The sequence below is a fragment of the Vanacampus margaritifer genome, chromosome 19 (genome assembly GCF_051991255.1).
Source record: "Vanacampus margaritifer isolate UIUO_Vmar chromosome 19, RoL_Vmar_1.0, whole genome shotgun sequence".
NCBI lineage: Eukaryota > Metazoa > Chordata > Actinopteri > Syngnathiformes > Syngnathidae > Vanacampus > Vanacampus margaritifer.
In genome coordinates this window covers 2,151,179-2,295,357 of record NC_135450.1, presented here as the reverse complement: position 1 = coordinate 2,295,357, position 144,179 = coordinate 2,151,179, and the positions used below count along the sequence as shown (strand labels likewise).

The following is a 144,179-nucleotide window of genomic DNA, read 5'->3' as shown; positions in this document are numbered from 1 at the left end:
TTTAGAAATCGTTTCGCTACCATTCTTTTAATGCAACATGAACTGTCATGTGTGCATACGCCGAATCTGTGTAAATATTTACTGACTAGTTTTCTGCCAATCCGAGAGCTGCTGTCAATGCCAAAATTTCAGCTCTTTGTACTGACTGAGAGCCTAAAATTCTTTCTGCTTGGACTTCTTTAAAACCTGTTGCTGTGGGCTGGTTTGTAGGCCATCGTAGCCTTTGAAGCAACATCCATCTGTGAAAAGGATCAAGTCTGGGTTGTCAATAGGTGACTCATAGAGTTCAGTGCGGAGTGAGTTTTGCTCCGTAGTTCTTTGTATGCAACAATGCGGTTCTCCTTCGAGCAGACCTTCAGCCGTGTTTACTCCTTCATGAGTAAAGAGAATATGTGGTTGTGTTAAAATTGCTTCAATTTTTGTCTGTCTTCCTCCGGTCATGGTGAAAGCTTGACTTGTGACGTACTGGACTGTACTGTGTGATGTTCGCACAGTCAGCGGGTGATGGAGAACAATGTGAGATGTTTTCTGAATCACTCTCGCTAGAGCAGATGAGAAAGAAGCACAAATTGGGTGTCTTTGCTCGTATTTTTCCAATGGAGTTGATGCATACAGACAAACTTGTCGACTTCCTCCTTCCCCCTTCCGATAAAGGGCAGTAGAAACACTGCTGACCTTTTCAGACATGTCAAGATAGAACATGCAACATTAATCAGGAATCGCAGGAGCTGCAGCAGTGGAAAGATGCTTTTTCAAGGAGATGAAGGAAGTGTCTGCTTCCGTGGTCCAACAAAGAGTGTTAGAAGGGTTTCGCATACCCTGTTCATTGACCATCTGTCGGAGTGGGTCAGTGAGTTCAACAACGTTTGGAACATGATGTCTGGAGTAGTTGCAATGACCAAGAAAAGCCAGCATGGTTTTGACATTTGTTGGTTTTGGGTGATGGAGGATATTGTCTTTGTGAGAGGGAGACATTCCTGTTCCGTGGCGTGAAATCGGACGTCCTAGAAAGGAAACCTGTGATCGGGCAATCTGGAGTTTAGACTTGGAACCCTTCAGTCCAACAGAGGTCAAATAAGAAAGCAAAGACCTGGTGGCTTCAAGACAAGAAGTTTCAGATGGAGCTGCCAGCAAGAGGTCATCCACATACTGCACCAGGAGAACACCACGGGGCAGTTCAAGTGGAGACAGCAACTGTCGAAGACAGTCGTTGAAGAGTCCAGGTGAAAAGACAAAGCCTTGAGGCAGGTGATTGTAGGAGTAGCAAACACCATTCCAAGTGAAAGCAAAAAAATTCTTCATTGAAGGATGGAGTGGAATGAAAAAGAAAGCATTAGCCAGGTCAATGCAAGTGAAATGAGTGTGGGTTGATGTAATTTGGGACAATGCTGAGTGAGGGTTCGGGACAGACAAAGTAGGAGTTAAGACGGCCGCATTAATCGCTCGCAGGTCATGGACCATGCGAAACTTTCCAGTATCTTTCTTCTCAATGGGTAAAATAGGCGTGTTATAATCAGAGCCGGGAATTTCACACAACACTCCTGCCTTGATTAAAACGTCAATTGTTTCCGAAATGCCAATCATCCCAGCCTCTTTTACAGAGTATTGGGGAACATATATTTGTCCTGGTTTCATCTGAAACACAACAGGTGAGATGTTACAGAGACCAACGTCAGTGGGATCCATGGACCACAGCGATGTGGGAAAGAAATCAAGAAGGTAACCAGCAAAATCGCTGTCGGTTGTTTCACGTCCATGGTGCCTATCCAGAAGCTGGTGCTCCAAAACAAAAGTGGGTAAAAATGTGTTAGACTGAATCCAATAAGCATCAAGTGACGGGGAATAGAGCAATTGAGAGTGAAATGAATTTTGCCAATCAGTGGCTTGTGTGCATGCCAGGACAAACGGACCGAGATCCTTCGCTGTGTGCTGAGGCGAGACCATCAAGGAGACATGTGGGAGTTGTTCAGGAGTCAGGGACACCGAAAAAGCGACACCTGGTTTGCCTGCAAACAAATCACCCATGTTCAATTCCCATATGCTGTTTTCAATTTCCTGAAATGCCTCGCTATAGATCTCCTCCCCTGATCTGTCATAGTACAGAGTGCAATGCATACAATCAGTCACCATATCATAAGATCTGATGTTACGAACCCAAGGTGACCAGAGAGTCCAAAAGTGCTTAGCTTCGAGCCAACCACTGGAGTCAATATCCACTCTTGCCCAGTAGATGTCGGCAGTGGTGCATGTCACAGGGTGTTGTTCAACAAGCAGGAACTGGGAGGTGGCACTGGAGACAGAGGAGGCAGAGCAGCAGTAGGTGTTACCATCCGGGCTGCATTTGATGAGAGGGCATGTGGCGATGAGGAGATCTCTGCCCAAAAGATTGACTGGACAGTTAGGTGCAAACACAAAAGAATGCAAAAGGGGTCACTGGGGTTGTCAATTGCAGGGCAGTTTCTTCACCCAGACGCTTGAGGTCGCTGTCTGCAATCGCGGGCCCAATGGCCAGGCCGTCCACAATTGAAGCACATGTTACGGCCACCCAGGGGGCGCACCTTGACCCATGAATGAACCTGATTGATACATCATGCACTCGTAATCGACAGAGAAAGATGACATCACAGCAAGAGTGGCTTCTTCCTGCTGTTTCAGATTTTGTAACTGCAACATAGCAAGTTGTGTTTCTGTACTTTTGTGTACTCTTCTTCTTTAGCATGTCTGCTCAAATTATGTTTAAAATGTGACAACCACCGGTCAACCTCAGCATCGGGAAGATCCGGATTGGCCTCCATGGCCTGTGCCACAGATTTGGGAACGCCCTTCAAAATGGCTGCTCGGAACACTTGCGAATGCAAGGTGGAGGCCGTAGGGGCATGTCCTGTTTTCAGAGTGTAATCAGTGAGGGCCCGATCAACAAAAGCCGTGGCCTCCTCATCTGCTTTGGGAGCAAACACCAGATCTGAAATGACACACTCAGGGAGGGGAAACAAAGTGTCTAAGGCTATAGACAAGGTTAAATAATTTTCTCGCGTAGGAGCCTAATTATCAGAGAGAAAAAAAACAACAACTAAATTTGACATTAAAATATTCAACTATAAAAGCGGACATAATTGTGTAAGAAGAACACGGATATCACCTGCTGTTAACATTTGTCCTGTAACCGCTCTCTGCACTGCTTGAAGCTAATTGGCACCACCAAATTGCATAGGCGGAAGTTTCTGCATCAACACACTCACATCAGTGGGAGAAAAAGATTTGTAAAACATAGCAGAGTTTGGGTTTGACCAGTTTGACCAGTGGACGGGTCAACTTTAGCTAACATGGGTGCCAGCAAGATTTGGGAATGAGTCACAGGCCAATGAGGAGGAAAAGCTGGACCTTTGGAAGATTCTTCGGGGTCTTCAGGACCTCTGGTTCGGTCAAGAACGGAGTTAGGATGGGTACCTGAAAGATTCTGGACATCACACTTTAATTCTGCTACTTGATTCTGTAATTGAGCAATGTACAACCTGTCTTCCACTTCCTCATACGAAGGGCCTCTAGCTGCGTGTTCCCATCGCCATCATTCTTGCTCTCGCTTTCATTTCCACAACTTTCTTATCATTCTCTCTCACCTTTCTACCTTTTGGAGACAACCTGTTAGAATTTTTTTCCACTTCCAATTTTAGAGCCGCCGCTCTTTTACTACAAGCTTTTTTCCGTTTCTCTCATGAATGTCACCAAACACGCAGTTGAAGACATTGTAGGAAAGCATCCATTCTCGCAACACTTCCTCATCCACAGTCACATGCATTTCTCAGCAACACTTATTCAGAATGGTTTGGTAATGGTTTGGAGCTATCGCGAGATGCTGTGACCATCGCGAGACCTACAGCGAGACCGGGAAACCCTAACATGGCGGCGCCCTGCTGCTAAAATAGAACTAGCTCTATTATGCTAAACTAATCTGAATCTAACCATCATATATCTTGGCTTTTCTCTTCTCTCTTTCATCCGGCAGATTTGGAATACCACCCAGCATGGAGGACCTTGAACGCTTCATCGACGGATATTTTTACAGCTGCGCAATGGAGGATCCTTCTGTCGAGAAACCTTCGAATATTCTCAGGTATATCCGAGAATACCTCTGACAATCCAGAGGTTGAGATAAAAAAAATTATGACGACGTCGTTAAAAATTCCTCAGGAGATGGTAAATAACATCTCTTTTCACCGGGTACATCGGCTTGGAGCCCGTAGGGGCAACAAACACCGTCCTATTATCGGCAAGTTTGAGCATTTTAAACAGAAAGAATTTGTTATAAGTAAAGGACGGGAGCTTAAAGGGACCTCATTTGGAATGAATGACCAATTCCCGAGAGAGATTAATGAGCGGCGAAAGGTACTGTTTCCTATAATGAAACAAAATAGGCAGGAGGGCAAACGGACTACGATGGTCGTTGATAAGCTATACATCGATGGCCAACTATTCCGGAACCCCAACTCCACTCCCTGGCTGTTCTAATTGGCATTGGTGGAACTAAACTTTGTTTGATTATTAGATGTATACATATACTGTATATGTGGTTATAAAACCTAAAATATGAATACTCATTATGTTAAGGCTATATTAAAAATATAATATTAATACATAACTACATCTAAAGTATATTTAAACAATAAATCTCGCTTAGGTTACCAGTTACTGGTGTATTTTTATGTTTAAACCCCCGCTAACTTCCTTCACATTCACCTCCCTACCCGTTTTTACACTGTTATATTTACTTACACGTTACCTCATATTTTACACAAATTACATAAATCCCCTAACCACTTTGATTCTATCCTATAACATGCCAATATTGACAAATGGCCTATACAGATATATACACAGGACTGAGTCTATATTGTTTGTATGCATAAACCAGTTCTGGTTTCCTGGAATGTTTGTGGCGCTCGCTCACAGGCAAAAAGAATAAAAACTTTAGACCATCTCTTAAAATTAAAAGCAGATATTTGCCGCCTACAAGAAACCCACCTACAAAAATCTGAAGAAAAATTATTAATTGATAAGAATTTTAGCCAAGCGTACTCTGCCCCTTATAACAGTCGACAAAGAGGAGTCTGTATACCGATACATAAGAATTTACTTTTTACTCTAAATAATACAATAACAGACCCAGAGGGCCGATACGTTATTATTCAGGTGACTATATTTAATAAAATATATACATTTGGTAATTTACATGCCCCTAATAATGATGATCCGGCCTTTTTTCCATGAATTTTTCTCTCAGCTGTTTGATTTAGCAGCAAACTCTACTATTATTATTGGAGGAGACTTTAACACAGTCTTAAATCCATTAACCGTTCTAATAATACAACATGTAGGCGATTACAATCTACTAAAGTAATAGGGGAATATATGGATGATTTTGACCTCGTCAACAGCTGGAGACTTAAAAACCCAAATAAGAAGGAATTTACCTTCTTTTCCGCTGTGCACCAGTCTTTTTCAAGAATTTATTATTTTCTTACAAATAACTCTATTGCTGATAAAACTGTTACAAAAATACATCCTATAATTATTAGCGACCATGCGCCAGTCTCCCTTTCCCTACAAGTTGATTATACCTTTAAAAAAACACCGACATGGCGTTTTAACATTTCACTGCTAAACGACGCAGAGTTTGACAAAATTATAAGAAAAGAGTGGGCAGACTTTTTGGAAATAAATGAGTCTCCAGACCTATCGCCATCTCTTCTCTGGGAAGCTGGGAAAGCAGTAATTAGAGGTAAAATTATATCATATTCATCTTATAAAAAGAAACAGAATAAAAAATTAGAAAAAGACTTGGAAGATAAAATTAAACAACTGACGGATGAGTACGCAATAAACCCAAATAACCAAATATGGACTGACTTACAAAATACAAAAATACAGTTAGACGATATGCTAACTAAAAAGACAGAGTTTATAATACAACAATTGAGATACAACAACTTTGAATATAATAACAAATCAGGTAAATTTCTTGCAAACCAACTTTAACGCAATCGGGAAAAATCTCTTATAACGGCTATTAAAGGGACAACTGGTGGATGCACACAATCACCAGAAGAAATTAATCAAATTTTTTACAACTATCATCGTAACCTATACTCAGAAGCTAACAAGCCTAACCCTGAGCATATTGAGGCATTCCTCAGTATCTTAAATATACCTCAGTTAACTACTAAATATAAAGATATGTTAGATGCGCCACTTACTATAAATGAGTTGTACAGTGCTCTAGATCAGTGTTTTTCAACCACTGTGCCGCGGCACACTAGTGTTCCGTGAGATATAGTCAGGTGTGCCATGGGAAATTATCCAATTTCACTTAATTGGTCTAAAAACATTTTTTAGAAACAAATTAATTATTATCTGCCAATAACGTGTTGTTGTCGGCTGTGAGAGCAGTGTGGCGGAAGAGTGGCAGTAATCATAAATCTTCGCCTGTAGGTGGCAGCACGTCGCTAGTTGTTGATTGCCCTCTACTTTGAAACAAGGATTAGTGATGCATGGATGGCGGCAGGTGCCTAGCAAAACAAAACGGTGACAGTGATGCAAAAGTTTTTGAAAAGGAAAAATGCTAACTCCGAACCGGACCCTGGACAGAATTCGGACCCAGATGAAGGCCCTTGTATGAGTGGTGGTCAAAAGACAGCAAAGACGGCGAGCTCGACCAAGGCCTCTAGCGCGCGACAGTACAACGAAAGCTATCTTTCACTTGGATTTACCTTTACCGGGGATGAGACGAAACCGATACCGTTGTGCCTGGTGTGTGGTGAAAGGCTATCAAACAGTGCTATGGTGCCAAGTAAGCTTAAACGCCATCTCCAAACGAAACACCCTTCTCTCCAAAACAAGGATGTGGGCTATTTTGTTCGTCTGCGTGAACACATGGAGAAACAGACAACTTTTATGAGGAAAACCACAAAGGTAAACGAGAAAGCCCTGAAAGCTAGCTACCACGTCGCTGAACTGGTTGCTAAGTCAAAAAAATCCCACACTGTGGCAGAGACATTGATACTGCCAGCCTGCAAAGCTATTGTGAATGAGATGCTCGGACCTGAAGCGGCTAAGGAAATAGCCAAAGTTCCTCTCTCAGATAACACAATTTCCAGACGTATTGATGACATGTCTGCAGACATTGAAAGTGTGGTTTTGGAAAAGATCCGGATCAGTGAGAAATTTGCATTGCAACTGGATGAGTCTACTGATATTAGTGGACATGCTCAACTATTGGCCAATGTGCGTTTTGTGGATGGAGACGCGATCAGAGAAAACTTCCTTTTTTGCAAGGTATTGCCAGAAAAAACGTCAGGAGAGGAAATTTTTCGCGTCACATCAGAATACCTTGAAAAAGGAAGACTTAAGTGGGAAGACTGCACAAGTGTCTGCACTGATGGAGCTGTGGCCATGGTCGGGCGCATCAAAGGCTTTGTAAGCCGAGTGAAGCAGAGGAACCCAGATGTGATTGTTACGCACTGTTTTTTACACCGCGAGGCCCTCGTAGCCAAGACTTTACCAGCCGACCTAGTTCCTGTGTTGGATGATGCTGTGCGCATGGTGAACTTTGTTAAGTCACGACCTGTGAAAAGTCGCATATTTGCAGTTTTGTGTGAAGAAATGGGAGCGACGCATAAAGCGTTGCTGTTTCATACGGAGGTTCGATGGTTGTCGCGCGGCAAGGTGCTCGCCAGGGTGTACGAACTGCGAGAGGAACTTAAATTGTTTCTGACAAATGAGAAGTCCGATTACGCAAAGCTGCTTGCAAGTGATGAGTGGTGTGCAAAGCTGGCATACCTGGCAGATATTTTTCATCATCTGAATGATCTGAACACACGAATTCAAGGTCGAAATGAAAACTTCCTTACAAGTAAAGATAAAATAAATGGATTTCGTTCAAAGTTGCACCTCTGGCAACAATATGTGGAACGTGGCAACCTCGACATGTTCCCACTTACCAAGAAACTGCAAGATTTTAACACTGCTGCATCGTGTGAGATAATAGTTAAACATTTGAAAATGCTTGAGGAAAAGATAACATTTTATTTCTCTTCAACCTCAACTGAAAGCCTTGACTGGGTCAGGAACCCATACAGTTCAGTATCAGTTGGAAAGGACATGACTTTACAGGAGCATGAGCAACTAACTGAACTGAGACAAAATCGTGGTTTAAAGCTAAGCTTTGCTGATCTGCCTTTGGACAGTTTTTGGTTGGCTACTGCCAAGGAATACCCCATTCTGGCAAACAAAGCTATTTTGACATTGCTCCCATTTTCCACGACATATCTGTGCGAGGTGAGCTTTTCAAGTCTGACTGCCATGAAAACAAAGAACAGAGAGAGACTGAGAGCTGTTGAGGAAGAGCTTCGTGTGTGCCTCTCGTCGATTCCTGCCAGAATATCTTCTCTGTGTTCATCCAAACAGGCCCAGGTTTCACACTGAGTGAGTAAACATAAAAAAGATGACAAAACACTTTTTTCTTTTTGTTTATTTGATTCATATTGAGGTAACTTTGACAAGAATGGCTTTATATTGTTAATATAGGCAACAGAGTTTTAATTTTTAACATTGTCAGCTGGTGGTGTGCCTTGAGATTTTTTCGAAGAAAATAGTGTTCCTTGGCCCAAAAAAGGTTGAAAAACACTGCTCTAGATAGTGTGCTTAATGGCAAAGCACCCGGCCCGGATGGTTATCCGGCTATATTTTTTAAGCACTTCTGGTTAATGCTTGCTCCACTATTCTTAAGAGTAGTAACAGAAATCAAAAATAATGGTTACATACGCCCACACATGAATACAGCAGCAATTAAACTTTTATTAAAGCCAGAAAAAGACCCCATCCTTCCATCAAGTTACCGTCCGATTTCACTAATTAACACTGATATTAAAATTATCATTAAGGCTTTCACATCTAGACTAGAAACAGTAATCTCGACAATCATTCATAGCGACCAAACAGGCTTTATTAAAGATCGTCACTCTACTAATAATATTAGGAGGCTCTTTAACCTTATTAGCATGTCACAGCGGCATGATAAAAAGGCAGTTATTATATCATTGGATGCAGAAAAAGCTTTCGACAAAGTTAACTGGTCCTTCCTCTTTGCTGTTTTCAATAAATTCGGCTTTGGGAAATCATTTATCCACTGGGTGCCAGTATTATATGATTCTCCTAAAGCTACAGTTACTACTAATGGGATTATATCTCAGCGTTTTACTCTACAGAGAGACACAAGACAGGGATGCCCACTGTCCCCTTTATTATTTGCAATATTTATTGAGCCACTTGCATTAGCCATATGCCAGGAAAGAAGGATTCAAGGAACTCACTTTGGGGTAACAGAACATAAAATTAATCTATATGCCGATGACATTTTACTTTTTTAGAAAAGCCTGCTATTTCGTTAGGGGAAGTATTTAACTTAATAACTAAATTCTCACAGTTATCAGATTATTCTATTAACTGGACAAAATCAACACTTCTACCTATTACAGAAAATTCATGGAACCCTGCAAGCCAGGACCCACACTACTCATTACCTATAGGTAATTTAAAATACTTAGGCATAAAAATCTCACCTAAATTAACTGATTTAATTCATTTAAACTTTTCTCCACTTCTGGATAACATTTATAGTGACTTGGAGCATTGGAATAATCTTCCTATTTCTCTAATAGGACGAATAGCCACCATTAAAATGAAAGTCTTACCCAAAATAGACAATTTTTTCTCAATGATTCCATTTAAACCTACGGCTAACTCATTCCAGTTGTTGGACTCAGCCGTTAAAATTTTTTACTGGAATAAAAAAAAAAGCAAAGATTAGTCTAGCTACTCTTTAGAAAAGTAAATCCAAAGGTGGTCTAGAGGCACCAAACTTTATGTACTACTATATAGCTAACCAGCTACAATATATCATTCAATGGGCACAACCCAACATAGATACTAGCTGTTGTCTGGAACTAGAACAGAAGGATTGTAATAACCTCAGACTTCTAGATTTACTCTTTATTCCAACATCGATTAAGCGACATAATTGTTTTAAAAACCCAATGATTTCCGCCACCCTGACTGCCTGGTGGAAGGCACTAGAAATTTCAAAAGCCCAAGTGGAGCCCTGCCTATGGCATAACCCCGACTTTCAACTAAATAACCAATCGTTTTATTTAGGTGTGTGGGAGCAGAAAGGAATTACACATCTCCCCCATCTCTTCTCAGATAATATGTTTATATCATATACATCCTTGCTCCAAAAATGTAAAATAAAAATCAGAATTTTTTTACATTATCTACAAGTTAAAAATATGATAAAGAAACAAATTCCAACACTTCGGGGTACGCTCCAACCGCCTGTTTTAGCTAAAGATATTACAAAGCTTTCTCCGACAACAACAAAAAAACTTTCAAAAATATATAAGTTACTTTCTGTCATGTTTGGATCTGTTTTCCTTGTGTGTCTTCCTTGGTCTTGTTAAGTGTGATCCTGCCCTTCCTCGTGTGATCCAATCAGTGCCCTCAGCCACTTGTGTCTTGCCCCAGGTGTGTCTTGTTGTGTCGTTAGTGTCTGTGTGTTTAGTCTGCTGTCTCCCCTCTGTCTGGGTCGGTTCATTGTCTTTCCTCGTGTCATGCTGCCCGTTTTTGCCTTGTCTTTTCCCCATGTCATATGCTGCTCGTTTTTGCCTTGATGTTTCCCCCATGTTTTGGTTCATGTTTTGGTTTATCTTTTAATTTGGAAGATCGCCTTTTTTTAATGATGGCAAAATGAAGCCCCATAAAGCAGCCAAGCCCTGCAGGCAATACTTCACACTAGAGATGGGACAATGAAGCCTTGTGAAGCTTTTCAGGCTTTCGGCTGATTGATTTGGAAAAAGAGTCGAAGTTTCAAAGCCCCATAAGATAGATCGTACCAGTGACATCTGGTGGTCAGCTGGAGTCATAGCAGCTATAATCTTCAAAGTGATTCGCCAGATTGATTTATATTCCAACATAACACCAGTACATTCAGTCTTACATTTGTGTCTGTCTAATGATCATCAGGTACACATGGAAGTGTTGCAATATTTTGACACTGTACCAGTACTATGGTTCAATGTGATGTCCTGTTACTCATTCGATTTTTATAAACATGATTTGGATATGACACAAGTGCGCTGTGAAGCCAGATGATTCCACATCATTCTTTGGGAGATGTGACTGAGGGTCTTGGAGAAGCACTTATAGCAACTCGGTGGAAAATACTTGGGTCAAGCCTATATCTTCTACACACGATTTAAAAATAATGCATAATTGGAAACTTTAAATGCATCATTGTGGGAGTACTTTTGTTGGAAACATACCGAATAACTAACTTTTCCAAGTGAACATAAAGTGAAGTAAATATCTACATGAGGGAATTGTGCGCCTGACACCGCGCCAAAAGGTTTGAATCAGTTACGTAATTTCCGGTATCTCAGTAGCGCGCATAAAGCCGCATACGTCATCAGCACGTGATCGCGGAGGTTTCATCGGGGCTTTTGATACATTGTTTCGAGCAGTCTGTCTCACTCGGCTGACACATGCTCCGGAGTCTCAGTGTCAAACGTCCCATCTCTACTTCACACACACGTCGGGGCTTCAAGATGATTCATTTCCTCGACTACGCCATCATGTGGACAGAAAAATGTATAACATGCTTCGTGCATGTAATAAAATGGTGGGGTGTAAATCATGCTCTGAATACAAAAAAATATATATTTGAAGAGTGTTTTAACATGAATTGTTCTGTGTTACTTTGTCTATGTTTGTGCTTATGCAACAAGTGAAAATGTGAAATAAGGAGGTAAAATAAAGTGCTTATTCATTTTTATTTAAAAACAATATTTTTTCCAAAGTTTTTGGACTCAGGCGGTTTCTTTTTTTGCAGAGAATTTCACCTGCTTTTGAAAAAACTCTTTCACATGGTACTGATGAAGCAGGGGTGCATAGATATGAGATAGCAAGTTTGTATAAAATTGGAAGCGTATATTTTTGTGATTCCCAGTACTGAAGGGGACTTTCAACTCTGGGGATGTTTGGTGCTACAAGATACTTTTGCACCTCAACTGTTGCATTTGCCGTGACATTTGTGGTTCTTGCTTGATGAATTGAGGTATCAAAATGATGCCACAGTTTGCTTCCTAGAAAAGATAAACAGATATTAGTAATTATTATTAAATATTAGCACAATTAGGAAATATTAAATACCTCCAACAGACTGGGAAGGTTCTGATGATGATGATGATGATGATGATGATGATGACGGTGATGATGATGAAGTAGATGAGGACGCTGTGTGCCTCATAATAGCTGCGCATTCCATCGTGAGCCTTTTTTCTGCCTCTGCTGCTTTATTGGGACTAAAGAAGCCTAGTTTTTTAAATCTTGGGTCAAGCAGAGTAGCCAGAAACATAATGCTCATAGACTGGAGGTTGTTCAGCTTCTCTCTTAGTTGTCTTTGCAGAAACTCAACCATGGATGTGCTCTCTGGAGTCGAATCTCCTCTTCTTCCAGAGAGTGATGCAACATGGACAAGAGCGGAATTACCTTTGACCCGGAAACCTTCTTCTCCTCAGACAGCTCAATTGTAGCATAGTTAAATGGCTCTAACACTTTTAAACAGTCAGCAATAATTCTGTATTGTTCAGCAGACAAGGCTGTCAGATCAGTACGTAGACCAGCCAAAGCTGCTCCGACAGGCTCTCTCAAAGTGTACATACGCTGGAGCATGAGATAAGTGCTGTTCCACCTTGTATCAACCTCCTGAATAAGTTTAAGCACCGGGAAGCCCATTTGAACTTGCATCTGAGTTAGTCTCTCCTACAACAAAATCAAGTGTCAAATCAATATATAGAAACAAATAAAATGTTACATATGACAAGTAAGGAGCTTACCTTTGCTGTAGTGCTGCTCTTAAAATAACCAACTATCTTTTGATAGTTTGTCCGGATGTGGAATAATTCAGGACATTGGTCAAGAGCTTTTTCTTATCAAAAGATTTAGAGTATGTGCCACACAAATAGTGTGATGCATATGAAGCTCTCTGGCACAAGCTCCCATATTTGCTGCACCATTAGTCACTAGACATGTCACTTTTTCACTGATACCCCACTCAGACATTAGCGAAGTTTTCATAGAAGCCATGTTTGCTGCAGTGTGTGCCTCAGGGAAATGTTGCACCCCCAGTACAACTGATTGGAGAGACGTGGTTTCATCAATGAAATGACATGTCACAGCTAGATAGGCATCAGTATTGATGGAAGTCCACATATCTGATGTCAAACTACATGCAGATGCTTTTGCCACAATGGCTTTTGTTTTATCCTTGGTTTCCTTGTACCTTTTTTCCACCATGGCTTTCAAAGTCTAAAAAAAAGTATAATCATTATCGAAATTATCAAATTGAAAAGTATTGAAATGGTTAATCCGATAATATAGTGCTTCATGTTGTGACATACATACCTGCCGTGTAGGTACAACGTAGGAAGGAGCTAAAGCTTTCATAAGCTTTTTGAATCCACTGCCGTCCACCAAGGAAAACGGCTGGGAATCCTCAATTACCATATCGACCAACAGCTCAGCCAAGTCAACCTTCTCAGCTAAATTAAATTACATGTCAGAGTTATAAAACAAAACAAACAAAAAACATACAGTGTAGTGTGGGGCTATGAATATAAATGGCCTACCTGAGCCGGGTTCAACCTGGTTGGTCTCCTCGTTGCCATGCAAGACTCTAAAGTGCCTTAGCATAGTTGAGGTGTTATTATTATAACTAAGCACCTTGGAACACACCAGACACTTCACCTAAAAGTATTCAGAAAAGAAAAATGTGATTTTTATGTGTTGTAACATTTTATTTTATTTCATTATTGGAATCTGTTAAATAGTATTTACAGTGCATTACCTTCTAAGTGAGAGCTGCTCAAAGTGCTCCCAAACAGGGGAAAATCTCCTCTTTCTTGCTGGTTCCATCGCAAAAAAAGAAGCTCGTCAAATTGAATGCCAAAAAGTAGCGCAATCGGGGACCCGAAAACACAAAAAGTGAAGGGGGGAATCCATAGCGTTTCTTTGCCGCTTTTATTTCGAACTACACTCAAACCTAGCGAATCATTTCCTGAATCAGTCACGTGGCACATCCGCTTCGCGGGGCTTCAAACGTCACCACGTACGTCATCAACACGCGCATCGACTCGCCGTTCATGAACCGCTCATCTACATTAGTCGGCACACGCTTCAGGGATTCGACCCGAGAAGCACATCACTAATCACTAATAGAAATTAAATCCCTCTTTTTGATTGAACCTCTGCCTCCTCGCCCTGTCTTCCCGCATTTGGGTCCTCAAGCTCCCCCATCCTGACAGAATGAACCGACCAGAGAAGGACCCAGCAGGAGCGCTGAAAGCCACGTTGCGGAATCAGGAGGCACGCCTGTCACGCCATGAGGAGTTCCAGCACGCCATGGCCACCCAAATGGACCTACTATCGTCCTTGATTGAGGGAGTCGGGCGTCGTTTGGCTCCAGCTGGTGGCGCTCGGAGTCGCCAGCCCCAACTCCCCGAACCACGTCTGTCGCAGTTTCAAGTCCCCGAACCACGTCTGTCGCACCTTCAATTCCCCGAACCACGTCTGCCGCAGCTTCAAGTCCCCGAACCACGTCTGCCGCAGCTTCAAGTCCCCGAACCATGTCCGCCGCAGCTTCAAGTCCCCGAACCACGTCTGCCGCAGTTCCAAGTCCCCGAACCACGTCTGCCGCAGTTCCAAGTCCCCGAACCACGCCTGCCGCAGTTCCAAGTCCCCGAACCACGCCTGCCGCAGTTCCAAGTCCCCGAACCACGTCTGCCGCAGTTCCAAGTCCCCGAACCACGTCTGCCGCAGTTTCAAGTCCCCGAACCACGTCTGCCGCAGCCTCAAGTCCCCGAGCCACGTCTGCTGCCGCAGCCTCAGGTCCCCGAGCCACGTCTGCCGCCGCAGCCCCAGGTCCCCGAGCCACGTCTGCCGCCCCAGGTCCCCGAGCCACGTCTGCCGCCGCAGCCCCAGGTCCCGGGTCGGCTCCGCCGCAGCCCCAGGTTCCCGTGCCGGCTCCGCGGCATCCCCAGGCGCCCGTGCTTCGTCTGCCTCGGCAGCCCCAAGTCCCCGTGCCTCGTCTGCCTCGGCAGCCCCAAGTCCCCGTACCTCGTCTGCCTCGGCAGCCTCAAGTCCCCGTGCCTCGTCTGCCGCCTCCACGGCAGCCTCGAGTCCCCGTGCCAGGTCTGCCGCCTCCACGGCAGCCTCAAGTCCCCGTGCCAGGTCTTCCGCCTCCACGGCAGCCTCAAGTCCCCGTGCCAGGTCTGCCGCCTCCACGGCAGCCTCAAGTCCCCGTGCCAGGTCTTCCGCCTCCACGGCAACCTCAAGTCCCCGTGCCAGGTCTGCCGCCTCCACGGCAGCCTCAAGTCCCCAGGCATCCTCGCCGCTGCCGCTCTCGTGCAAAGTCTCTTCGCCTCTTCCATGGCGGCGTCAAGCCCATTAGGGTGGACAGGAGGTGTACGTCCCACTGCCGTTCTTTTCCAGTGTGACGTGCGGGGCGCCCTCCGGACCGGCGCCGCCGGGCTCCCCTCGTCTGGCGTCCGGGACGTCCCCCGGACTGGCCCTGATGGATGTGCCAGGTTCCCGCCTCCGTGCCCCCCTCCGCCCGCCCTGTTTTTGAACTTTGTTGTTATAGGGACGTCTGGGAGCCGTCCCTCAATGGAGGGGTTCTGTCATGTTTGGATCTGTTTTCCTTGTGTGTCTTCCTTGGTCTTGTTAAGTGTGATCCTGCCCTTCCTCGTGTGATCCAATCAGTGCCCTCAGCCACTTGTGTCTTGCCCCAGGTGTGTCTTGTTGTGTCGTTAGTGTCTGTGTGTTTAGTCTGCTGTTTCCCCTCTGTCTGGGTTGGTTCATTGTCTTTCCTCGTGTCATGCTGCCTGTTTTTGCCTTGTCTTTTCCCCATATCATGCTGCTCGTTTTTGCCTTGTTGTTTCCCCCATGTTTTGGTTCATGTTTTGGTTCTAGTTTTGGTTTATCTTTTAATTTGGAAGATTGCCTTTTGTTTGAATAGAAATTAAATCCCTCTTTTTGATTGAACCTCTGCCTCCTCGCCCTGTCTTCCCGCATTTGGGTCCTCAAGCTCCCCCATCCTGACACTTTCATATACTGATAAAATGTCTTTACCCATCTCGAAATGGGAGACAGACTTGTCTATAGCTCCGGAATCTGACTTTTGGATTCAAGTTTGTAAAAACGCATTTAAAATGACAAAACACACACATTTACAACTTATCCAATATAATGGGGTGGATGGGGGGCGTGGGGGGCAGCGGGGGCTGTGGAACGGTGGCGTTCCTGGCGGGCCTGCAGTGCCCCGTCCTGCTGCGTTGGGTTGGGGGCGCGGGCCGCGTTGGGGTAGAGGGCGCTCCTGCCCCTGGGTATGCTCTCCGGCCGTGGCCCATGCGGGGCCCGGGGATCGTCCTTTGGCGCTGCAGCGGCCTGGGGGGCCCTGAGGTGTTGCGCTTGCTCTGTCCTGGTGGGGGTCGACGGCTCCCCTCTCTGGTGGAGATTTTCATGCACACCAGATCCACCACACCAGCATCTATCGAAACTCAGACACAATCTTCCTCAGGTCATTGAATCGATGGAGGCTGGTGTCTGTGGTTCTCACTCTGCTTCGTCTGTCCTTCCTTTCTTTCCTCAGTCTCTCCTTTGGTCTCTTGAGGTCTCCCTGATTTGTTGAAATTTAGATGTCTCTGGGGTTGGTGAAGGACTCTGGTTGGTGGCCTGGTGGGTGGTGTCTGGTCGGTGCTGGATTTCACTTTCCTTTCTTTTCTTTGGTCCTTCCTCGGGTTTCCTGACGGCCTCTCGACTCTGGCTGGAAGTGTTCGGTTTAGGTGAACGGTATGGGATTATTTTTAATAGGTTTTAGGTGAACTAATGAATACACACACACTCGCACGCACGCACACATACACATAATCACCCACATACAAAATAATAATAATAATATATATATATATATATATATATATATATATATATATATATATATATATAAAAAAGGAGAGCAATGATGATGACATGTCAAATCGGTAAAATTACCGAATGAACAATACTGAGCTCAAAAAAAGAAAAAAAGAATGGTTTGGTATTTGCCGCAAATCGAACCATTCACTTTCCCTGTCAAACTCTCCCTTCATTTTATTTCATTTATTTATTTACTTCTTTCCTTATTTATTTATTATTATTATTTATTATTTTTATTTTAGTTACTTCATTAAGGTCTTTAGTGGTACCACAGTTTCACATAGGCCTTCTCTTTTTCCTTACTCAAAGACACTTGCTTATTTCCAAACAAAAGTGTCCGAGCCTTAATTTCTCAGAAGTGGTCGAACTATTCCTCTTAATTCAAAAGTACTTGACTAGGATCAAACAAAAGCACTCGAACCCTAATTTATCAAAACCACTCGAACTTATTATTCTCTTATTTCTCTTCACTCAGTTATTTCTTATGCGCTTATTTCTTCGTAACGTTACCCCATTAACAAGGACTTCAGTTTCTAAGATTCTAAAATAGAACAAAACAACCTCGTATTTTTAATGTCTTGGTAAAATCCAAAAACTAGGATTACTTGTTTTTAAAATTCCATAATGGAACGAACCAATCTTGTGTTTTAGATTTACTAATATCAATTCACTTAGATCTCTTATACAGTTTAGTCACAAATTAAATTACATGAAAACAGGTCTTGGAGTAGTCAACAGACTAGACAGAGGATAAATGTCCTCTTACCTTTAATTACTTTGGCGCCAGATATTCTGTCTGTTGACCAACACCTCAGCCCGAAATCACGTTGGGGGTCACCAATTGTTGGAAGGATAAGCTTTTTCCTCCGTGTGTTTGTTTTCTTTCGGGTAGTAAAAATGTTGGTTATCTGAATACAGGCTGGAGATTGATGAACAATTCCTTCAAAGCTTTTATTTCTACAGAATATCCCGGGCACAAGTTAGTTACAGACAATGGCTGTAGCATCTCACAAGTTACAGAGAATTTACAACATTCTTATACTATCTTGAAGGGCGGTACCACAAAGTTTCCAGTAAACAGTTCAACAAAGTAAACCGGATGTTCAATAACATTCAAGGACACTATTCAGACAGAACAATGCTCTTTTGAGGAATAGAGAAAGTTATGCAGTCATGACTACACCTGGCAGAGATAGCGATATCAATCAAGGCGAGGATATATCCGCAGAACAAAGCTCTACTGAGGAAATTAAAACAGTTATGACTAAATCTGAGCAGAAGACACACTTCAATTACTATTGCTGAGGCGTCGGGAAAAAGCAGAGGTGGGGGCGTCTGTATTTACATTAACGACAACTGGTGTCGGAATTACGCGGTGCGGCAGACCACCTGCACCCCCGACGTGGAGCTTCTCTGCTTGAGTCTGAAGCCGGGTTACCTGCCGAGGGAGTTTGGAAACATTTTCCTCTGCGCCGTGTAACTTCCGCCTAGCGGGAAACGCCAGCGCCGCCGCCTTCATCTCCGACTGCATTCAACAACAACTGCGACGGTGCCCGGATGCCCCGGTTTTCATCTTAGGAGACCTCAACCACTGCAAATTGGAGCTGTCTCTCCCGGGTTTTCATCAGTATGTAAAATGTGGAACATGGGGAGACAGAGTCCTGGACAAATGCTTTGGGAATGTGAAGAACACATATGTGAGTAGAGCCCCCCCCCCCCCCCTCTCCAACTCAGGCCACAACACAATTCACCTCATCCCAACCTACAAAACAGCTCTCAAACGCAGCAAACCACAGAGAAAGACTGCTAACCCTGGTCTCATGACAGCATTGAGACCCTTAAAGGATGTTTCTTATGCACGGAGTGGAATACCTTTCATGGGCTGGATGTGGATACTGCTGCTGTGACTGTAACTGACTATGTTCAACATCATACCAACAAAGGAAATAACTGTTTACCCCAACAACAAACGGTATATTACTAAAGAGGTTAAAGACTGTATTAACCGCAAAAAAAGGGCATTTAAGAACCAGGACAGAGCCCAGCTCAAACTGGTTCAAAAAGAACTCAAGCACATGCTTAAAAAAGCAAAAAGGAAGCACAAAGAGACTATAAAACAACACTTTGCTGCTAACAACTCCAAGAAAATGTGGGACACCATGAGGAGGATCACCAACTTGACTCCTGCTCAAAAAGGTCTCAGCACCCTAAATGACCTCCAGAAGGCAAGGGAGCTGAATGACTTTTATTTAAGATTCGAAACCCAGGACTTCTCCTCTGAATGTGGGGAGGTCCTGAGGTCCATTTCAGTGAATGAGCAGGACTCAAGGCTGGTGATTCATCCCCATGATGTCCAATCTGCTTTTAGGTCTGTCTGCACAAAAAAGGCCTCAGGACCGGATGGGATATCTGCCCTTCTGCTAAAATCCTGTGCAGAGGAGCTCACAGCGGCATGGCAGCCCATCTTCCAGAGATCTGTGGACTCACACTCCATTCCCAGTCTCTGGAAAAAATCAGTAATCACCCTGGTTCCTAAAAAACAATGTCCTGTGGTCAATAATGACTTCAGGCCTGTGGCTCTAACTTCCATTGTCATGAAGTGTTTCGAGAGGCTGATGGTGACTCTGCTCAGGGGGGTGGATGCACACTTAGACTCCCTTCAGTTTGCCTACAAGCAGGGTCGCGCCACTGACGATGCTATCAACAGCATAACACATCTGGTCAGCAAACACAATGCAGCCGCACCTGCTTTTGGGTAAACTGAAGGAGATGAATGTCAACCCGTACATCTCGAGGTGGTATCACTCCTTCCTGACACAGCGCACACAGCAAGTCAGGGTCAACAGCTCCCTCTCGGAACGCAGATTGATAAGCACAGGCGCCCCACAGGGCTGCGTCAGCTCCCGGTCCTCTTCACGTTGTACACAAATGATTGTTTGACATCACACCCAGAGAACTTTATCATTAAGTTCTCTGATGACACAGCTATCGTCAGCTTGCTGCAGGCTGGCGGTAGCCCACTGGACTATTTCTCAGAAATAGAGAAATTTGTCCAGTGGTGTGACCAGAATCATCATGTGCTCAATGTGGGGAAGACAGAGGAGGTGATATTTGATCCAAAAACTGAGTCATTTCTTTGATCGGGAAAAAAAATGTATATTTGTATCTGTTTATATTTTGCAGCAATTAGCATTAGAATATAGCTACGTTTCATCATTATTCACAAATCTGTTTAAAACAGTGGGGAAACTAGCTTTATGCAACATGGCCCTGGTTGATCTCTCATACTCTGCTGCCACCAGCTGGCCATTTTTTGTAATAGCTACCATTGCTCTAAGCGACCTTTTCAGGTCAGAGGCTGCATCACCTTCTGTATGCTCAAGCATTAAAAAAAAACACACAAAAAAAACACACAAAACGTAGAAATACGTTTTTTGAGACCATGACAATATTTAACATAGAACGTTTTTATACGTTTCTCTCAAATTAGTTAAAACGATTGACATCATTATTGGGGATGGGCGAGTACCGATACCAGGTATCGGTATCATCTGTGCCAATGCAGGCCATATTTTAAGGTGTTGGTACTCATGGAGGCTGTCTATACTAGTATCTGCCGGCCTCTCGTGGCCATTTTACAACCAGGTGCTAAAGGTATACATGTCTGACAGATGCGTATTAAGATGCAATTCTCTAATTATTATATGTTGTCTAATTCTCTAATTATTATACGTTGTCTAATTCTCTAATTATTATATGTTGTCAGCAAGCTTTCTGATGATACAAACCTTTTGAAAATATGATATACTACTGTAGATTGAAAAGTTATGAACATCTCTTACAGCTGTTTTTTTTTTTAACTTATTTTTTTCTGTGCATTGCCTGAGAGCCGTCTAACGGGTCAAACCCATTTTGAGGGTAGTTAGGCACTCATTAGGTAAATTAGAGCACTGTTATTTAGGATGAATTCTGATTCAGTTGTGCGAACAAAATGGGCAAGTACACACGTGTCATGAATCCGACTTGTGCACAGAGTATGAACATTCCTACAAATGTATCAGTAAATGAGGCCCAATGAGAGGAGTCGCTTCAATTGGCAGCGAAACAAGTCAGCTGTCTTCACGCCCACAATCATACAAATTATTATTATAATTTTTTAAAATGCACCAGATTACACCGTCTTTGGTCTTTATGATATGCAAAAATACTACAACTTTTTAGCCCACCCCTGCGCAGATTTATACTGCACCTCGTGTCACACTTGCACTGGGCACGAAAATAGAGCCCTAGAGCTCAACAATTTAATACTAAATAGTTCTCACACTTGCACTGGACATGAGAATAGAGTACTGTGTTTCTTGGATAGTTTGGGAATGCTTCTGGATCCCCTGTAAGAGCTGGCTGATGTGGCCGAAGAAATTAAAGCCTAGTTTTTTTTTTAAGTTAGGCTTAGTGTGTTACGTATGCCCTGTTTAAGCTGTTGCCCTTGTGACCTGACCCTGGATAAGAGGATGAATGGGTGAATGAATTGATGAATCCATTTTGTGATTGTGATGCATTTTGGAAGCAAATTATGTTTGTTTATCTATTAGGTGTTTTAAATCAACAGAATGAATTAGATGTACCAGTGCCAGAACCCATTATATTTTCTGAATTGTCAGGTATTCCCTTCGCCTGCATTATGCAAACATCTCCTCCAGCTGTTAGCACAGTGTAGTTTTATTAACAGCTGTTTAGACTGGCAAGTTTAAAAATCCTTTATTTTATTGTAAAAAAAAAAAACGATTTAACCATAACCTAATAAGAGATAAAACCATTCATTCATGGTGTGTGTGAGCCGTAAGCTGGGACAATGGTGACATCCCAGTGTAATGAAATAGTGCTCCCTTGTGATAGAAAGCAAGTATTACATTACCCTAAAATATTATGAAAGTTAATATTGATTGATTTTGTTCAGCCCCACATAAAATACACATTTGTACTTAAATTAAACAAACATAAAAAAAAAGTTTTAAATAAATAAATAACCCGTTGGGTAAATGTTGGATAAAAAAAAAAAAAAATATATATATATATATATATATATATATATATATATATATATATATATATATATATATATATATATATATATATATATAATTGTTTTCGTGATGATCAAATGTTAATGTGAAAATCTAAATTGCCCCCACCAAAAAAAACACTTTTGCGAGTATTTAATTTAGTCTAGAAATATCCATTGTTGATTTATCTTTATATATTAATCTCAATCGCTGATTCCTGCCCAAATTGTTTGTGCAAAATCAACCACAAGACCCTGCAACATGGAATGTAAGGACACAATCAAACAGAGAAACTCGCACAATTATTCAGAGAATTCAAACAATACCAATTAGCAAAATTAGGAGGACAGGAAGCGGAAAAATAAATTCTGAAGAATTAACAATTCTTTACTCTGGACATGATGACCAGCATATGTACGGAGTGGGGATAGTGCTAAACAAAGAAGCTAGTTTGGCACTGATTAGCTGGAATCCAGTAAATTAAAGAATCATAACAGATGAATTCTATGAAAAACTTCAGGAAACAGTGGACAGGATACCAAGACATAACCTATTACTTCTGCTTGGCGATATGAATGCGCAGATAAATCAGGAAAGAGAAGGCTTAAAACATACAGTTGGACCATTTGGATCCTCCAAAAGAAATAATAACAATGGTGAAAGACTCATTTTATTTTGGAGTGTAAACTCACTAGTTATTGGTAACACCTTTTTTAAGCATAAAAAAATACACAAGAAGACATGGAGATCGCCAGATGGAAATACATTCAATGAAATCGATTATATCTGCATCTCTAAGAGATGCCGTTCGTTGTTACAAGATGTTAGAACTTACAGGGAGAGCAGATGTTTTATCTGATCACTATATGGTGATTGCAAACCTAAACTGAGACTGAAAAAACAACCGTCAAAATTGTACTAGATTGAAAAGTTGAAAAAACAAGACGTCGTTGCAAATAAAAAGTGAAAGCAAATTTGAAGTACTTGGAGATAATAAAGCTATTGAAGAGAATTGGAGTTTGCTGAAACAGTGAAAGAATGTGCTGAAGAAACTATTGGTAGGAGAAGAGGACATTACAAAGAACGGTGGATATCTGAAGCAACTTGGAAACGGATAGATCAAAGGAAGATTGCGAAAATAAAAAGGGATAAAGCAATAAGTACAACCGAAAAAGAAGAAACAATTACAAATGACAAATTATTGAACAGGGAGGTAGAGAAAAGCTGCAAAAACGATAAACAAATGTGGTTTGAGGAAAAGGGCCATGAGGTTTCAAGGAACTATATGAAGACACTCAAGTGACTTTAGAAACAATAACGGATGCATACTGTATCGTCTAGGGATGAGCAAGAACCAATACCAAGTATCGTAAAGGTGCCGATACCAGGCTTATTTTAAGGTGTCGGTACTCATGACGGTGGCCGATACCAGTATCAGCTAAAAACTAGAGGAATTGAAAATTGCCATTTATTACATGCAATTTTATGGAAAAATACTATATTGCGATCTCTAGGTCTTTCTTTTAAATTATCTGTCTTTTTTGGGGGTGGGGGTTATGAACTAGTGGTATCGGTGACTAATCAAGACTTGAGTATCGGTCTGAAATTAAGTATCATCCCTAGTATTGTCTATTGAAAAATGTTGAAGATTAATGCGTTACTGAGGTAGATTTGAGTCAGACATTACCATAATTTAAGTGTCACTCTAAACATTGACTTCCTTTAAGATGTAACAACAGGATGCCGAAAAAAGCAAAGACAGAGGGAAATGCTCATGAATGTGTTGTGCTGGATTGAATGAGATGTGTGTGTGTCCAAACTTTTGGCCTGAACTGGATATACAGTACAGGCCAAAAGTTTGGATATACATCATTCAATGTGTTTGCTTTATTCTCATTACTATTTACATTGTAGATTCTCACTAAAGGCATCAAAACTAAAAATGAACACATATGGAGTTATGTACGTAACAACAAAAAAACACCACTACCACCACAGAGGGGCAGCTCTGCCTACGGACAATTAATCAAAAGCTATGATATTTCCCTCTATCAATTTTTTAGAACAAACTTGTGGCCTGTGCAGGATATATTGTGGACCCCAGGCTTGTTGACATAGCCATCCTTTTTGCCATGTCGCTACCCTGAGCATTTTGGTTTTGTCTTCTTCTTTTTCATTTTTTTTTTATTCACTTATTGTCTACCATAGCTCAGGCTCATGACGTAATTCTGAAGTGGCATGAAGTGCAAGGAAAACATATCCTATCACCCAGCCACAGTCATGTATTTTTCAAAAAATCTTCCATGTCGAGTACATCTACAAATGAGTTTAAGCAACTAAAACAATTGAGTGGAGTGTACTTTATAACTTAGTTTAGATTATTCTCGATTTAGTAAAGACTACTGAGAATAACTATTTTAATCTATTAAATAAATGACTGCATGTTAAATTTACTCTGTTCTGTCCATATAACATAGTTATCTTAAGTTCTACTAATTTATAGTATATTACTTTACTTGAAGTTTTATGCTTACTTGAAAACCAATCTGAATCGATAAAACCATACAAATGTGACTTCAGCTTGGTTAATAAATATCTATACAGGAATGAAAAGCAGGTTTCACTTTACTAACACAAGCTGAATTACAATTAAACTTAATAAATCAAGATAACACAATTGAAAGTACTACTACGGGCTAAAAAAAACAAATCTGTTCTGGGAAAAGTCAAAATTCTGAGGAAAAGAAGTCAGAATTTCTCTAATGCCTGACTTTTTTCTTTGTATTCTGAGACTCATGTCTGATTTCAGAATAAGAGGTGCCATACTGCAAAAAAGACTCACAAAAGAAAAACTGTTATACTGTATTATAAATACTGTATTATAATTTCAATAATTGCTTGTCTCTCTGAGAGCTGACCACCCCTCTTTCAAGGTTTTCACTGGAGGTCCAGATTCTACAATCTCTCTTCTCTGCAAATGTTAAAGTCTGGTCCATCTTTGAGGCGATGAAAGCTTGGCTGGGGGTTGTATTTTTTTTCTTAATTTCTTCAACCAGGAATTTTCTCTCAGCCTCCAAGTTCAGCCTCACTCTGCCCCTCAAGAACTGCTATAGCCGAGTATTCTGAGTCCGCCTAATTGTATACTGGTTTATAATAAAAGAAAGGAGCCAAAAATGAAAGTCAGCCACAGCATTCCCTTTTTTTAACTCAGTGAATCAGCAGAACACTTCCACCACTCCCCAAAATACAGAGCCCACTTTACGACACCTCTACTCACAGGCACATAATACAAAAAAGGTGATAGCCTAAATTAAACAAGTGAAAGTCTGTTACACTAAACAGTCCTATAAAACACAGAATGACAGAAAAACTCATCAGTGGGCGGGGAAGTAGGCCTAAGCTGTCCAATAATAGACAGACCTGACACAACAAGCCCAAGGTTGAGTCGCACACGGCATCTCTTTGTTCAGGACAATTCAAAATGCTGCTAGCTAGCGGCTGTTAACACCCATTGAGAAAAGGCCAATGTTTTCCTTGGCTTCTTTGCACAAGGAGCATTACCGCCGCCTACTGACCGGCGTGAATGAGTGTTTGCTACTTATTGTTGTAAGTGATCTTAACTTTAAATGAAGTAATCGTCACTCTTAAACACTAGTTACTTTGCATTTTTAAGCATGCAAGTTATTGTTACTTAATAAATAATAGTCATGAAGGCATATTTTTGATTTTCCTAGTATATATATATAAATATTGCTCTGTTATGGACATGAGGAAATCTGATATACAGTATGCTGCAACTACTTGTGTCACTTGTACAATCTTCTATGTTTGTTTTATTTTATTCTGTACAGATGAACTGTTTTTTGCTTTGTTTTTTTGTTTTTAAATCAGATGGGGAAAAAACAACCCCAAAAGATCCTTCCACACTCCCACTGCCAAGTTCCCATAGGATATGACAGGCTGTGGACCCATCAGTAATGCAAATGAGAAATTCCTTCATCTCTCATCATGCATGTGCATCAAAATCATTGTAACACACAGAGATCTGCATGTCTTTGTACTTGGCTGAGGGGCTAGGCTGCCTGAATAAATCATTCAGAGGGGGCATGCTATCAGACTCCTGTCAGACCGCTCAGCAGTCTCCTTTGGCTGAAGCCCCCTTTATGGTGAAGCGGCGTTCACCTCTCTGTCTGCAGTGTGTGTGTGGAGGGGAAGGATGCCACACATTATATCCCATTTGTCACAAGATGAGGTTGACAATTCTATTCAGCATTTACAAGTCTGGCCAAATATTGTGCTTTTTTCCCTGTCTATCTAATCTTCTTAAAATATAAAATGTAACATTTTAATAATTCTCGTGAGTTGTGTAAAGTAAAAAGCGAAAGTAGCTTGGAGACGCTGTCCAAGATGCATTGATCTGAGAATACTGACATCATCGGAAAAATAAATACAGATAAACAAAAGAACAATTATTTTTCATGTACAATTATCACCTTCAAAAAGGCATTTTACCACTTGCTGTCAACTGAAAATGACATCACATGTGTTGGGGGCTCCTGCAACAACCAATTGCAGCTCAAGGTAAGCCATAATTGGTTGTTACCTGACACCGCACTTCGCAAGGCAATCACCAATGACTACAAATTACAATTTGGAGGGAGGGAGCAGCCCGGTGAGCAGGAGCGGGAGCGGTTAGCAAGAGTGGCAAGCAATAACTAGCTGTAGCCGCTAACAAGACCGACTAGCGGGAGAAGCTAGCAAAAGTAAGCAAGAGCACATCAGAGGGAGACAAGTGGCAGGAGCCCGAATCACATGACTCAGTGACGACCACATGCAGGCCCCAGCTGTGGAAGGTAAGCGGCGGTTGACCCATTGGGTCCGACACTAACTGCCAGCACCACCAGAAGCTAACTACGTTTGTGCAGTTTTTCTCCTTTGGGTATTAGAATCAGGTAGCAGAAAGATGGCAGTGAAACAGGTCAGCCTCCTGTGAGACGCGGCACGACCTATGAAAAATAATTATTGATTACTTGACATATGATTATAGTAAAAATGTACGTTGATGTGATAGAGCATATTATTTTTGCATATTATTTAAATTAATAGTGTGTTTTTCAAATGAATTAATTATTGGTTCACCACCAGATGGCGCTAAATAATAAATAAATAATAATATAATATAAACTGTCTCTTTAAATAGTGCAAGCTCAAAATGGAGCAGTCATGTGATCATGCACTATCAAAATAAAATGCTCTCACATCACGTTTTTTTAATTGCCCCAACTGAAATCTTTTAGTATATGACATGTTTTACACATGTAACCTAAAGCACTTTAAGCTTCTACTTTGCTATCTTGCTTTTAAATACCAATTTTTTAAACCTTTTTAAAGATTTCATAAACTTGAATATATTTAGTATTTTAATTAATGCAACATGCATTTACATAAGCAATCAAATCTGTCTCATAGCAGATACATCAAGTCACGCCAATACCAATAGAAAACCATTTCAGGCAGCCAATATTTTTTCTGCAATGCCGTCATGTTTGGCTGCATTTGTGTGTGAGAGAGAAATGAGAAATGAGAGGTTACTCTCCAACAGGTGAACCAACAGCTGTTAGAAAATGAAAGTTGTTTGTTTACATTAAACCATCAGCCAAATGATAGCGACTGTGCTGAGGGAATACAACTCTGAACCTCCAGTATGACTAAGGCCCCGTCCACACGAAAGCCAGTTTCAATGTATCCTCACAAGTTCCTTACCATTTAGGCCGTTCGTCCACACGATGGTGCGGTTTTGCAGCTTGAAACCGATCACTTTTGAAACCGGGCTCCAGAGTGCAAAGATTTCAAAACGCGGCCCGTACATGTACGTCTTGACACCATATGCAGGATACTCCTTCAGTGATGACGTAATGGTCGCAGCTCGATGATGACGCATTGTCGCAGATTGATGACGTATGCGCCAATTCTCGCGTGACTGCGCGCGAACCGTCAGTCTGTCAACAACAATGGCAGATAGCCGTGTCGTAATAATTTTGCGCAGCCTCCTTAGCTTTCTTATGCTTTTCCACCAAAATATTCCATCCATCCATTCATCATCTACCGCTTATGCAGGGTATGGTCACGGGGGCAGCAGCTTTAGTAGGGAAGCCCAGACTTCCCTTTCCCCAGCCACTTCAACCAGCTCTTTAGACAGGATCTTAAGGCGTTCTCAGGCCAGCCGAGAGACATAGTCTCTCCAGCTTGTCCTGAGTCGTCTCCCGGGCCTCCCGCCGGTGGGACATGCCCGGAACACTCTCTAGTGAGGCATCCAGGAGGCATCCGAACCAGATGCCCGAGCCACCTTAACTGGTTCCTCTCAACGCTGAGGAGTAGCGGCTCGACACTGAGTCCCTCCCGGATGATTGAGCTTCTTACCTTATCTCTAAGAGAGAGCCCGGATACTCTGTGGCGAAAACTCATTTTGGCCGCTTGTATCAGGGATCTTGTTCTTTCGGTCACGACCCACAGCTCATGACCATAGGTGAGGGTAGGAACGTAGATCGACCGGTAAATCGAGAGCTTTGCCTTTCGGCTCAGCTCCTTCTCTACCACAACGGACCGATACAGAGTCCACATCATTGCAGACGCTGCACCGATCCGCTGTCGATCTCCCGCTCCAACCTACCCTCACTCGTGAACAAGACCCCAAGATACTTGAACTCCTCCACTTGGGGCAGGATCTAATCCCCGACCCGGAGAGGGCACCCCACCCTTTTCCGACTGAGGACCATTGTCTCGGATTTGGAGGTGCTGATTTTGATCCCAACCGCTTCACACTCGGCTGCGAACCGCTCCAGCAAGAGTTGGAGATCACAGCTTGAAGCAGCCAACACCACATCATCTTCAAAAAGCAGAGATGCAATGTTAAGGCCACCAAACCGGACCCTCTCAACTCCTCGACTGCACCTAGAAATTCTGTCCATAAAAGTTATGAAGGGAATCGGTTAAAAAGGGCAACCTTGGCGGAGTCCAACCCTCACTGGGAACGGATTTGACTTACTGCTGGCAATGCGGACCAAACTCTGACATCGGTTGTACAGGGACCGAACAGCCCGTATCAGGGGGCTCGGTACCCCGTACTCCCAAAGCACCCTCCACAGGACTCCCCGAGGGACACGGTCAAACGCCTTCTCCAAGTCCATAAAGCACATGTGGACTGGTTGGGCGAACTCCCATGCACCCTCGAAGATCCTGCCGAGGGTGTAGAGCTGGTCCACTGTTCCACACTACACTGCTCCTCCCGACAGACCCTCCTCTCCAGCACCCCTGAATAGACCTTACCAGGGAGGCTGAGGGGTGTGATCCCTCTATAGTTGGAACACAACCTCTGGTCCCCCTTCTTAAAAAGGTCTGATGGATCATCGAACTGCGGCCTAGGGTGCCCTGGTGCCAAGTGCACATATGGACACCTTTGTGTTTGAACATGGTGTTCGTTATGGGCAGTCCGTGGCGAGCACAGAAGTCCAAAGGCAGATTACAGCCTGAATTGGTCACCAATCAATCACAGGGCATAATTATGATGACGACTATGATGTTTATTTGTCTATTTTTATGTACAGACCTTTGTTTCAATTGCAGTTGTTGTTGTTGTTCTTTAAGCATTCTATAAATAAAGATGAGTAATAAATGATTTAGCTTATAAGATTCACAGTTTTAAATAACACATATCTAACACTGCTAAATATGATTATACTTTTTATTATGCCACTAAAAGAATGTTTCCCTTAGTGGCGATAACAGTGATAATCTGAATTTGGGGGGGGGGGGGTGAACTTATTTTACTGGTCTAACCATCTTTCACTAGAGGGCAGTCACGTGTTATTTCGTGAATTTCAAACTTCCACTATGAGTTAAAACAAAGCTGTGTTTCCATTCAAAATGGTCATGAAGGAAGGACCTGATCTAATTTTATGGCCTTGATAAATCTTAACAGAAACACTTGAATAATGTTTTTGCACCATTAAATAAATTATGTAATTTCCAATGCTAACTAAATCTGACACTGGTAAAGGTCAGAATTTCAATTCAGTTTTGTGTAGATATCTACAGTTGTGAGTCTTCCACTGGCCAGATGATGCCTCCATGCTATCAAGTTGCTCTTGTCCATCCAATTAATTCTTACCCACGACCAGTCTCATCTCTTCCGACATGGCAGGACAGGGCCAGCCGTGATGGATTTGACATTAACGGGAAATGAAACTGGGGAGATGCGACGCCCCAGTCCAATAGTGGCATTTGTCACTGGCTTGGTCATGCAGATTGGGCTAGCCTTGCTCAATGACTAAGATTAATGATGACGGTGGCTCCGTCTTTGTCTCCCTGTGTGGCTTCCCTGAGCACAGCCCAGTCTCCAATACGATCAGTCTCACATTAACTTCGCATCACAGACATAACATACAACTTGCTATCTAAATATGGCTTCTTCCTTGCATTTGCATTAATACTGGGGTGACAGCTAAATGCAGGATTATGTTAATTAATCCTGAACATGGCTTCAAGTGAACCATAGCTTTAATATAGTGTACATGTTCTGTAGGGGATGTTTTGTCTATTTGATTGGTTGTACAGTATTCTGGTGGGCCAGGTTTGTAATAAAGAAATTGAATAACCTTAAGCATCATGCACCAGTGCACAGAAAATGGCTTTTCCCTGACAGATGAGGTAGCCGGGGCAGGCTCAGATGGATGGTGGATTGGGCCGCTTGTATAAGACTTCAGGGATGCAGCACATTCTCCAGGTCATCCATCATTGGGTGACACATCCACTTACATCTGCACCACACATACATACAGATGTAATCCTCTGATTGATCAGCAATCTACTGATTCGAAAACAGTGCACGATCAGGCCTGCAGTCTCTGCCTTGTCCTTCTGTTCTGTATGCTGTGCATGGATGCAAGTGTGATTTAATAGGTATTTAGGTGAAAGCTAATAGTTAAAGTTCACCTGAGTAATATTTCAAGAATAAGTTGTTGTTTTTCCTCAAATGTTCAATTACAGAACTAAAAAGCAAGTATTATCTCAACTCAATACTTAGTGCATTACTTTCTTTTCAGATAACCTGAAAAATCGCATTAATATGAACACAAAAATATTACCTTTACAAAATAACATTGCTACATTTTGGCACGGATGTGCCGAGGGGGTGGGCATGTATCCCCATTGCTCCCACCCCTGTCGACAAAAATTTTTAAATGGCGCTGACAGCTTTGTCTCAAAAATCTCCTGTTCGCAAACATGAACTTTGTCAATCCAAACTAGAAATTATTGCTGCTTTAAGAGCACCATTTATTTTTCTTCTTTATCCTTTACTGGATCTTATCTGATTGTGTTGCATCTCATGTGATGATGTGAAATGTGAGGGTGGAAATCTGAAAACATGTTTTAGAAATGAATTTCATGTCTGAGAGGCTATAGCCTATATGTATGTGTAGCTATTTTACAGTCTCACAAACATACTTAAATGTTTCTACAGCGGTAGCAGCTCTGACCTCTCAGGGTAAGGCATTCCAGAACACTGGAGCCCGAATCGAAAACACTCTTGAACCCGCGGACTTCTTTTTGGCTCTTGGGATCACCAAAAGACCAGCGTGTTGGTTTCGTGTCGGAACGTACGGTACTATTAAACCTTGAAATCGCATTTTTAGTGGACCGGAAGCCAATGCAAGTTGGCTAGTATCGGGACAATTTGATCGAACTTTGTCGACCACGTCAAAAGTCTAGCTGCAGCATTATGTACTAACTGCAGACTTTTAAGACTGGTCATGGGAAGACCAGAGAGTAATACGTTACAGTAGGTCGAGGCGAGATATAACAAACGCATGAATTATAATCTCTGCATCACCATCAGACAAAATAGGACGAATTTTAGCAATATTGCAAAGGTGAAAAAAGCAGTTCTAGTAATATTTTTATGTGCATTTGACTGAGTCATTTTGGCTAATAGATAAGACATTTATCGAGGTTTGGAGAGGTGTTCGTAAACAGATGCCGATGACGAGCGGGACAGACAATAAACATCTCAGTTTTATCTGGTTTAAGGAACAAAAAATTAAATGACATCCATTGTTTAATGTCGGCGAGGCACGCCTCCAGATTACGACAGTTGTGCGGATTTGTTATAGTCATACTCATGTAGGCCTGTACTGTAGTCGGTCATAGAATTTGAGATCGAAGGCGGTTCACAAGCCCTCACAACCCTTAAGACATTTCTTTTTAGCAGAACCTACCCCTCTTAGATCTTTTTTTATAACTAAAAAATGTACACCGCTTTCGTCTCTACTTTGTAGCCCTTTGATATCTTGCGATGTAAAGGGCATTATAAATAAAATGCATTATTATTATTGTTAATAATAATAATAATAATAATAAGGCATCAGATTTATATAGCACTTCTCTAGACATTTTAGATATTTAGATACTCTAGACACAGACACTTTACAATGGAATGAATACATTATTCAGGCACTCAAACATTCACACTGTGGTGGCGGTAAGCTACTTAAGTAGCCACAGCTGCCCTGGGACAGGCTCACGGAAGTGTGGTTGCCAATGTGCGCCTATGGCCCCTCCGACCACCACCAAACATTTGCAACTTCCATACACCAGTTTGAGTAGCATTATTATAATTATTACTTGTATATGTTCCGCTGTTGAAACTTTCATTCTGTATGCGCACCTTAGCACTCCTTATGTTGTGCACCCCTGGTGTAAAAGTAAAATTTACAGTATAAGAACATTATAGAAGCAATATAACAAAAACAAGAAAACACCCTACACTGAGCAAAGCTTTAGCCGACAACTATAATGTTGTTGTAATCATGCTTATGCATGTAATTTTGACAAATGATTAGCAGGAAAAATAAATATTTGGTTGGATTACACACAATATATAAATAATTAACTTTGCATTGGTGATGCATGGACTGATTACATTTCTGACCGCTAGTGTCACTGGCATTATTTATCTGTTATGATTTGTGTATAACATGCTTAGGTTTGTTGTTTTGGCTTTGTGTCCTGTCTTGCTTGTTTTGGTTTTGTTTGTACCTGTACTGGTCATCCTGTTCCCTTATGTCATCCAATCATCTCCCCCAACCACTTGTGTCTTGTCCAGGTATCTCTTGTTGTCTCGTCAGTTGGCTTGTATTTAGTTTCCTGGTTTCATTCAGTCTTTGTTCGATCATCGCTGTCACACCCATGCAATATCCTGTCGTCATCATTTCCTTGCTTAGCCGTGTTCCTGTTTGGTTTGTTGTTTTGACTTGTGTTTTGGGATATTGTTGATTTTGTTATTTTCGCCAAGTACCTTGTTTGGCTTTTTCTTAATTAAATCCCTTTTTTAACTACATGCTGCTTTTGCTCCCTGCATTTGGGTCCTCCACCAAACTCCACCCTCCTGACACCTCCTGACATTAACACAAACCAATAACACAGCCAGCTAATTAACAAGCAAATACAAATAATACATACAGTACTTTAGAATAAAGGCTGTGGATTTTGTGCCAAATTTTTAAACATCTTTTCCTAAATCAGAACAACCTGGCGAAATAAATTTATTACTCTTATTTTAAATTATTTGTGAATCAAACTTTTGTTTTCTTGTTTAGTTCATGTGAGATTAGGAATGGGGCACACACTACAGCTGCTGCATGGTTGGAGGAGTCATTATCTTGCATGCATATTTGTAAACCAGCCATGCATTTGCCCAGCACATCCCAGATGCTGTTGGAGTCATCTGCCCAGCACACACCCTGCTGTGACAAAATCTCTCTCTCTCTCTCTCTCTCTCTGTCTCTCTCTCTCTCTCTCTCTCTCTCTCTCTCTCTCTGAGGAGAATTACATTTTCTTCATATCGGGCTTCAGGAGAAGGTAAACAATGGCGCCTGCCAAGAGGGCTCAAGGGATGAGTCCTAATGTGACTCGGGTGGTGGATCAGAGCAGAGAGTTCCCTCTTTGTCCCTTGGGCATATGAATGTTAATTAAACATGTGCTCAGCCTTGGATATTGAGTAATTGGACAGAGAGCAAATGTCAAGTGTTTGTTAATTTTAGTGTTATGCAATGGTTTATACTGTGTGATCAGTGGAGGGCGGTGAGCTTGGGTTTATGGTGTGTGAGACCTGGTCCGTGATTAACTCACGCTGTCATGATCTGCGTTTTTCTGACAAGATACGTTTTTGTTTGTCCTCATTTTTACAATGGAACAGATAATTTCTGTTTCTTTTGTTCTGAATTTTGTGATTATCTGGTTGTGAATGGGTGTTTGTGTATAGGGGCCGGTCAGAAAATTAAGATGCGTTCAAGACTGCAGGCATATCTGATTCCATTCAGGTTCCTCCGGAGGCCGGCTATACACAGGGGCAAGAGGGGGCACCGCCCCCTCAAATAAATGTCTTGCGTCCTCAAATCAGAGGTTGAGAAATCACATTTTTAACGTACGCGCAAAATTAATGTTACAAGAAGACAAATACTGCTGTAGCAGAAATGTCAGACAAAAATTTGACACAAAGACAATATAGTTAGTATCAGCTTCCTGGCTCAGTCTCATCTCTCTTTGCCTCCGCTGTGTGAATATTTACAAGTTTGTCAGTGCACACGCATACATACCCCCGTGCTGCCCGGCACGAAGCTATATCGGGGTTTAGCTTAACACAGACGGCCGCCGGCCAACCGCCATCAAGCCAAAAATAATAAATTAAGTACAAACATTTTGCATTTTCCATCAACACTCAGCCACATAAATAAAATATTGCGATCATGATTTTGCAACTGTCACACAAAGCAAGCCGCTAAGCTTAGTGTCAGTGTTTGGCCGCCTGTCGTCTCTCCAAGTCAATGGCTCACTTCCTCACTCCCCGGTGTCCGAAACTGTCGTCCCTTAGGCAGGATTCACCACCGTTGGGCTGGGGGAGTAGCAAAGCTCCGCATTGACAGCTCATTCCAATGAAGGGGCTCGGCAATGGATGGGTTCTCTCGTAAAAATCTTTACCATTAATTTCTTCCATTAGAACATATAGAATTGTAATTATGATTCAGCGTTGTTGTAAGACACTACAGGGAATCCTCGAGTTCCGGACGAGTTCCGTTCCTACGCTGGCGATGTAACCTGAATTTCGACTTAAGCCGATTTCACCGTTAAAGTCGATATTTACATCATAAAACTTTGTACAGTAATTAAAAAAAGCATGTTTGTGCCACCCGGAAGATGCCAGAACCAATATTTTGTGTTTCCACACGGACATTCATTGCTGACGGACGGCAAAACGGAACTAATGATAGCTTAAACACGGAAATGTGACGCGCCTGATGGCGAGCTGACCTGTTCGATGGACCCCTATAGCTGGAGGTAACAACAGAACTTTAAATAACTTTAAAATGGCCTGATTACAGTGAGAAATTTACAAAAAAGAAGGTGCTACGGACGAGGCCCGGTCGCCATAAATTCGCATAAGACTCGAGGACTTCCTGTATTAAGTTTATTGTATATAATTGTATTTGTATGACTTTTGTTATAACAGGTGGGGGCTTTCTTGCCTCGCATAAATCCGGAAATGGGCGTTGAAGTAAAAATTCTGTTTCAATTTAATTATAACTGTTTTGATTAAGTTATAACTATTTAGGATTGGACAAAATTGCTTTGATTTACTCAGTATAGTTTTGTGTGAGAATTCAAATGATGTGAGGGGGTTGATTCTCTTTGTTCTCTCCTTAGAAGATGAGATGGGGAAAGCGAATGTGTTAATTAGATCCCTTTGTGTTTTACAACCAGCCAGCAGGTCTGCTCTGAAAAACAACGTCAACTCTTATCTGATCTCTGTGTAACATCATTGTGACTAGAGGGGGAAGAAAAGAAGGAGGTATCATGTGACTATGGGAGGGATCTTGAAGGACAAAGAGAGATATTAGTGACGAGCAGGGGTTGGGCTTCACAGTTGAGAAACAATATGAGTGAGTAGACTGCATATTCTCCTGTCCTCGAATTCGTGAATAAATCTCCAAGAAAATGCCTGAATTCACTGATCTCATTGTATGTTTTATTAATTGACGGCATGAACACGCAAATAGTAAGAATCCTTCATCCTTCAGCGTGTACCGCAGCGTATCGCTGTCGATCATACAAAAGTCCGCGTCCACTGTCCACATACACTGCATGTGACAGACTGAAGACAAATGGCCGGTGTTTGAGAGACCCCTATGTAAAGCCCCTCCCCAGGCTGTTCTTTGCTCTGCTTTATTTCATTTTATCTCATCGGTTATTACACTCCAGCTTCTTCTAGCTCACATTCATGAAGGGAAGGTTAACGCGTCACTTTGTAATGCATCTGTTTTTCTGAACTTTTAAGAAGTGTAGTGCTGCTCCTGACTGTACTAGCAGTAGTAGCAATGACGCTCCTGCTAGTACATCGGAGATAGCAGCTAGCATGACTACAACTTTAGCATCAGTAAGCACTGCTTTCCCTCTATCTCCTGTAAGAAATATTCTGTTTCAATTTAATTATAACTGTTTTGATTTAGCTATAACTATTTAGAATTGGACAAAATTGCTTTGATTTACTCAGTATAGTTTTGATGTGACAATTCAAATGTTTAAAGGGTGTTGATTCTCCTGCAGGACATAGGGGGGGAGCGTTGTTGACCAAATGTATTGAGACATCATTGTAGCCAATGGGTGCGTAGTCATGTGACTCTGGGAGGTAACGTTTTGGAGGACAAAGGATATTAGCTACGGGCGGGGCATGGGAACGGCACAGTGAGAGGGACAAGATGGCGCGGGCGGCTGCTATCATCTCCTGTCTGCGATGTTGTGAATAAATGTAGAGAAAATGCCTGAACTCACTGATCTCATTGTATGTATTATTAATTAACGGCATGAACACGCAAATGGTATTCATCCATTACAACAATTGGTGACGCCAGACGTTCGTTCGAGCTCTGCCGTTCGACGTGCCTCGTGGCGGAGTCCGGACGTACAAAATTCCATGGCGCCGAGTTAATATGGTAAGAGGACTTTTTATCCTTGTTGTTAGATGAATTCTGTTTGTTGTGGACTCTGCGACGGGTTTCGTCGGCTAAATTTAGCTACGTTGTACGTGAGATCTGAGTGAACAGGCATTCTCTTTGTTTAAGTGTACGCGTTTGTTTGTTAAGTTCCGTGGCGGTGTGTTGGCGCCACGCGGTTTTCTGTGTCTGTCTTCTACAATGTGTGCGATGTGTCTGTGTCGCGGCTACCTAGGTTTAAGTTTGGAACGTAACGTTACGATGGATTGTGCACAATTAAGACGAATTGTGGCATACAGGTTGAAGCATGCGTTTTTATTAAATTACGGAAAAACACATGGCGGTCTCGTTCTGTGAGGAATCTTAGAGATTGTAAGTCTGTGCATTTCTGAGGCAATTGTTAAGTAGATGTAGAGTTGGAAACAACATTTCGCTGCGAAGGAATCGTTAGACTGCTTGTAATCGTTTTAAAGCAGTATTTATTATTTTATGCATTTGAGATGGTACAGGGTGACGTTTTGGTTTGTTCCTTAACCAAGTACTCGATAGATGCGCATGTATTTATTGTTTCTTTTATTTTTTGGAGGAGTGATGAGCGACGTTGCGGTGAGGATTATGGCCTCTTGAATTGGTTCAACAAGTGAGACGTCACTGAATTAATTTGAGGAGTTTGTGTTGCGTGTGTATGAGTGCTGGGCCCATTTGGTGAGATAAGACTGTGTGAGGTATGTGTAGGGCATGTGTGAATTGTGTGTTTTTTGGGGGGATTATTTTTTCTTGTTTGTGTGCAGGGAGTGGTGACTGTTTGTGTGACCCTGACAATGGAAAAGGTGGATTGCGTAATGTCCTGGGGGAGTGTTGAAAAAAGGGCAGTTTTTGTGTTTTTTCTCCTCAATGCCTTTATGAAAATGGAGAAGAACAGAAGTAAAGTGATTTGTTGGAAAGTTTGTTGGAGACAGGTATTTTTGTATCTCCAAAAATAAGGGCGATAAGATAGGTTGTATATGAATGGCGTTTTGCAGAAAGTGGAAGAAAGTAGGTTTCAATGAAAAAAAAGGGTGAAAAGTATTTTTTTTTCTCTCTCTCCAATTTCTTTGTCCTCAGAAGTGGGGGTGAAATTGGGAGGTGGCAGGAACTCGTTCTGCATATTTTGTTGTGGGGGAGAATTCTTCCCTTATCTGTGAATTTTTAAAGCCCTTCCCCCGCGCTTGTTTAGAGACAGGCCTGTGGGAGATGGGGGAGTGTGCTATTGTTTTAGGAGGTAGACTTGTAATTTTTTTGTGATAAGCAACATCTGGTTGCAATCTTTTGTGTGAATAGCAGGGGGTCTTTTGATGCTAATCTGTTAGATGAATTTATTCCTGTTAAGCGGAAGGATATAGAGGTTTGGATGATAACTACAGGCCACTATCCATATTATTTTATTAATCAGGTCTGCATTTTATAGTTGAATGTGGAGTAATAATTGTTATTTTTTTTATAAAGAATTTTCATTTTTTATTTTTCCCCTGCATCTCTGATAACTCATTCGTAGGTGTGAAAATGATTTAACCTTTGTTCTGTCTCTGAGTTCCATTCCAGAATTTGAAGTCGGCCATTTTGCGTGGCAGTCCTGTGACTTGAGAGAACTCCCCATGAGGGCGCCGACTGGGAGTTGTCACATTTTAAGAATAATTTGAGGTAACATGTAATGAAGAAGAAGTCTATGGTAGACATATGCGTAAATATAGTAATACTACTTGCTATAGTGTAGTGAACAAATTTAAAAAAAAACTACAGAATAAATAAAAATAAATAAATTGAAAAAAAATTAATTACTACAAGCAGATAGTGCTCTCTTGCTACGATCTCATCTCCCTCTGTCTGTTGCGAGTGTATAATGTTTCAAGCAGGTTCAATCTTTGGCTAGAGGTGTTGTTCTTGGGTGACTCAACCATGGACAGCGTTCTCCTGTGCTGGATTAACCTGGCTGTTGGCCACGAATATGGACAGTATTCTCCTGCTCTGCTTGGTGTAAAGAGTGAACGGCAAGCTGCACGAAGGCTACTTTCAGGGGGGAAAGTGGCCACACAGACTGCGACAAAGGATGGTACACTGTATATCCGCTCGCCCTGTGACTGTTGACTGTGACTCTTATGCATTGTTTGAGCATAATGTCCATCAATTTTTTGAGCAGACATCTCGAACTCTCATCACAGCCGTCTGGATGAAACTATCAGGGGGTCTCCAGTGAAAGCCCAGGCCCGCTTTGAACTTTACCCTGCGCAGCTGCTGCCATCTGCTGGACAGGAAGGGATATGGACTCCAGTTGTTGACTCAAAGCGCCAAAATCATCTGAGATTAGCTCTTTGGGTCGTATTTTGGTCTGTTTGTGTACATTTGCACTCTGTACTATGTCAGAACGGGAGATGTGATCTATAGCAACGCAGTTTCGGAGATTGAAAACGGCTTATGTGAATAAGGGTAGGATAATATTTATTTCAATCTTAATTACTCTATTTTCCGTTATTTGATGCTTGTTGGATTTGGTCTTCTAATTTTTTGCCCATTTTTCTTTTATAATTTTAGCTTCTGGATTGGGACTCATTGATGTGGAACACTTACGGCGGATTTGCTGGTTAAATTTTTGATTAAGCTCACAGCACTGTGATCTAAAGTTCCCTGCTGTGTTTTACAAGCCCCACTACTCTGTAGAAGAGGTGGGGCTAATTAGCATTTTAAGATTACTTTTTGGTTTGTTTAAAGTAGGAATTTTGTCTTGTTCTCCCTCTGATCTTTTATCTTAATTTACAGTTTTCACTTTGTGTTGCCTGGATAGGATTCAAATTTGCATCACAAACGCTTGCCTCAAAGGCTTTTGTTTTTATGACTTGTTGTTGCTAGCTTAGCCGGATCTGCCCCTGTAGTTTTGGTGTTGGCCACATTGCCCCAATTTGGTTTTTCTTATCTACAGGACACAAGGTGTCTGTTTTTTTTCCCTCTTTGAAGCAGCAATCTGTTCGCTGCTACAGTTTTCACATACGGGTCTGAAATGATCTAAGCTGATCTTTGTCAGATTGGGGGAGTCAGTCACTGGTCTGTCTGTGTGTATCGTCACGAAGGAAGGTATGCACACAAACAGTTCATGTTGAATTAAATAAATGTAGAACTATAAGTTAGTCTGGATGTGATAATTCTACAGTCTGTGAGAATGAATGAATTCACAGGAAGAGAATTGAGGTGATCGGATTTTGACTTGGAGGAAAGTAAGTTTTGGCAAAGACGACACTCATGGCGAAAATAAGGTAAATATATTCCATTTCAGAAACAATCTCTCCTCAGACTGTTCACGTGTCCGGCCGGCCGTGATTGGCTCTGATGATGATGTTGTTAATTCATATGATTTACACTGATAATAAAAAACAGTGTCAAAAATACAGACATTTGCTGGATCTTTGATGTACGACAAAAAGTACATTTATGCTAAATCTACAACAGTAAATATCATGGTAAAATATTTGATTAATCATTTTATACCGTCATAAGGGTTTCCTAGGAAAATTGGATCAGACAAAGGAACCCATTTCAAAAGCAAAACTTTATAAGATATAGAAAAGGCATTGGGATTGAAAGAAATATTAAACAATTGGCCTCATAAAGTTTTAATTGGCTACAAGATTTTCATTGTTGTATCATTGAATGTGCAAATGTCATTAAACAGATTCTGTTTGAGTGTCACAACAAACAGAACTTTTCCCGGGTTCAAGAGCACGTTCCAAGTCCTACAACTTAAACAATTAACTAACTCCCAACTAATAAAAACTACCAGGTGCTCTTTCCAAAGTAAAGAATGGAGAATATGTATGTTATAAGGAACTAAATGAAAATGTTTTTGCGTACAGATTGGTGAAGGAGAGGTCGAGCTGGTTTGCTGCTCATATAGGGGGGAGCACATCACCCACATGTGGTCCACATGTGTTCCACAAGGCTCATCAATCACATCACTTGACCCCCGACCGGGGGGTAACTAAGCTGCTGACCCAGATGCCCCGGCTGTCTGTTCCAGGAGGATGATGTCAAGTGCTTTCCGAGGCACTGTTCCATAAGACCTTCATCATGAGATGACTTTGCGGCACAAACACATCTGCTATTGCGTCGTGACACTTTTTGTTGAATATAACCACATCACATCGGGTTATGCCTTATATATGATATGCCCTTTCCACTGAAAATTTCTTAATGAATCAAATTGTTCTTTAATGCCATATGACTGCTAATTTACTCTCCCTCTCTCTCTCTCTCCTGCTATTCTTATTTCTAAACTCCACACAAAAACATTGCTTAATTTTGCGACAATCAAGAGCCGCGCTGGACTTTCTCTCTGAAGTGTTTTTTAATGTTTATGTTGTGTGTTAGGCTTTTTTAAAAGCCCAAATGGGGGAATTGTAAGAAATATTCTGTTTCAATTTAATTATAACTGTTTTGATTTAGTTATAACTATTTATAATTGGACAAAATTGCTTTGATTTACTCAGTATAGTTTTGATGTGACAATTCAAATGTTTGAAGGGTGTTGATTCTCCTGCAGGACATAGGGGGGAGCGTTGTTGGCCAAATGTATTGAGACAACATTGTAGCCAATGGGGGCGTAGTCATGTGACTCTGGGAGGTAACGTTTTGGAGGACAAAGGATATTAGCTGCGGGCGGGGCATGGGAACGGCACAGCGAGAGGGACAAGATGGCGCGGGTGGCTGCTATCATCTCCTGTCTGCAATGTCGTGAATAAATGTAGAGAAAATGCCTGAATTCACTGATCTCATTGTATGTATTATTAATCAACGGCATGAACACGCAAATGGTAAGAATCCTCCATCCCAACACTCCACCAGCAAGTGCTTTCCCAAAGCAGCCTGCTAAGCTACCCAGCGACTTAAATAGTAACCATCTCAGCCATTACTGGGTTAGCTACCCAAAATGTGCATCATTCAATCCTGCCTGGTATTGCACACGACCATGGCCAGAGTATTCTGTTGTTCGGGATGCCTGCTTCTTTTTCCCCCTGTTGGAAATGTGGCAGCACTGTTAATGAGAGGGATGGTTTTTTTTAAACTGCTTTTAACAACTGGAAAGCAGCATTGATCAAGACAAGAGGCATGTGTCCAGCCACATCCATGTGCATGCTTCAACCATCTGGGCTCAGCACAGAAGCAGAGAGGCTACAGGGGCAACTGTTGACTCCCTGTTGGTTGGTTAAACGCAACTTGAAAAAAAAACATTAATATGTGAAGAGTGTGGGCAGTCCTGTTAAGTTTCTTTGTTAGTTACTCTTTGGGACTGGAACGCCAGAAACTTTGAGGCACCATGAAGCTAGTAATAATAACATCGCTTCAGGTCTCTTTTTAAAACTGATGGAGTGTACCTTGGAGAAAGATGAGAAGCTAGCAAGCATTGCTGAAGGTATCCCATAGAATGCTAAATACGCATCTAAGGATATCCAAAATAAATTCTGTACATCCACTGCTACAGCCACTAACTGCAACTAGTAGTTGTTCATGCCATGAGTGAATCATGTGCAAAAATATTTTTTTGACCTCTCTAGTTCACTCTACAAGTTTTTTTCAGCACCACCATGTGTCCAAGAAATATGATGCACCAAATCTCAAAAGGCTGCTTGAAATCTCATGGACAAGCCACTATGGTAACTATGGCACAAGGTGCCTTGTTGAAAATCAAGACCATATTCTCACTATCCTATCTGAGATGACAAAGGATGTCACTGCAGTTGATCTGTGCACTGAAGCATCAGGCCTGCTATGTCAAATTAAGAGACATCACTTTTTTTGAGACTGGAAAGTTTCTGCCTGGTGTCTTGAAACCAGCAAATGCAATTCTAAAGTCTCAGTCTGTGGATATGTGCTGAAGATGAGTATTGAGCAGAGGTATCTCAGGCGGCTGCCGGATATTATTCTCATTCTCCAAAGAGAAGGAGAACAATGAGCAAACACCTTGGTCAAAGTGTGGTGCTCTCAACTTTGGGCCATACAGAGTCTGATGATCCTACCCATAATCCCAGTCAGTCTCTGGAAAGAGCTCTGCTCAAATTCCTTGATAGGGCCATTTCAGAACACGAATTATGTTCAAACTCTGAGGTACCACTGTATAAAGCGCTGCTAATAATTGTTATACCGGTAAGTAAAAACACAAGTATTTGTGTGAATAATTGAGTGGTACTGTCTTAACCCCTAGGCGTTATTGTGACCATTTTTTGGCTTTTTGTTGGTTCTGACCAAGCCATCTCAAAATAAAATACTGCCCACGGGTTAAATTAATCCTTTTACAAATATTTCGGTTAGACACACAAAGTGTTGTTTTTTCACGCCAAGTGGAATAAGATGATCTTTTGCAACGTGAACTGTGTTTGTGACTGGCAATTCATCATCAAGCGTTACGGAGAGTGGAATAAGATTCAATTTTGTTACGTTAACGTGACTTTGCGGTGCTAACGCTAATGCTAACGCAGCGCTAAGCTAAGTCCCGGTGAGGTGTTTGACTGGACAAAACGGCCGTCACGGCGTAGCTGCAAATTGGACGTGCACATTTCTGTTTCATATGCGCTTGTAAATGTCTATAAACAATCGTGGCATTCACGGCAGGGCAGGCCAATAATATGTTTGTACGTATTGAAACTACTGACTAAATGACACAGTTACACAATTAAGATGCTGGCAAGCGCCACACGAGGTAGTGAACTAAATGACAATATTACAAGTATTTCTGTAAGATTATTGTCGTATTTACCTTCTTCTATCTGTGGTGCGCTGACTCCGGTGTCCATGAGCCGTGACGTCGAATTGGCCATCCCATTCACTCGGCAGTCATTTCCAGCTGCTGCTGTAGTGATCCATGAGCGCTTTATAGTCTTTGGTGTAACTTTGCAGCTTCTACAGACTTTTTTGGGGTCGTGTGAGCATTTCCCCTGTGCAATTCAGGGTACACACAAAGTCAAGTCAAAATACCCTCTTCAGGCTTAGGATCTTAGGTAGTACCGTTCACCCCAACCCCCCCCCACCCGTGAATTACAAAGAACTGGGAAATAAATACTAAGTACGGTAATGAAGTATTTGTACTTCGATACTTCCCATCTCTGCCCACTTAGTACAGTGTCTGAAGCACATAAAAGGAAATGTGATCAAGTCAACGGGAGATTACGGGCAAGGCCAGATTGGGCGAGGTATGCCCACTTTTGTGACGGTTTTGTTTAGCGGTGTGCTCTGACCTTTTTCAAATTTAACCCGTGGGCAGTATTTTATTTTGAAATGGCTTGGTCAGAACCAACAAAAAGCCAAAAAATGGTCACAATAACGCCTAGGGGTTAATCTAGGTGTCTTGAGTCAATAAAAGTTGAGAAACACTACTTGGACCACTGTTAGTGACCCAGACTTTGATGTTTCGTTTACATGTTCTTTTTTTAGGTAGGTAAGGAATATTTTCCTCTCAAATTAATAGTTGTCTGCCGCTCAGAGATTATAGCATCTCTGTCATTAGAATTATTTTTGCTGTAATGCACTAAGAGTGAACCCTGGGATTGTTGTATTACTCCCAGAACTGACAGTCCAATCTAATGAGCATCAGCTCCGTATAGGGATGCTAACCGAGTCTCCCAGCTCCCCTTTGTGTGGCTGGACATGTGTCTAACTGAATGATGAATGACCCTGTTTCTTCTCTTATAATTGGCTCCTTGCTGCTTGGCCTTAGACTGGCTGCATGTCTGCTGGGCAGCCACCTCCATCTGTCAATCACCAACCTGCTGCTGCCTGCCTGTACCTCTGATAGCTATGCTAATTCACAGCCCCTGAGTCTCATTGGCTGAACATTTGCTGGGCCAAGCTAATCCATTAAAGCTGTGACAGTAATAATCTCCCCCCAAACACAGGGTTCCCCGTGTGCTAAACGTTATTTGACCGTTCCTGTCACATTGCTCTTTGCTGGGCACAGAAGTTAGGTGATGGATGAGTCCTACCCGGGCTTATTCATTCATCACGTTGGGACTTGCATGTGTGTGTGTCTTCTATATTTGAAATGTTCTGATGGTAATTACTTTCAATTAAAACACAACTGAACTTTCTGGTATTTCAATTGGGGTACAGTGTTCTTTTTGACTGTATTATTTATTTTCTGTTATTTTGTATGAATTAATACATGCATTTATTTCCCCATTGCATGACTATTAAATGCTTATTTTGACACAATATCAGTGGTTGACAAATATATTGTCAAGTATAGATGCTTAGTGGAGTGAAGGAGTGTTTGTTTATATGTTGTATGATGTCATCAACCTGACCATATATGCACTCTGAAGCACACCCATTACCCTTGGTGGTTTATTTTACTTTTTTGTTAACAGCTCTGGAGGTATAGCATGTTAAAGGAGTCTGCTCACCATATTAAGCACCTAAGTACTTAATTGTATAGTGAGATCTCTAAAAGCTAACATAGTTATGTTCTGTGAAGATCACCAATTTGTTCAAATTCACAATGCCCATATACTGTATCTCTGGTAGAAATAATCTGTTAATGGGTCAAATTGTTAAATCTTCAATACACGTGCAGGCAATACATAAATAACATTTAAACATTATTAGCGGTCAAACAGGAAAACAATTGTTAACCCCTGTTGATAGTAAATGTAGAAATAATAAAAGGACAGGACAGAGACGTGTGTGCTACTATCTGAGCTAAATTTTGAGTTCTATGGTCATCATTAACCTTTTTTTTTTTGTGGCACTGGTACCCTCACAAAAAAGTAAAGTAAAAAATGTAAAATAGCCAAACTCAAAGCAAAGCAAATTTGTGGAGTAGATACTCACAAAGATTTGTGTTATGTTTCAGAGCACTGCATTAGCTGAGGTCTTACATTACCAACTCTCACACTTGGAACTCCGTTTTTGTGCATATTGTATTGATATTTTTCCTAAATACCAAACTTTGCAACTTTTGCGGAATCTGATTTTCCAGTGTAGAATGTTCAGTTGGATTTTTTTATTTTAATGCAAACTACGCTACATGTAACTTCATTGCAGGTATTTCGAATATGTCAGGCTTTTTGGTTTGAAGGCGTGCAAAGAAATTTTCCATTTGATTCAACATCCAAAATGTTTTATATTCGCCATTTCTATCTCAAAGGAACAGTCCACAGGATCTAACTTTTCTTCTATTTGACTTTGACCTTTTATTCTCTTTCCTGTCATAGAAACTGAAAGCCCAATTATTCCGATCCCTATAAAAGAATAACATATGATGTGACCTGTAATACTAAAACAGCAACAGACAGCCAAATTTGGTTGGACCAACACAAAAACATAGGTCACAGCAAATTTTGTTCAATATAATCACCCCCAGATGTCATCGTATTGTCTCTTGTACCTTGCGCACAAGTATATGCTAGTGGCATATGCCTGGCAATGTTTGATTGTCTTTCAGCATTGCAAGAAATTAAGACACTTCAATGAATACATGTCTGAAACAAATAAACAAACAAACAAAAAATATGTTAAACACATTTGTTGGGGCCGGGGTATATTGTCTGATTATTCTTAATTATATTTGTTAAGCATTGCACAGCACCAGAACTAACCCAGATTAACTGCAATCTAAAAACAGTTGGGTCACAAATAACCCAAATTGGGTCAAAAAGGGACCCTATGATTAACCTAAATGTTTGGTTAATCATTTAAACCAAAAAGTTGGGTCAAATGAATAACACACAAAACAGCCCAAAAATTGAGTTTTGGGTTATTCTTTTGACACAAATTCTGCAGGGTTTTTCCTGGCTCAAATTGAGGCAGAGATGGTACCATCCTAACATAATGGGCGATTACCGATACCAGGTCTTATTTGAAGGTATTTGTACTCGCGGCCGACACCATTATTGGCCGCACACCTGCAGCCGTTTTACGATCAGGAACTAGAAATGTGAAATTATATGAATTCACATTAATTTCATGCAATGTTAAAGAAAAATTATATATTGTGGTATAAAGGGTCTTTCTTTAAAATCATCTGTCATTTTTGGGTGGGGAATTTTATTTACTAGTGGCATTGGTATCAGTATCGGTGACTACTCAAGAGAGTGAGTACTGGTAGGAAAAAAAGTGGGAAGTATTGTCTACTGTTTTTTCCAGGATTCAAAATATGAATTTCCATTGCATGATATGGCGACTTTTTAAAGTATAGTCCATTAAATGCACATAAGCTTTGATATATAGATGAAAATGTATTTCCAGGTTTAACCAGCAAGACAACGAGACGCCCGACAGCCAGCCAGCGTCATGTCAAATATGCACAATATATATACAGACGACAAACATTTCTATTTCCACCGTGGATGAAATATTGCCATCATGACACTACAGGCACGCAAAGCTCACCGCGAGTGCTCAAATGGAACACAACCACCAGTCTCATTCATTTTGACCACGAAGAGTCCTCACTCACTCACTATGGGCCATGACCATCGTCCGGCCGGCCGAGCGGAGGCTCTGTGCTGCAGCTTGGCTGGAGCGCTGATTTAAGTGGATGGCTGTGTTTGCGTCGGCCGCAACCCGCGACATTTTAATTTTTTTATTTTTATTTTTTTAACTACGATCAGTAAAAAGTCATCACTAGTAAATATTGTTCAGCGATGTTGTAAAACAGTATAATGTTTATTGTATATACTGTGTTTTATGACTTTGGCGATGGCTGGAGCGTGCCACCTCCGCATCAAAACCAGGAAATGGCCATGTGCAACAGTTGTTCCGTGATGAATCAAGTGGGAGACGGGCCAAGATGGCGCCTTGAGAGGACGCGTTTTACCGAGCTCTGCTACCAACGCTATTTCTGTATGGTGAAATGTTATAGATCATCTGCCCCTGGAAAGATAGAACGTTAGAAAGTTGACTCTGCTTGTTTGTGTGTAAAATGATGAGTAAGATGCCAAGCTTGGGCACTGAGTAGAGGAAAACGCGTTCTAGTAACGAGAAGGCCTGCAGCGAAGAAGTTTCAGTTAAAGTGGCTAATACTAATCGCAATATTCTTATGGACAGTTGCCACGATTATGCGTTGAAAGAGGATTTGTCCCTCAAGGTGATGGATGAAGACGAATTTGATGAGAATCCAATTACCCCAAGTAAGTCACCTCCTGTTAAAAGAGGCAAATGTGACGACGTCAGCAGTGAATTCGGTGACTCCAATGATGTCCCGAGTATCATTGCCTCACTTGTACAGCTGATTAACACGAGGTCCGATAAGCTTGAGTCACTAATTCAAGAAAACAAAGTTGAAATTACGTTGCTGAAGAAGGAGGTCCGCGCCATCGGAGAGGAAATTAACTCAATGAAAAGTAAAGTTGCTCAGGTTGAGCAGCTCTACCAAGAAGAGAATAAACGTGCTGCCAGTTTGGAAAGGAGAGTTGCTGACATGGAAAGATATTCTCGGTGCTGGAACCTGCGAATCAATGGCATAGCGGAATCCAGCGAGAATCTGCAGGTCCGAATGGAAGTGCTCTAAATCTGCCAGGCTGTCTTGCCCGAGGATAAAAAAACATCTGCTCTATTAAATTGAGTACTGGTACCACTCCTCGTTTTGAGGAGGAATCCGACAAGGATGTCCGATTTCTCCTTACCTCTTCCTCATTGTTACGCAACTTCTAGCTAACCCTATTAATCAAGCACTTTAAAGGGAATTAAAATTGCAGCGCGAGAAATATTTATTAGCCAATTGATACCACTCTTTTTCTCAGAAACTCTGACCAGATAGCGTCTGCGCTGGATATCATAAATGTGTTCTCTAGGACTTCTGGACTATACCTGAATGTAAATAAATGTGAGCTTATGGCAGTGAAAGACTCTGTTGTTGGCTCAATTTTGAGCATTCCTGCCAAAAACACGATTACATATTTAGGAATAGCTATCATTAAAGATGAAAAAAACATAAGTCCCCTGAACTTTGCACCGATTATTGAAAAAAACTAAAAAAAAGATTTAATATGTGGCTTCTTAGAGATTTATCTTTAAGAGGTAGAACCTTGATAATTAAAGCAGAAGGTATTTCCAGATTTACTTATGCTGCCCTTTCATTGTATGTAGATAATAAGACCATTAAAGACATAGACCAGATGCTTTTCAAATTTTTATGGAAAAATCTGTGGTTATGAATACGTATGAGAAAGGGGGACTTAACTTTTTAAATTTTGACTCCTTAAATAATACATTTAAAATTAACTGGATTTGGTATTTTCCGAATAATCCTGACTCAATGTGGAACTGTATTTCAAACTATGCTTTTTCCAAAATTGGTGGATTAAGATTTCTGTTGTCATGATCCCCATTCGCTTATCTAACTTCCATAAGCAAGCATTGCTTGCTTGGTCACTCATCTACAAGCATAACTTTTCACCACACCACTACTCTATTTGGAATAACCAAGACATTTGTTACAAGAACAAATCCATTTTTTTTTAAGACTTGGTTTGATCATAAAATCATCTGGGTGAATCAATTATTTAACAGCAGAGGAGTCTTATTTACTTATGAGGAATTTCTTCTACACTTTCTGATGCCTGTGACGCCTAAACAATTTGCTGTACTTTTTGATGCTATTCCTTCTGGTGTATTAATGCTGTATAGGGGTCACATTGGTGTTGTAGCTGACACTCCTATTGCTGATATCACTGAATCACCAATCGGTAGATTGTTTCAACCCTTCCTGTCATAAAAACATTCAAAAATCCTGTCAAAAATCCGTGCTCTTTTCCAAGCTGATATTGTGTCTGTGTTACCTGCAATTTCATACTGGAACCGTCGTGTAAAGAAAAAAATTTGGACCATGCCTCAAAAATTTTTTTTAGTGAACAAGGTAGTGTCTTTCAAAATTATTCATGGTTGTTTTTTTGTGAAATCCTTTTTTGTGAAATTTGGTTATGATATGGATCTGAACTGCTCCTTCTATAGCTCCCAATCAGAGACTCTTGTGCATCTGTTTTGGAAATGTTCTTATGCTCGCAAGCTATGGCAAGACATTTGCAAATTTATTTTGGACAATATCTTTTGTAATTTTTTAGCTTTTGTTACCGAATGATTTGCTTGGATTTTGACAATTCATTTTTTTTAAAACTGTTTGCAAAGCATACATTGCAAAAATACTGACATTTATCAAGAAATTGTAATATTTAAAATAAAATGATTAAATATGGTTAAAATACCTGTAGCAGCTTAAAGATTCACTCGCAGTAAAAACGTTTTGTTTTCATTTTATTATGATAGTAAGAGTACAGATACTTGAATAGAATGTTAGTCTAATACAAGTAGCTGAGTACTGTCCACTTTTGGTTATAGGTTTAGGTTATCTTGTAAAACATTCAATAGGGTTCTGTAGCTCTATAGTAATTTTCACATCTAAGCACTAAGCAGCAGTTAATGAGTTTTTTTTAAAGATTTTTTTTTTTTACAGGTAAAAGCTATTGATCGTATGTTTACACTGGTAGTCTTCAAATCTTGAAATAAAAATCGTGACTTCAATGTGTTCAGTTTTCGTGACAATTAACATGAGATGAGCTAGCTAGCACCGGATTACAAGCTCTGATCGTACAATAAATCTTACCTTCATACTAAAACTTCTTTCTTTCTGCCCACTTTGAGTACTCTGCATGTCAACCAACGTTTAAGCTGTTCCACACGGTGTTTGTATATTGAACCATGTTGAAATTTTCACGCCTGGAACGTCCTCTTCTTCCAAAATGACGCGTAAACTGGTGTGGCTACTCAGTTTGTTTGGAATTTCGGATTTGTGCATATTAATGATAAAAACGTGGCGTCATTTGAGTTCAACCCACTGTCGTTCGCTCAACCAATGAGGTTGAGCTTTAGCCCGTCCAAATCCTCCAGAGCCCGCCCTCTTCTTCTACGAGTACAAATCACGGTGCTCTACGAGTACGAATCAGTTTTGCACCATTTGTAGCGAGATATTTGGTGCAAAACTCACGCGCTGGACAGCAGCAGAAAAAACACTTGTGACTCCTAGTGGCGACTTCTTTGACTACAAGATGTCATTTCTACAGGTACAAATTTACACTTTTTTGTACAGGTACAAATCATGACTTTTACAGGTGCAAATTTGTTTTTACACATACAAATATTTTTTTTTGGTACACTTTTTTTTTACAGATACAAATTTAGACTTTTTTCTACAGGTACAATTTTTTTTTTACAAGTTAAAAAAATGGACCATATTTACCTCTATATATTTCTACTGGAGCCCAGCACTGCACTGCTCAGCTCGCTGGCGGGTGAGCTCAGCCCAACCCACACACGCACTGTGTTTCCACCTCCCAATATGCACCTGGGACGCTGGGCGGAAGTAGCGCAAAACCGGCTGATACAATAGTAGAGCGCGGGAAACACACATAACCAAAACACGGAAGCCATGGAGGACAACGCTGCCCGGTATTGGTTGCTCGTTCTATTTTTTGTGGTGCTTCAGATGTGGCGCTTCTTCAGAGCTCGCAACGCAAGGAGGATCGCCGCCACAAAGGAAAGGACGATGTTTTATCGTCGGAACGCCCTCGAGGCTATACACGCTGATAGCAGTGGGAGCAAAGAAGAAGATGAACACGAAAAGGACACAGCTGGTAAGTAGTTTTTTCCCCCCTCGCCGATGTCCATTACTGATGGCATTACAAGACCGACCGCCCAATCAACTGCCGTGGTGTTTTATGTCATGTCCTGGGCTCGCTCTGAGCGGCCGCGAGCAGCTCAGCACGGTGCACTTCCGACACGGTCAGCTGTAATGGAAACGCTCGCCAACACCGTGCTGGCTTCGCACGGTGCGGTGCTGGGCTCAAGTGGAAATACGCTATTAGTCGCTCAGGCTGGTGGCGGCGAACAAATTAGGTGGTGGCGGCCGCCTCCAAATTTTCTACATAGAAAAAACCCTGTTCTGGTTTATGCGTAACCCAAAAAGTTGGGTCGGGCTAAAAATAAGTAAAGTAAATAATATAATAATATAATAATATAATAATATAATAATATAATAATATAATAATATAATAATATAATAATATAATAATATAATAATTAAATACATGATTGTTCAGTGGCTTAGTCATTTGATCAAACTTTTGGTTTGCAAAGTAAATAAATAACCTAAAACATTGGGCCAGCCCCCCCGCCCCCCGCCCCCCCTAAAATGGGTTGTTATGTGAAAAAATTATTTTTGTTTGACCGAACTTTTTGAGTGACATAAATAAACAAAAACACTGACTACGGTGACATGCAGGCAATATTCGGGTTTCTGGAACAGAATAAGACATTTATATGCGCAAGATGACAGTATACATGCCGTTTGGAATAACCTGATGTAAAGGAGCAAAGCACGGACGACGTCATGGCAGATATAGACGTCGTTTCCGCTTCTAACTTCTAACGGTCTAACGGTCAATAAAATACATTATATCCATGTCACTCACCACGCTAAATAAAGTAGTCCGTTTCCTACTCGGGCCAGAAGTGCTGTTCTTGTCGGTACACACCAGAAGCACGGACTTACTCGTTTGGATAAAGCACCATGGGTGTGCCATCTAATGTTCCTACACGGACGTGTATTGGTGAACACTGCAAGCTGGTAATAAACATTGTTTAAGCATTACGAGTGATGTCGTGTCACAAACTGTGGCATTTTCGTCATAGAGGCACAACATAACGTGACAACGCCGCAGAGAGATCAATGTTTCAAGCGAGCCCGTGTAGGACGGCGCTGTGCATACAAGCCATTACTACAAAGACCAAGATTCCTTGCAAGTAAAAATAAACGAAGAAGAGGAAAAGGAGACGAAGAAGAGATTGTGAGCATGCGCACAACAAAAAGCAATTCACCGTTGATTCAAGGTATTCCGATTTGTGTTTATATGAACCAGTATTCCGGTTATGAAAGGGGTAACCCAAGGGGCTTAATCGGGTTTTTAGAAACTTGAATAAGAGCATATTCCGGTTATTGCACATGTTTCAAAACCTAAATATTGGCAATATTCGGGTTCTTAAAACGTTATTGCCTGCATGTAAACGTAGGTCATTGTAGCGGTGCCTTTTTGACCCAATTTATTTTAGACCTTTTTTTTTCATGCTCAACCCAAAAAGTTGAGTCCTCCCCCCAAAAAAGAGTTATTTTGTTACAAAAAAAAAAGTTGTTTGGTGGGTTATTCATTTGACTCAACTTTTTGGTTTAAATTAATAAACCAAAACATTGGGTCGTCCCTTTTTCACCCAATTAGGGTTATTTTTGGCCCATCTGTTTTTAGTGTGTATGCCAAACTTTTAAACAATGCATAAATAAATAATTATTGTATAAAATTACTCTTTAAGGGAAAGGGATGTCCCATATTTCTGTAGCATGTAACACATGCGCTTTATGTGACGAGAGTGCTTTGGGGCAAGCTTCCAATGTGCAATGACCCTGTCAGGCCTCATTGCAGGCAAAAAGGCCTTTTCAACCTGTCACAAATTCTTACCAAAGTAGTTAATTCCATCCCCCAAAAAAACTCTGTCATTGGGCCTAATTTTTGTTGAAGAAAAGTCAGTGCCTGAGTAGTTCTGAGTTAAAATGGATGTTTCTACATATCAAAATCAAACCATTTGCTGTTACAAAACACCCTAAATGTAATCTAATAAGAGCCATGGATTTGGTAACACTTCACTTTTAATGCTATCACACTGATGTTGCGCTCCCTTTGTCAAGGCAGGCTGACATGATGGAAATCACAGTTGTAATCTGAGGCCAAAGGGAAATGGATGATTGTATGTATACAGTCTGACCTTGGAAGTCATTTCACATTTTTTTCAAGCCTCTTTTTCAGAGGTCTGCACTTGACCGAAGATCCGTAGCCTGGTGTTGTCCAAGAGTTGGTTACATTGTGAAAGGGTAGGAGTGCTAGAGTATATAAGCTTGAATGTGCCGAATCCTTTTCGTTGACGGGGGGGACAAAAGCAAGCCAGACATGCCCGGTATTTCATGTCTGGTCTGGACCCAGTGTAGTAGCACTAAGTCTAATAAATGAACCCGTTGTCCCGCGTGCAGCCCGCGTCGCGGCTGCGGCAACCTCAAAGCCTCTCCAGCGCGCCGAACCCCTCTCCAACTCGGGGCACCACACGGCTCCCGGTGGAGGACGGTATATTACCTCGCACACCTGGACGAGGCGGTGGCAGATCCCTCCCACCGCCAACCGAATGAATGCTGAATTTAGGCACATTGCTAAGACCTGGCCAGCCCTAATTGTTAATAAGATGTTCTGGGTGAAAACTATCAGCTCTCAAAATAGTGTGCTCATTATAGTATTAAACGTTATAAATGGAATACTATTTCAACAATGTTGACAAAATGCAATAAAATAAACTGCACAAGAATATTCTGAATAAGAAACAGGGGAAGAACATTAGAACTCCAAAGCTTTAATGATTTTTAGCCAGGAACTCCAGCCTGTTCACGTGATCTGGCTTCAAGGATGCTCACAAACAGGACACTATATTGCCTCTTCTGCTCAAGACGATTTCCAAAGATGAACTTGTCACTGGCATGCATAAATAATTTTGTACTAATTTAGAAAGTCGGGGGTAAACCTTGTGCAATTCCCCCCAACACTTCAACGAGTCTTCCTCTGGATCCAAAATGTTAGATTGCAGGTAGGACAAAAGCATCGGTTTCATCGTCTTCAGTTGTTAGTATGGTGTTACTGAGCAGGTGGAGGATTGGTTTGACGAAAGAGCCACTAATGTATGTCTCTTCTGAGAGAGCACCAGTGACCTCTACCAGTGGAACAAGTGTCTTGTTGATGGACTGTAGCATAGTTATGTCCTTCCATATGCGGATGAAATGTCTGAGCTTTTTGTTTGCAGGAAGAACCTGGGCAATGGCTTTCTGCTGATGCAAGATGTGCAGTAAAATGCCGAATTTGACCAAATAACAGACATGCTATTTGTCTATACATTGAGACCTTTTCCTATAGTCTTTTTGTTTTGTTTTTAAGGTATCATATACATACAGAGTCAAAGTAATTTGCCTATGATAAAATTTAATTTAATATGCTGAATATTCAAACTAATTTAAATGACTACTGTTACATACTAGTCCCCTACACATAACTTCTAAATTACCTCTTAATTGCCAAAGCACTAGACAATATTACAATATAAATAGCAATGATAGCAATAATATGCTTGCAAAATGCATTTAAAGTAATTTTTAACAAAATTAACATGACATCATGTTGTATCCACAAGAAATTTTGAAACTTTTTGTTACTTGTGACTACCACCTCTGGCCTAAAGAGTATCTGGAGCCTCTGCGTCAAGCTCATGCATGGTGCCCTTGAATAAACTCTTTAATTTTTTATTTTTTCTTGGAATCTGAGCTGGAGTTTAGGCTGGGCTCAAAGTAGTTGAGACGATGCACTGCTCATTTCCAGTCAGATCGTGAATACTCCCGGAGGTGCTCCATACTCTCGAGTGCATTTAGATTTTTCCACAACAATTTTTTTCGCCATGGGCCCAAAGAAAGACAATGCCAGTGGCAGCAAAGAGAAACATATAGTGCTACAAACCACAGTGGAATTAGAAAGGAGATTATTGCGCCGTTGTAACTACCGTGACTACTTCTGTAAATACTAGCACGAGGAGCTCCCTTAGCTGTTCAACAACGTGCCTGACGTTAAACAACGCACGCAAGGACCGCTTAGCAGTCTAACAATCTTCCCAATGTAAAATACACAAACTCAGCACTAAACTAAAGCTAGCATTAACATAGCATTTATCATCCACTGATGCCACCACACCACAACAAAAAAGGTAATTTTTTTGTTGTTGAAATACGTTGAACGGATTAATTGCATTTACATTATTTCCAATGGGAAAAAATGTTTTGGAGGTTGAACAATTCGGACTTTGAACACTTCGCAGGAACGAATTATGTTCAAACTCCGAGGTACCACTGTACTCAGATACAAGATGCCATACATTCAAAATATTTTAACATAAACTTCGAGCGGGGTTCGTACCCATCGCCTCTGGTGCAGCAGCTCGACACTTGCCACTCAGCTAAAGTTCTGGACCACCGTCAGCCAGTGCGCAGTCTGCCAGCCTCAGTAAACGTTGCAGTGCACTCTGCTTCCTATTAGCCGCACAATGAAAAACGGACAATTTCAAACCCGCTCGGACGCCCGAAAAGAATGTAATAAAGTGACTATCTCCCTGTAAAACAGCCTAATTCCTCTCAAAATCAAGCTAGCAATAGCAATGCCAAACACCATCTTAAGTGAAACAGCCAGTTAATCGAAGCACATCCACAAAGCCAATCTTTCCTTTTGCACCATTCTTTGTGAAAAGTACGAATAATTCTTTGTCCCTTACTTTGCTGAAGATCCCATAGCTAAGGCGTTGGTCTCCCATCCAAAGGCGTGGAAATAGTTTTATATTCTCCAGAGTGGCGTTATCTTACCGCTTTGCTGTGCACTGTGTTTTGAATTCACGAATGCACTGTGCGTTCGCATAGGAATAATACAGTGCGTAAAACGGCTGCGTAGCGATCTGCCTATTTGCGTAAGATCTTTTCTACAGGGAAACTGACTACGCATGCGCGAACACACATTGTATTGCGATTCTTCTGCCTAGATTTTGTCATAACGGTTTTAATTTACTTATTTCCTCAGTAGAACTTTTATCTGTGGATGTGTCTTTGTAAGTGCTGTCACAATTTCTACTCATGTCATCATGTCTAAAGGACCTTGTCTGTTTCCACATCAATGGTCCAGTGTCTGGGGTTGAACTTAATGTGTATTGGATGATATGCTGTAAAAGTGTAAAAAGTCTTATCTACTTCCGGCTGTTGTCATGTGTATTGAACACAGGGCTGGGGGCTGTTTTCTGAGGTCTTTTCAAGATAGTATAAGAATGCTGGGAGTCCGCTAAAAAACACACACTTGCGAGGAGCAGCTGTGCTTTTGTAAACCCGCTGTGTCCAGAATATTCTGTAAAATAAATCCTTCGAAGGACCTGTTCACCGATCTCCAGTCTGCTCACATTATCAAAGGACTATCAGACCCCAAGACCCCCAGAAGATGGTCGTGATAACCACAACTATTCATTTGTCAGAGAGGGAGAACAGCCATATTCAGCAAATCACCAGCAACGCAAGAGGGCTCCAGGTGGCGGAGTGGCACATCACTTGCCTACGATGCAAGTTGCCATGGGTTCGCTTCCAGATCATGTTTGTCTGTGTGCGTGTTTATGTGAATGAGTGGGGGAAAAAAACACCAAAAAAACAGCAACACAAGAGTTATTTCTCCTGGGCCTACACTGCCCTCTGCTGCTCATTCTTAGTATCACTCCATGGTTATATCCACAACCAGTCCAGGCACTTTTATGTTTATGTGAACAACCGTGTCCGACGTATAAGAGAGTGAACCACCCCCGAGCAATGGCATTTTGTTGCAACCAACCAGAATCTGTTCAGTCCCAGCTACTTCGCTACAAAGCACATCATTGTTTCATCAGTTATAAAAGAAAAATAAATACAACACACAGGTCAGTCATATATAGAAACATACAGAACGAAAAGGCATAGGCTGAAGTTCAAGCTCATTTTCGCCTACCCTCTTAACAAAATCAGACCACACAAAACGATTAACTCCAATATCACACATAAATGATAAGATTAACAAAAAAAGATCCAAACATCAACTTACATTCTCATGTTTTTCAATAACTTTACTTTTAAACAAACGTTTAAAAAAAAAATGTCTGACACCCTTTTAATTCATCATCAAGGTGATTCCATACCTTCACACCACTTATTGATATTTTAATTTAGTCCTAGATTTTATTCTTTCAAAATGTACCTTCCTACAGAGGTCGTGTCTATATTATTTTATCTTAAACATATTCTCTATATGACTAGGGAGCTGTTTATAACACAATTTATACATTAAAAGTGCCAATTTATAATTAACCAAGTCCTTAAATTTCAAAGCTCTTTACTTAATGTACAAAATAAATCCCCTCCGTGAGCCGGCACCTTACCATGGTGGAGGGGTTTGTGTGTCCCAATGATCTAGGAGCTCTATTGTCTGGGGCTTTATGCCCCTGGTATGGTCACCTATGGCAAACAGGTCCTAGGTGAGAAGCCCAGACAAAGCACGGTGTGCTGGAGAGTGCTCCCTCTGGGGACTCCCTCATTCTGCTGGGGGACTTCAACGCTCACGTGGGCAATGACAGGTACAGGAACAGCCCCCCCGATCAGAACCCGAGTGTTTTTTTGTTATTGGACTTCTGTGCTCATCACAGATTGTCCTTAACAAACACCATGCTCAAACATAGGGGTGTCCATATGTGCACCTAGGCCGCAGTTTGATGATCAACTTTGTAGTCGTGTCATTGGATTTGCGGCTGCATGTTTTGGACACTCGGGTGAAGAGAGGGGCGTAGCTGTCAACTGATCACCACCTAATGGTGTGTTGGCTTCGATGGTGGGGGAAGATGCCGGTCAGACCATGGCAGACCCAAACGTATTGTGAGGGTTTGCTGGGAACGTCTGGCGAAATCCCGTCAGAAAGAGTTTCAACGCCCATTTTCAGCAGAACTCCTCCCTTGTACCTGGCAAGGCGGGGGACATTGAGTCTTAATGGGCCATGTTCCGCGCCTCCATTGTCGAGGCGGCCGATCGGAGCTGTGGCCGTAAGGTGGTCGGTGCCTGCCATGGCGGCAATCGTCGAACGGTCGGATGACATCAAGCTGAATAAGGAGTCCTATCGGGCCTTTTTGGCCTGTGGGACTCCGGCGGCAGCTGACAGATACCGGTTGGCCAAGCGGAATGCAGCTTCGGCAATCGCTCAGGCAAAAACTCAGACATAGGAGAAGTTCGGTGAGGCCATGGAAAACTACTTCCGGACGGCTTTGAATAAATTCTGGTCCACCATCCCGCGTCTCAGGAGGGAAAAGCGATGCACCATCAACACTGTGTATAGTAAAGATGAGGTGCTGCTGACCTCGACTCGGGACGTCGTGAGTCGGTGGGCAGAGGACTTTGAAATCCTCCTCAATTCCACCGACACGTCTTCCTTTGAGGAAGCAGAGTCTGGGGACTCTGAGGTGGGCTATCCTATCTCAGGGTTCGAAGTCACTAAGGTGGTTGGAAAGCTCCTTGGTGGCAGGGCCCAGGGGGTGGATGAGATCCGCCCGGAGTTTCTAAAGGCTCTGGATGTTGTGGGGCTGTCATGGTTGACATGGTACAACATCGCGTGGACATTTGGGACATTGCCTCTGGATTGGCAGACCGGAATGGTGGTCCCCGTTTTTAAGAAGGATCACGAAGGAACGATGGCGGACTTCAGCGGTATTTCTGCAGCTCTGCTGACTCTAGCTGATCAAATAGATCATGATAACTTATAGATGATATTTTGACTCGTTTGAATACTATTTTTGAAATGCTCAGAATGGTAGTTGCTGTTCAGGAAGCTGACATCGATGACAACATTTTTGAAAGTTTGAGAGCAATTGAGCACCGGGTGCATATAGAATATGCACATGTATTGCCAAATTTAAAACTGTGACACAGTCTCATGCTGCAACCCTCTCTCCGATGAAGGCCTTAAGACGTTATGACCCGATTCCAAAGGATTTGCTACTTCTCGGAGTACTTTTGAAAGTGATTTATCTCCCGCAGCCATTCTTTCACAAACCTGTGATTGCCACGGCTCCTCATCAGCCCCTAAACTCTCCACGCCTGATTCTATACTGCAAGTTCTGCTACCTATGTCTGTATAACGAATTCAGCCAATCACGTAACTGGCTCCGCCTCATGTGATTTGATTGACAAGGTCAAGTCATTCGGCTGTAAAACACCAATATGTAATAGAAAGGCCATTGTGGAAAAGGACATTATGAAATAAAAACTGACTTTGTAAAAACATGTTTTCTTATCTTATAAAACCTTGGAAAATAAATTAAATGTCATTTTTATTAAAAAGTATGACGTTAAAATAATCATTATGAAATATTTAATCAAAATAAAATATTAGTTACATATTAAAGAATAGCATGAACACTTTTCATAATAATACTAACACATTTTACAATTTTATGGCCACATTACATAATTGCCCCGTTATTTATCTAAAGGATATTTATTTATTTATTATTAAGGAGGAGTGTATTACTTGTAAACAAAAACAGACATGAGGGACTTGAATTGCATGACTCGAGTCCAGAGTTGGGCATTTACATGACATATATATATATATATATATATATATATATATATATAATTAATTTTTTTTTTTTTTATTGGAAAGCTGTAATAAAGCATTGTATTGGCCTGACAAGGAATGTCTTGTTTTAGGGGAAAAAAGCCATCAATGTCTGCTTGAAGAAGTGACCAGTCCTCCTGAAGTGACCAGTCTTGCCTTCACTCCTGAATGTGAGTAAGTATGTCTGCTCCTTCGCTGTGTGTGGGGTGTGAGCATCTTGTTAGACTGTACTTGTGTACTTACATGCAATCAATGTGTTTGATATTGGCCAGTAAATAATATAATAAATAAATACATTCTGTAAATGGTTGAAATAGTAGAATGTAATGTTTACAAGGTGCACAATATTAATGGATGACATTTTGTAATTTGAAAACATCTTAATGTCAGTATATCACTTTTTGCCTTTACAGCTAACAAGCCTGCTCCTAGTGCCAGTTCAGATGTGGACAGTCAAGCAACCTTGGCCAAGCACTACATCGCGCTACAGGCTTTGTTTAAAAGAAAAAATCCAAAATATCAGGATGTTTCTCAGCTTCTGGACTTGGAATTTGCAGGCAGAAGAGCATTTATTGGCTCGGATATCATGCGTGAGGAAAACAGACCTGAAAAGATTCTCGAAGCTTATCCCTGTTTTAGGGACATTGGACATGACAGTCATAATTGACTGCATAGTTGATACACAGTACCACACACTCACTGTTTTAGATATTGGTTTCCACCACTACAGCCATTTACTCATATGCCAATTTTGATACAATATTTTATAGGTGATGGACGAGCTGCGACACATTCTGGACATGAGAGACTGCAACTTCATCACTGAATTAAAGGGATGATGGCACGACTTCTGCCAAAGGGTGCAGTTTTTTTGGTGTGTCTAAAAAGTTGCTGAAACCACCAATGGTAATGAGCAAAGGTAAAAATTATGATTTCTTTACTCGTGTGATCATATTGAGGGTGAGGCATTATTAACAAGGTTATGTACTTGTGTCTAGTCTAAAAAAAAAAAATATATATATATATATATTTTTTTTTCTCTGTTCTCCTCAATCCTCTCACAACTCAATTCTCTATTCTAACTGGGTGAAGAGTCTCACTGATATAGAAGTATTTGGTTGATGGTATCCACCTTAGTAGGGGCAAGCAAAAGATGGAGTCATTTTCCTCAGAATGGTGCAGTTTGTTCAAGTGTTTAAATACTGAACCTTTTTTTTTTAGGCAATGAGCAATGCAAAACATACAGGACCATTTTGACTGTATTTTTTTTGTGTGCAAAGTAACTGTAGGTGTATACTCTGTTTTCTTCAAATGAGCTTCACATTTATATGTTTTTCTTTTGCATTTGGTTTGGTGAAAAAGTTAAGATATTGCTTTCTCTGTAATGTGACATTTATTTGTTTGCAACCAACCTCTTTACCTTAAGGCCAAGGTTGCAGAGAATTATAACCATTATTCTGACAGGAGGTGTCGTATGTGTTTGTTTTAGGAAAAGGAAGACCCCAATTCCTACTTGAGAAAGCGCCCTCTTACTTGCCCGGTCCTGATTGTTAGTTCTTCCAACTGCCTTCTAGCGGTAAGAGATGTGCCAGTAACTACATTTCTCAAAGACAAGGTTACTGAAGGTGTTTTATACCTGATGGCATACTATTATATCTTACATCTGACATACCCTAAGTGTATAGCTACTCTGCTGTCACTCATACAAACAGAGGTTTTGCTGGACAACATTCATGAGCGAGATCTCACATCATCGTACAAAAAAAAAGCATGGCTGAGTGAAAGGCTTTTATTGGCCAGTAGGCTTGTTGGATGCAAAATAGAACCCCCTTTATCGCAGAGGTTGCTATCAACACACAATGGTGGACAAGTTGGTCGTGTTTAGTTTGTGAGACCTCTTCAGTTAGGGTTAGGGTTAGTTGCTTAGGGTTGCTTAATATGCTTAAGCATTTAAGGCAAATGTTACAGGCAGTTTTTTTGTGTACGCTTTGTTTTGAAAATAATATTTTTTGTGATATAGTGTTAGGTAAAGTTCCCCCTACAAAAACATGCCAGTGAAATCATTTATTGACCTGGAAATGGTATATTTTGAATCAATGTTGAATGCAAGACCAATTCTCATTTCCTTGCCTTATTTGGAGCTGGTAATGTCTTAAACTGAGAACAGTATTACTTATAATTATGACTAAAAAAACCTTAATAGTAGTCTGTTTTCCTAAATTTAAGATAATTGTGTCTCAAAATGTAGATGACTTTCTTAAATCTAGAACAATTACTCAAATATCAGACTTAAAATAAGTGAAATACACTTGAAAGGAGAACAATGGTACCAAAATACATGCTGACTACTTCCGATTTCAAGCCCCGCAACATTTTTAGCCAGATCAGTCTGAGGAATTATGTCTTATTTCAAGAAATCTTGGTGAGACAATTTTCACTTGTTCCATTGGCAGATTTTTTTTGCTTAATTCAAGCAAAAACATCATGTTATATATATATTTTAACTTGTTTTTAGGTCAGCATTTTTTTCCCAGTGTAAAAGATGGGCAATGCTCTTCACATGTTTATGTACAAGGGCTGTTCATATTGAGGTCGTGGAGGAAATAAGCTCTTCAAGTTTCATCAATGCACTGAGGCACTTCTTTGCTCTCCGGGGGCCCGCAAAGCAGTTATGGTCAGATTGTGGCACTAATTTCATAGGTACCCATAAAGAAATGACAACAAATGTGTCAGAAGAAGAAAAGGTAAAAAATTACCTTCAGAACCAGAAGTGCAAATGGATCTTCAACCCACCACATTCGTCCCATATGGGAGGAGTATGGGAACGGATGATTGGTGTGGCTCACTGGATACTTGACAACATGCTGATGCAAGCTGGTCATGTTCAACTTACCCATGAAATCCTGACCACTTTCCTTGCCGAAGTAATGTCCATCATAAATGCACGTCCTTTGTTGCCAGTATTATCAGACCCAGAAAATTCTCTGAAGGGTCTGAACTAGTGATGCACCGCATATTTGGCCACTGAAAATTTTCGGCTGAAAATTGCTATTTTTGCCATTTTCAGTATTCGGACGAAATAAAATTAAAGCCGAAAGAATATGGCCGAAATAGGTTGTGGTGACGCAAGCAAAAAAACGCTGCAAGCAAGCGTCTGTTTTAATTCAACAGCGAACGCGGGGGTGAGTGTACGCCTTTTCTTCTTGCTTGTCAGGGCCCCCGCTTCCTCCCCATGAGCCCTACCCATTTATTTCCCGTTTGTGTGTATGTGTGCATGAGAGAATCACACTGCTGGGCGAGGTGAAGGAGACACAGCTGGAGCAGGAGCCAGGTGCACACAATCACAATCAGCAGCCTACAAAAGCCAGCCTTGGACTTCACGTCCAGATCAACTCTGTCACACAATTTCCTGCACCTGCCGAAGCCGTACCTTTGCCAGCCTGCCGAAGCTCCCGGACTTGACCCCCCTTTGTTCTCCCTCTCACATCAGTCCACTAATTAAAAGACTCGCAAGGGACTCTGTCTGCCTCCCGTGTCTGCCTCCCGTGTCTGCACTCGGGTTCTCATCCCACACCTTCGAACCCTAGCAGTTTTGATCTGGCCAAAAATGGACCCCGCAGATACGGACTCCGTTCGCCATGCTCAGAACACACAAGGAGTTCTATTGGAACAGCACAACCAAGCCCTTCACCTCCTCCTTGGCAAGGTAAAAGAGTTCTCTGAATCACTCTCCTCCATTCAGAACCAGCTAGCAGCACTGCAAGTAGCCAGACAGCACACCTCACTGATGCACGCACCTGCATCCGCCACACCGTCGCAAGTCATTAGAGAGCCCTGCGTACCTCCTCCCACTTCGTACAACGGAGACTTGGGGTCTTGCCGGGGTTTTCTTGTGCAATGTTTGCTGGTTTTCTAGCAGCAAGCACACACTTATAGTTCGAACAGAGCTAAAATAGCTTACCTGATCGGCTGTCTTCGGGGAACCGCGCTAGCTTGGGCGTCAGCTGAGTGGGAGCATCAATCAGCAGTGTGTTCAAATTATTCCAACTTCACGGAGGAAATGCGCAAAATATTCGATCACCCTGTACGTGGAAAAGAGGCAGCCAAAAGACTGATGTCGCTCCGTCAAGGCCCCCATAGCGTGGCGGAGTGGGTTTAACAATGAGGTGCTTCAAGAAGTATTCCTCCGTTGCTCTCAATGAGTCCCTAAAAGACGAGTTAGCCTCCCGAGACGAACCATCAAATCTCGACAAACTTGTCGACTTAGCCATTAAGATTGATTTTCATCTTAGAGAGCGTCAGAGACAGCGACAATCAGCCCCGCCGACTAGGCCAAACTCTCCTGCGAGCGCGTCAGCCAATTCAGCTCTAGACTCAAGACTCGCCCGCCTCTGACGCTACAGAACCCATGCAATTAGGACGCGCTAAGCTTTCATTTGAGGAGAAGACACGTCAATCTATTCTTTCCGTGCATGTCCCGTCAGGCCAGCAAAAGGGCAGCATAGCCCCTCCTCACGCCGACTCCAACTCGCTGCTACGCTGTTCCACAACGACCAGTCCAGGGCGCTGTGTGCGCTAATCAACTGCGGGGCTGATGAGAATGAGAATTTCTTCGATCGCAGCCTAGTCAAGCAAATGGGAATAGAGACTTGCCTATTGGCTACGCCTTTCAAGACCACAGCCCTTAATGGTTAGTTACTGTCGCGAGTAGAACAGCAGACAATGCCAGTCTCGAGCTCTCAGGCAACCACAGTGAAGTAATTCGCCTATATGATTTTGATTGCCCTCAGTCGCCCTTGGTACTTGGATTATCCTGGCTAAAAATCCACAACCCCGATATTGACTGGACGGTGCCAAGGCTTACTGCATGGAGTGTTTTTTGTCATAGTCATTGTTTGCAGTCAGCCATAGCACCAGCCCGTTGTGTCAAGGAACCGGACCTTCCAGACCTCACCTCTGTACCTGAATACTATCATGACCTTGGACAAGTCATCTCTAGGGATCGTGCCATGGCCCTAACCCCTCACTGGCCTTATGACTGTGCTATTGAGCTCCTGCCAGGAGCCACTCTCCCAAAAGGACGACTCTACAACATCTCACGGCCAAAGAGAGAAGTAATGGAGAAGTACATCTCCGAATCCACCGCTGTTGGTGCAGGTTTTTTCTTTGTGAGTAAGAAAGATAAGTCCTTAAGACCTTGTATAGACTATCAAGGGCTGAATAACATAACAATAAAAAACAAATACCCCATCCCCTTGATCGAGTCAGCATTTGCACCTCTCCATGGTGCTGGTGTCTTTTCCTTTTTTTTTTTTTTCTGGGAGATCTCAGTATTGATCATTTGAAATGTCATCATCATTGTTCTCCCTTTCCTTTTTTTTTTTCTTTTTTTTTGTATGTGTGTTTGTGCGTGTGTGCGTGCGTGTGTGTGTGCGTGCGTGCGTGCGTGCGTGAGAAAAAAAATAAAAAATAAATAAATAAGAATTCCCATACCGTTCACCTAAACCGAACACTTCAAAATCCAGCCAGAGTCGTGGGGCCGCCAGGAGACCCGAAGGGGGACCAAAGAAAAGAAAGAAAAGCGAAGCCCAGCACCGACCAGACACCACCCACCGGGCCACTAACCTTCACCAACCCCAGAGACATCCAAACTCCAACAAATCAGGGAAACCTCAAGGGCCCAAAGGAGAAACTGAGGAAAGGTAGAAAGGACAGACGAAGCAGAGTGAGATCCACAGACACCAGCCTCCACCGAATCAACACGGACAGGCGACCGCAGCACTGCTCCATACCGCGGCCGCCCCAACCGATGCCCCCCCCCCCCAGTTGTGTGGTGCATTAAAATTTAGAGGGGAGCTGCAGGGCGGAGACGGTGTCTCCACCCCACCCCACTCCCCCCCAAAGTGTGTTATGTGCCCTAAAATGTATTGTGCAAAACTAGTGCAGTGAGTTAAGAGGAGCGACCAGCTGGGCCCCCCCCAAGCGGGCGGGGGGGGGGCGCACCCGCCCACCAAAACCCCCACCCACCCCACCGGGACCCCGGCGGGGCTCGCCCCCCGGATACCGGGGCCCGCCCGAAGTGCCCGGAGGCCCACCGGAGCGGGGCGGGCACAACACCAATCCCGCCCACTCCCCCGGCCCCCGGAGCGCCGAGATCCGGGCCACGGATGGAACCCCCGGCCTAGGGGAGGGGGAGGAGGGCGGACAGGGGAGAGGGAGGGGACGGGGGAAGGAGACGACAGGAAGGGCAGGAGGCAGCGGCAGGGCCGCAGAGAGAGGGGGAGAGGAGGAGGAAGGGCGACGAGGGAGAAGGGACAGGGAGGCGGAGGACGGGCGGGGAGAGGTGAAGAGGGAGAGGAAGCAAGGGGGAGGAAGGGGGAGGGGAGAGGGAACCACGGGGCACCCCGGCGGCCCACAGGCCCCGACCCGCGTCGCCGGACCCAGAGCGACGGACCGCGCCGGGGCGGCGCCGCCCCGGACACCAAGGAGAGCCCCGCAACACAGCACCCACCACGAGACCCAGGGAACGACCAAGACGCAGCCGCCACCCAGCAGCCAACAGAGGGGCAGACCCGCCCACGCCCAGCCAGGGGGGACAGCACCTGTAGAGTTAGTCCCCTGGCATGCAGTGAATCCGAATATTAGCCTTTAGTGCCCATTGGAGGTGAATCTGCTCGATCCTGTTGACAGCAACTGGGTTCCTGACTATAAAAACACAACCATTAGTAACAAACTGCCAAATGCAGAGACATCAATGTAAGTTATCACGATGTGCTGGTGTCTTTTCCAAGCTCGATCTGCGCAACGCCTCTCATCTCGTCCGCATCAGAGAAGGTGATGAATGGAAAACTGCTTTCAACACACCACTGGGGCACTACGAGTACCTGGTCATTCTTTTTGGGTTGACAAACGCCCCCGCCGTTTTCCAGGCCCTGGTCAATGACGGTCATTGACAAGTTTGTGTTTGTATATCTCGATGACATTTTGATTTTTTCACAGTCCCTGTCCGACCATGTGAGACATGTGCGGCTCTTGCGGATCTTTGAGAACAGGTTTTTTGTCAAGGCCAAAAAGTGTGAATTCCATGTCCCCAAAACCACATTCCTCGGCTATGTCATTGCTAAGGGTCAGCTGCACAAGGTGACTGCTGTCTCAGAGTGGCCTAAACCTTACCGACCGCAAGCAGTTGCAGATTCATTAAGAACTATAGTTGTGTTGCAGCCCCCCTCACAGCCCTCACCTCCATTGCCGTCCCTTTCCGCTGGTCAGAGGAGGCTGACACTGCATTCAGCAACCTCAAGAACCGGTTCACGTCTGCTTCTGTTCTTGTTCATCCAGACCTGTCGAGACAGTTCATTGTGGAGGTGGACGCATCTGAGGCGGCAGTGGGGGTCGTGCTTTCCCAACGGCTACCTGAAGACGGTAAGGTACAGCCATGTGCCTTCTTCTCCCGTAAACTCTCCCCAGCAGAGCCCAATTACAGCATCGGTGACAGAGAACTCCTGGCTGTGAAAATGGCGCCATCTGCTGGAGGGTGCAAAACATCCATTTGTGGTGTGGACGGACCACAAAAATCTGGAATACCTGAAGACGGCAAAGAGACTAAATCCAAGACAAGCTAGGTGGGCCATCTTTTTTGCTCATTTTCATTTCACTTTGTCATATATTCCAGGGCCTAAGAACACCAAGCAACATCGCTGGCTTTTCACCGTGTGAGTTTGCACTGGTCGGTCGCAGCAGCTCTCAGAGTCATTGCGCACACCGGAGGAGAGGGGCGTCGCTTGGTGTACAATATTTAAGTGGGTCGAAAAAAGCCAGAACTGTCGTGTATTGTAGTACAGGTGAGCAACTCTTTCTCCCGCAGCGCTTACACTTTTTCACCGGCATCCTGCTGGCCGTGTTAAACACTTTAGCTAATGCTAGCACTATTGCTATTAACAGTTTTAAACACGGAAACCTTTAGTGCTATCTCCGGGTGGCGACAGACCTATACAGAACGTTGTGTGTGACTTTGCAGTCCGTTCCTGAAGCCGATTAGCTGGTGCGAACAAATGTATTTATTTATTTTTAAACGTTGGTAAATATGTGGATGTGCCGATTTAAAGTACAGCGCACCTTGTCCCGCCGCACGCATCCGCACCCACCTGTGCGTACTACATTGACCATAAGGTGCAATCGCACCTCCAGAAAATACTCATTTGGTGTTTAATGTAGTATGTACCATTGGCCAACATGTCTGCGGTGTGGGCAAATTTAAATTTATATTGTGCTTTGTTAAAATGCCAGTGCTAAATAAATATTTTATAATAATATAATAATTGTAATTAATTATAATAAATGCAATGATAGTAAAAATTGGCATAATTTTATTTTGGCGTTTCGGTTTCGGCCAACCATTTTCATTTCGGTGCATCCCTAGTCTGAAACCATCCTGGCGTCTGAGACTTATTGTGTGGAAGTGTTTAACTACCTGGATAGGAGAAAGGTTCTGTGAGGCCAGTACAGGAGGTCGAAGTGCGGGGCTTTAAGTGAGAACGTCTTCCAGCTTTTCTGGAGAGGAGAGAGGAGAGTGCGGCCTGTGTTTTTATCGACATACAGCATAACTACATATACTGTATTGTCGCGTTAAAACCACCATGTTTAAAATTACTTTATACATCATGTCATGCTAATTTAGCAAATGTGCTAAGTGATTTAATACAGAAACATTAACACTGACTCCATAGAAAAAAAGTTGTTTAGAAAAAAAACAATTTACAGGCGGTTTAGGAGTTCCTGGTGAACTTGTATCCATGAGTCTCTGACTATTTCCTTTCTCCTCTCCTGAAAAGTTGGAAGGCGTTCTCGCACTCAAAGCCCTGCCCTTCCCCTCCACGTTAAAACACTGCCTGTACTGGCCTCACAGAACCTTTCTGCTATCCTGGTAGTTAAACACCTCCACACAATAAGTCTCAGACACCAGGATGGCTTCCCTTTCTTTAGCCCCGCTCCACCCCTCCACGGTAAAACACTGCCAATCAGGTCAAACTGAAACAAAGAGAAGTGAAACTGAAAACCAGAGAGTTGAAGCTGAAAACCTGAGTGTAAAAAAAACCCTGCAGATTAGCATTGAAAAAGACATCATAACAAAAAAAACTTAAATGCTTAAAGAAAATTGTGTTTTTTTCCATGTCTGTACTTAACTTTTCAATACAATCTTTTACAATGCCAATACTTGTTTCAATGTCAATGCAGCTTTTTCCACAATGACAGCCCCAGTCACTTACTAGCAGCTCGACCTCAGTGAAAATGAAGCAGTTTTTACTGCTTTTCACTTTTCATTTTTCTTTGAATAAATCGTTCATAAGGTGCTGGAAAACTGCAGGGATGTTAGTGAGTCCAAAGTGCATAACTAGACATTCAAAATGGCCTGTGGTGGTGTTGTTGGGAGTGCAGTTCTCCATTCACCGCCATCCTGAATGAGATGATAGGCGTTATGGAGGTCCAACTTGGTGAAAGTCTGATCTTAACAGACGTATGAGAGATTGATGAGGGGCAAATTGTACTTGTTCTTTTCAGGAGTACTTTAACCTTTAGCTTTATTCCTTGCCACAAATTAATATTGTTTGGCCATAATTTTCTGTGCAGTGGAATCCAGCTGCGGGCACAGCAGGACACACTTGTCAGACACGTCATTTCAAATATACACAAAGTACACAGTCAGTGTATTGTCTCATTTAGAAAGTATGTTTCTGTATGGTTTTTCTGACTCCTCTTCCACGTGTCTCCTTTCTTTCGCTCTAGTTTGAAGAAGCGTCAATCTATTCTATACCTTTTTTTTAATGCTACATTTGTCAGGCAATTCCCAAAAGAAGGTCTTATCAGTGTTACTAATGTAAATGGATAAAAGTGAAATGTAGAAAGAATAGGAGCCTTTGTATAGAAATATTTGAATATCACTTAGATTTTATATAGCGCCACTGGAAACTATGCACAAAGTGATGCATTTCTCTACCATGTGGGAAAAAAAGAGGAGGTGTCAGATTGAAGGACCAGTGATCTTGGGGTCACGGTGATGTGCTAACTATACTGTGAGGGCTGTCACGTAGGCAGGACAATAGTGCCGACAAAAATGTCAGGTGAAAAACCTGGGACGACATGTGTCACTTTAATTCTGAAAGAGAGGGCAGTGCGGCAAGTTCTGTGTCTAAAGTGCCTGTCTGAATCCTCCTCACTTTCCCTCTAATCTGAAGGAAACCATTTGTGTCCAGAGCCAGATGCAGCTGCAGGGGGAAAAGGGGCAGCCTGACAGAAAACACTGATTTCCCGAGTAAAACCAAGGGAATAGGACACTTTAGGTCTGGGATAGTGAGACACTCACCCTCTGAGACAAAGCTGATTTAAAGGATGACAATTACAAAACAATAGATTAAAATGGAAAATAATCTAAAGAGGCCTTCATTCAACTGATTTTTTTCCCATTATTTTAACTTTTTATTATTTCTACTGAGTGAAATTTAAAAAATCAACTCTTAACATCTCAACTCCATACATGCCTGTCCTTTGCCATATACTACATTGCGAAGATGCTTTTTAGCCAAATAATCCCAATTATAATAAACCTATAAAACATCATCATTATCATTACATTTTGCATACTCATCCGCAAAATTATTTCAAAAAGCAGCTCTCAAAATATTAACTGCTTGTTCAGGGGTTTTTGCTTTAGCTACTTTTGGTTTAGTTTTATTTTGTCTATTGTACTAATTATAATCCCTCATGTGAAAGGGAAATTCATTTTACATTCTGCTGTATTACACAATTTTGTTGCACACCCCATGGATAACTATATCTAGGGTAACCAGATTTTCAAAATTACAAACTGGTATGCTACAATTTTGGGGGGGTCGCGGGGGGAGCGGGGGTTGTGGGCCGGTGGGGTGCCTGGTGGGCCTGCAGTGCCCCGTCCTGCTGCGTTGGGTTGGGGGCGCGGGCCGCGTTGGGGTGGGGGGCGCTCCTGCTCCGGGGTTTGCTCTCCGGCCGGTGGCCCCTGCGGGGCCCGGGGGTCGTCCTTTGGCGCGGCCGCGGCCTGGGGGGCCCTGAGGTGTTGCGCTTGCTCTGTCCTGGCGGGGGTCGACGGCTCCCCTCTTTGGTGGAGATTTTCATGCATGCTAGATCCACCACACCAGCATCTATCGAGACTCAGACACAATTTGTTTCTCCCTCAGGTCATTGATTCGGTGGAGGCTGGTGTCTGTGGATCTCACTCTGCTTCGTCTGTCCTTTCTACCTTTCCTCAGTTTCTCCTTTGGGCCCTTGAGGTTTCCCTGATTTGTTGGAGTTTGGATGTCTTTGGGGTTGGTGAAGGTTAGTGGCCCGGTGGGTGGTGTCTGGTCGGTGCTGGGCTTCGCTTTTCTTTCTTTTCTTTGGTCCCCCTTCGGGTCTCCTGGCGGCCCCACGACTCTGGCTGGATTTTGAAGTGTTCGGTTTAGGTGAACGGTATGGGAATTCTTATTTATTTATTTTATTTTTTTTCTCACACACGCACGCACGCACGCACGCACGCACACACGCACAAACACACATACAAAAAAAAAAAAAAAAGGGAGAACAATGATGATGACATTTCAAATGATCAATACTGAGATCTCCCAGGAAAAAAAAAAAAATGCAAATATGAATGTGAAAGTAAATAGGAAGGAATATTAATTACAATTAAATTCCTTTTTAATTGGTTTATTGTATGAATTGCTATGACAACTGTGTGATTGACATACACGTGGTCCAAATAATTGGATTAAAAAGTGACACGCTGGGACAGGACCTGGGTAAAAGTGGTACAAAACAGTGTGGCTGGCAAAAAGTCCGCTGGGACTTGGGACACATGGCTCAAAATGAGACTGTTCCTGTTAAACTGGGACTTCTGGTCACCCTAACCATATCATACATAGAGGCATGCAATGAAAGATGTCAGAGTGGGTTGAGAGGGGGTTGTCCCCTGGCTCTGCCGAGGCCTGGGGACCCTGGGGGGTTGTGCTTGTCCTGGCCGGGGTCTATGGCTCCCCTCTTGGGTGGAGGTTTTTCACGCATGCAAGATCCCCCACACCAGCATCTACCGAAATTCAAACTGAATCTGCTTCTTCCTCTGGTCGTTGAATCGGTGGAGGCTGATGTCTGTGGATCTCACTCTGGTTCATCTATCCTTTCTTCCTTTCTTTAGTCTTTCCTTTGGTCTCTTGAGGTCTCTCTAATTTGTTGGAATTGATATGCTTCTGGGGTTGGTGAAAGATTCTGGTTTGTAACCCTGTGTGGAGGTGTCTGGTTGGTACTGGATTTGACTTTTCTTTCTTTTCTTTGATCACTCCTCGGGTCTCCTGACAACATCGGGATTCTGAAGTATTCGGTTTAGGTGAAGGGTATGGGATTTTTAATAGGTTTCAGGTGAATTAATGAGCACAAACTCACACGCACCCCACACAAAAAATAAAGAGAGAGAGCAATGATCATGACATGTTCAATCGGTACGATTACCAAATAAACAATACTGAGCACTCTCAAAGAAAAAACTATTATGCCATTTTTTTATTATTATTGCATTTATTATAATTAATTAAAATTATAATATTATTATAAAATATTTAGCCCTATTTAGCACTGGCATTTTAATGAAGCACAATATAAATTGAAATGCTTCCACACCACAGACATGTTACTGAAGTTCGCACCGGCGGGCACGGATGTGTGCGGTGCGGTGCAGATGACACATTTGGAGGCTATTTGGAGCATGACATGGTGTGGTGTACTTAAAATCGGCACATTCACATGTTCACCAACATTAAAGAGTAAACAAATACATTTCTTTGCACCAGCCAATTGGCTTTGGGAACGGACTGCAAAGTCACACACGGCGTCCTGTACAGGTCTATAGTCAACCCGGAGATAGCAGTAAGTGTTTACTTGTTTAAAACTGTTGATAGCAATAGTGCTAACCTTAGCTAAATTATTTAGCATGGCCACCAGGATGCAAGTGAAAAAGTGGAAGTGCTCGAGGGGCTCTCATCAAAGGAAAAAAAGTTAGGCGCTGCAGGAAAAAAAATGGCTCACCTGTAATGCAGTTCTCAGCAGCAACGCCCCTCTCCTTCTCTGGTGTGAAGCTGCCGGTACTCACAAAGCTCTGTTTAATTCAAACAGATGCTTGATGGCAGCGTTATTTGCTTGCGTCAACAACATTCTCTTTCTGCCATATTCTTTCATCTTTAATTTTATTTCGTCCGGATGCCGAAAATGCATATTGTTAATCTAGATTAATTAATTACGCGCAAATTAGTGCGTTAAAAAAATAACGCAATTGATCGTGTAACGTGGGTACCAAATCCAACCTGTTGCGAGGGTATACGCTCTTGTCTGCCTAATGATCTTTGGCATAGTGCTGCGTTCGGTCATGCGGCCATGTGACTGCATGGACCAATAAGAGCCGCCTATGGGCCGGAGTACGGAAGCCAGGGCACGCGAGGGGGAAATGTTTGTTGCTGCTCGAGGTGGGTTTTTAGAAAGTTTCTATCTTAAATATCGCTGCTATGGCCTCAATACTTAAATGCCTATTTGTTAACTTGTAGAGCCGACTGCCAGTGCTGGACTGCCTCAATTGACCATCGCATTTATTAGAAAAGTCGAGTTGGTGAGTTATGTTTTTACCATTAGCCGTTCCGATGGTATTACACGGGTCCAAATGCATTTGCTTTGACATGTTTCTCAATCACTGACGTGATTGATGATTTTGATGATTCATCGTTAGTAATTATTGTATGCGTTTTAGCCAGCTTTGATTGTTTGAAATACAATGAACACTGACAGCACTTTTTACTCAATGAATGTGTTAATTTTGACATTTGAATGTAATTGAACTGTACTGAATGTGTTTTGTGTGGGAGTTCGCCCAACCAGTCTTCATGTGTTTTGTAGATTTCGATAAGGCGTTCGACCGTGTCCCTCGGGGAGCCCCCTGATACGGGCTGCTCGGTCCCTGTACAACCGGTGTCAGAGTTTGTTCCGCATTGCCGGCAGTAAGTCGGATTCGTTTCCAGTGAGTGTTGGACTCCGCCAGGGCTGCCCTTTATCACCGATTCTGTTCATAGGTTTTATGGACAGAATTTCTAGGCGTAGCCGAGGCGTTGAGGGGGTCCAGTTTGGTGGCCTCAGCATTGCATCTCTGCTTTTTGCAGATTAAGTGGTTCTGTTGGCTTCATCAAGCTGTGATCTCCAACTCTCACTGGAACCGAACCTGTGTGAAGCGGTTGGGATCAAGATTAGCACCTCCAAATCCGAGACCATGGTCCTCAGTCGGAAAAGGGTGGCGTGATAATGCCCCAAGTGGAGGAGTTCAAGTATCTTGGGATCTTGTTTTAGTTTAATGTTGCTATTATTAATTTTGCACAACTTTAGTACTTTCATATAGTACTTTATAGCTTTTTGATAAATGAATTGACATGCCTAACAGATTTATATTGTACAATACTGATGATGGATTAGAACTATTTTCTATTTATAATGTGATTAGTGTTATTTATGCGATTAGTTTATCTCATGCCATCCATACACCGAACCTCATCTTGTGGAAATTTAGATTAATTTTTGTTCACTTTTTTTTTTTAACAAAATTGAAATTTAGATTATCTTTTAAAATAATGCCTGGCATAATTGTTGAAGTGCTTAAACTTTTTCTTTAAATTACATTTATGAAGCACACTTCAACAATATAAATGTGGATTTAAAATATTCTCTTCTTTGTGTATTCAATTGATTAGTCATGCACTACAATTTTGTAATGTCTTATAATTCTAATCTTTTATTTGGGGACCATTGGCAGATATGAGATTAAAATAGATTAATTTGATTAATTAATCTCGGAAGGACTCTGAGCAGAGCCGCTGCTCCTCCGCGTTGAGAGGACCCAGTTTATGGATGTAGAGATAACGTGAAGGTAGTTGGTGTGAGATCAGAGGATGCAGAGGACAGGGTTAGATGGAGGCAACTGATTCGCTGTGGCGATCCCTGAAGGGAAAATGAAAAGAAGAAGATCTAAAGGTCTTGGTCTTGTTTTGGACTCAACCTCCAAAAGTCTTGGTCTTGTCTCGATACTCTCTGGTCTTGATAATGTCTTGGTCTTTGTTGGTGTGGCACTTTGAAGGTAGTCAGGAAGTAGACTAGCAGAGGAAAAAGTTGACATTTTTTATTTTTATCTGCAGCGGGACCCTCCTGTTCCAAAGTCATAAGATATTAGCTGCTGTTGTGCTGGTTTGCTGAAGTGATTGATATTAAAAAGTGAAACTCCAATCCATTATGCTGCGAACAGCAATTGGCTTGTAGACTGTCCAATAATAGCATGTACAGCGCTGACCATTTCTGGTCATTAAGTCAGACCTTGCAGGAAAGCAATGGGGCACTGCAAAATACTGTTATATTAACCTGCCAATGTACAACACCATACCAGAGCCCTGTTCGAACCATTTTGACTGCCGAAGTGACGTCATGACCATGTTCAGAAAAACTGTTAATGCGGTCGAGGGTGGCACAAGCGGCCAAAACAGCTGCGCCTAGCAGGGAGAGGGTCAGGAGCCAAGGTTGTTCCGGAGCCACAGAGGGTGGACTTCCCCGCCGTAGTGGCAGGAGTCCCACCACAAGTCAGGCGACTGTGAAGCAGTCAACTAAAGAAATGCAGGAAAATGACTTCATGCATATTGTCAAAATTTTTTTGACAAGGAAGGTCACCTGGATCATTCTCCCCCAAGATAGAAAATAACTAGGTTCAAGCATTGTGTACATACACACATGTGCCTTACCACATGAGCAGAGGAGGCAAATCCAGGTCCAGAAAGTAAAAGCCTTGCCACAGTTTGGCTTTAACTCCTGATTCTACCTACTAGCTAGCTAGCTCCCTAGCAAGTAAACGAGCACCGTGGAAGCTAGCTAGGGAAATAGCTAGCACCTGGGGATAAAGCCAAACTGTGGCAGGGTTTTTACTTTCTGGACTTGTATTTGCCACCTCTACACATGAGTAATCCATTTTGGGTTGCTATTAGTGCCATGAATTGAATTCTGAACCAATGACATATTAAAAAAAAAAAAGTTTAATCACAGACTTTTAAAGAAAGCCATTGAGTTCCATCAATGTTGGAAGGAGTATTGAAGGACTTACAATCTGAAACATATCACAACCCTGACCACTTTTTCACCTCTGGCCTTTTACCTCCTGAACCTCTTGCTTCTGACATATATGCGTCTTCCCACATATGATTTCTCTTATTTAAAATTTAAACAGTTTGCATGCTAAGGCTTGGCTATCCACGTAGGAGGTAAACATCTACCAAGTTGATGAGGGCTCAAAGAATCGAACAAGTCCCTTAGAAGGCGTGGGCATACATACATCAAATTGTGTTTGACATAGTCAACCCCAAGGTTGGATCACGCCATGTCTCCTATCATCAGTTCTGCTCTTTTTGCCTGCCACCAAATGCATGGTGAAGTGATCATGGAGCATGTGTAACTTGACACTTTCCACATGAGTTCATTACTGCCATTAATGTTGGATTTGACTTACTTGCCTGGGCTATGGAAACCATGGAACACATAAAACCAACATTTTGGTATGAATAAATAAATAATATTTAACACATTTATGTTGGAATTTAGCTCATTTTGTCATTTTATTATCCCTTTTGTTTCATGTTTTCTCCTTTTTTCTTCTTTAAAAAATAAGATTATAGCTTTGTTTATTGAGTTATTGTATTGATTAGTATGTAATAATAATAGTAACATTGTTACTTGTGTACACCTGCTGTAAATGGTTAGAGTACAAAAGTGTTAAAAAAAATTGGGCAAACATCGTCCATTTGGCCAATTATTCGGCCGATTAATTGGCTGGGCCCTAATATATATATGATCTATTTGATTTTTGATATATTAAAACAGATCTTTCTTTTTTTCAATTCAAAAATACAAAGTACTGTATACTTAAGTCCATTTTATATCATTATGAACTACATCGCAAATAATGTGGCACTTTTAACGGTTATTTACTTTTTCTTTTTTTTTTTTTAAATGTTGGCTTTCTATTATTATCTTAAATTGAGCATAAACATGTCTAGGTTGTCTCAATTAGTCTGGATATTGGATAGCTTAAAATAAAGCAAATTTCTTATCAAGTTACACTGGTTCTCTCAGCAAAAGTCTCATCAAAAATAATCTTATTTCAAGTTTTAATACCAAATACAAGTGGCTTGATCTAAGAATCACACACTAGGCATCTTTTACATTTATTAAACAGATCTTAGGTTTTTGACTTGAATGCATGTAGCACATTTCACATTATTGACACAGCCATACAACAACAAAATGAGGATGGCTCTGCTGAATCAGAACCAGGGCTGGACTGGCCATCTGGCGTACAGGGCAGATGCCCGGTGGGCTGGTGTCTTTTGGGGCTGATGTGATGCTATTTAATTATTATTTTCCTCCATTTTATCCCAAGAGACGGCCCACACTTTACAGGGAGCAGCCCTTAATCCATTTACAATATAGAGAGCAAATTGAACCAATAAACATCAGTGGTAGAGCTACGTGTTAGCCAAGGATGGTCAGGAATCAGGCTGGGCTGGTGGGCCTAAATCAAAATGCCAGGGGCAATTATTTGTGCCAGCCCAGACCTGATCAGAACTGCACTACTCACAATTGCATATCATGAAAATACAGTTTACTTCAGAAAAAGGTCATCAATTGTTAGGTATAGTTTCACTTTCAACTTCTTCTGGAGGTGTTGTGGTTTTATGCCATTGCATGCTCCTGGTGTGTTTATTTTATGTACACAAGATCATACTATAGCTTTTTGACAGTGGAAATAGTTTTGTTAATTTTGTTTTCAGGTCCAATTAATACTGTAGTTTTTGCTCAAATAATCAGAGTTCATATTAACATGTATTTATGTGCAAACTGCGCAACAACCTGGCAGTGAGAAGATCTTTGAAAGTGAGTCACCATTTTCTGTAGCGATTCAAGAATATTTTTATTTCACTTTTGTTTTACATTTGATATTTTATAGCTTCATATATATTTTGGTCTTGTCTATTTGACACAGAAATTGCTGTATTTTCCTTAGTAGTTCAGTTATTCATTTTAATGCTATAATATTTAGTTAGGTATACTCATTTGCTGTCGAATAAAATCTTTTTTCATGACACCAGAGTTTCACTTCAACTTAATAAAAAGATAGCAACATTTAATCAACACTTCTCAATTAAAAAAATATGACTATACTGTAACTATGTTTCATATGAGAGAGATAATTATTTGCATTTAACTGAAAACTAATAGGTAAAACTTTTGGCGGGCAATTGTATTGAAGCTATTTCATGGAAGCAACTTATATATATATATATATATATATATATCCAAAGAATATACAGTATAACTCTTTGTCAGTGAGGCTTTTCTTCATGTTCTAAAGGTAACGATTGCATTTTATTTCCTTTAGAAACAGAAAGACTTGAAACATAATCAACTAAGATGTGGGGGTAATTGAGGGTAGCAATTTATCATGTCCTGTATTTAGAATATGCACAGCTCACCTAAAAACTAAAAATAAGATGCTTTAAAAAAGTTTTTATTAAATATAAATTAATGGTACCAATTGTGTTTGTTGACCATCATCAATAATTGCTTACATGTATAAGTTCTTTCAAACAACGATAAGCGTCCAAGATGAGAGGGCAGCTCTATTCTTTTATCAAATACCGGCAAAAAGCATAAAACCCTTCCACCTTAAATGTGTATTATGTCTTTGTCTCTTTGACCTTCTTGCGCAGTCACTCACGGCGTTTACCGCCTTTCTTCGATGCCGGTGGCCTGTGATCTTGTTGATCGAGGCAGCGGGGTTCCTCGCCCTCCTTGGCTGCGAAAGCTCGGTGTATTTGGACTTTTGGAATTTATGTATGGACGTTGCGGCTTCAAGTTTGTGAGTATGCCTGGTGAATGTCAGCAACTGTTGTCATCTTGCCTGCAGTTACTTTGACCCATCCGTGGGTCGCCAGCCACCTTGAGGTTGTTTGATGGCTTTGATATTGTCGGTCATGACTTCTGCTAGTTTATGACGACGTTCACTTACGTGTTTCTGTGAGCACTTGTGAATTTGTTTGTTCCATTGGTGAAGAGGCCGGTTTTCGCCTCCTCTCCCACACAAAGATAGCAGCCTGTTGACTTGCGCACACTCATTGCGCATCAATCGGCGGCTGCTATGGACAATGACGCTCGATGCGAGCACTATGGCGGCTCTTTCTTACCCGAAGAGGGACGCACTGACTGATGTCTCGATCGTCGCGCAGTGGTGACTGCTGCTGCGGCGACTGCTGCTGCGGCACGTTCGGGTATGGACTCTGTTTCCACTGCCCCGTCTTTTCCTCCTTCTGAACGTTTTTCAGCTGGAGCGGAATTGGTGCGCACTGTTATGCTTAGCGCGTTCCGACGTTTAAAGTTGGACGTCTGGCTTTTCTCAGCCTCCTACTGAGTGTGGCCTCTCTTCAATGGACTACTCAACCGAGTCTTTTTGGATCCTGAAATCTCATCTTTTTTTGACATATCTTCATTCCTGCTGGTCCAATTCTAGTGTTTATCTTCGGCTCCCGGCGAACGGCCGTGCCCTGTCTCCCCGGAGGAAGCCCTTAGAGAGGATGTGAAAGGCCCTAGCCCTCATTGGCGCTTGATGGACCAACTGGTCACTGAGTTGTGCAACGCGGCGATGGTCTTAGCACGCCTGGCCAACGCCCAGGCGCATCTCCTACTTGCTCGCTCTGCAGCTTTGAGAGACAACAAAGTAGATGAGGCTACATCGTTCTGTAACATGGCGCTGAGGGATTTATCCCTCCTTTTGAGGGAGCATGGCCGTAGTATGTATTTGCTTATACAGACGCACCGTCAGGTATGGTTGGCTCAATCTCCCTTGCGAGAGCCCTCCCGGAAGGAACTGCGTCACCTCCCTGTGGTGCCGGGTCGAGTTTTCGGTTTGGTAGGGACAGGAGCGCTGGAACGCACAGTGCGTGCTAATGACGCAAGTCGTAAGTTTGCTAGCCTTGCCAGGCCCTATGCTCCATCCAACTCGGGGGGAGCCGCTCTCTCGGACGCCCTTCTGTCCCGTACTGGGCAATCCTTTCGGCCTACGGTGGATACAGGCCTCGTTGTCCCACTCCAGGCCATGTCATAGACGCCCGTGGGGTTCGCCCCTCTGGCCGAGGACCCCATGGTCAGCCCCGAGCTTCACGCACCATGCCCTATCCCTCCCGGACCACTAAATCTGGTAGGGCCAGGGATTGAGCCCGAGGGGCCGGCAGTCGGTTACTTTTCTTGTCGCCACCTTAACTACTGGGCTGCCCTCGCTTCGAACCCGTTGGTGCTTTCGACATTGTCTCATGGGTACAGGATTCAGTTCTGACCAGGGTCCGAGAGACTGTCAGCAACCCGAAAAAGGCACTAGCTCTGGATCAAGAGCTAGCGACCCTCCTCGCCAAGTCCGCTATCGAAGCAGTGAATCCCTTGGCTCATCCAGGGGGATTCTACTGCCCCTACTTCCTCATTCCAAAAAAGACAGGCAGACTACGCCCTCTCCTAGATCTGAGAGGTCTCAACCATTACCTCAGGATGTTGCCCTTCCGTATGCTAACTACATCGGCCGTGTTGAGGAAGATCGCCCGAGGGGAATGATTCATGTCAATCGATCTGAAAGACGCTTACTTCCACGTCCCTATTGCTCCTCAGCACAGGATTTGGGCTGTCACTCTCTCCCAGTGTGTTCACATGTGTAGTGAAGGCAGCCCCTGCAACCCTGAAGTCGAGGGGCACAAAGGTGCTTCCTTACTTGGACGACTGGCTGATATGCGCTCCGTCCAAGGATCAGGCAATCCGAGACACGTCTACGCTTCTACAGCATGTATCACGACTTGGGCTCAAGGTCAACCTGTAGAAGTCCTCTCTTGTTCCCTCAGCAGACTCTGTTTATAGGAATGTCGTTGGACACCACCTCCATGACTGCTCGGCCGTCCCCACGAAGGGTCGACGATGTGCTACGTCTCATCTCTCTCTTCTGTGCCAATGGGATGCTGCCTTTTTCTGCATCTGCTAGGCAAGTTAATGTCCCTGACGGCACTTGTGTCATTGGGCCTGCTGTCGCTGTGACCATTGCAACGGTGGCTGCTCCGCTTCCGGCTCAACCCGCTGCTGGAACGTCGGAAACGTCTCCGAGTGTCCAGTCGGTTCATGGGTGCTCTCGCACCTTGGGGTCGCCGGTCTGTTCTAACAGCGGAAGTCCCGTTGGGGGTGGTACCCACACGTCACAAAGTTGTCACCACTGATGCCAGCCTGAGTGGATGGGGTGCAGTTTTGCAACACAGGACGGCTCAAGGCCTGTGGTCTGCAGGGGACAGATCCCTGCACATCAATGTGCTGGAGCTGCGGGCTGTGCATCTGGCCCTGATTAATTTTCTGCCCTTCAAGGCAGGGCGCCATTTCCTGGCACGATCGAACAACACGTCCACTGTGTATCACATCAATCATCAGGGCGGGACAAAGTCAGTAGCTGGGCTCAGCTGCTACGGGCCTCACGGAGGGTTCCTCAGTTTGGCCGCCCCCCATCTTGCCAGCCTGCGTGCCATGTTTCTCCCGGGCATCGTCAACCAGTAGGCGGATTCCCTCTCCCGCCGTCGTCCGCCTCAGGGGGATTGGAGTCTCCACCCGCAGGTGGTGAGCGCCATTTGGAGTCGCTTCGGAAAAGCGACAGTGGATCTTTTTTTTGCCTCCGAGGAGTCCACTCACTGTCCCCTCTGGTTTTCCCTAAGGGAACAGAGCAGCCCGCTAGGCCAGGATGCTCTGGCACACCCCTGGCCAAGGGGCCTGCTATATGCCTTCCTACCTCTCCCCCTCATTCATCTGACTCTTCAGAGGGTCCTTCTGGAGGTTCACACATTGTTGCTGGTGGCCCCTCTTTGGCCAGGCCAGACTTGGTTCCCTCTCCTTCGCAGTCTCTGCTCCTCCGAACCGTGGATCCTGCCCAGGATCTACTGTCCCACAGCTCCATCTGTGTCTCTGGCCGCTGAGGGTCGAGACCCGTTGCTGACTGAGTGCTCGTCTTCTGTTCAGCATACGATCCTTAATGCCAGGGCTCCGTCCACTCGTTCGCTGTATGCTAACAGGTAGAAGCTGTGCAAGTTGCAGGAGCGATCTTGTGACGTTCCCTATTACCAAGGTTCTGGAATTCCTCCAATCTGTTTACGATAAGGAGCATTCCCTTTCTACGATCAAGGTCTACGTGGCAGCCATTTTGGCCTGCCATATTGCAGTGGATGGCAAGTCTGTGGGTTGCCATAGCCTAGTGGCCTCCTTCCTCAGGGGTGGCCTTTTGTTTTCATTCTAGGAATCTGCCTCGAGTCCCCGCCTTGAACCTTTGTCTGGTGCTGGACGCACTGTGTAGGTCCCCTTTCGAGCCGTTGACCGTAGTGGAACTTCGCTGACTGTCTTGCAAGACGGCATTTCTACTTGCAATAGCATCCGCTAAGCGGGTGGAGGAGCTCCACGCCCTGTCTGTTAGCCCCGAATGCCTTTGTTGGCATCTCGACAGGGCAGGGGTCACATGGTGGCCAAATGCTGCTTATGTGCCCAAAGTTATGTCTGGCTCTCAAGCCAACCACCCTATTCGTCTCGTTCGTTTTTCTCCGCCGTCGACTGATAGGGATGACGCTCCAGGTTTTTGTTGTCCTGTGAGGGCGCTCCGCTTTTATTTGGATGCTACGTCATGTTTCCGTACATCCACCCAGATTTTTGTGTCTTTCGACAGCCCGAATAGGGGAGCTGCTGTGTCCAAGTAACGCCTCTCCCATTGGATCGGGGAGGTGATTCGGGACTCGTATCGGGTCTCTGGTCGTCCCCCTCCTCCTGGGGTGTGCAGTCACTCCACCAGGTGTGTGTCTACCTCATGGGCTGGCCTTGGAGGACGTCTGTGCGGTCGCTTCCTTGTTGTCATCTTGCACGTTCTCCAGATTCTACAGTTTGGATGTCACCTATCCTCATCTACTGGATGTGGTTCGCGGTCCTGCGGAGGCCCCTCTGTGGGGTACACTTTCCCGGGTCTTCATGACATCGCTGGTATTCGGCGTTCCGTGCTGTTTCAGCACCGCCACCTGGCGGTCGGGAGGGACAAAATAGACAGTTACGTATGTGACTACGGTTCTATGAGTCCCAAACGGCCGCCAGCATTGCTTGTCACTCAGAGCCCTCGTGTTGAGTTGCACAAGAAGGTTCTGAGAGACTCGGTTCCGGCTACGATCCCCTTTTATACATGAGGATCACGTCATCTGGAACCCTGGAAATGTCTTTTTATGAATTCTTTCTCGAGTGACGCATCCACGTGGGGGATTTCCGTGCTGTTACAGCACCGCCACCTGGCAGTCGTTCGGGACTCATAGAACCGTAGTTACATACGTAACTGTATATTTCTGCATGGTTTATTTTAGTTTTAAGGTATTTATAAAGGCAACAGGCAAAGGTTAAAATGTTTATTTACAATATAAATTGTACTCAAGAGATTGTCAAGGCTATAAAAGTTAATAATTTAAGGCCATTAATTTATAGTATATGGTAGGGTGACCAAATGTGTCCTATTTTGGTAGTTCAGACCATTTTCTTATGTCCTGTTGGGGCGACCGGGGGTTTTATAAATTCATGAAAATGTCCAGTTGGCATTGCGTGACTAACAGGAGGTGAAGTACACTGTGTAACTGCGACTGGTACCACAATTTCAAGGCCAGGGCAAGTGTCGTCTTTTTTTGGGAAATGGGAATATGGTCACCTTAGTAAATGGCTTAAATACGGTAAGAGGATACACAAAACATGCATTTTGAATTATTAAAGGCAATTTTTGTTTATTTGTATTGTAGCTCTTACAGTGTGTTCAAACAAAGGAAGGTTTAATAAAAGTTGTGAACCATCAGTTGGAGAGAACACCTTTATTTCAACCGAGAATGCTACAAAATATTATAGAGCATATATATTTTATTTATTTGACATTATTACATTACATTATTTATATATGTTATATTATTCCGCATATATATTTTATATAATAATTATATTTTTATGACTTGTAGTCCAAATAAATATGAGATCATGACCTGGCACCCTGAATCTGACCTGCTTCTGCTGTTTACAGTGAAAGGTAGGGAGAGGGATCGCGCATCATCTCAGAGTGTTAGCGCTACTGATGGATGGCTCGCTCATGTTGCTGTCGATATATCAAAAACCTTTACAATGAAAATGTCCAAGCCCTCAGGTACAGCATTGAGAAAGCGGCGAAAGGAGGAGGAGAAAAAAACGGGCCCAGGTTAGAGGCATGTATGTCAGTCAATCAGAATTGTCTATAAAAATAAACATCAAAATAGCGTTAATTTTCGTTAATTTTTCGGAGATTCCCGTCAATTGTTAACAAAATGGGCGTCCGTCATTGACCTAATTATTATTATTTTTTTTTTTATATGTATCTTACACAAATATATTGTACATAGTTTGAAAACATTTGTAGTTACTAATGTCAGCACAAATTGCACTAAACAGTTGTATTGCACTATACTTATGCTATTTATTTGTATTACTTGTAGTTTTTCGGGGGGGTTAGCAATCTACATTTTTGCCTAGGTCACCAAATCACCTGCGTGCGCAAGATGGGTGTCGGCATATTTTCGCATCTTTGCTTTTGTCGGTTTATCATCTGCTTTGCGTTTAATGAGTAGTCCTCTCCCAAACTTGACCATGCTAGGTGAAAAGTTGTTCCTGTATTGTTTAAATTTTTTTAACAGCACTTCTTTGGTGGTGATTTTAAGACGCTTGGTATTAAATTTAGCTCCATCTCCTGGGTGTAACTTAATAATCAAAGTTGTTATTGTAACCACCCCGCCCCCCACCAACCTATTGATTATTGTCAGTTGGAATAAATGTATACGACATATTTAGTTATTGAATATAAATATGTTGCCAGATTTTGACCTCTTGCCTAAGATTAATAATATTATTATTATTATTATTATTATTATTATGAACTGATCTTAAAATAAGCCAAATAATGGGCAAAAACATACACACATGTCATAAAACGTAGCTGTAATTTCCGACATTAATAAGGATCTGGATTCATAAAAATATAGAAGAATATTTTTCCACTTCAGATGACTGCAACTCAACCAGCAAAACTGCTGCCTCTTGAGAGTTGGCCTTTCAGCGAGTGAGCTAGTTAATTTTGAGTGCGCACACAGTTTGACAATGATGGATTTGGTTGAAATTTCAAATGATCAAAAGCAAATGATTAAAATGGGAGAATGTATGGTCGTTTCCATCCTCTGTGATTGTGGTTCTTGCCCAGTCAGCCTTTGTGTTATATTAGAACAGTCGTGCATCACAGTGAGGATTTTTGCTGATCGTTATGACTCAAAGGATGGAGGATGAACACAACAATCATGTATCAAATAGTCATCAACCAGAATTATCTTTAATCGAGTTTGCAATTTTTCACTATATACGTAACATTACAGATTTACTACCCGTTATATCCTGCAGGTCTTCCTTGAAATATAGTCGCCTTTTGTTTACATATACTGTAACAGGGCATCCACACTGATTCTAATTGTAACCTTATTAAGACAAGAATCATCCATCGCTCATTATGCCCTCATTAAATACCGTGATATTAATTAATCAATATTATTATATTAATGTGTATGACATAATATTGCAATATTTGTATGGTTTGCAAAAAAACATAAACTGCCATTTGTCGCCTCAATTTTTCGTTTAGTTAAGAATTGTTTTTGTCTCCATAGGCCAACTGCATATGGATATTAAACATAATTTGATTCATGCAATAAAGTGATCCAATTTTTAAATCATTAATTTGCATAGGTGTGCCTTTGTTAGAGAAAAAAACAGCATTAGGATTTATGCTTACAATATTTTACAATTATATTTTTGAGTGTTACACATGTGCAGTTGATAATAATAATAATAATAATAATAAAGAAACAGCCCCTTTAAGCAGCCCTATGGAGGCCCTATGAGTCTAATTCAGTGAAAAGTAGAGTTTGGGAATCAAGTGCTGCAGTCCTGACCTATATTTCATACAGGAATGCAGGCGCGTGTTTCCAGCAGCTTTCACAACGCATTTATTTTGCGCAGTGTGCAGAAGCCAACCAATTAGGCCTGTTGGCGCTCAGAGTGAGAGATGGAGAATACCGGGAAATCTTTGCACGCTCGTTTTGTTTTTAGTAAATATACAGTGTAGCCTACCCGTTATCACTAAAGGGAAAATGCAAGAATTAGGATTCCAATATAACCGGCATTATGTTGCCTAGATTCTTTTACAAAAATACGCTGCACACACACACAAACTAAAAAAAAAAAAAAAAAAAACATTTTATATTTGCTTACTCCGCCAATTTGGACAATTGGACCAGGTATGCAGCAGTGAAATGTATGACTAAAATAACAACATTGTAAATCCAAGCATAACCGGAATTCCAGAGTAATGCAGCCTCATTTTATTTTTGCTTGAAGTAAATTGTAAACTGGTGGAAAATAAATACGACCGTACTACTATAGGCCTATGCTACTAATAAATCATAACATTAATAATAAGAATGATATACTGTAATAAGGGGTGGTATGAATATGGTTGTTTTTGTTCTAGTAAAACCAATGTCATCTTTAAATATTAAATTCGTTGCATGGTGATTTGTTTCGATTTTTGTTGATGAAAATAATTATGCAGCAATACTGAAAAGGGCACATACTGCCTAGTTACAACTCGGTTCTGGCTTGTGCTCTCCTCGTCGATACAAGCCTCTGCGGATCGTTGGCGTCTGACAGTGATAAATGAGCTCCTCTGCGCAGTTTATGCATTTATTTATTTATATTTCCCTCCTGTAATCCGGGGCCAAACAACGAGCAAAGAAACACGGACGGAATAATATAATATTATAAAAGAGAAAAATATTTTTTTTATATGTATTCCGTTGAATAAAGTAAGTATAAAATGCCATATACCACACACGCGTGCGCGTGCACACACACAAACACACACACGCGCGTGCATGGTGCAAACCACCGCAGTTGAGCCTTTACAAACAAAGATGTGTCGGTGAAAAACAGCTGCAGCTTCTTTTTTTATTTTCCTGAATTTGGGAGCCGGCCCATCCATCATGGCTGTCACTATCAATCCAATAACAGCAGACAACTGCAATTCCGTCTCCTATCGAACCGAAGCTGGATACGTGACCTGCTCCTACAACTAATTTTGTTGCTTTTTTTTCTTCAAACGCCCACACACGACCTCTCCATCGTTCTCGCTCTCTTCCCATGCAGGCCTTCTTCACATCAACACACTCTGCGTTGTCCTTCTTTCTTTATTTTGTCTCGATTTGGTTCTACTGAAGACGTTCTGTGTTTTGGTGATAGGAAAATCATTAAAACATAATCCCAAAAAGATTGAACTCTTTATAAACTCTCTTCAGTTGCACACACAGAGAAAAGAATGAAAAGAAAATGCAAACGAAACCATGTTGGTTGGCGGGGTGTGGTGATGTCACAATAATAATAATTTTAAAAAAAAAACGCAACGAAGAAGCACAAATCTATACAGCACATATTTTTCAAATATATTCCACAGTGTTTGAGTGTGTGTGTTCGCGTGTGTCGTGTATGTACATTGTTGTTAAGACAGGAGATGCAGATATGGAAGTAAAGCTTCACTTTTGATTCGTAAAGAAGAGAAAAAGGTGTCATCCCTGTGGCCCGCTGTGGTATAAAAATAAATAAATAATTTAGAATGAAACTGAAGGGAAATGCATGACTGCTTCTCTTCTAAATGACTTTTCCTTTCTTTCTTTCTTTCTTTTATTAAACAGCAGCCACACACCTCCACTGCGATTTGCGCTCCCGAGCGTCCCGTTCTTGTTTATACTAAAGCCTCTTTGTAAACTTCATTTAAAAAAATAAAATTAAATTAAAAAAAAGCCTACAGGTGATGCATTTTTCCCCACACTTGATCCTCTACACACGTGTGCGTGCAAGCCGTAGGGCAACAAAGTTGAGGTGGGGCGCGAGGGGTGGTCACGTGGATATGCACCGGCAGCTTCAAGCTCCACAAAATGAATGAATGAAGATCCCTGAGCCAACCATGGAGGCCTGCAAAGACAAACATGGGTATGAGGAGGATGCCATTTTTTTATTATTATTTTTCATTATAATAAGATAAAAAAACAAAAACTCATACACACACACAATCAAATTATGTTCGCAGCATGTGCACAACGGCAAATTATATTTATGCACGTCTTATTTTTAAGACTATTGCAGAAAACTGACATTTCTTGTTTGTCTCCGTCGTTGTTGCCCTTTTGATCGACTCAAATTGTTGTGTGGAACAAAATGAAAATTAACAACCAATATACATTATAATAATGTAAAGGTGTATATATATATATATATATATATATATATATATATATATATATATATATATATATATATATATATAAATAAAAAATGTGATTGTCCATTTATATATTTATGATTAATATTTAAATACTTTAGTCATACAACTTGTCTAAGAACAACTTTTTCTCCTCACAAGACCCACTTTGATCTGTTAGATTGATGTGGTAAATTATTGTTTACACAATTTCACACTAGTAAGATCCTGCATTTGGTATTGAACTAATTTAGTCTTTTTTTTTTCAGGTTAGGGTTGGATGAAAGGGTTGGATAAAAGCAGTTGCTTCTGTTTAATAAAGCGAATTGGAGGTCAAGTTACCACATTTTGCTCCAGCCTTCCTTTAAGCAATTAATTATTTACTATTGTTCATCATCATTTTGGAAATAACTTTTTAAAGAGCAATCATTTCAAAATAAGATGTGTTGTGTCTGAAGCAGAGCATATGTCAATGCTATACAGAGGGCAGGAGGCTATAATGCAAAGTCACTTATGTATTCCATGCTGGTTAAATGTTATGGCTCTGGCTTTATTGTGCATGGAAAAGCGTAATATTTCTGCAGTCCTGAGGATATTTACTGCTGCAGTCAGCATATGCTCTCACTGCAGATGAAATTGGGGGAGGAAAAAACACCAGGCTTCATTGAACTACACAGTAACTACCCACTCATCATTAATTGACAAGTAATTAGATTAAATCACCGCCAAATACATATACAATACAGTGTTTATTGTAATTGAAAAGCCATGTCGATCTATCTTTGATTTTTTTCACATAAAACATCATGATACCCTTTGAACTTCATTAGCAATATTCGGGGGATGATCAGACAAGGAATGAGGCAGCTGTGTTGGCCGAATTTGGCCCACTGAATAAAAAATGATGCAAATGCATTTCCTATTTACATATAAAGAGCTCTATTAATCAAGGTAAGTGTCATTACAGCGTGGCTCATTGAGCAGTGGAGTGTGGGTGTTAAATAAAATTCTCTGTGCTTGGATGCCTTCGGCAGGCAATATGTCTTGATTTGAGAACTGTCAGCAGCAGTATGAAGCTGATTGGGGCTGAAGGAGGGGGAAGAGGGGGGTAGAGGTGGGATTAGCCTGATTCTTAATCAGATTGCAGGATGAGAAGAGATGGCAGGAGCACAAAATGAAGCTGAAAGAGAAAGAAGGCAAGGAGGAATGTGATCCGGCCACCACTTTTTATTTATGAATCACAAGGACTATTTTCTGAAACTGCTGTCTAAAAGAGATTCAAAATGTGAAAGTACTTCAACAGAATTGTAGTGTTATCCCCTTTCTTTGATTCAAAACAAACAATGCAATAAACATGTTATTTGTAAGGTAGTTTTATACCGAACAAAATGCAAACATTGCAACTTGTTCCCAGATCAAAATTTTAAGATATTCTACAAAATGTATAATAATAAGTGTTTTAAAAAAAAAAAAAAAAACACATTGAAAAAAATATATACTATCCGTTCTGGCCGCCTTAAAACCTTAAACTTCTACCTTACAGAGCCAACAGGCCGCAATAAACTTTGTGTGTGGTTTTTTTAGTGTTGACATGCATGTCAATCTGCCGTAGGACTAATAGTTGGGGTTAGGATGAGGCTCAGTGAGGTTGTAGTATGGTTGACGTTCCAAAACATGTAGTCAACACTAAAACAATCCCTAGCTAAATAGCTCAGTCAGATAGACACGGACCGGGGTCGAGTCCCATGAACTCCACTTATGTTTTACTTTACTTTTTTTTTTAAATATTTAACATGGCCAATAGAGCTCGCTAAACTAAAATACGTAAGGTCGTAATTTGTATTCGTATGTGGTCGCATAAATGAGCTCTTGCTCTGTTGCATGTTGGTTTGCTGTTCAGCAGTTTTGTGCCATCCTTGAATTGAATGGTCAATTTAATGCACGTTCTTTGCACTTGGGGGGGGGGGGGGGGGGGGGTGGCACAGTATGTGGTTATGTTTTTATATAATTCAAACATTTTATTGTTGAAGGCTGGATATTTTTTACATGCAGTGAGCAAGAAATATATTATGATACTGTGTTGAACTGGTTCAATAAAAAAAAAAAAGACATATGCATGTATTTTGTCCATGTTTAAAATGCCATGTTTGTCATACAACTGGTTAGGAAGTGCATGGTTGTATGTTGTATTACACACAAGTACTTCTTAACCTCCTGTAGATAGCCCCGAACCTGTTGTCAGGATATTTTGAGTAGATGAATGAAATGAGAGCAGAAATATGCAGCAATAAACTTACTTCACCCTGTTGTTGAGGCTGGCCTCAGAGGTTTGGGCTTACATGTAGTGCCACTGCCCGTCCATGCCCATGTTCATACCCATACCACCCATTGGACCTGGAACAAGAATGTATGAAGTGTCCAACTTTTATTTGTTTCAATTAAGCTCAATATTAACTCCACAAATGATAACAGGATGAATAGACTCCAATGTTTAGTTTTTTGTCTTGTACTATCTTTAATACGTTATTTTAGGTGGTTAGGAAGCTATAGTTATGTTTAAAGTGAATAGAAACAAATGTTAGAATTGTGGGTTTAACTACAGAGAGAATACTCACCTCCGGGTCGAAGCCCCATGTGCTGCTGTCCATCAAGGACAAAGCCTCCCATTGGCTGGCCGTCTGGACTGTAAGCTGTACCCTGACTCACTGAAAGAAGAATAGAGAAAAATAAACGTGTCAATGGGACAAAACATGAATTACACCTGTTTGTAGAACCATTTCAACCTTCTCTGTCTCTGAGACCCTCAGGGAGTAAATATGATGAGGCTACTAAAATCTGGAACAGTCTTTCAAAAGATGTGAAACACATCGATGGCATTGGGCCGAAATCTCAAAAGTCACAATTTGGCAAATTTTATATTTTATCAAAACTCTATACTTGTGGGCAGTCCACACCTGTGGGTGTTATTTTTATGAATTATTGACCAATCTAAAGTGTTGAAAATGGCTTGCTCCCTTTAACCCTATTCAATTCAATTCAAAATTTTATTTAATTATTTAATAGAAACCCTATAAAGCCTGAACCATGAAATATATGAGATAAAATACAGATTCTTTGTAAATACAATATTTATTGGTCCTTTTAAAAATAAAAATAAATCAACTTCTACATATGACTTTTGATTTGTGTCATATTTGATACATTCAGTCACAAGCTTTAAAATCATACATTTATAAATGTCAAAAATATAATAATAATAATAAACAAACATATCAAAAATATTAGTGTTTCCAAAAATCTGGAAAAAAAATTCCCACTATTAATAAGTATAGGTGTCTCTCCTCAATTGGAGTGATCTTGCAAGGTCGCTGGAAAAGCCATCAGATGGGTGATATTGCCCTCTAACGGATTAGAGTTAGAGAGCAGTAAATGTGCCAGATCATATACGTCAGCGTTTCAATGAAAGAAAGAAAAAATGAAATAAAGTAGAGGGTTCAAAATGTCTTGTATTTAATATGATACGTTTGACTTTATAGGGTTAATGATTGAACAAGGTTTGGGCCCAACACCAGCGATAACAGGCTGAAAACCATTCAATTTTATCAGTGTATATGACAACTTGAAATATTTTAAGTTAATTAATTATTAATGGTTGTTTTATGGAATGATTTTATTTGCCTTCTTGTAAGTTTATGTAGCTGTAAAGCACTTTTTATTGACTTGTGTGCGAAACGTGCTCTACAAATAAACCTGCCTTGCCCTGCCTTTTATACCTACTAAACTAAACTAATCTGTCTAATCACCTCTGATTATCATTTAATAACACACTAAGTTCCATCATTTACTTTATGATCTGTAAACTCTGTACAAACTGTTTTTACCTGCTCTGTTGGACTGGTCAATCATAGGCTGAACTATTCTCCTCCTTGCATTGATGAACCTGGAAATCAAATGTATGTCATGTAAATAATGATTGTTTTGTGCATATGCAATAACAATTTCCACAGTTCATGAGAGGCTTGAACAAAATCAGATTAGTTAAACAAACAAATTTTCGCAGTTAGGAAAAATCACAACTTTTCATTTGAAAATAGGTATTTTTTTTAAATGAGTTAATTTGGTGTTCTCAATGCTGTCATTCACAAGTTGACCTTGATTAGCTCTATTAAATACCCAATTCTTCAGTTAAAACATTCAGGAGCAACCCTTACACAAACAGGAAACGCATGCTGTGTCTCCAGGGACTTCACTAATAATGCGCTTCACTTCCACAGGTACAATCTGGTGTATTAGAAGCTCTTGTAACATATCTATAAAAAGAAAAAAAATCTATTGATTTAGGTTTAGCCTTGTAGCCACAGGCTATAATGTGACTAACTGGTTTGTCAATGCTTTTTCATGAACACATCCCCAAGGCAGTACAGTGAGTCTGAGTGCATTGACATCTGCATTAGAGCTTGCATAGCATGCGGATCTGAATGTGCATTGCTATTTAATTAGATCTGGAGAATTGCTTTTAAAATGTATGCTACATTTATGAGGAAATCTACTCTAGATAATAACTGCATTGAAAAATACATTTGAATTACATAGATTTGAATCAACGCATTTAAGAACTGAATCTGAATTGTGCAATTTGAATTTGAATTCTTGGTTTGGAACTGAAGTCCACTAAACTTAAAACTGAATTTAAAATTATGAACTGTGCTTCAGATAGACAGATCTGCTATTTATCCAATCAGCACCTTCGTTTTTGAGCACATGACACAGGCTCTCTGGGTAGTAGATCCTAACCTACATAACACCTTTCTTTAACCTTTTAAAGTCATCAGGTCAGGAAGAGATGAAAAGGTGATTCATTTCAAATTTAGACAAGGACAGTATATTGTTAGCAGCATATCACAACGAAGCCGCGTAGTCATTATGTCTTGATTTCCGCTTTGATTTCCATTTAGTTTTTTCTTATCTTAACGTCATACTTTAGGCATTACTGACACCTACAGGTAGAAACAGAACATATTGATAGACAGTAGGGGCTCATCAGCTCAGTAAGATAGAGTAATATTAATTATTTTTCACAAATCATAAATATATACCTGAGGATTGCTATATTATCTGTCTGGATGTGTTGCTGCACCATTTCTGTTCAAACATCAGGCGTCTGAGGGCAAAACACTAATGTCATATCAATGCTACTTTAGTTAAACTGTCCATAGCATTTCCTATTGCGTGTTAGCATTAATGTAACTTGAAAAACACATACATTGTGACACTTATCATCATCATATTTGAATTTTAAGGCTTAGAATAAAAATACAAAATGGAAAAATCTGAATTGAATTTGGTTTTGCTAGTTAATTGGTTAGGTTTCCATGACCCTAAAAGCTTGGCCATTTCATAATATCTTCCCTTAAGTGAAAATAACATCTCAGATAAAATGTGGAAATTAGAATGGCACTTACCAGTTGTTGACTTGAAGAATGGTGAGGCCTGTGTCTTGTGCTAGTTGTTTCTTCTGTTCCTCTGAGGGATACGGGTGCTGCATGAGATAAGAAAAAGGGGTTCAATGTTAGGGAGAGTCATGTGCCTTCAATTCCAAATGTGACTGCACAAGTGTATTCCAAAAAAAACATTGCCGGACCAATGTTTGGCCCTGTTAACACTTGAGGCTAAAAGTGCGTGGCTTTGTGTGACATTATTTGACATTGCTTGACAAACGATCGGGTGGGATGTAAAGAGGCACAATAGTGTCTTTTGTTTGGGGCCTTGGTAAGGCCAGGCCCCCCATGACCCTGCAACCCCTCCCCACCACACTCCACCCCCTATCCTCTAGCCTGGTCTTTTTGCAGACTTCTTTCTGTATGTGTCATGGGAACCATTTTCTGGGATTTTACTGTCATTGTGGGGACCACGTCTCCTTGTGGGGACATTTTGGTGGTCCCCATTAGTCCAGACCTCTTTTTGAGGGTCAAGACATGGTTTTAGAGGGTAGGTTTGAATTGGGTTTTGGTTAAGGTTAGGATTAGGCAATTGGTTGCGGTGGTTAAGGTTAGGGTAAGGGGCTAGGAAATGCATTATGTCAATGAGATGTCCCCACGAGAAATGTAGACCCAACGTGCGCGTGTGTGTGTGTGTGTGTGTGTGTGTGTGTGTGTGTGTGTGTGTGTGTGTGCGTGTGTGTGTGTGTGTGTGTGTGTGTGTGTGTGTGTGTGTGTGTGTGTGTGTGTGTGATGGAGGAGGGCGGCAGATGGCAGACAGAGGTGACCCATGCACTGGGAACAGGGTCGTGGGCCAGTCGCTATTCTGCTGCTGTCAGACCATCAGTTGCCTCCTGTGGTCATCAGTGAAGGATGAGCTTCCAAGCACTTCATTTTCAACTTCTTTTCAGGCTAGGAACACAAATATGTGCACACTAGGGGTACTATTTTTGTAGACAGGCGCCCGAGCGCATCTTCATTTTCATGCCGGTGCAAGTCGAGTTTACCGTGTTTGGGAATTTGGCAGACGGAGCTGGACTGCCATCAGCGCACCTGGCAATCTAGTAACAGAAAGTAGACTGCGCTTGGTATAAAAACGGGTGTATCATTTTTCATGCCAAGGCAAGTATATTTTAGCAGGTTTGTAAATTTGATATCTCGCGCTACGCCTCCACAGGCATTCTGGCAGATACTGTTGCATGCTCACGCCTCATTTGTCTATTTGGTAACCAGTTGTACTTGGACTTGTTTTGGTCCATGTCATTGTATTTTCTTTGTTAATATGACAACAGAGTTATTGTCTGTAGATTATTAGACAAAGATAGAGGCTAAGGGTCTAACACTAACCCTAAAGAAACCTAAGGTTTCACTAGGATTAATCTTTTAAAACTAGACTTTGAATAAACTTTCATCTGGTGCTGTCAAAGTTAAAGCATTAACTAATTAATTAACCACAAAAATTATCGCATTAATCATGTATTAACGCACATTAATAACACTTTTAATTTTGACCACAGATTATGTCATGGTGTGTGTTTTGCTTTGGTTTATGAGTCGTTTGTTTTCCTTGTGTGTCTGCCTTTGTCAATGTCTCGTCTAGTTTTATCATGTCCTCCTGTGCTCGTCATCCCGGTCTCTGGTGTCACCCAATCAGCTCCCCAAGCCACGTGTGTCTTGTCCAAGTGTCTCTCGTCTCGTTACTACGTGTATTAGGCCCCGTCCAGACGGAAGCAAAGCCGGCTTCGTTCGTCAAACAAATCTCGTACACACAGAAGCATTTCAAGACTTGTGTGTGTCCAAAATAAGACGCTGAGGTCGTTTAACGGCTGTAATATATATGCCAAGTCTGGAGTGGTGCTGTAGCGCAGCCACAGGGAGTTAACGGAAAACGTAGAAGAAGAATCAGCGAAGAAGACGAAAAAAAAATCCTAACTTTATTGCAATCTACAGAACAAACATGGCTTTGCATGTATCAAAACAACATGAAAAAGACGAACACAGAAGAAATGAGAATGGCGGATGATCAAGTACAACACCGCTTGTTGAACGTGGGAATAAAGAAGCAAAATATTTTTCTGCAAAAACATAAGCAAGCTAAAGAGGCTGCGCAAAACGACTACGACACAGCTATCCGCCATTGTTGTTGACAGACTGACGGTTCGCGCGCAGTCACGCAAGAATTGGTGCATACGTCATCAATCTGCAAAAATGCGTCGTCATCGAGCTGCCACCATTACGTCATCACTGGAGGAGTATCCTGCATATGGTGTCCAGATGGACGCGTTTTGAAATCTTTCCACTCTGGAGCCCGGTTTCAAAAGTGATCGGTTTCAAGCTCTGAAACCGCACCATCGTGTGGATGAACGGCCTAAACGGTAAGAAACGATACATTGAAACTGGCTTTCGTGTGGACGGGGTCGCAAGTTCCCTGCTTTCTTTCAGTCCTTGTCAAGTCATTGTCTTTATCACACCCTGTTCCTGCTCCTATGTGTCCTGCCTTTTTATGTTTGGTATTATAGAGTTTTGGTTTGAACTTGTTTTGGTGTCTTGTATTGTACTTTGTTTGCCTTTTGTTGGTTGGGTCCACAACCACCACAAACCTGACAGATTATTCTTTAGCTTCACAGAGGATGGCATTACATTAAAAGGTAGCACAGGATGTGTTTGAGCAATAAACATAACTACATGCATGTAAGTAAAGCCCTTAATAAATGTTTGTGTATGACATTCCGAATATTTGTTCATGTCAAACTATTGGGGTCATTTTTTTCCACTTTAAATTATGCAAGCAATTAACTGATTTGAAAAAGAGAAGGATAAGCGTGTGTAGTGGATACAAATTTATGAAGACGTCTTTATAGCATTAAATGTTGAAAAAATTAACACATGACAGGTGCGCTTTAAATTTGGCGGGCAAAAAATGTTGATTAGAAAAAGCCTTTTTAATTAAACAATTAATCTTGATTAATCAAAATGTTAAAATGTGATGAATCTGATTTAAAAAAAAATATCGTTTGACATCTTTACTTTCATTACATTATAGTTGACTGCAAAAAATCTTCCGTCAACCCTCATTGCATACACGTGCATACATGACTCCATGGGTACATTTACATGTAAACAACAACATTCATTAAAGGAAACAGTCTAGTATCTTTGATATACAGAATTTTTCATCACTTTTACCTCCCCAAAAAATATTCTGTTTTAATTAATAACAGAATAGCAACTTCATGTACAGTGTATTAATATCTCATTTGATCCAATAGTTCAAACTCGTTAAATCAATAGGGACATAATCAAGAGACCTTCACTTTACAAACCTCATCTGAACAGCCAAACAAATCTAGGAAAAGACTTGTTTTGCTTCTTAGTGTGAGGCCATGAGTGGATTCCAGGGTGCAATGACTAAATTCAAAGTTTGGCATTCGTCTTTGAATGTGGCCAAATGTAAGGTTGCATGGAAACCACCAGTTTGACCAGGCTAATGAGACGATAATGAATAATATAATGAATCGAAACCTTTACAGCTGCTTTCTCAATAGCTTCCCCAGAAGGGGATCTTTCAAGTCTCTTCAGAATGGGCCACAAAAGCATGAGGCTACGACGGAGGAACCCCCTATGCTGTAACCAGCCGAAAGCTTTACACAGCAACATAATCCAGCTTCATTCACAACCTCAACAACTGATGAATGCTTGATCGCTTGGGTGTTGCAATGGGCCTTTCAGAAGACAGTCTCCTTGCACACTTTTCATTGGCACATCCTGCCATGGCAAACTTTTGCTTAACAAATTAGACCTGAAAGAGGATTGGGGACAGAAAAGGAATAATTCAATTATCTTCCTTTTTTTCCATCTGGAAAATCTAAAGGTATGCTTTGGAAAGGAAGGGATTACTATGAGTACAAGATCTGTGTGCGCCTCTTATGAACTAAGCAACTTAGTTTATGACACATCTGAGAGTGTGAAGTGTAGAAAAAAAAACTGTGAGACGAAAACGGCTGTATCTTTTAGACCTTGGACAAAAGGTAAAGCACTCAGAGTTCTCTTTCATTCTCTTTCTGATGTCTGTAAACCATATAATAGTGTTACAACATGGACTTTGACATGTTGGGCTTTTCCTCATTCTACAGAAGATCAAAGATGAACAACAAACAGGAAAATAACTTTCCGCTTTCCATTATCTTGGAATAGGAAGAATACAAAACATTTTTAGAAATTTTGGATTACGACAGAGAGGAATCAAAACAGAACTGCATCACATACTGCCTTTCTGGTTTTCTGATGAATGATACCCTTGTGTCAAATTGTTATGGCATTACAAAATGTACGTTGCTCACAAGCTAATGCGATCACTCCTAAACATTCCGTGGGGGAAATACAAAACAGACATGAGTTTCTTGTACTGTACTATAGCAAACCATACCAAACTGCGTTGAGAATTTTTTGATGGATAATTTGCAAGTTGCTTGAATTCTGCAATTGTTTTGGACATCATGATGAACTCAACTAAAAAGTAAGAAAGATAAGTCTACATTTCTTACTGTGAGGTGCTGGAATAGCCACGCTCTCATTATATTTGTTGCCACTTTAGGGAAGATGCCTCTTTTCTTCTGCCTCTTCTTGTCCTGGTCATCTTCATCTCCTGTGCCTGGTGATGCTAGGCTGTTGTCAAGGCCATCTCCTATGATTTAAAAAAACAAAACAAGAGGAGTCACATTTTGAACAGAGTACAGTGGAAACCCAAGTTACAAATGACCCTATTTATGAACTTTTTAAGTTATGCACACATTTTTAGTAGAAAACCTGCCTCTAGTTATGTACGTTTCGTTATGCGAATCGTCTTAGCGCAATAATTGTCTTGTTTTTTTTTTAACTCAAGGTTACAGTTGGCTGTAAACACCCCAAAGCCCCACATAAAAAGTCGATGTCTCCTCCGGGCCGGCCCATAGAAAGCTGCTATGCTGCTGTGTGTGCAGCCGGAAGTTCCACTCCTACACACACGCTTGTTCCAATCACAATTCTTACAGTGTCTGCCTAGATTTCTGATTAATGAGGCAAAAATATTTGACTGCATGTACTGTATGAATGATACATACACAGTAAATTCTGTAGAGTAAATTTTACTCTAAAGTGAGTCTATTTGGTCCCACTCTAAATAGAGTAAAATTTACACATGGAAAAGAGTAAAATAAAAATAAAGAGGTCACTCAAGGGTTGAGGAACAAACCCACAATTTCAGGTTGGGAGACAGCCAATCTACTCCTTGAGCCAAGTAGCTCCTGCTGTGTGTTAGTATATCACTCATGTATCTGGAATCTTCGTAGCTCCAAGAGGCCAAAAACATTGTTTGGTCTCCTCTTGGATATAAGCAAACAGTAGGAGTGGCATAGCTGAGGTGGTAGTGTGGCAGTCTCCCAAGCTGAAGGTTGTGAGTTCTTTCCTCAACCTTTGACTGATTCCCTGACCCTCCCACCCCAAACTCCCCACACACACACCAATTGTTTTGCTCTCTTCCAAGTGTAAATTTTACTCTGAAACTGAAATATAAAAAAAATAAAATAAAAATAAAAATAAAAAATTACTCTTTGACCGCCAAAAACGTTAAATAACGTTTAGTAAAATCCTACGGAGGACCGCCAAAGACATTAAAAGACGTTCACTATGTTTTTTTTGTTTGTTTTTTGAAACGGGTGGAGGAAAGCCTTGGCCAGCTGTGCTGAAAGTATCAAGCAGATCTAGTTAGTATAATGCCTATTTTTGGGCACTAGATGGCAGCGATGACTCTCTTTGGACAAGATTGGGTAGGCGTCAGTAGAAGACGTGAGGCGGAGCTAGAGTGTTGAGGGGAGATGACTGAGGAAGCAAAAATGGCGACCGGTTGCAAGCAGCTCACGCTTGAGCATTTTTATCATAGACGAAAAGCATCGACCAATGCTAAAGAGCACATTGATGACGACGATGATGATGATGGTGACTCCAAGGTTGACGCCGACGTTGGAAGCGTTGACGCGGCGGCTATGACCACGTCATAAAGCCTCACCGGCTAGCGATGCTAACGCCGGAAAATGCGGAGCACAACCGAGCACTTCTGCACAGGTGGACGTTCAATCGGACGATGTGACGATGAGTACCCCGAGTCCAATGCATATTCATCGGAGGAGTGGGTACAGTCTGATCACAGAGAAGACACTGGTTATGGACTACTATGACACCATGAATGGAGCGGATAAAATGGATCAACCACCCGGTATAGGAACTGAAGGACATGAGGAAGCCAGACGTAACACCACCGTAATGTCACCGTATCATGATCCTGAGAGTAGACTTGATGGCAACATGGCCAAACACACAATGCAGTATATACTTGCTATTCCCCAGGGAAAAAAAGCCAGCAAGAAAGTGTAGCGTCTGCACGCGAAGGGGCAATCGCAGTGAAACTAATCTGTTGTGCAAATCCTGCTGCGTCCCCTTGCACGCAGGGGGGTGTTACAAAAAGAAAAACTGTATTTGAAACATCCACACAATTGGAAATAGTACCACGGTTGCACACATTTGTAAATAGTTTGCCAAATTGTTTTGTCAAATTATTACACTGTTGAATGTAAATAAACGTATTTTGCTATCAAAAAACACTTTTTCATTGTTGGTGGTAGTGTTTTACAGAAGTAAAGCACTGTTTAGGTGTTTGTGGCATCATTCATGGAAAAAAAAGGTGTCAAATTCACTAGAGTGCATGAAATAATATCGTTTCACAAAAAGCTTGATTTCTCCGTATTTTGTTTCAAAACAGAGCATTTGGGTGAAACTAACCATTTTCTATTGTCGATTACTGAAAAACGGAATAAGGTAGAAACAAACTGATGAAAGATGAGAATCCAATCTTTCATTTGGTAGTATGTGTGTTTCCATAGTCCAAACATAAAATTTTCTGTGGACCTTGAAAGATCAGTCAAAATGCTTAAATCGGCTGGCACCCACGGCATCCCTTTTCTGAAAACGTCTGGCAGTCAAAGAGTTAACTCTACAGAATTTATTGTGTACATTATTTATTGTATTGGAGCATCTCTTAAAGGGAAAGTCAACTCCAAAAAGTTTTTTACAAAAATGTGTTGTATGTGCCGCCATTAACGCATTCAAATCCAAAAAACGTGTAAATACGTTTTTGGGAGCAAAGGACAAAGTATTAAAAAACATGTTTTTATGTTTGTTTGTTTTATTATGCTAGAGCATACACATGGCTTTGATGCAGCTTCTGACATGAATGGGTGGAGCAATGGTAGTTATTACAACAAAAAAACGGCCAGCAGGTGGTAGCAGAGTATCAGAGGTCAACCATGGCCATGTTTCAACAAGCTCTTTTTGTCAGTTTTCAACAGGTTTGTGAATGATGATAAGACTTAACTATATTCTAATGCTAATTGCTCAAAATGGAAACAGATACAAATATACTTTTTTCCTAATGAAATAAGAGATTCTAATCTTTGTTTTGCTAGGTTCCATGTTTTTATAGCAATAGAGCACAATATTCTGTAGTCCTTGCAAAATCAGTCAAAATCCAGTAAAACAGCCAGGAGCAAAGGGGGTTGCTTCAGTGAAAATGGCTGGGAGTGAATGAATTAATCCAAACCTGGCATTCTTATTAATACTGTGTTTGTGGAATATGAAAGAAGCAGAAAAATCAACTCTTTTTTTTCAATCCATCTCAGGAGGTGGCCATTTTTGGATTTGATGTCAACAAAAAATAACATCAAAGTTGCTCAGGGCTCAGTTAACGACCAATCCGGGCTTACCTGTTTTCTGAGTTTGGTCATGTGATGTTCGCAAGATGAGCTGATTGTTTTTTACCTGAACCCTGAGCAACTGTGACATCATTTTTCGTCGGCAGAATGTGGTAAAATTGACGCCCCTGAGATGGTTTAAAAAAGGGTGGATTATTGCTGTTATTCATATTACACAAACACAATAAAAATCAGAAAACTGTGTTTAGATTTGTGCGGCTGCAAAGAACATACTACTGTACATACTACTGTAAAGTAATTTTTTGTGTTGATTTCCCCTATTAATTGGAAAAACTAAAATAAGATAAAACTTGATGTCTGCTCCCCCAAAAGCAGGCACACTTTTTCCAAACACAATTCCAATAGCGGCTGCCTTTTCTTTATTAACGTGGCACAAATTATTTTTTTGTGTTTAAAAGAAAGCAATTAGAAAATAGACCAAATAAAAACACCAGATGAAGATTGTTACGTTATTTTGGAAATAAACTTTTTTTTTTCAATGAAGAAATTGCTGTCCTCCCTTAAAAGATAAAGCATTATAAACAGTTGTTTTCTAAGTGTGTTATTGCTTCATAGTGAAGTATATTTTCACTTATTTTTATGTTGTACTGTATTTATTTTAAGGCACACACAGGGAATGGAACAGATTAATTTAATTTTCATTTACTTCAATAGGAAAAGAGTTACCTCAATTTATGAACATTTTAAGTTCCAAACAGGTTCAGAGAACAAATTAAATTTTTAAGTTCTAGAACCACTGTAGTGTATTAATTGTCTGGTGTTGCCTGGATTTTATACTGGTCTTGCCAAAATAAAAACGTAGTGCTGTTAAAGTTAAAGCAGTAACTCTTCATTTTAAATTATGCAAGTAATTAACTGATAAAAAACGATGAGTATGAGCGTGTGCATTGCAGTGGATCAACAAAATGTTGAAGATGTCCTCATGACATTTAATGTCAAAATAATTAACACATAACTCTTCAAATTTGGTGGGCATTTTTTTTATTTATAAAAAGCTGTTTTAATTAAGTGATTAATCATGATTAATCAAAATTCATCAGGTTTAAAAATGTAATCATTGGCTGTTCTAAAAATAAAAAAATAAAATAAAAAATAGCATATAGAGTTGGGCTGTATTATTGTGTGAATAGCAGCACAAAATACTTCCTCTCACCTCTGTTTGACTCCCCTGGACAATGGATAATGAAGAGGAGTTTGTAGTGTGGGAGCTGAATAAGACCAAGAGCTATTAATACAATCTGAGTCAGTGGCTTGACATGAAGTAATGACTGCAGGAGTTGTGTGCCCAACGTGAAATAATGAACGCTCATTCAGGCACTGTACTACATGTAATGTTATTTATATGTGACCTCTATTTGAATTGAGACTAATGATTTCCTTGGAAGAAAAAGGGTAAAACACAATAACAAAAACGAAGTCTGACCTGAGTATGAAGTACGAACCCAATAACATCAAACCCTGTCTTGTTCAAACTTGGACATGAGTTGCAAAATGAGGGTAGATGAGTTGGCGGGGCGGGGGATCGGAAATTCATCACCCTTGTGTTCACATGTGTTCAGCGAACGACGAAAGTTCCCATCCCCCATTCTTCACCCCAAGCATCACATACAACGTCTGCGTCAAGATCGTCTGCATCTTGCATCCCGCCATTAGCAGCATCCTTGTTTGATTTCAGAAGAAATCTGGCACGGATCAAGGCAGTAAGCTTCCTTGTTTCCGCCCCTGCTTGCCAGCGCTCCCCATCTCGCAGCGCAAGGAGCACACTGCTCCCTCTCTGCCATTAATTGTGCATCAGCCGAGATGATTTACTTTTAACAGTGGTGGTTATTTTTTCTTGCCCTCGGGGCAGAGTAGCCTTGAAAGCCTGCCTGGAGGGCATGTGAATAATGCATCTGAAAGACTCCTCCCCCGAGGCGGGACAGAAACCCTACTTTTCTTAAGATTTGCCCGGGCATGTCTTTTTGTTTTTAGGGATGCATCAATCAAACGCATCTATATGAACCATATTCATGAATAAATATTTCAGCTAATGAATATTGACATTAAAAAGGATGTGTTTCATGGATGGGGGGGGGGGGGGGTTGTGGGAGTTTTGACGGATGGCATCCAGCTCTGAGTCACAGGACAGATACAGATGAGACAGCCTCTGTCCTTAAGCCAATGCTGTGTTGTTGCCTGCTCCCCCCCACCCCCAGCTTTTTTATATAACAGTTGGTGTTGTTAGGTTAATTGTATGGTTTCCATCTTCACTGTAAAGAGTTGGCTGTAGAATTTACAGTAAATAACTGGCAAAAAAGGCCAGTTAATTATCGTAAAATCTAATTACTGTAAAAAAATATATATATAGTACAGCATTAATGTAAATTTTGTACAATTTATGATTGTATATAAATTACAATTAAGTAAATTTTGTACAATTTGTTACTGTACATAAATTATAGTTACTTAGAATACAGTAAGTAACTATAATTTAATTATTATAGTTAAAATAGTGAGTTATATTATTAGTTAAAATAAAATAAACAATAATAAGATATAATAAATATTAATATTAGTTCAAATAATAGTTAAACTATTATTTTACTTACTACAGTAAGTAACTCTAATTTATATACAGTAACTCTAATTTATATACAGTAAAAAAAAAATACAGTAACATGCCGCAATAGATTTTTTTCCCGTAATTAACTGCAATTTTACAATAATTGCCTACTGTTTTGCCAGTTATTTACTGTAAATTCTACAGTAAATTCTTTGATACAATTTCTGTTGACTTTTGCAAAAACTTATTGTCCCCCACACTGCTTCTGTTTTGAAGTAAATAAACTGTAATATTGTAGAATTTATAATTTACATCAATTGTAAATCCGAGCTTAGACTCCCTAGTTGTAGTGCTTTTTCGGTGTCTTAAGTAAATAAGGCAAGCTATGCCACCAAAAAAAAAGTAAATAAGGAACAAATAAAAAGAGCTAGGCTCAGACTAATTATCTCTACGTATGGCATGCCAGCCCCCACCCCTCCCCGACTTCACCCTGGTCTACCTCCTCGTCTCTGCTCGTCTCATCCCTCTTTCTTGTGCCGCAGAGAGGGGAAAGCCGCAGGGCAGATCTTCTGCTACACTAATCGCTTCTGACTGCTCCCCGGCAACTCAGCCAATCTAAGCAGTGTGTGACGGTCCAGTCTCAAAGTCGTACACCCGTGCAATTCTGCCATGCCCCCCCCCCCCCCCCCCCACCGCCTCCCATTACTCCATCTCTGCCCCCACCCTTCAGGCTGCGCTCAGCACTGCCTGCCAGTGTCTGCACGCGTGACACCGGAGGGTGGAAGTGGAGGGCTGGGCAATACTGCAGGGATGGCTGGAGTATTGCCCCGGGGCGAAGAAGAAAAACATACACAAAAAGTAGCACCCTAAGATATGAAGAAGAATCTTGCCTTTTTTGCACCCTCCCTTCTGCATTTACTGCTCTTTTTAGTGGTGATATATATATTTATGCTTTTTTATTTCAAAACTGCCTGTACAGCCTTTTTCCCTGCTAGTTTATTTATTTTACAAACCTTCCAACATTCCAAAATATTGCGACAACGTCGATTCTGCAGCATTTTTCATCCCTTTTTGCGATCAAACAGCAAAATTGGCAAAATGTAGCCAATAATAACTGTAATGTGAAGAAGACAAAGGAGAAAACACGTTTTCAACGACAATTTAAATAAAACATATCTCTCATTTTGCATCAAAATACGCTCATTTTACCAATTGATATGGGTGTGTTTTTGTTGGGTTGTTAGACAAAAATCTTGAGTTTGTAAAACAGACTAGAAGGACAAAGAGAAATACAAATTTCATTTGTTATAATGTGGCACAGCGCAACTTTCTAAACTGTTTTATACCACAGATTTAACATTACCAGTTGCTTAACTCATTCAAACCCAACAACGTATTTATACGTTTTTTATGTTTGTGTGTTTTTTTTTATGCTAGAGCATACAGAAGGCTTTGATGCAACTTCTGACTTGAAGAGTTTGCTTAAAGCAATGGTAGTTATTACAAATAATGGCCAGCAGGTAGCGGAGTATAAGAGATCAGCCAGGGCCATGGTACTCTTGCAAGCTCGTTTCAGTGTTTTCAGCATGTTTGTGAATAATGATGAAACTTGGCTATATTCTAATGCTAATTGCTGCAAAACGGAAAAAATATACAAATATACTTTTTTTCCCGATGAAAGAAGAGACTCTAATCTTTATTTTGGTAGGTTCCAAATTTTCATAGCAATAAAACTGAATATTCTGTGGACCTCGCAAAATCAGTCAAAATCCAGTAAAACAGCCGGGAGCAAAGGGGGTTGCTTCCGTGAAAACGGCTGGGAGTGAATGAGTTAATAATGATGCTCTCATGCAAAAGTAGACACAAACAGCTACAATGTGAATTTATTTTCGAGATGCAAGATCAAACACTTGACTTTGCCTTCCAGATATTTCTAGTCTGTGGTGTCTATATCTTCTTCAAGGCAGGTTGATATTATTTAACCTAGTGTAGAAGTGGTTCAGATTTCCAATTTGAGCTCTGTTTTGTTTTGTTTTTCCTCTTTTAAACACTGTTACGGTGTAACGAGTAGTCATTGGACAGTGGGTGAAAAAGACAAAGTGGGGAGCACTTAGCAGAACTGATTGCTGAACCCATTTGCATCAGTGATGCAAAGCCAGCACGCCTATCTAATGAGCTCAGCAGGTCCCTGATCCATCATCAGTGACACCACACAGCTCTTTCCCTTATTAGGCATGATGCACAGCTCCAAATGGACCAGTCTGGATTGTTTCCAAGTCTTGGGGAATACCTCTGCGATGGGATCTAAACATGATGATTAAATTTAAAGCCAAGTCAAGCAGTTTTGCACACTATAATCAGAATGGCAAGCATGGAAAACCTCTTCTAATGTAGGCCTGTACTTTTTTTTATGATAAGACTGGTACCTTATGTATGTGACTTCATACATTTTTGACTGCATGGCAAATATACATGCAAACGTACTTGTAGGCGACAAACAGACCTATAAGAAGAGTCTTTGATGATAAATATACTTTTTATTTGATCATTTTACATTAAAAAGATTATACTCAAGTAAATATCTGTTACAATCTTTGATGGAAAAAGTAGAAGCAGAAGTATAAACATGTGATTAATTGCAATTATTTATGGAAAATTGCGCAGTTAATTAGTTTTAAAAAATATATCATTTGACAGCACTACTTAAATTATACCACTATGTTTGCAAATTAAGTCATTGTTTATTTGTAAATTTTCAGATTTATTATTATCCCTGCAGTGCATGATTTCCTTTGGGCACTTTTTCCTATAATGCCACTGGGTATGCGCAATGTGTAGGCCTATGCGTAAAATGCTGCTTACTTACTTATTTTTTGAAAATAGTGGTATAATGTTGGTCAAATGTAAAAAATAAAATAAAATAAATTAAAACATGGCATTATGGTAAAAAAAAAAGCTATGTTTTTTTTTTAGTATTTAGCCTACATGTACGTTCAAACTGACTTGCAAGTATATTGAGTGTTGGACAAAAGCATAGAAACGTGACTACTAAACACTTTTTTCTTTCACTCTCCCTTTCCCTCAGTCCCACCTCCTCATCTCCTTTTTAAAACACCCACCCATCATGACAAATGCAAGACTGACATTGATTATTCCATATTGACAGTGAAGCTGTGATGTCACCGGCATGTCAGCGACCACACCATGAAACATTCCATCTCGCTTACTTCCGGCTTCTGTCTGACAGAAGAATTCCACATATGCTGTTCCTTACAATCCATTTTTCAATTCAAGTTTACAGAATCTTTTTGACCAGCCTCTCTCCCGCCTTTTGTTTTATCTCCCTCTTTGTGATGGACATTTGAAGCTTCTCCCTGTCCACCCCCAGACCTCTTCCAAACATTCCTCGGATAGCTCAGCCCCCTTAGCTGTGGTCAACCACATTAACCCTGCGGGATGAGTTATCAAAGGGAGCCCTTTGCATATCACACAGCTTACAAGGAAACAACCAAACGCTGGGAGGCCACCGAGAAGCAGGCAGCCCAGAAGCCCAACCAACAGCCACTAGTGGATAGGATCATTTTCCTGTGGTTTTAAGCCAATCGCCATTACCGCAACGCTCCCAAATGACATTGGTTGGTGTTGTCAAAACAATGAGGGAGTTACAACTCTCGCTGCACACAGGCACAATTATTGTAAAAAATGACATGTTATAAGTGTTGGTTCTAGAAAATAAATACACAGGGACTGTATTGCTTGATAGTATAAAATAGAGTTGACTCTCACAACAATAAACTCAGAATATGTGACATATTTTCGGCGTGCCTGGTTTGGGGTAGGTAAATATTTGCCAAATAAAGAAAAAGAAAGTGACTTATTGAATGACTAAAGATGAATTGAGATGTTACAAATTTGGTGCTTACGTTTGTGGATGCTGTAACACTGCCTCCACTTGATCTTACGCTTTCCAAACATGATGACATACATGCAATATTTTGGATGCAGCACACACCCATCTTTTAAAATCTCTTTTTCATCATGTTTGTGTGTGTGTGTGTATTTTTTGTGTTTTTGCTTTTGTTTGTTTTGTTTTTGCATACATTTCTTGGTTTGCTCAATACCTGCTAATGCAGATTACTGTAAAATGCAGTGACTATATATATATATATATATATATATATATATAATATATATATATATATATATATATATATATATATATATATATATATATATATATATATATATATATATATATATATATATATATATAGAATAACTGATTTATACCACATTCATATACAATGTAACTCAATATGCTAAGAGTTGAAGAGATTTAAAAGCAAGGTAAAAAAAATAAAAAATACTAAAAGAGCATACGGTACAAGAACGAGATTTTTGAAAACATGATTTTAAAAATACTTTGACAAACCTTGCATGGGTATGGGAAATTAGCATAGTTTTTGTTATGATTGGTGTCCTGTCTTGCTTGTTAGGTTTTGTTTGCACCTGTACTCATCATCCTGTTCCCTTGTGTCATCCAATCATCTCCCCCAGCCACTTGTGTCTTGTCCAGGTGTCTTTCCTTGTCTCGTCAGTTGTCTTGTATTTAGTTTCCTGGTTCAGTCTTGGTTGGATCATTGTTGCTGTCACCACTCTGGTGTTTTGTTATTACTTTGATTTTTGGTCTTTTCACAACTTTGTTGGTTTTGTTTATTTAGAGTTATCCAGTACCCCTGTTAGTGTTTTTGTTAAATAAATCGTTTTCAGCATTACATGCATCCCTGCCGTGGTTCTCCTGCCTCCCTGCATTTGGGTCCTCCAACCCCATCTTGACAGTTTTTAACCTTGATTTAAAAGCATTCACATAATTTGGTATGTTTTAAATCTTTATTCATTGACATTATTCACTGTGATGTTAAAATATACCAGCAAGAGACCGTATTATACACAAGTACAGAGGGGGGAAAATGCTGTTTAAAGGTGATTTTAGGATGTGTGTTATTCACGGGATTTTATGGTAAATTATTACATGACCGTCCATTGAATAATAAAAATCACAAAACTTAGTGAAGTAGTGTTGCTTTGTACAATACATCAGGTTGGAGCAAGGGAAATTGTCCAATTCTATTTGATTGATTACAACAAATTAATTATTATAGTATCTGCAAATTGTGTGCTCGTTGAGTAACTATGCTGCCTTCTAGTGATCGGCAGAGTATCCATGTAATATTATTCCATATCACTAGGTGGCAGCACATAGCTATTTGCATTGTTCTTTGACGAGAAATGTGTGAATGTGTCAGGTGGCGGTGATAGTGCAATTACGGCTAGCAAGACTACGGTGACAGACTGTGATGAAAAAGTATTTTTTTTAAATGAAAGATGCCTACTCTGAAATGGACCCTGGACAAAATTCAGACCCAGATGAAGGCCAAACGAGTGGAGGTCACCAGGGACGTAGCAATGAAAACCGACGCCGTTGTGCTTGGCTTGTGGTAAAAAGCTATCCAACGGTGCTATTGTCCCAACTCCCAAATAAGCTTAAAGGGGAAGTCAAAATTAAACATTTCTTGACAATTATATGTTATATGTGACCTCACTAGTCTAAACATGACGTTCTGATTATTATTGCATTTGTGTAATATGAGTTATGAAGCAAAATCCAGCCGCTTTTATCCATCTTAGTAGGCGGACATGTTGCCACATGCTGTCAACCGAAGATAACGTCACAGTTGCTCAGGGCTAGGGCAATGACCAATCACAACTCACCTGTTTTCTGAAGCTGAGCTGTGACTGGTTGTTACCTGAGACCTGAGCAACTGTGATGCCATTGTCGCTAAAGAAGTGGGAAAATGCCCGTCCTCTTATATTGATAAAAACTGCTGGATTTTGCTGCTTAACTCATATTCCACGCAATATTAACCAAAGTACCGCATTTAGACTAGTGGGTCTTCATAGAACACATTATTGAGAAAAATGAGAGAGCCCTTAAAGGGACAGTAATGTGAAAAATCTACTTTTTGGAGCTTTTAGCCCTGTTAAAATGCCAGTTCCTCACCAAAAACCTCACCGAAGTGGTGTTTTCCTCCATTTGCACCTCTATGAGAAATTCTAGGTCATTCTGCTCTCCAAGCACCAGCCCCTTCCCAACCTGAGAACACGAGTGGATGCTCACACTATGACGTCATCAGGTGTGGACCCACCACCGCACCGGCTATGCAGACTAAACACACGCCCACTTTCTCTGAGACCTCCATGCTCGCAGTATAGTGATAAAAGTTATGTCCAAATGAATTCAAAGCAATCAATTTTCCTTCACATTTGCAATGACAATTGGCCATCTTAAATTACCAGGTGTGGCTGACACTTGTGTAAACTACTATTGGAATTTCTGAACCTAACTGAATGAATGGTGTGGTGGTTAGAGCACTCACCCTGTAAGCAGGTCCCGGGTTTGCATCCTACTTGGGTTTTTTTTTTCCTTCACTCCCCCATCCACTATGATTTCTTGCGGCAAAGGAGCCATTTTGTTTAAAATGTTTATTGAAGAATTGAACATCCATCCAATTTCCAAATTTAAAGAAGACGCGGTAGCACTGCAAGGGCTGGCCGGTCTTGCTCAGAGGAGCTCAAACACAGCTCTCCAGAGTTTTGTGGCCGCAGCAGCCGGCATAGGATTAGAGGGGCGCGGCAACCACAACGGGCAGAGTCAGGGTTATACTGAACCGATCGTTTTACTTATGCGTTAGAAAAATAGACAGCAAAATACTTAATATTTCCTAAAAAATTACATCACTATGGTATCAAATGTAAGATTTAATCATTATATGCCAATACAGGGAGTCCTCAAGTTACGTCGTACGCGACCTACGTCTTTTCGACTTAACGTGCCTCGTCTGTAGCACCTTCTTTTTCGTTAATTTCCCATGTCACACCATTTTAATGTTATTTAAAGTTGTGTTGTTGTTACCTCCAGCAACGGACGTCCATCAGCAGGTCGGCTCGCCATCAGGCGTGTCACATTTACATGTAAGTTTGAATTAGCTCCGCACTGCCGTCCGTCAGCAATGAATGTCCGTGCGGAAACACAAAATATTGGTTCCGGGTCGTGCAAATATGTTTTTTAAAATTACTGTACATAAGTATTATACTGTAAGTATTTTGATGTAAATATCAACTTTAACGGGGAAGTCCGATTTAAGTCGAAATTCGGGTTACATCGCCAGCTTAGGAACCTAACTCGTAAGCCGTAACTTGACTCCCTGTAGTTAACGGTGCAAGGGCTTAAAATACCATGATATATCCCCTTTAAAGCTAGCTACCACATTGCTCAACTTGTAGCTAAGTCAAAAAAGTTGCACAATGTGGCACAGACATTAATACTTCCTGCCTGCAAAGCCATTGTAAATGAGATGCTCGGACCTGAAGCGGCTAAAGAAATAGCCTAAGTCCCTCTCTAAAGCTAGCACAATTTCCAGACTTATTAATGATATAATCTATATAGATAAATTACAATATAATTTTTTTTTTTTTTAAAAAGTAAACTCTTTATCCATTACAGAGTTTTTTGTGTGTTTGATTCTTTTGTATCATAGCCAGAAAATACAGCAGAGGCCCAGGGAGCCTCAGCAGGTCGCATCCAACCAGCCCTGCTGTAGCAACCGCAGTTCTGATCATTCCGTTCTCCTCTCTTCCTTTGTTTCATATACATAAAATGCTCTGCCCTTACATCCCCACGGGGGGTATTCTGCACCCCCATCCTCAATGTATTCTTTTCCAGGTCAAAAGGCCATGGACCTTGAGGTTTCCCCCACTGTTGTCTAAAAAAAAATCCCTAAAAGGAAAGAAACTATTCAGACACAGGCTGGCTTTTAGATAAGCAAAAAAATGTTAAAATGCTATCTCCAACAAGCATGCTTCCAATAATTTTGATGCGTAAATAATATGATTTTTAAAAGTGCTTGGTGCTATATCAAAGTAAAGATGGTGATCTGCTTCTGATTGTCTACTTAATCCTCTCAGTTTCTCTTGTCTTGCAAAGCATCCTCCTGTTGTTCTTGTCAATGCTTTGCCCATTGATGCCTGATGGGCAGCGGGTGAAAAGTTGCTTTAAACTCCATTCTAATTTTACTCCGGCCAAAGGGGAGAAAAACAAAAACAAGACATAAAACTCTTATAGCCTCCAATTAGCACAGTAGAAATCACACTAACTGCTGGCATATTAGGCCAACACAAAGGGCCACGGACAGAGAAAATGCACTGTTATGAGATCTATTTATCACTTCTAAATGAGTCGTACCAGCACACCATTGTCAGAGGTCTTCATTAATTAAGCAACTTTTAGTTTGAATACGGCCCCAGAGTTCCGATTTGTGTGAAGTGCTGCCCAGTCCAAAAAGACTCCCTCTTCTATTTTAATCGCAATGTTAAGTGTTAAAAGGCAAGCATAATATTTTATCATTGACTACATTTACATGCAGGGTTAAGGTAAAAATTAAGTTCTTGGGGATAACCTGTTTAACGCATTGAGCGGACAGAGTTACTCCCATATAACATATCCCAATCTGAACGCAATGCACGGACATCATTACACAAATAGGCGTCATTTCCGCTTTTAACGTTCTACGGTCAACAAAAGACTTTGAATTTGAATTTATTTATTTGAAAGAGACAATGCACATTAATCAACATTTTACAATGTAAATGTGCCCAAGTTAGCTAAGTCAATCTATTATTGTTATTACAGTTATATTCATGTCACTCACTACACATAATAAACTTGTAGGTCGTGTGGCAAACACACAGACTTTTATACACACATATATATGTGTGTATAACACACTGTATATGTGTGTATAATACACACTGTGACACTTTAAATAATGTGAAAATGCTGCAGAGAAAATCGATGTCTTAAAGTTAGGCTTGCTTAGCGAGTGCCAATTTAAGATGGCTGCCGCATATACAAATAATTCCTGTACTAAAAAAACAAAAAACAAGATTAGACCATGTGCAGAACACAAACCAATGTTCCGTTCAAAGGAGGTACCCCGGTCGCATTTATATAACAAAATATTAGGTTAGATAAAAGAATAACCCAGGGGTCTTATTTTGAGCACATGCGTTAACACGGCCTTTCAAAAGCCAAATATTGTCAATTTTGGGGTGTTGAAAGGGTTATTGACTACATGTAAATGTAGTCTTTCGAAAAAATGTTTTAACCAGTCCCCTTTGATGAAACAATTTGCAGTCAAAAACAGTGTTTCAAAATATTGGCCCCTGCCAACACCCCCCCCCCCACACACACACACACACACACACACACACACACACTTTCCAGCCCAGCCTTCACTGAATCATCAGAGCATATGTGAAATTCAAACTTGAAAATTCAAAGGAAACACCTTTGTGAGTATTTCGTATCTGATTTTAAACATATGCGATTAAAAACATGATTAGATAAAGTGTGTACATCAAGAAATAATCCCACTGAGTCACCTTACAGGAGGACCCGTGTTTAAGAGAGGTCACTGAAAAAGCCAAGCTTTGATATGGAGGAGGCCTGTGGGCTCTCTTACCGAGTTCACTGGTGTTGTCTCCACTCTGAGAGACGTGTCCCCCACTGGACGGTCCTGGGGTTCCGACCGATGGTGTGGAGTGGGCGTCATCCAAGTCTCTCCAGGATGCTGGGTTCTGAGAGGTCAGGGTAAGGTCCGCACACCGGGGGACAGGAGATAAGAAAATAAAGGTAAAGAAGAGAAGAGGGATGGGGGGAAATAGATGAGGAAGGTCCAGTAGGTCCAGTAAGAGGTCCATTATGCAGTTATACAAAGACAGCTGCAAAGTGCAATTAGCATTGCAAGGCAGCAAGTTAAACAGCACGTGAGAAAAATTACCATTCTGCCTTTGATGACGTAAAGGAAACACCGTCGAAAAAGTATATTTCTAGAGGATATCTGGCAATTTTGCAGCATGTGAACCATACAACGCTGTGATCGCTTATGTGAGCAGGTTTAGGGAGGAAGCCTGTATTTATTGGGAGCCTTGGCCAGGCCACTCAGACGGCTCTAAAGCCAAACCAAACAGTAGATCTCCCCCTTCAGCCTCTTTGCGTCAGCTGTTTGCCTGATGGTGATCAAATGAAGAGCTCGGCAGATGACAACAAGAAGCACGAGGACAAAAGCGCAGTGTGAAGGAGGCCTCTCCATGATGGCCTCCCTTTTCTTAGTCGACCAGAAAATAATTACAGCTCCTCTGTAAACGCAGCTAGTCAAAGAAATGCCATGTGTTTCCACATTTATCAAGCTACTGAAGGTCTTATTTCTTCACATCTCATCTATTAAAATAAGCATTCAAAAGGAGATCAGGGTTGAAAATATAAATTGTTGACATATATGGCAACACTGTTAGTTGGCACAAAAAAATCAAGCAAGTTGCCTCCTCCAAAATAATTTGTTGGGTTGTTTTTCCATACAACTTTAAGTTGGGTGGACAATACAAAGGACAACAGTTCTGTAAACTGTAAATTATTTCTTTGTTGGGAAATGTGGTAACCCAGTTTTACACAAGAGCAAAGCTTAAAATATTTCGTTGAATTGCCCAACCTAGAAGCTTGTTGCCTTGAAATTTTGAGTTCACACAACTTTTTTTTTTCACCAGTGTGTATGTATGTATTGAATAGATAATATCTCATTCTTTAGCATGTACAGAATTACACAATGTAAGCAGTGCATTTCATTTGCAGTACAAATGTGTGAAAATGTCAAACTAAACTGAACAGACTGATCACACGAAACTGTGTTCTTTAAGAATAGCACTAACAACAACAACAGCAACAAAAGGAAGATTTTTGGAGGCTAACTACAACCAGGTGCTCCTGTAACAATGAGTAAACTCCCCTCAATGTGGAGGTTGAGTTAAAGTTACCATACAGTACATATCACAGTGAGCGTTATCAGAGCCTGTGTTATCAGGTAAAACACACACCACACCAGTTAGGATTCAATTAGTACTTCTAATGGATGTATGGTGATTCACCCCTATCATTCATGTTTTCTGGCATGAACCACTTAATGGAGTTTTAAATTTGATGCTTTAATTTTGATCTCTTTTTTTGCAATGGTTAAAAATAAATATTGTATCTTGAGGAACAGCCGTGGTCTCCAACTGTATCCAAATCCTTTGCTATTTTTGAACAGATAAACAACCAGCTACCAAGATGTTGGCCTCAAATCTATTGTCAGGTGTTCGTAAAGTCACTAATAATCGATGTTCATCCCACTGTAAAAATAAAAAAATAAAAGTGAGACTAATATTTACTTTTAAAAACCTAGTAAAATTCTAAGTAAATTATACAAGGAGAGTTTGATTTTTTTTTACCAGTTTATTTATTTATTATTATTATTATTATTAGTTTATTTTTATTTTTTTAAAAGGTACTCAAGAGTTGAGGAACAAACCCACAACCTTCAAGTTGGGAAATAGCCACTCAACCACCTGAGCCATGTCACTCCTGCTGTGTATTAGTATATTGATGGTGTCAGGCGAAATCCTTGTACCTCTAAGACCTGTTTTGGTCTCATTTTGGACACACCAACTATGCAGTATAGTGGCAAACAGCAAGAGTGGCATGGCTCAGGTGGTAGAGTGACTGTCTCCCAAACTGAAGGTCATGAATTCATTCCTCAACACTTGAGTACATAAAAAAAAAATTGGTAAAATGAACTCAAAACTCTTTTTTTTCAAGTAAATATAACTTCTTCTTTTCTTTTTTCTTTTCTTTTTTACATTGTACCAAGATTACCTGCACCCTTGGGAAAGGTGATGCATGTTGCATGTGGCTTAACATTCAATGGCAACCCTGCCTCAAACACACACACACACACACACACACACACACACACACACACACACACACACAATTGTATTTTATTGTATGATGAAAAAATATATACATTTAGAACACTTCTAATATGTTTGCCAAAAGGAGTTAAGTGCACTGAGGTTTGAGGACGACGTGCAAAATACTGGGATAGGAGTGTTATTTGCTGTAAATGCCAACCCAATTATTGTGTCATAAACCTTCCAATTCATTGTGTTCTTTCATAAGGTGGACCATTGCTTGTATTTGTACCACGACACCAGAGTAAATGATGAATAAGAATAAAGAGAGAGGGATTGCTCTCTTTCTAATGCGTTAAACTCACATGATCTGCAAGGTTGGTGGAAGATCCTGACAGATCATCAAAGTCCGATTTGCAGACGTCCCGATCCTCAATGACCAAGTCGATGGGCATTTTGCCCTTCAGGCAGCTGATGTAGCGATGGCAGAAGTTATCACACAGCTCGTGCACCTATAATAAAACCAAATACCATTCTTGTATTTCTTTTTTCTCCCCACACATTTTCACACACAGGCCGTACAACAAAAAATTCTAAACATCTGCCCTTACAAAAATGGTATTTAAAATGTAACAAAAAATAGTTGGTCATCCCTTTGCAGCTTTTATGCTTTAATGGAAAAAAATAATTTATTTGAGGGTATATCATATTGTCATCCTGAAAAACATTTGTGTGGTCAGAAAATCATGGAATTGCTTGCAATTTCTTTTGCTTCCCAAAATATGTTTTGCTAAGGTAATGTTCTTCCACACCACCAAAAACATATTTCTGGGCAAGGTCAAACTGGAAAAGGTGACAAATTGAAGGAATGTCTTTGCATGTTTAAAAATTAAGATGCAAGGAGAATTGTGTATGAAATCCACCATGGTCAATCTTTGAATGATTTGTTAACTGATCAATATAAGTAAGCTACTTTAGTTTATAAATGCTCTCTGTGTTTTTAATACTAACCTTTTCTAATTCCAGGAGATGAAAACGCAGCACTTGGATGGCTTGAATCATCTAAAAGCAAACAAATAAAAAATAAAATAAATGCCGGGAAGAATCAATCAACAGGGTAGATCCTTCGGGCGCTTTATAAAACACTATGCGCGTTATGAGTAAATATTTTTAATAATTGCGCCCTAAAGGGATGTGATTGCTCCGGGCAAGCGCTGCAACGCGCTTTTTCATAGAAAGGGAAAGGCAATAGCTAGTGTACTCACCAAGTTATCCAGCTCTGGGTTCGAAGAAAATAAAGGTTTTTCTGCGCGAATCTAAAAGTGGAAAACAAGAAAATGTTAGCCAGCTGTCATGGGTGTTGCTAATAAAATCATCGCCATTTAATGCAGCAGCAATAACAATTTGCCAAACTGGACGTCTATTTATTTGCACGCTAGTACCTGTTTGGCAAACACCGCTATGTCTTCATTGAAGGAGTCAGAGGAGCACACGTCCCCGCCCGCTACTCCGGGTTCTCTGGGCGTACAAGTCGCCAGCTCGCACTTCTCGAACACCAGGGCAAGAAGCGGGAATAACGGGTGACTGCAACACAATAACGTCAAACGCCCGTTAGCACCTGTTCCAGTCAATTGCATTAACAAAAAAAACAAAAGAAGAAGCTGCCAATATAAAATCAAGTCAAATTCATTTTTACTTATTATTTTTGGCCTATTGTGATCAATATAATGGATTTTTTTTAATAAAAAGTATATTTCGATCGTCGGGAAATTACTTTTTTTTTTTTTACAATAGAATTGTTTTACTCCAAACTGAAATTGCTTGAAATCACCAAACATTTTAAGGTGTCTCATGCCAACCTTTATTGCGAGCAATGTTTTATTATTGAAAAAAGCCTACCCATAAATCTGGTCCTTGTCTCTTTTCAGCGCGTCGTTGACAGCACTGCCTATGCTGCCTGGCATGATGCTGTGCGGCGCGTGGGCCCCGTAGTGCTGCGTGGGATGCGGAGGCGGCCCGTGGTTCAGGTGGTGAACCTGGGGTATGGGCCGCGGTGCGTGAGGGTCTCCGTACATGGATGTCGGGACTCCAACTCCATCCATCCCGCTTCCGTAATGAGCCAACTCGTCGTACTTTGGTGGTAGAAGATTAGATTAATATGACTTTATTGTTAATGAATAAAACAATATTCAGGCTTTTTTCGCTCGTATATAAACGACATGATAGATTTTGTTCTTCTTCACATAATCAAACCATTGCACATAATTCAAACAAGAGTCTATATATTTTCAATGTGTCAAAGAATTGCTAAATATTAACACAAAGTATGAATAGTCATGGTGTGTTTTACTTACCCTTTGCGCCATCGTTGCGCACAATTTATAAGCGTGTTAACAAAAGTAACACTGAAGAGGAGGGATGACTGTAAAATCCAAGTCAGAAAAGTATATTCCTAATTAGTCCAGTTGGAAAGTCAGTGGAATGACAATCAATAGAAACTGATCAGAGGGAAGAAGGGATCATCATCATCTGTCCTCGTGACTAACGCACAATTTGTACACTTGATTCCTGTGGTTTTTCGGCGAGTGCAGGATTAGAGCTCATCTGTGTGCATGTGCTTGATGTGCATCTGAGCATCAGTCGCAAGTCTTGGTCAGAACGGTCGCTGACTTTCTGCCTGCAGTCGGACCTCAGTGTGCTGAGAGTGGGTTCTCATGTCCGTGCGCGCCGACACGCTCTCTGCTCGCAGATTGGTTGAGGAGCCACTTATATGAAGCCAGAACTGCTGTGTATGCTAATGACGGAACTTGGTGAAGGCTGAATTCAGACAGCCCACATTTAACATCGAGTTGATGTGACAAATAACTACAATTTCCGGTTATTGTTTTCACAATAATCGCTAACAATTATCCACTTGACAGATTGCAGATAGTGGTCAAGTCGCGATATTTGATCTGCATCTAATCACTTACAGGATTGCTGCTCTAATGAAGGGAAGAGTCGCATTTATCCTTACCTATTTTATTCCCCCCGTCCCAGAAGGTTTCACTGCCCCCACTTCTTTACAGCCTTTTAGGTGCTTTTATTTTAAAATAAGGTTTCCGGTCAGTATGATCATCAATTACTACTCAATGCTGCCGCGAAGCTCCGGACTCGAATCTGGTGGAGGAGTTTTCCAACTTTTAGGGCCTTACATATATATATATATATATATATATATATATATATAGAAAATTTTAATATTATATTATTAATGTTTGTAATAATATTCATTATTGATCATGTATGTCAAAAGCTATGCTCAGAAGTTAAAGTAACTGCAATTAGGAATTACCGGTATGAATTGTTTATCAGTTATAATAATAATGATAATCATAATAATAATATATCCTACAGCTTTACTTCAAATCAACAGGTTTATATAGTCCCTATAGACTTTTTTTGTAGGCCTCATAGGGAGACTTCAAGTATTTCTGTGATTAATGTTTGTGTTTGTTAAAAGTTTATATATAATTAGTCAGTTCAATTTCAGTTGTCTTATAATTATAAGTAAACAATAACACGCCATTTAGTACCTTGCTGTATCGAAAATAAAATATTGGTGTCCTAAATAAATGCTAAATATATTTGAATATTTGAAGTAGCTGTTTTAGATTTTGTCACCCTCTTAAAATAATTGCCTGATTAAAAAAAAAAATCCGCAAACAAAAATTATTATTTTTTTGCCTTAATCCTCTACTTATGATGCAAATGGTAAAATGTTTTGTTTTTCTGATAAATATGAAAAAATGACTTGGGGGATTATTTTAAGAAGGCGTTGATATATGTTTTAAAGAGACAGTGTGTATGAATTGTGCCATCTAGTGGGGAACTAGAAATTAATTAATTTTAAAAACCCACTATTTATTTCAATAATATGCAAATATGTATTCTATCATATTAAAGTAAATTTAAAAATAAATAAAATTGTAGGTCTAGTAGCCTAATTGCTAATTATAGGTTACGCCACATCATACAGGAGGCTGACATGTTTCACCGCCATCTTTCTGTTACAAATGCCCAAAGGAGAAGAACCTCCTGGGTTTGCTCTCCGGACGGTGGCCCCCGCGGGGCCCGGGGGTTGTGCCCTGGCGCTGCCATGGCCTGGGGGGCCCTGGGAGGTTGTGCTTGCCCTGGCAGGTGTCGAGGGCTCTCTTTTTTGGAGAAGGTTTTCATGCATGCCAGATCCACCACACCAGCATCTACCGAAACACAATCTGCTTCTTCCTCTCGTCGCTGAATCGGTGGAGGCTGATGTATGTGGATCTCACTCTATTTCATCTATCCTTCCTTCCTTTCTTCAGTCTTTCCTTTGGTCTCTTGAGGTCTCCCTAATTTGTTGGAATTTATATGCTTCTGCGGTTGGTGAACGATTCTGGTTTGTAACCCTGTGGGTAGTAGGTGGTGTCTGGTCGGTGCTGGATTTCACTTTTCTTTTTTTCTTTGATCCTTCCTCGGGTCTCCTGACAACTTCACGACTAGCGGAATTCTGAAGTCTTCGGCTTAGGTGAAGGGTATGGAATTTTTAATAGGTTTCAGGTGAATTAATGAGCACAAACTCAGACACATGCGCATATGCACACGCACACACAAGCACATATTCACGCACACACACACATATATTCACACACGCACAAAAAAGAAAAAAAAGTTAGAGCAATGATGATCACATGTTGAATGATGATTCAATTGATTACCGAATGAACAATACAGAGCTCTCTCTAAAAATAAATACATAAAAAATAATAATAATAAATAAATAAATAAATAAAATTAAATAAATAAATAAATAAATAAATAAATAAATAAATAAATAAAATAAAAATAATAATAAAAATAAATAAATAAATAAATAAAAAGGAGAAGAACTTGTAGCGCATGCGCATGTAGTTAGCTGGTGGTAGTTGCTTCCACAGCAGGGGTCTGCAAGTGGTCGCCGCTGAGTCCCGTGATTCAGGCTCCCGCCGCTTGTCTCCCTTTGTTTTGCTCTCTCTCGCTTTTGCTAGCCGCTTGTCTCCCTTTGCTTTGCTCTCTCTAGCTTTTGCTAGCCGCTCTTGTTAGCGACTCCCGCTAGTTCCAGCTAGTTGCTCTTGTTAGCCTCTCTAGATTTCTTGCTAGCTGCTCTAGCTCGCCGCTCCTGCTAGCTTCTGCTTGCTGGTTCACTCACTCCAAATAAAAATTGTTAGCATTTGGTGGTAGGCTTGTGAACGCTCTCTGAGGTACTGCGGCACATGCTTCAAAATCATTGCATTCTATTAGTTCACCACTAGATGGCACTAAATCCTACACACTGTCTCTTAAACTATCAAGCGACAAGATTTTTATTTTTTTTATTTTAACAAAAATTCCAAGTTTCTTGTATATAGTAAAATCAAAAGTGTAAATTTAACTCCCATGTTGTTAAATGTAACATTCTCCTCGAGTTTGTATAGGTCTCAACCGTTCAGAGTTAAATTTACACTTCAGGTAATGTACATTTTTAACTTTTTGGTGGAACCAATTTACAACACCAATAGTTTTATTATTTGACGAATAAGAGAGAACGTTTTTGTTATTTCCTTTTCTTTTTTTTGTGTGTGTTAATTTCTCAGAGTTTTGGTGTTACTTTTAACACTAAAACCCGAATAAGTTAGCAGAACAGAAAAACTGTGAGTTAATTGGATGCCTTAATTTTTTTGAGTTGTTGCCTTACTTTTTTTGAGTTGAAGTTTTCCAGAACTTGAACGGTTTGATTATACCCAACTTAATTTTAGTAGTAGTAAGGCCGGATTCAATCTCACGTCCTCTGCACTGGGAGGCAGACGTGCTAACCAATCAGCCACCATGGCCCCTGCTATGAGAATGTTTTTAATCATCTAACATAAATTGTTATTAATTTATTTAACGAGGTAAGACAAATGAGAACACATTACCATTTACAACAGTGGTGTCTAAACTTGTTCCTCGAGGGCCGGAGTCCTGCAGGTTTTGGATGTTTCTATTCTCTAACACACCTGAAGCTCATCAGCAAGCTCTGCATAAGCCTGATAACGATCCTGTTCATTGGAATAGTTGCGTTGGAGCAGGGGAACATCCAAAACCTGCAGCGTAAAATAAGGCTAAAATAAAATTAAAGTAAAATGAATTATGAAACATATACACAAAACATAGAACAAAACAAAATATTATATTACATACATTAAGTTTTTTTTTTGTATGTACCATATAAATTAATTTTATTTGAATATATTACCTTTTTTTAAATAGAAACAAGATTTTAATCACGAAATAGCTACATTTTATTAAGTTACAGCTAATTTATGTTTTTAAGTTATCCATACCCAAAAACTAGTATGGTTCAATTTAATCCAAAAATATTAGTACAATTTACTCTAAATGCATACAAAATTACACCAACATAAAAAAGTTAAGCTAGTAGTAGGTTTTATAAACTTTGAGTATTGTGTACTTAAAGCATGAGTTATCCTTTAACAACCAAATAGATTAAAGAATAACTCAAAACTTAATCAACTTTTTTTTTTGCTGATAAACTGTATAACTGGTGTCTACAAATGCTGTCTACATGTCCTAGTCATTATTTGGGCATTTTAGTGCATGTTTGTTAAAAGCTTGAATTTGGGGCAAAAAACGTGTTTGGTGCCATCTTAAGGTTAAACACTGAGATAAACACAATTTTGCTGTTAGTCCTCTCATTACACGAGATGATACGTAATTCGTCACTTGTTTTACATGACGTAGTTGCCCCCGCCACCCACCGGCTCATTCTCGTACACGCTTCCTTTAAACGGCTTCTTAGTGAGTTGCTGATGTCAATCACAGCCATACGGTCCAGAACACGCCCAACCCTCTTCCCTTTTGCAACCCAACGGTCATCCAGGAAACACACCCTTAGAGTGCCCATTTCAAATCTTAGTGAGGGGTGGAGCAAGAGTTTGACTTCCTTTTGAGTTACCCTTTAATAAAGGATTACGAGGCGTGTATGAGAATGAGCCGTTGGGTGGCGGGGGCGACTATGTCATGCGGATTGTGTTTATCTCAGTGTTTAACCTGAAGATGACACCAAACACACATTTTTTGCCTCCAAAACAAGCTTTCAACAAACATGTATTAAAATGTAAAAATAATGACCAGGACATGTAGACAGCATTTGCAGACACCAGTTTGTACAGTTTATCAGCACAAAAAAAAGTTGATTAAGTGTTGAGTTATTCTTTAATCTATTTGGTTATTTTGAACGTTCGGGTTTACAGTGAAACGTGTTATTTTCTTTCATTTTTTGGTGTAAAGTTTCTGAACTGGTCCGCATTGTAGATTAACAATACCGTAGTATTTTTTTTTAATTATTGACATATATTTTTAGGGATGACAGGTGTTTAAATTTTTTAATCGTAATTAATCACATGACTTCAATAGTTAACTAACGATTAATCTAATTTTTTATATCTGTTCTAAATGTACATTAAAATGTACAATAAAATATATATATTTTTTAAAGTTTTCATACTCCTACTATAAAAATGTTAAATTAATAGAAATATGGCTGCATCCTTTAGTCATTCATGCAGTAATTTCATAATAATTCATAAAATTGAGTTAAAGTTAAAAATATGTACTGTAAAATATGAGTGTGATATTGATTTGTGTTGAGCTCATTCTTCTGCCACTAGTGGGCAGAAGTAAGATTTGCATTTGTAAGACAAAAAACAGTAATCCATCCATCCATTATTTGAACTGCTTATCCTCACGAGGGTCGCGGGCATGCCAGAGCATGTCCCAGCTGTCTTCAGGCAGTAATATTACAATCAAATAATTATTTACAGTATGTCATCTCGCCAACCTTATCACCAAAATGTTGTTAATAGCAATTTAAACAATTTCTCAACATGAGAAATAATTATTGCATTTACTTTATTTCAAACATAGACACATATTCCACACTATTCTTTTATATGCCGTGTGTGAATAATTTAAAGCATATATTTGAATTAGAAATACACTGACGATAAGGAAACAAGGAAAACATGCCCCATGCCCAGGGGCTACATCTCTCCTCATTGCATATTATTTCCATGCCGTTTTTGTTTGTCCCTATGTTCTCTATCTTTATGTTTACCTCATCCTACCTTCTCCCTCCCCATGCAACCTCCCACAACAACGGCCAACCATGTGACCTGAATAAATGCTGATTCAGGGTGTCAGGCCCTGTCTTACATGTAATAAATTACCATTTAGTTGGGGAAATATGCATCTTTCTCGATGCATCACCAGAGAGGGGCCAGTTCACCACCATCCTTGACCTCTTCTTCCACCCCACCCCTTATGGACGCACGCACGCACGCACGCACGCACGCACGCACGCACGCACGCACGCACGCGCGCGTGCGGTTATTTCTTCAAGTTTCCTTCCACACCCCCTTCCTCTCCATCGTCAGACAGTCTCGGTCTGGCTGGCTCTGTCACCCGTCATCCTGTACCCCCAGTGAGAATCATTAGCATTGTCAGAACTGACTGAGAAAGGAGGCCAGTAGAGACATGGGTTGATGAGGAGCAGGGGTAAGGTGTGTGGTGGGGTGGTTGTTGTTGGAGGCAAGTGTATTTGCAGCTATGTGGCTAAGTGTGATAGCATGTACTCATATTGCATGAGCGATATTATACTATACTCAAAATGTGCAAAACATGTGTTTCCTTGAATGGCTTTTAGTGTGTAAAGATCAGTGAGGTTTGGGATAAGCTTTCATGAAAGGCAGAGAGCTGATGTAAGATGCAATTTTTTTTGTTGCGCCTCAATTCTCTGCCACATTAACAGTAATATTGTGGAAGCATTCCCACATGTTATTGGGATTTTTATTCTCCACACTTTTTTGCCGTGTTACAACTCCCGCATAATACTTCCGATTAATGCTATTCTAATTTCAACTTGCTTCAAAAACACGCGCCTCGGGGGGTATATATCGTCTGATTTTACATTACTTACAGTATTTGCACAATCCATCCATCCATTTTCTTAACCGCTTAGTCCTTACAAGGGTCGCTGGAGCCTATCCCAGTTGGCTTCGGGCGGTAGGCAGGGTATACCCTGAACTGGTTGCCAGCCAATAGCAGGGCACACAGAGACAAACAACCATCCACACTCACAGTCACACCTATGGACAATTTTAGAGTGTTCAATTAACCTGCCATGCATGTCTTTGGAATGTGGGAGGAAACCGGAGCACCCGGAAAAAAACACGCAAACTCCACCCAGGAAGGCCGAAGCCCGGACTCGATCTCACATCCTCTGGACTGGGAGGCGCACATGCTAACCAGCCAGCCACCGGTATTTGCACAATTTAATGTTAAATATCTTTTAATGTAACCAGCTCAGTGGTGAGTGAAATGACACAATCACATGTCAACAAATTTGCCAATACTTTGGAATTTACAGTATTTAGAACTGGCTCATTTCGTGGGCTCAACCCGGGAGACGAAAAATTGACATTGCAGCGAAACCGCAAGCGATTTCAACCAACAATCAACAGTTTGCTAACCTGTGGACAGCCAGCGAGACATTTATGTTTCTCGTACGTCCTGGCTTGAAAGTGACGGACAAAATTCTTCCCTGTTTTCGTGATGACTACTTCAGGAGTAGGACGAACACTTGAAATTATATTCTTCTTTTCCTCAAAAGTTCTAGGAAAAACAGCACTCGTGACTCGGCGATGAACTGAACCACTGACTCTTTACCGCAGAACAAGACACGTAAGCCAGTTATGCGCATGCACGTTGTCAGACAAGCTGCTTTACTACCAGCTTTTTTTACATTCAAAAGGCGCCACGTACAGAAACAACCTCTCGCAACTAACAACTTGATTTTTCATTGCGTATGCGCGAAACAAGCTGGCAGGTTTTCGGCTCTCCAGGACAAATTACATAGACCAAAACAGTAGAACTAAAGTGTTAGATAAATAATAATGATAGATAAATACTGTATTTTCAATAATTTTATTGAAGGGTTTGGGCATGCACTGCATTAATAGCTAGCTTATTATGACCGCTCGCCACTGCTACAGAGGATAGTTTGAACTTGATAAGAAGAATGCTGCAGACTGCCAGTCAACAACATGAAAGAAGGTTTAATCATGTCAGCGAAGAGTAGACCAGCAACATGAGCGAGTGATACTCAACACTGCGGACTCCACGCAGGGCAAGTCAGAGTCAACTGGCCGATGTAATTGTACTTTTATTCAAGTAGAGCATATCAGTACTTTTCCCCATCTCTGCGTCCGACATGGTCTCTGACAGGAGACCTCAGTTTCGTTTCCCAAGTTTGAAGGCATTCTGCAAGGCTTTGGAAGCATCCAGCCTTTCTTACAAGTTATCTTTGACCACTGGTCAGACAAAGTGGGCCAATACTTATCTAGCTACTAATGAAAAACTAAAACAAAATGCAGAAGTCAATAAAAGACAGAAAACTGTACAAAACAAAACTTTAAAGTGGTGGACTAAGCCACAGGAAAACTGTAACAACAGAATCTAAACTACACAAGAATAGAAACACAAAGCAATTTAAACAACATAAGTAGGCTACTTAGATTCAAAGGGACAAACACAAAAAGTATGATAAACAAGCTATCATGGTACAGTTGATCACGGGAATGAAGGATGGTGGCAAGTAATGCAATTCGGCATCTTTTTTCCCCACTTCTGCGGTGCCTAGAAACCTCAGTTGATTGTCATTGTCAGCAAGGGTGGCTGGAGGCATAGCCCACTAACATTCACCAAGGAGACTAGGGAAACAAAAGAAAATGGTATAACACATGTCAGAGAAACTTGACAAGGTTGCTCCGTTAAGGGTATTTGTTTTTATGACAAGTTTTATTAAACCTAGTGGGGTTTCTTATGGCGACACTAGTGGTGCAACGCATCACAAAAATCACGGTTCGGATCGGCTCACGAATTTGAGTCACCGATCTGATCTTTTTCAGATCAGAAAAAAAAGATAAATAGTACTTTGTGATCAGAAAAAAAAGATAAATAGTACTTTGTCTTCATTTATTTTATAAAATGCTTCCCCCCCATTAAAAAAAATAATAATAATTCAAAATGTCTAATATAGCCATTTATGATTTAGTGCTTAAGTGCAATATGAGGCAGAAACCTTCTTATTTTATACATGCATGCATGTATATACAGTAATAACAAGGTACAGCGGGCTTAAAGTTATGTTCCTAAAATCTTAACGGCTATGTTTGACATTTTGAGTTGAATGTTATTCTTTTTTAACGGGCAAAAGTGTTTTATAAAATAAATGAAGACATATTCTATTTACCTTCATTTTTAATAATAATGAAAAGACCTCAATGTGCAATTTAAGGCACATTCCCTTCCTTTAAACATGGAGAGTGAACTACAAAGTTGCCTTGTTACGGTCCGGTCACGGAGCGGAGTTGAGTCTGCACGAGCGTCGCTGGAAACTGGAAGCGGGCGCTCCACTAGCGCCGCCGGAAACTGGAAGCGGGCGCTGCACGAGCGCCGCCGGAACTGGAACGGGTACCTGCCTCTTGGTCCGCTGGGTCAGTTTGTGGCGGGATCATTCTGTTACGGTCCGGTCACGGAGTGGAGTTGAGTCTGTCTTGAGTGTAGAGTGGAGGACCCAAATGCAGGGAGGCAGGAGAACCACGACAGGAGTGCGGGTTAGACTGACGTACTTTCTTGTACAAAATACACTAACCGGGGTACTGGTTAGTATTAAATAAACAAAGATCTGAAAAGATCCAAAATCAAAGTAACAGATAGACCACCGGCTGTGACCTCGACAAGCGGCAATGATCCCACGCCGACTGATCACCACCCGGAAACTAAATACACCCACACTAACGAGGTGACTAGACACACCTGGGGCCAGTCACAAGTGGCCGAGGGCCCGGATTGGTCAACCCGAGGAAGGGCAGGACCCCACTCAGGACCAATCGAGACCCCCAACCAAAACCAGAGCCCTAAACATGACAGCCTTGGTCCAGAATATTGAAAAAATAATTAAAGTAAGCCAGTTGCCAGCTGTCAGACTTATTTACATCGTAGGTAATGCTAACAGCTAGCTGCTAGCCACTTACATCGTAGACTTCTGCCGTATCATACAATGATGGCGTAATTAATTAGTGGTTTCTTAGCATCCTAAATTAGCAATTGAATATGAGTTCGGGGTAGCGTTGTGGTGATGTTAGTCGTAACTTTAATGTCTATTAAAACTACGGTAAATAAATTCTAAACGTCTAAAAGGCTAGTCAAGCTAGCCATCACGCCACGACGTGGGCCAACTTCAAAGTAAAATTCTACTATGGCTATTTGCATTGCCGTCAATGTATTATTTTGAAGTTAGCCTGAGCGTAAGCGATGTGTTACATTCAGTATGTTTCAGCTTTCTTGACATGTCTGAATGGTGGCCACTGTAAATGCGCACTTTGTTGTTGTAGTTTTTTTCCCTACCAACCAATCCGCGGATCATGCGTGTCTGAACCGTGGGGCCTGATCTGAACCAGTGTTACTAGTATATACTGTACAGCGGGGATCACCAACCTTTTTGAAAGCTGAGAGTTACTTCTTGGCTACTGATGTGTGAATGGTTTGATACTAGATACTAGTTTGATACACAACTATGAAATAATTTTTTAAAAAAATGCAAAAAAATATCTGCTTCAAAACAGGGGGCAGGGCAAGTACTCGAGTAATTCATGGGATAATCATTAGGATAATCAATTCTTAAAAAAAAAAAAAAAATCTCTTTGTGACAGCCCTATATATATTTTAGACTTTATGTCAATCTGATTGGCTTGATTGTAATTCGAGATATTTTACATTTTGATGGAAAATCCGTGACTGTAATAATTTGCACAATCAATCAATGACAATTGATCGGATCTGCGAAATAAGACAAAAACATGGCAAAAACAACCTTGTTCAGTCCGGAGACGTTCTGTGCAATCTATTTTTAGGAGTGGAGAGTCTGCGCTGGGAGGCGATGGTTCCGCCTCTGTACCCTCGACTACCAAGAAGGGATGTTGTTTGAACTACCCACGTACTTACATATGAATGGCTATTATGTATATACTGTATATACGTTTAGTCTGTAAAGAGTCTCACAAGAGGTGATGTACGGAAGTTCCATTATTTATGGCTCTAATCGTGGCCTGTGATCCCTTTGTCTTGTACTAATGGGTCACTGCTTTCTTGTGTGGGAGCTAAGATACACACAATGAGCCTGTGTGTGCGTGTGTGCTTCTGTGTCCCTTTAATGATGAGCCTGTCATTGTTGAGTGGTGCGCCAAGGTGGCAGACCAGACCAAATCCCCCTCAAGTCCACATTTTGTGTATCTATTTTTGTGTGTATTCATGAGAATGTGTGACTTCATGCCCCAGACTGGTGTGTGTGTGTGTGTGTGTGTGTGTGTGTGTGTGTGTGTGTGTGTGTGTGTGTGTGTGCGTGTGTGTCTTCTTCCCCCAGTCTGGGTGTCAGTATTAATGAGCCCAGATTTCATTTCCGATGAGCGATTATTTGACTGTTCATTTGGCTAAGATTTATGACGAGCTCCTATATCTGTAGCCCGCAGCGCTACTCTAGTCTTTAATAATGGGAAATGAACACATTAATCACCCTGTAGCAGTCAGCCTCACTGAAAACACAGGAGCGATATGCAATCTGCAACACTGGACACGGGAGAATATTGTTGCCTATTCCAAAAACCTTATCTAGCACAAGGTAGTAAGAAAAATTACACCTCTAATTGAATATGATTTCACATGGTAAAAAAATATATAATCTATAAAAACTGCATAGACAAATTCACACACACTTGAGGGTCTAATCAGAAGTCATAAAGCATAAAATAACTATGACTACAAACCCACAATGTTTAAGCAAAGAAAACTTCTTGTGTTACTTAAATTAATCCACCATCAACTGTCTCATGTTTCTCTATATCTGTTAACTATATATGTTTATTTTAAACCCAGCTATGAATTATGTTTTTTCAGCAGATCTAAGTACCCCGTTTACGTGATATGGTTGCTAATACTTTATTGTATTAACTGCAACATTACACTTATTGTATCATTTATTGGAAATTTATTGAAATACTTTGAAATTTAACATTTTAAATAGGGGTGTCCTGATATAACTTTTTCCACTTCTGATACAATACTGATATTGCAGCCTTGAGTACTGTCCGACACATTATACGTTTGCATTTATTTTGTAGTATGAAATGTTAGAAGAGACTTATTCAAGTGAAAATATTTGAACAAAGGACAATAATCAACAACGAGAAAATATATTCAATTTACTCCTAACATTTGGGTTATATAAATTCAATGTATTCAAATGTATTGCACTTGAATAAAATACATACAAAATAAAGGAGCCAGAGGGTTGCTTCTTCACATCAGTGGTATTCTGAAAAACGTCATGTTATTGTTTGTAATGTGTTCTTAAATGCATGACAACAAATTTTCCATTGCAATATTTTTCGCTTATGTGTACTGAAACTAGTCGTATGCGCGATTGGGTCGTCCCAGTGCACTTTTGTGTTCTATACATAGTATTCACTTGATGGATGTAGTTAAAGAAGACATGAAGGTAGTTGGTGTGAGAGCAGAGGATGCAGAGGACAGGGTTAGATGGAGACAACTGATTCGCTGTGGCGACTCCTGAAGGGAAAAGCCAAAAGGATAGTATTCACATGATGCCACCGACCCCCACCTACCAACCCAGCAGGCATTTGGTGGGGCAAACGGACAGCAAGACAACGCAAGCAAATGCTGATGAGCGCTCGTGTTGCTTACTACAAGTTACTTTGATTCATTCATTAGTTCATTTATTCCGGATTTTCACGAACCACTTCACAATGGTGCAAAAATAGGGTGAACAAAGATGTGAAACGAAGCTTCTAGATAGTATTCACACAACGTTATTTGCCCCTCATTGTACTGTATGCCGTTTCACAGGTCCATGGAATGTCAAATGGAAACGGACAATGAGGTGTCCGGAATTGCAAAGATACTGTATATCAAAAGGATTTCCAACCGAAAAAGTCTACCAAAGTGTGTTCTGACAATTTTGATTAAGGTAAGTGTCATTGTAAGATGGTAAAAATGCTTTTACCATAATGCGATTGTGATATATGTGAGCTGCTAGCCGTGGCTAGCTCTGGCTAAAAATAGATCTGGTGGTCAACATGTTCGATTTTGAGATCTCTCCATATACCCTCCTTAAGGTCTCTTTTTTTTTTTTTCTGGAGAGCTCAGTATTGTTCATTTGGTAATTTTACCGATTTGACATGTCATCATCATTGCTCTCCTTTTTTTTATTTTTTTATTTTTTTTTATTTTATGAATATTATTTTTTATTTTATTTTATTTTTTGTATGTGGGTGATTATGTGTATGTGCGCGTGTGCGAGTGAGTGTGTATTCATTAGTTCACCTAAAACCTATTGAAAAAAAAAATCCCATACCGTTCACCTAAACCGAACACTTCCAGCCAGAGTCGTGAGGCCGTCAGGAAACCCGAGGAAGGACTAAAGAAAAGAAAGGAAAGTGAAATCCAGCACCGACCAGACACCACCCACCAGGCCACCAACCAGAGTCCTTCACCAACCCCAGAGACATCTAAATTTCAACAAATCAGGGAGACCTCAAGAGACCAAAGGAGAGACTGAGGAAAGGAAGGAAGGACAGACGAAGCAGAGTGAGATCCACAGAAACCAGCCTCCACCGATTCGAATGACCTGAGGAAGATTGTATACTGGGGTCCGCCCGAGGTGCCAGGAGGTGCACCGGAGCGGGGCGGGCACAACACCAATCCACCCGGCCTCCCGGCCCCCGGAGCGCTGAGATCCGGGCCACGGATGGAGCCCCCGGCCCAGGGGAGGAGGAGGAAGGCGGACAGAGGAGGAGGAAGGCGGACAGAGGAGGGGGAAGGGACGGGGGAAGGAGACGACAAGAAGGGCAGGAGAGGGGGAGAGGAGGAGGAAGGGTGACGAGGGAGAAGGGACAGGGAGGCGGAGGACGGGCGGGGAGAGGCGAGGAGGGGAGAGGGAGGGGAGAGGCGAGGAGGGGAGAGGGAGGGGAGAGGGAACCACGGGGCACCCCGGCAACGCGGTTTGGGGCCTGTGGGCCGCCGTGGTCCAGAGCGAAGGACCGCGCCGGGGCGGCGCCGCCCCGGACACCAGGGAGAGTCCCGCAACGCAGCACCCCCCAAGAGACCCAGGGAACGGCCAAGACGCAGCCGCCACCCAGCAGCCAACAGAGGGGCAGACCCGCCCATGCCCAGCCAGGGGGGAACAGCACCTATAGAATTAACCCCCTGGCATGCAGTGAATACGAATATTAACCCTTAGTGCCCATTGCAGTTGAATCTGCTCGATCCTGTTGGCAGCAACTGGTTTCCTGACTATAAAAACACAACCATTAGTTACAAATTGCCAAATACAGAAACATCAATATAAGTTATATATATATATAAGTATATATAAGTATATCACGATGTGGTGGCTCTCGCTAACAGGCAGAATTAAGTAACCAGAATTAGGTTAAAATATTCTATATACGTAGACCATGTTTCTATAAATTTTGATATTTGGTTTTTATTTGAGGCAGATATTTTTTCCATTAAAATGTGATTTATGAGGAGGTTAGACCATTGGTCGATATTCAGAGTTTGTTTATTTTTCCAGTTAACAAGAATTGTTTTTTTTGCGATAGTAAGGGCTACAAGTGTAGATTGAAATTGTTTATGTGGTAAGTCAGTTGTTGTTAGGTCACCTAGCAAACACAAGTTTGGAGATAAAGGTATCCTACAGTCCAAAATAGCGGAAAGTTTTTCTAAGACTTTAGTCCAGAAATACATAACCGGAGTACATAACCATAAAGCATGAAAATAAGTGTCTGTAGTGTTTTGTAAACACTGGAGACAAATGTCGGAGTCTGAGAGTCCCATTTTCTTCATCATATATTGAGTAATGTATGTTCTATGAATAATTTTATATTGGATAAGTTGTAAATTTGTGTGTTTTGTCATTTTAAATGCGTTTTCACAAACTTGAATCCAAAAGTTAGATTCCGGAGCTATAGACAAGTCTGTCTCCCATTTCGAGATGGGTAAAGAGATTTTATCAGTATATGAAAGTAACTTATATATTTTTGAAAGTTTTTTTGTTGTTGTCGGAGAAAGCTTGGTAATATCTTTAGCTAAAACAGGCGGTTGGAGCGTACCCCGAAGTGTTAGAATTTGTTTCTTTATCATATTTTTAACTTGTAGATAATGTAAAAAAATTTGTTTTTTTATTTTATATTTTTGGAGCAAGGGTGTATATGATATAAACATATTATCTGAGAAGAGATGGTGGAGATGTGTAATTCCTTTCTGCTCCCACACACCTAAATAAAACGATTGGTTGTTAAGTTGAAAGTCGGGGTTATGCCATAGGGGAGAAAGCCCACAGGGCTCCACTTGGGCTTTTGAAATTTCTAGTGACTTCCACCAGGCAGTCAGGGTGGTGGAAATCATTGGGTTTTTAAAAGAATTATGTCGCTTAATCGATGTTCTAATAAAGAGTAAATCTAGAAGTCTGAGGTTATTACAATCCTTCTGTTATTGTTCCTATAGATTATTCCAGTGCTCCAAGTCACTATAAATGTTATCCAGAAGTGGAGAAAAGTTTAAATGAATTAAATCAGTTAATTTAGGTGAGATTTTTATGCCTGAGTATTTTAAATTACCTATAGGAAATGAGTAGTGTGGGTCCTGGCTTGCAGGGTTCCATGAATTTTCTGTTATAGGTAGAAGTGTTGATTTTGTCCAGTTAATAGAATAATCTGATAACTGTGAGAATTTAGTTATTAAGTTAAATACTCCCCCTAACGAAATAGCAGGCTTTTCTAAATAAAGTAAGATATCATCGGCATATAGATTAATTTTATGTTCTGTTACCCCAGAGTGAATTCCTTGAATCCTTCTTTCCTGGCATATGGCTAATGCAAGTGGCTCAATAAATATTGTAAATAATAAAGGGGACAGATGGCATCCCTGTCTTGTGCCTCTCTGTAGAGTAAAACTCTGAGATATAATCCCATTAGTAGTAACTGTAGCTTTAGGGGAATCATATAATACTGACACCCAGTGGATAAATGATTTCCCAAAGCCAAATTTATTTAAAACAGCAAAGAGGAAGGACCAGTTAACTTTGTCGAAAGCTTTTTCTGCATCCAATGATATAATAACTGCTTTTTTATCATGCCGCTGTGACATGCTAATAAGGTTAAAGAGCCTCCTAATATTATTAGTAGAGTGACGATCTTTAATAAAGCCTGTTTGGTCGCTATGAATGATTGTCGAGATTACTGTTTCTAGTCAAGATGTGAAAGCCTTAGTGATAATTTTAATATCAGTGTTAATTAGTGAAATCGGACGGTAACTTGATGGAAGGGTAGGGTCTTTTTCTGGCTTTAATAAAAGTTTAATTGCTGCTGTATTCATGTGTGGGCTTATGTAACCATTAGTTTTGATTTCTGTTACTACTCTTGAGAATAGTGGAGCAAGCATTAATCAGAAGTGCTTAAAAAATATAGCCGGATAACCATCTGGGCCAGGTGCTTTGCCATTAGGCATACTATCTAGAGCACTGTAGAACTCGTTTATAGTAAGTGGCGCATCTAACATATCTTTATATTTAGTAGTTAACTGAGGTATATTTAAGCTACTAAGGAATGCCTCAATATGCTCAGGGTTAGGCTTGTTAGTTTCTGAGTGTAGGTTACGATAATAATTATAAAAAATTTGATTAATTTCTTCTGGTGATTGTGTGCATTCACCAGTTGTCCCTTTAATAGCCGTTATTAAGGTCTCTTATTTTCGTTTTCCAGAAGTCCATCCATCCATTTTCCTAACCGCTTGTCCTCACAAGGGTCACGGGGGTTGCTGGAGCCTATCCCAGCTGGCTTCGGGCAGTAGGCGGGGTACACCCTTAACTGGTTGCCAGCCAATTGCAGGACACACAGAGATGAACAACCATACTCACAATCACACCTATGGACAATTTGGAGTGTCCAATCAACCTGCCATGCATGTCTTTGGAATGTGGGAGGAAACCGGAGGACCCGGAGAAAACCCACGCAAGCACGGGGAGAACATGCGAACTCCACCCAGGAAGGCCAAAGCCCGGAATCGATCTCACGTCCTCTGCAATGGGAGGCGGACGTGCTAACCAGTCAACCACCGTGCCGCCTTCCAGAAGTCCAAAAGTTGAAATTGTTGTTTAAGTGTATGAAAATAAGTGATGAATCAACAATGACACAGAGGGGGGGGGTGTTGGAATGCGGCCATCAGTGGCCGGAAACGACGCTGATGTGTGAAACCCGGAAGTCAGAAGTCTGTGGCATCTACCCTATAGATAAATGCACATAGCAAAAAGCCGAAAGTACAGAAGACGCAAAAATGTCCGTGTTTTGAAAAATCAAAGTCAAGCCAATCTACAGCTACAACAATTGCTCCCTAGGGCTAACTTCAGAATAAAAGACTTTTAAGGCATCATTGTCTATGGACAGTATAACTTGTTAGGCTTTTATTTTGAAGTTGGCATTGCAGATTGTTGCATAGCATCAAGCTTGACTTTGCTTGGCTTTAGCTTTAGTCTTTCACCCTACGGCGTGACTCCAAGTAGCCCTTGCTGCAGAGCACAGTTCAAGGCGTGGCTCAGCAAGGCTGAAAATGGGGTGGACTTAAACATATATTTTTAAAACACTTTGTGCAGCATCGGAAATTACAAAGACTCAATGCTCAGTCAGTTGGGTTAAACCTAACAGTTTGACGGAAGTGGTCGAAGCGGCCAGTTTTGACGTCCATTCTTGGTGAACAGAGGGTCTTAGAGCCATGAAAGCACATCCAGCGTGTTCGAGGGCCTGTAAAATTGGGAAATCCACGACCGTTCTGGGTGTCTTGGCAATTGGGTTCAAAAGTTGTGGTCAAAAGATGTCCTCCACATAGAAATGAGTGCAGTACCGCGTATCCCCAACAGATGGCACATCCCTGGATGGTTGAGAATAGTATTAGGGTTTCGGTTAGTTTGTCATTTTTGTTGTTCAATAAAGTATTCTAACAATAAGTGTGCCGTCATAAGGTGGCGCATAAATCTGCCAATACAATAGTTTAAAAGACAACTAGGATGTTTCAAGTGGGATATGTCCGGCTTCCCACCTTCCTCGAATGCAGCATTAGTTCAGTGCTTTCTTTCCGTCCTTGTAGGTTCATTGTCCGGGTAATGTTGCTGCTGTTTGTGTCGTAGCCAAGGAACCTTGTCAAGTCTTGTTTTATTAGTTTGGTTGCTTTATACCTTTGTCCATTTTTGATTTGTTAGTTTTTTTGACAACCCAAGTGCCTTTGTATTAAGGCCACGTCAATTTTTTTTTTCAAATTTCCGAGAAAAAACCTTGCAAATTTGCCACTTTATAAAGTGGGAGATTTGCGAAAAAAAACTGAGAAACCTACGAAAAATATTATATAATATACATATATATATATATATATGTACTCAGATATTTGCGCCAGTACTTTTCGGTCAGGTTTTCAAATGGAGATAGTAATTGCTTTAGCAGAGATTAACCATATGATGTTAAGCATTTGCTCTTTGAAGCTCAGGATCAAGCATTTAAGTTAATTTGTTAAAACATATACATATTTACTTGTACATTTATGTTTCCAAAATTATTATTTACACATTCATACTTTTTTTTTTGTACAAGTAGCTTAATTGATGTGTCAAATCTGCTCCTCTCCGTCATTCACTTGCATTTATCTAAAGTATGCTAGCTTCTGATTGGTTAGTGTCAGCTGATAGGGGATCAGTCTAGCTCCCGTGTATGAAGAGTAAAATTTGAATTAAGAATGAATTAAGAATGAATCCGTCAGCCCCTTAATGAAACACTTGGATGTTTTTAGTTACTACCGGCATTTCGTTTTTCTTCAACAGAGGCTCATATTGTGGTAAGTAGCAGAGTAAATATTTGCTGTTGTTTCATAATTTTCTTGTTGTCTGTGTGTAGTTGGAAAATGTCAAGATTAAAACGTCCACTATATAAAATATCAGGTCGTAGAAAAATATTTTATAACTTTGAAATATATTTCCTAAACAGTACACAACCAGCTTGCTAACTAAATCATATATCAAAGTGAAGGTCCAATATACAGTATATGTGCTGATAGCATGCTAGCATTAGGCAAAAATGGCCACGCTGTCCACCCTGTAAGCAAGCTCACATATTTTACTGTTTGCATGTACATCGTCTGCTTGAAGTTAATTGAATAGCATTCGGGCTTGACCAATATTCATTTCTAATATAGACTACAGGGAATATGAAGGTCAATGGAAAATCTAAGGCTTTTTTGGTGAAATGGGGATGTCTCAAGGGGAATCAATTACACTGGTCTGCATAAATATATATATTTCTTAAATATTAAAAAAAAAAAGTGTAAAAGTAGCCGACAACATTTTGGATTGATTTTGGACATAAAGAAAAAAGAAAAAAAAGTATCTGGATTGGTTTAGGACATGCACGATTTTTTTTATTTTTACTTTTAATGAAAATCAGATTTTGGTACAGTGTAAGCAAGGCTGTGTAGGGACAAAAGAGTATTCGTCTTTACTTGGCACACAATAATGAAGATAACAGATCACTTTATTACTTTATAACTTTACATTGGTTGATTTGAAAATAGGTATTATACATTTGTATTATTCTCAAGGCGATTTTACTGGCTTCTTTAGGAAATGTATACTTTCAACAATCAGGATTATTCTTCAAGACTTTGGCATCCTGGTGCAGTAAACACCTGATTATTTACTCAAAACAAGGCTGGAAAAATGTTCACATGCCAGTAGCCACAATTTAAATCAAGAATGTTTGCCCACTAAAATATGCCTTAAGCTACCAACTAAATCTAAGAAATTCTAGGATGCATAACAGATTGTACACTAAGCCTTATTGAGGGTACAACCAGTTGAGGATAAGATTGCATTTAACTAGTCCTTGGTAGCTTCTGATAAACATTCGCTTGTTTCAAAGCCACTGGCTGAGAGGAAAAGTGACCTAACAAATATCCTTGAAGAAAAATGGGGTTAAGTGCCCCATCTCAACCTTTTTGATTCTCATGAGATGCTGCAGTTACACTTTAGACTAGAGTTGGCAGTCATGAGCAGTATGAGGAATGTTACTTTAAAAAAGTAATTAGCTAAAGTTACTTATTACTTGCATAAACAAGTAATTGAGTTAGTAATTGAATTACTTCATAATAAAAGTAACTCGTTACCAGGCAAAGTAACTATTTTGACTACTTAAAAAAAAGTTTTATCTCAAATAATTTGGATTTTTACTTTATTATTATTATTATTATTATTAATATTATATTTTTATACAAGGAATTCAAATTATGTCCAGCCTATATAGGTTGTTTATTTATTTTTGTGAATATTAATGTCACACAAATGCCTCACTCCATAATGACATTATATAATAATAATAATAATAATAATAATAATAATAATAATAATAATAATTCATTTAATTTGGAGTGGTGATGCATGTTCTACCACTATCAATTACTAAAGCAATCATAATAATAATAATAACAATTATATATATATATATATATATATATATATATATATATATATATATATATATATATATATATATATATATAAATAATACTGGATATATGGTGATTTGTGGCACATATGTCATCTATAGGTAATTTGTAGACAGTCCTTTTCACAGGCATTTTTATGTTTGTTATGGGCTAAAATGATCAATAATATATAAAATAAACCACCAATGCTATGAAATACAGTGCTTAATGCTATCATGGCTAAAATCATTGCCATAACTACTACTCCATTTCCTCAAATCATCAGCTTCCACATGATCTCTCTGAAAAACTTTTGGACACATTGAATTAAAAGAGTATTGTGATGTATCTTCAGTTTATAATTCTACACATTTAAAGACATGTTAATTGATTGATTTACGTCAGAAAACTGTCCAACTCTAGGCTTGCATCATTCACATATAAATGTTATGTAACTACGCAACATTTCTCACTTTAATAGTTCGGTGCTCCTGACAGACCTCGACTCCATGGCCTCCGTCAGTGTGATTTGCTGAGACTGGATATTTCTTTCAACACTTTTAATGTGTTTAGAACTTGTGAAATAAAAGAAATACAATTGCTGGCGCTATTAATTACACTAGACGAGCATGTCGCTACGACTTACCAAACACCGGTATCTTTCTTGATCGCTGTTCTGGTGCTTGCTTGTGGAGTTGCGATATAAATTTTTCTTGGTGGAACAGAATTGTCAACAAATTGCTCCTCATGGTGGCCATTTTTCGGCAAATCTTTACTGTTATTTTGATTCATGTCACTCATCACGAATGACTTCCAGGCGAGCTAAGCTCCAAAAGGAAGACACGTCCGTTACGCCATCACACGTTTCCCGTGGCACCTCCAAATTAAAAGTCACTATACATTTCAGCTGTCAAGAAACTTTTAGTGTGACGTGGTCCGACAACAACAGTGCCTCTAACTGTGCGCAAATGACATTTCAGAGCTCATGCATTAAATTAATTACCAAAGACTAAAACGTAGGACATTCTTGCTATAATTATAGTTAGTTTTATTAACATAAAATGTAGTTTCAGTTAGTTTTCGTTTTTTTAAAAGCATTTTCGTTTTTATTATATTTTGTTAACGACATTGTTTTGGAAATTTTAGTTTTTTCGTTATTTTTCGTTAATTAAAATAACCTTGATCCACAATAATGGCAAAGTTGTCAGACAAAAAACCAAGAAAAAGTTCCCTGAGGTCACGAGTGCCCTCCTGGTATCACACCATGTACCTCCTATTTGAGCAGAACTGCACTAGGGTCATATGTTAATTAGAGCCTATCCTAGCTCACTTTGGAAGAGTGGTTGGGTACACCCTGTGTACACCCATTACCAGCCAATCATAGGGCACATAAAGACAAACAGTCACACTCACATTCCATTATTTACAATTTCGAGTCTTCACTTGGCTTAACATGCACGATCATGCAAACTTCACACAGGAAGGTCGGAGCTTGTATTCAAACCCCCAACTTCAGAACGGTGAAGCGGATGCACAAACTACCTGTGCATCATGCCGCCTGCGAGCAGCCAAAAAAGGAAAACAGCAACCTTAAGGTTGCCTTGGAGAACTGCAGGTTATAAAATGATTTGTGATCCCTTTATATACTACATTCCTTGAAATTACTCAAATCCTGCCTCTTGTTTGTTCCCCGAAAAAAAAAAATTCTCTTCTTTAATTACTCTTGGGTTGTGCTCCATACTGTCACTAAAGATCTGGTTAGTCATTAACCATTCAACGTGTGTGTGTGTTTGTGTGTCTGTGTGTGCATGTGATTGTGTGTGTTTTATTCCCTTGGGCATTGTGGACGAAGCCAGCCAGCTCATTATGTTGCCATTGGATAATTTTAATAGTTAATTTCAAACAGACTCACTGGCCATTTTTTGAACGCATTCATTTTTTGAACACATCCATGGTTGTGTGGATGTTTATTCGCTAGTCCATAGTAGAGCTGATGTCTTTGACACTCTCTTTCCACATCCTCTTTTTAAGTTTTGTGTCTGCATGCGTGCGTGCGTGCGTGTGCGCGTGCGTGTTTTGACACAATGTACATAAATCAAACAGACATTGATCCTAAATATCAGCCACTTGATAAATTGTAACAGTTATCGGCATTTAAGAGTCTTTTTTTTTATTGTCCATCTGTCTATCAAACATGATTCAGCGAAGCTACGAGGTTCAATTTAACGGAAAAAGGTTGCAAGAAATAAGACATCAAGACATCTTGGCACAGTATGTGGGGGCACTTAAACTTAATGATCGAATAACATAACAGTAAAGTGTCACATTTGAGTGAGTGAAAGTCATACATTTTAAGTGGGTGTCATTTTGTCAGTGTGTGTTAACTGTGATAGGTCAAATTTCATGTACTCATGTGTACATGTAAAAAAAAATATATATATTTTTTTCCATCAATAGATGCAATTGTCTCAAAGATACATAATTAATGGCAAATAATCATTTTTGCAACCCCTGGCACAAAGCTGGGCATAAATCCAATGCTGGCTTCTACCTTGCATATGAATACAATGATGGGAGTAAATGAGTGGGATATGGTGCAGTCGAAATGCGCACCCTGTTGGCTGCTTATACATGCAGGCAAAATGTTTGTGCTGGTGTGTGGTTAAATCACGCCATCTACAGGCTATATTTGATAGCACACTTTCACCCATTTTTTTTCTTTTCTGTGGGTAATACTTGAGCTGCTAGAAGTTGTAAATATAGTACCGGTTGATCTGACTTGGTAATGGATATTTTAACCAATAGAAAAACAGTCTTTTTTTCCCCTACCCCCATATTTAAGGTGTGTAACATTTACTTATAGACCGAGTTCAGGGGTGTCCAGACTTTTTGCAAAGAAGGCCAGATTTGGAGAGGTGAAAATGTGTGTGTGTGTGTTAATTAATTAGTTTAGCCTGACATTCTTTTTTTTACCTGGAATACCAATTACATCTAAATAAATGTTGGTAAACCATTCTGCCTTTCATATTTGACATTTTCATTTAAATTTCAAGATTCCTAAACATGTATTTGGTTTAATTTGAAAAGGGACATATAACTGGCAATTAAATATTCACAGAACTTTTAGATTTAAAAACAGCATAATAAATAAATAAATAATCACCGGTGTAGGGTTAATTTGAAAAATATAATTGAAAATAAAAGTCCACTGAACTTTTGAAGTTCAAAAAAGGGAAATACATCATCTTATTCTGAAGCGGTAATAATTAACTGAGCTTTTCGTATTTGTCATTTTAAATGACAGACAACTTGCCTGCATTAATGTGAAGGGTGATACTGAGCTTTGGATTTAAGCACAAAGGCCAGGTCTGGCTCAATGGTAATGTGCAAGATGTCACGCAGGTGAGAGTGAAGTTGGTCGTGTTGCACGCGGCTCTTGTTTAAGTTCGTATTCGAGAATGTCAAGCTCTTGATATTGAACTCTTTAAAACAGCCATAGTCTTCTTGCAACTAAGGCAGACACAGTTTGTGCGGGTCTGTTTGATTGTTGCCGACCCTTTTTTTCTTTTTTTAAATAATTGTCTCTGTGAGTTTACTTTGCCTGCAAGCTTATTTGTGAGTTCACAACCGATATTGTCCGGAGCCCGCCGATTTGCTCCAAGCCGCACCACTAGTGTTGTTGACCAATCACAAAGCAACAGTGTTTGGGGGCGGGATATGCAGCTGTGACGAAAACCAGAAGCCCAAGGCCGGGGGAAACAAACACGCGCTTAGCTGAGGTAGACAACACAAGACTTGTCGCGGGAAAGGGAACAAAAACGACCAAAATGCCAAAAAAGGTTGGTGTGAAATGTCCTAATGCTAGTGTCTCTAACGAAGAGGCTAACGTTAGCTTCTTAGCTAACGAACAGGATTAGAGCAGCAACAACATGGATTGTAACCAGCAAACAAGCTTTGAAGAGAAAGAATTCCCAGCGTTGCCCGTGACTCCAAGTAAGCCCCCGGTAACGAAGAAGCCGTCTTGTTCTCAAATAAAGATTCAGGGCTCATTTCGGACGAATCGGTGCACTCCTTTGTGAATCTTATTTTCTTAGGGATGTTTTGCACTGATTTTTCTAACATTAATATTTCTTGAATGGTTGTTTTGTTTTCATTTCAGGTAGTATACATACTGATTCATAAATAATGTTTACTTAAAAAAAACTTTTTGTGAAGGAGGTAGACAGTGAAACGAACACATTACGTTTTGTGCTTAGTTTAAATGCTAGTTATGAGGTTGATCTTGACAGTTCTTTGCTAGTGATTTACACTACGGTTTAATTGGTAACCAAAACTCAGACACATTTCTTTTTTTCTTCTGTTTCTTGTTATTGTTGTGTAATGCCTTCTTTTGCTTCTTGAAATGCCAGGGGGTTACGTAATAACATTAAGAGGAAAGCTCTTTTTCTGTTTGCAAAACAATTCAATTCAGACTATTTTTATTTTCAAGAATCTCATTCCACTAAGGAAAATACCAACTTTTGGAGGTCTCAATGGGGTAACACTATTTGGCTTGCCCATGGGACAGAGCGTTCAGCTGGGGTAGCCTCCTTAAACAACAGGTTTAAGGGAAAGGTTTTGACCACGAAATGTGATTCAGAGGGTCACTACATTTGTCAAGTTATTGACCATAATGGCTCAATTTTCAAATATTTATGGTTATAACTCAAAGAAGGAAAATGTAAACCTTCCATTGTCCGTTGAAACCATTTTTACAGGATGGCTGACCAAATTCCCAAATGCTATTGTTCTGATTAGTGTTGTTC

General features: G+C 40.8%; 1 protein-coding gene and 1 long non-coding RNA gene across 3 annotated transcripts; both read right to left on the bottom strand.

Annotated features, from left to right (window-relative positions):
* Positions 1–13,345: 13,345 nt before the first annotated feature.
* Positions 13,346–13,872, bottom strand: LOC144039028 (uncharacterized). The gene is made up of 3 exons (XR_013289327.1): positions 13,737–13,872; positions 13,513–13,649; positions 13,346–13,416 (listed from the first exon to the last, which is right to left on the bottom strand). It is a non-coding gene; the product is annotated as an uncharacterized LOC144039028 (long non-coding RNA).
* Positions 13,873–88,028: 74,156 nt separating this feature from the next.
* Positions 88,029–119,454, bottom strand: meis2b (Meis homeobox 2b). 2 transcript variants are annotated; one of them, XM_077552162.1, is made up of 13 exons: positions 119,037–119,448; positions 118,582–118,814; positions 118,125–118,266; positions 117,948–117,998; positions 117,694–117,744; positions 117,048–117,194; positions 114,420–114,534; positions 99,039–99,178; positions 94,480–94,556; positions 92,899–92,957; positions 91,633–91,722; positions 91,315–91,411; positions 88,029–88,731 (listed from the first exon to the last, which is right to left on the bottom strand). In XM_077552162.1, the coding sequence occupies exons 1-12, from the start codon at positions 119,046–119,048 to the stop codon at positions 91,353–91,355; spliced, it is 1,176 nt and encodes a 391-aa protein (XP_077408288.1). In that variant the 5' UTR covers positions 119,049–119,448; the 3' UTR covers positions 88,029–88,731; positions 91,315–91,352. The 2 variants fall into 2 exon arrangements, with proteins under 2 accessions (XP_077408288.1, XP_077408289.1); XM_077552163.1 differs by lacking the exons at positions 88,029–88,731; positions 91,315–91,411; positions 91,633–91,722; positions 92,899–92,957; positions 94,480–94,556 and adding exons at positions 94,565–95,406; positions 95,502–95,555 and having other exon boundaries at positions 119,037–119,454.
* Between the last annotated feature and the right edge of the window lie 24,725 nt (positions 119,455–144,179).

Bases quoted from the DNA above. Each gene is read 5' to 3' on its own strand.
- meis2b (XM_077552162.1), bottom strand. The intron at 118,267-118,581 runs GTAGGCTTTTTT...ATTGTGTTGCAG, and splicing joins GACAAGGACCAGATTTATGG to TCACCCGTTATTCCCGCTTC. The intron at 114,535-117,047 runs GTGAGTTTAACG...CTGACCTCTCAG, and splicing joins CCACCAACCTTGCAGATCAT to AACCCAGCATCCTGGAGAGA.